Source organism: Macrotis lagotis, chromosome 4, assembly GCF_037893015.1.
Source record: "Macrotis lagotis isolate mMagLag1 chromosome 4, bilby.v1.9.chrom.fasta, whole genome shotgun sequence".
Taxonomy (NCBI): Eukaryota; Metazoa; Chordata; class Mammalia; order Peramelemorphia; family Peramelidae; genus Macrotis; species Macrotis lagotis.
Genome location: NC_133661.1, coordinates 224,693,147 through 224,837,325, shown reverse-complemented (window position 1 = coordinate 224,837,325; position 144,179 = coordinate 224,693,147). Strand labels below are relative to the sequence as shown.

The 144,179-nt window shown below is 37.4% G+C and overlaps 2 protein-coding genes and 1 pseudogene across 3 annotated transcripts; 2 read left to right on the top strand and 1 right to left on the bottom strand.

Moving 5' to 3' along the window:
* The first annotated feature begins 31,243 nt into the window (after positions 1 to 31,243).
* Positions 31,244 to 32,214, top strand: LOC141520324 (protein MEMO1-like; annotated as a pseudogene).
* A 26,530-nt stretch (positions 32,215 to 58,744) lies between these two features.
* On the top strand, positions 58,745 to 133,498 carry ASB2 (ankyrin repeat and SOCS box containing 2). Of its 2 annotated transcripts, XM_074235474.1 has the most exons (10): positions 58,746 to 59,124; positions 83,738 to 83,987; positions 93,519 to 93,623; positions 100,902 to 101,068; positions 102,874 to 103,029; positions 106,844 to 107,089; positions 111,186 to 111,357; positions 121,618 to 122,179; positions 126,401 to 126,554; positions 129,246 to 133,497. In XM_074235474.1, exons 2-10 carry the CDS (start codon positions 83,749 to 83,751, stop codon positions 129,380 to 129,382), a joined length of 1,938 nt encoding a protein of 645 aa, XP_074091575.1. In that variant the 5' UTR covers positions 58,746 to 59,124; positions 83,738 to 83,748; the 3' UTR covers positions 129,383 to 133,497. The 2 variants fall into 2 exon arrangements, with proteins under 2 accessions (XP_074091576.1, XP_074091575.1); XM_074235475.1 differs by lacking the exon at positions 93,519 to 93,623 and having other exon boundaries at positions 58,745 to 59,124; positions 129,246 to 133,498.
* Positions 133,499 to 142,078: 8,580 nt separating this feature from the next.
* On the bottom strand, positions 142,079 to 142,915 carry FAM181A (family with sequence similarity 181 member A). The gene has a single exon (XM_074232057.1). It carries the CDS (start codon positions 142,913 to 142,915, stop codon positions 142,079 to 142,081), a length of 837 nt encoding a protein of 278 aa, XP_074088158.1.
* Positions 142,916 to 144,179: the final 1,264 nt, after the last annotated feature.

Sequence of the window (144,179 nt, the reverse complement as noted above, 5' to 3'; positions counted from 1 at the left end):
TATTCTGGGACCTCTGCTTATAGTACTGTCTCCTCAGGAATGATAATTGATAAGCTGGCACTGATTGTGTTTTTGTGAGTGTTACCCACATCTGTCATCACCCTGAAAGATTACAGAATACATTATTGGGCATGAGGTAGAATTATGCTATGGAGAACGTGTCACTGTCTAAGGAGGGAACATTCCAAGGGAAGCAGATCTTAAGGTGAAAAGGGCCTCTGGACTGGGTATGCTCCAAAGAGATTTGACACAATTGCTAATTCTGGATATTGGGCTAGAGATTCTCAGGGTATGCAGGTCAAGTCACAGGAACAATATGGGAGGTTCAGAATTATTTTCAAAGACTCATGTACTTAGAGAATTTTAAAACTAAAAGGGGACCTTAGCCTTAGATCATCTAGGCACTTTTAAAGGTGCAGGGGATAGAGTAGTGGGGACTGGAGTCAGGAGGACCTGAGTTAAATCTCAGACAGCTTACAAGCTGTGTGACTTTGGGGCAAGTCACTCACCCTGTTTGCCTCAATTTCTTCCTCTGTAAAAATGAGCTGGAGGAGGAAATGGAAAACCACTTCAGTATCTTTGCCAAGAAAACCCCAAATGTGGTAATGGAAAATCATATATGACTGAGAACTGAAAAAGAAGATATGAGAGCCAGGGGTTCAAGGGTATAAGTCATGCATAAAAAAACTGAACAATAGGACGAACTCAAAAAGATTGTAAGGTCAGAATGGGAAGTGATGAACTGGCAGGAAAAACACCAAAGAATTGTAGGACCAAAGGTGAGGATGAGGATAAAGATATAGGTTTAGGAGTGAAACAGAGGGAGAGATAGAAATAATAATAGGAATAGAATAATAATAGGAAATAATAGGTCAGAAAGTAGAGTTTCAAAATTCAAAATGCTCCAAGTGGCAAAGTTTTGAGTGATTGTTTAAGAATAACCATCCCTGTGAATAGGTGAGTCTGAGTAAATTAGTTGTTGGTTGTGGGAATTGCTTTGTTTGATGAATCAAAAAACTATCAGACCAGGTTATTGGAGAGAATTAATGTGCAGAATGAAGTCCATAAATATGTAGGCAGGGTTTGTTTGGGGAGAAAGGACCAAGAAAAGCCAGGTGCTCCATCAGCCAGCACCATATCATCCATGTGTGGAACCATTGATTACAGCAAATGGAGAAGTTTTGAGTTCTGTGGACGAGTTCACTTACCTTGACAATGAGGTTGACCCTCCCATTGCCAGAGTTAGCTCAGTATTGGGGAGACTCTGAAAGAAAATGTGGGAGAAAAGAGGTTTTAGACTGACTACCAAATTGAAGGTCTACAGAGTCCTTGTGCTGACCTCATTGCTGTGTCTGTGAAACCTGGACAGTCTACCAGTGCCATGTCAGGAGAGTGAATCGCTTCCATTTAATTATCTTAGGAAGATTCTGAAAATCACCTGGCAGGAGAAGGTACCAGACACTGATTTCCTTTCTTGAGCACTTCTGCTTAGCATTTTATTACAACAGAGTGTACAACTAAGATCGGCTGGTCACGTTAGAATGCCAGACATAAGCTTACCAAAAAGACTATTCTATGAAGAATCACACAGGGCAAGTGCTCACAAGGGGTCAGAAGAAATGATACCAGGATACCCTGAAGGTCTCTTAAGAACTTTAGGTTAATTGTGCAGCTTGGAAGACACTGGCACAGGACTGCCCAGCATGGCGTGCCCTCATCAGTGAGGGTGCTGTGCTCTATGAGAAGGGCAATATTGAAGCAGCTCAGAGAAAACTTGACATCTGTAAGTTTAGAATATCCACCCCAGGTGTTCACATGGACTATCTATGTTCAACCTGTGGTAGAGCATTCTGAGCTCATGTTGAGTTGATTTGCCACAGTTGGACACACTGTAATTTGTCTCAAACATAGTGATGTTACTTTGGTCTTTAATAACAAAGGAGAAGAACCAACCAAATGATATGGAATAGGGGCTCTCAGCCTCAGGTTCACAGTTTCCCAAAGGGGTCCATGGATAGATTTTAGACATCTGTGATCTTAAATGAGGAAAAAAATGATTTCTATTTGTTTTCAGTAAGCTCTAATTGAAATAGTATTTCTTGCCATTATGACAAACATTAAGTTAAGAAAAGGATCATGGACTTCATCAGGCTGCCAAAGGGGTCCTTGACACAAAAAAAGTTAAGTACTCCTAATATAGAATGTTAAGAAGAGAAAAGCATTAAGATCAGAGCCAAGAGCCAGAAGGACCTTTAAAGTCACCTAGTCAAAACTCTGAGATAGAGGCGTCTGCTCTAAAGTCAGAAAGACCTGAGTTCAAATTCAATTTCAAATACTTACTATCTATGTGACCCTAGTGCAAATCATTTCATCTTTGTGTGACTCAGTTTCCTCATATGTAAAATAGGGATAATGATATCCACAATTTCCTGGAATTGAGGGGATCAATTGTGATAATGATTAAAGCACAGCATGATGACTGGCACATTGTTAAGTATTATGTGAACATTTATTATTATTATTATTATTATTATTACTATTATAGTTCTAGATAAGGAGTCAGGAAATTATTATTGTTGTTTCACTTTCATTTGTGACCGCATTTGAAGTTCTCTTGGCAAAGTATCCCATTTCCTTCTCCTGTGGGTTAAGAAAAGTAGAGGTTATTTGATTTGCCCAGGGTCACATAGCTTGGAAATATTTGAGTCTGGATTTAACTTCAGGTCTTCCTGACTTGAGGCCCAGCAGCCTATGTACTATACCTCTAACTGACTATACTTTAGTAGATTAGACCATAGAGGACAGTAAACTGAAAGGTATTTTTTAATGCCAGTCAGTTCACTATATGTCTATCTATTATATCTTCCATATCAGCCTTCCTACGTTTTAGCAAATTCACGTGTTTTTCTAATCTTAAAAATTAGATAAGCTAGTATTTCCAGTCAGATCCCTAAAGTGGGTATTATTATGATAGTATTTTGTTTCACATCTGTACCCTACAGAAAGCCTTTTATTTTTTTAAAAACTTTCAAAAATCTTATCTCATTTGATCTTCACAACATAAAGTAAGCAGTACAGGTATCAAATGTGTAAACATTTAACAATGTCATGCCTCTCTGGGGAGAAAATATTAGCATAATACACTTTAAACTTTAATCTGCATTATTAATATTTTCTCTATCACGTTCTTTCTTTCCTTTTTTTGTTTTTGCAAAAGGGATCTCAAATGACTTGTGCAAGATTCATTTACATAGCTAGTAAATGTCTGAGGCTGAATTTGAACTGAAGTCCTCTTGAGTCTAAGGCCAGTACTCTATCCTTTCACTATTAGTTGACCCTTTGTCTCTTTCTTAAGTTCAGATATCAACAATATAATAAATCAAGCCTTGATTAGTAGAATTTACTGATTCCCAAGGTATAAATGTTCACTTTGAATATTTAGCATTTGACTACTGAATTGGTTAGAACTGGCTCCAATGCATCCCTGGCAGCTATTTGCTATCCCCACTTGACAGAAGAGGTAATTGAGGACCAAAGAGGTCAAATAAATTACCCAAGGTCTTACTGTGAGTTTATGAGAGAACCAGGACTAGTGAACCAAATGAACTTGGTTCATTGTTCTTTCGATAATACCCACTGCCTCTTTTAAGCCCTCCTAACCCTTCAACATATATGCTTGATCACCTCCTCTCACATCTTCAGCAGATCCCAACTTCACCTCTCTGTCTCTCTTTTGTCTCTCTGTTTCTCCTTAATATTCAATCTCTCCATATCTGCTGGTTCCTTCTACTGCTATCAGATGTGTCTGTCTTCTTTATCTTTAAAAAATATTCACTATGATCTTCTCAAGCTATTGTCCTACATTTCTCCTCCTTTTCTCAACCAAGTTCCTTGAAAAAATACTTCTCATTGTCTCCATTTCCTCTCCTTTGATTCCAATATGACTTCTACTTAAGTACCTAAAAGGAATGTTTTCTCTCAAGTTACCAAAGCCAAATTCGCTGCCAAATCTCATGTCCTTAAGTCTTCTCAACCTCTTTGCTACATTTGACACCATTGATACTTTTCTTTCCTCTCTGGGTTCTTGTGACATTGTCCTCCTCTAGTTTTCTCTTCTTAACTTATATAACCTCTTTTCAGTTTCATCTGATGTCTCATAATTCATAAAACAAGCCCCAAATGTTGAAGTTCTACAAGATTCTGTTCTGAGTTATCATCCCTTCTCTCTCTACACCCTCTTTCAATGACCTCATAAGCTCCTCTAAGTTCAATTTTTATTCAAATGATTGTATATTCAGTTTCAATCTCTCCTCTGAACTTTAGCCTCCATCACCAACTACTTATTAGACATTTCTAACTGATGACCCAGAAACATCACAAACTTAGTATGTCTCTACTGTTTAGCACTAGAGTGCTTGGAACATATAAGAATATAATAAGCACTAAATATTTATCTATCTATATTATCATTATCTGTCAAACCAAAATGCAACTCATTCTCTCTCCTCTAAACTCTATTCTTTTTTCAAAACTTCCATTTTTCTATTGAAGGGATCAAATTTACTAAATTTAATCAAATTTACTATTCTTGATTCCTCCCTCTCACCCACTAAATTTATTCTAATCAGTTGCCAGATCTTGTCATATCTATCTCTATAACATTTCTAGAATCCTACCCCTTATCTCTAATCATATAGTTAAAAATCTTAGTTGAGACCTTTTTTACTTTTTTTTCCTAAAATAGTTTTAAGAGCATCCTCAAGTGGATTCCCAACCCAAGTCTCTCCCCAGTCCAGTCCAGTGGCTTTTTCTCACCTCTAGAATAAAAAATAAACTCCTCTATGTTTACAGCTCTTTCACAGTCTGGGCCCAACTCATTTTTCCCATTCTTATTAGGCATTATTCTTCTTCCTGTACTTTGTGATCTAGCCAAAAGATATTATTTCCAGTCTTGCTTTCCACTGATTTAGCCAAACTAACTCTCTGTTTCCTACAAATAGTCACTAATCTCCTATCTCTATGGCTTTGAATGGGCTTTCTGTCTCTCATAACTGGAAGGACTCCATCCTTATCTCTGTTTCACAGTAATCCTTTCTTCAAAATGCAATTTTAGAACAACTTTCTACATGAAGACTTTATTGATCTTCCCAATTGTTAATATCCTCCCTCTCTCTAATGGATATTTATTGGTGAGATAGTGGGGTGTCTACCTCAAATATGTGAAGATCTTCCTCAGGAGAATGGATGAAAAACAGTTTTTCTATGGTTCCACTTTATTTGTGGTAGAAGGGTTTGGGAGAGATGGGGAGAGGAATTAACAAATAACTTTAAAATAAAAAGATACCTTATCATTTAACCATATTCTATTAGCTTACAACTGCAAGATTTTTTGTTTCCCACAGTGGGTAGAATTTCCAATTTGGAAGTTTAGTGTCTTCCTGTCAGGACTGTCCAAAGTTAGAGCAGGATTGTTAGTAGCTTCTGCTAGAGAGAGGCAGATTCACATTAAGAGACTAAAGACAGGAGAAAACCCCCCAAAAAACCTTACCCCCAAATTATTAAAAAAAAAACTCAAGGTTTTTTTGAATGACATTTGAACCCAGGTTTTGTGATTTTTGTTGAAACAGGAAATTCCTGATATAGTTCTTAGACCTACTTAGAAGTATAGTCTTGTCCCTTGGTCTTATTCAACTTACTGCCAGGAAAAAAGCATTTGAAGCAGGTACCCTGGAGTGCTTAGAGTTTAGTCAGACATCAAAGACCCCAAGGTCATGCATGCTAAGTCATCACTAGTCATCCTGAGTTTTTGTCCTCCCACTGGACTTTGATATTCATGGAAGAGAGAATGAGACTACTGCAACTCTGCCTCATTTAAATCCAACTCATGTACTGAGCTAAGACATCACCCCAAGATATCATTGGTCCTCTTCAAAAATGGAAAGCAACAATATGTACTTCTATATTAATTAATTTCCCTATTAGAAAGTACCCTTCAAGAAAGTAGGAATTATTTCATTCTTTGTATTTATATGCTAATAGCTAACATATATAGTATATAGAACGGGGCTTAATAAATGCTTGTTGTTTGATAACATGTGTATTAGTATAGTGTAATTATTTAGTAGATTAGTCATGTCAGATTCTTCATGACTCCATTTGGGGTTTTCTTGGCAAAGAAACTGGAGTAGCTTGTCATTTTGTTTTATAGATAAGAAAACTGAGGCAAATGGGGTGAAGTGATCACACAACTAATAAGTGATGAGAACTGACTTTAGAGTTGGTGCTCTTGTGGCTGTGTCACCTAGCTGTCACCTAGCTGCCTGTTTGATTAAGGAGTTTTGGTTTCTATTCACTCCTACAAAATGACACATTCACACCAACAAAACAAAACAAAAAGTATATTTAATAAAGTGATTATAAAACAGGTAGAAATAAATCAATTTTACAGCAAAAGTAACCAATAAATCCCAATATAATAAAAAGAAGAGCAAAGCCTACATAAAGATAGATATTAAAAGAAAAATATTAAAAGAAAACATCACCAATCGGGGTAGCACCAACATCTGAATCAATAGTAGCTGGGGAATTCCAAATCATAGCATCCCAGGCAAAGCATCCTTTCCATGGGCAAAACTCCAAGGGGCTGGCCAATGTTAGGGACTTTTAAGGGGTCCCAGACAAAGGTGATACATTGCCAATACACTTATATAAGCTTTTTTTGGCACTTAACCAGGACATGTGAAGAGTACGTGCATGACCATGTGAAGAGTATGTGCACGACCTGGGAAGACTCGTGGCCAAGGTTCTGAAATTAATTAAATGTTGAACCTCTGGGAGGGTAGCCAACCCTCCCAAGATTCAACCTCCAGGAATAGCTAGTTCCTGGAGGGAGTATTGGGCACATACAAAAATATCCAAGTTAATGCAAAGGTGATGGGGGACCTTGGGTGGGGGAACCTTGGGTGGGGAACCAGCATATGGCCTTGCCCAGAATCAGAATGGGTATTAACCCTTCACTGCCCCTGTTATTATAGTAGGATATGCATATTAATTTATAAATAAATAAATAAACATATATTGGGAGTGAATGCTCAAGCACAGTTTTAGTTATAGGGCAACATGACCAAAAAAATCTGGACAATGTTAAATTGAATGACCCCAAAGACTCCTTCCAGTTCTAAATGCTCTGAATGACTTTGTTTCCAATTTACAGAATTTCAGGTCGAAGTGAATAAATGAGGAATCCAGTTGGCAATGAAACATTCCAGTTCCTTCTGAAATAACAGCCTGGTGATTTTGGCAACTACTTAAATATGATGATAATCATTATCTATTATTAACTAATACACCTACCACTAATTATTGCTATTATTAGTAGATTTTTTATTTTTGGCTTGAACTTAGAATTTTGTAGCTGTGGGGAACACCTCTGGCAGTCTATAATTTAAGCATCTGGGTCTTATAGTAAATAGAGAACTATATTTGGAGTCAGGAAGATCTGAGTTCAAATCCAGACATTTATTATATGATCCTAAGCAAGTTATTTAAACCTCTATTTGCTTCAGTTTCCTCATCTGTAAAATGGGGATAATAATAGTCCCTTCTCTCAGGGTCATCAAGGCAGCTGGGTGACACTGGATAAAGTGTAGAGCCTAGAGTCAGGAAGACTCATCTTCCTGAGTTCAAATCCAGTCTCAGACACTTATAGCTGTGTGACCCTGGGCAAGTCACTTAGTCCTGTTTGCCTTAGTTTCCTCATCTGTAAAATGAGCTAGAAAAAGAAATGGTAGATCAATCCAGAAAATCCCAAAAAGGGTCATGAAGAGTTTGAAATGACTGAAATGACTAAAGAACAGTAACAACAGAGGATTGTCAAGAGGATCAAATGAGATTGTTGAGTCTTTAGAGGTTATGTGACTCCTTATGGTCACACAACTAGTTTGTCAGAGGTAAGACTTTAAATGTAAATTGATCCTGGAGCTTACTATGCCCTGATTCTTCTCCACATGTTACTAACCCATGTTTAAATATCACTCTAACGTTTACAAAATCCTTTCCTGAATAAAAATCACAGGAGGTAATTTGTACAAATATGATTATTCCCAATTGCAGATGGGTACTAGAAAGAAATAAATGGTGGGGATGCTAGATAGTGAAAATTGATAAAGCACTGGTCTTGGAGTCAGGAGGACCCGAGTTCAAATTTGACCTTAGATCCTAGCTGTGTGACCCTGGATCAGTCACTTAATTGCCTCAAAAAGAAAGAAATAGAATAATGACTTACTCAAGGTCACATGAATCCATGTCTACTAAGTGTATAATATCAGACTCAAATTTAGACCTTTTACAGGTTCACAACTTTCTATGTAAGTAGGAGGTACTTTTTTTTCCTTTCAAACTTTTTCTCTAACTCAGTCATATTTTTTTTTTTTTTTAGATTTTTCAAGGCAATGGGGTTAAGTGGCTTGCCCAAGGCCATACGGCTAGGTAATTATTAAGTGTCTGAGGTCGCATTTGAACCCTGACTCCAAGGCCAGTGCTCTATTCCCTGCGCCACCTAGCCGCCCCTCTCAGTCATATTTTTAGTGCAATTATTAACTGTTACTATATACTTCTTTTTCCAACATGCAGAGAAATGCTCATACACTAATTCAGGTAAGGACACAAGTGTCTCCCAGGGAACTCATGGAACTTCCCTATGGTCCCAGTTACTCACAAGCAAGCTAGGGTAAAGAAGGTTCAAAGGAATCTTTCATACTCTCAACCAGGATTGGTGATCTGCACACTTGTGGGGTTTCTTGCGGTTATCACTATGTTCATTTTAAAGAAAAACACCTGGAATCTGGTTTTGATAAAAACACTTGGCTCCCTTGACTCACCTATTGGGTCCTGTGAATTTGCAGATCTATTTACAAATTGTCTTATTGAATTTTCCTTACTGAAAATCCCCCTCCCCCATCCTACCTGATAAGATAGTAGTTAAAACTTGGAGATCAAGTAAAGGTAGGTAGTAGGAGAAAAGAAGATGGAGCTGTAATCAAGAGATTTAGGTTCTGGTCCTAGCTCCTCTATTCATTAATTACAATTTTGAGAAAATCCCCTCATCTCTCTAGATTTCAGTTTCATCATCTGTAAAATGGAAAAGGTTGAATTTTATAATTGCTAAAATCCCAGTCTAATATTTTAAAACTCTCTCTCTATACTGAAGTCCCACCTCACCTACCATTCTATGATTCTTGGAGATACTGGAAAATCTCATTGGTCTGGCCTTTTCTACTTCTACAATCAGAAATGGGAGATAAATATAATATGATGAAAAACTATGAATGACTTAGTTATTCTCAAGAATGCAATGATTCAAGATAATTCCAAAGCACTCATGATGAAAAATACTATCTGCTTCCAGAGAAAGAACTGATGGCATCTGAATATAGACCAAAGCATGCTATTTTTCTTTTTTTCCCTTCCTTCCTTCTTTTTTTAACTTCCATTCTTCCTTCCTTCTGTTCAGTTTTCTTTCACAACATGACTAAAATGGAAATATGTTTTATATGATCCCATAATTCAAATTGCTTCAGGGGGGTGGGGTTAGGAGGAAGGGAGAGATAAAATTTGAAACTAAAAACTAAAAAAAAAGGAATGTTAAACATTGTTTTTACATGTAATTGGGGGGGAAATAGAATATTTAAAAAAAAGAAAAAATGTGCGATAATCCTGATTTGATAATTCTTTGTACAACCCATGCCATCTAATGTAAGTCACTTCATCTCCTTGACTTCAGTTGCTTCATTCATAAAATGTTGGAGTCAATCATCAGAGGTGTGAAACTTGCTATGAGTGAAGCTTGAACCAGATTTAAATTGAGATATGTTTCACAAAATAAATGAAAATATAATACAAAGTAGATAATGCTAATTTGTGGTTTTCTAAATTTATGATCCCATTAGCTACAAAAAAAGATTTCTAAGGTCCTGTCCAATTCTCATTTCCATCAAACCATTCCTCTGTTGTGTTTATCTTTGTATATTAGCTCTGAGTATGGTACATTAAACATTTTTAATGTGTTTTTTTGTTTTCATTTCTTTATATGTGTGTGTGTGTGTGTGTGTGTTTCAGTTACATGCAAAGATAGTTTGCAATATTCCTCCTTTTGAAAGCTTTTGAGTTTCACATTTTTATTCCTTATTTCACCTTTGCAACATCTCCTACATATCCTCTTCTCTTTTCTGACACTCTAATGCAGGCCCTCATCATCTCATTCCTGGACTATGGATATACTTTGCTGGTGGGTCTGCCTGCCTTAAGTCTTTCTCTCCCCATTCTAATCCATCCTCCATTTAGCATGATTTTCCCTAAAACACAGGTTCCATCTTTCCACTTCCTTCATGAGCTCACTTAATAAAACTATTGCCTTCAGGAACAAATACAAAATACTGTTCAACATTCAAAAAACCCTTCATAACCTTGTCCACCTCCTACCTTTCCAATGTTCTTACACCTTACTCTTTGACATGTTTTCAGTGACATTGGCCTTCTGTTTGTTCTATGAACAAGAAATTCTATCTCTCTCAACTCTGGGCATTTTCTTTGATCAAAGCCCATGCCTGGCTCATTTTTCCTACTTTGTCACACCTAATGACCTTCCCAACTTCCTTTGTGTTCCAATCAAAATCCCATCTTTTACTAGAAGTCTTCCAAAAAAAAAACGCTCTTAATTGTAGTGCCTTTCCTCTGTTAATTATTTTCTATTTATACTGTATGAAGTTTGTTTGTGTATATGTTGTCTCTCCTATTAAATTGTGAGCTTTTTCAGGGCAGGTACTGTCTTTGGCCTCTTATTGTAACCTTGGAACCTAGCATTTTATAAATGATAATATATTGATTGAATTAGCGATTTCTTTAATGTGGCCCTCTCTCCCGAGTATGTAAATTGTGACCCAAATAGCTGGGGATCTTTCTTCAGGTGTTTTAATTCCACATGGGCTCATACAACTATCTATCTACTTCACTCTTACTATATTATCTATTCATCTCCTTTTGGGAGCATATATCTCTTGGATGTCATTTATCACTCTTTATGGGCTTCCTGTTTATAACCCATCATTGGAAGTGAGGTAGCATAGTAGATAGAGTGCTGGGCCTGGAATTAGAAGAGCTGAGTTGAAACTTGGCCTCAGATACTGGATGACTCTGGGCAAGTTGCTTAATCTCTGTCTGTCTGTTTTCCTTAATCAACAATGATTGGTGTGAGAATCAAATGAGAGAATATTTGTAAAGAATATAACACAGGTCAAGCTCCCTATGAGCCCTTAATGTAGATGCTGCCAGATCCTGTGTAATCCTGACTATGGAGCCTCAGTAGTTTAATTGCTTGTTTCTGGCAGCTTTTAGAATTTTCTCTTTGATTTGGGAGTTTTGGAATTTGGCTATAATATTCCTGGAAATTTTTCTTTTGGCATCTCTTTCAAGGGGTGACCAGTGAATTCTCCTGATTTCTATTTTACCCTCAGCTTCTAGGATCTCAGGGCAATTTTGCTGTATTATTTCTTGAAAAATGAAGTTTAGGCTCTTCTCCTGGTCATGGCTTTCAGATAGCCCAATAATTTTTAAATTATTTCTTCTGGATCTGTTTTCGAGGTTGGTTATTTTTCCAGTGAGATATTTCACATTTTCTTCTAATTTTTGGCTTTTTTGGCAGAGTTTTATTTCTTCCTGCTTTCTTGCAAAGTCATCAGCTTCCTTTAGTTCCATTTTGCATTTGAAGGAGTTATTTTCTTCAGAGAGCTTTTTTTATCTCCTTTTCCAGCTGTCCAATTCTGCTTTTTAAGGCATTCTTCTCCTCATTTGCCTTTTGTTTTGCTTTTTTTCTATTAGGCTTAAACTGGTTTTTAACATATTATTTTCTTCAGTATTTTTTTGTATATCTTTCACCAAGCTTTTGATTTGGTTTTCATGATTTTTCTGCATCACTCTCATTTCTCCTCCCAATTTTTCCTCTACCTCCCTTAATTGCTTTTCAAAGTCTTTTTTGAGCTCATCCATAGTCTGAGCCCATTTTCTATTTCTCTTGGAGGTTTTGGATACAGAAACTTCATTTTTTCATCATCTGAGTATGTGTTTTGATCTTCTATGGGACTAAAGCAATTCTCTATGGTCAGATTCTTCTTTTTCTGTTGTTTACTCATTTCCTCAGCCCAAGACTAATTTACAGCACTTCCAAGGCTTTGAGGATTTTTTGGGGGGGATACCCCACTGGGACCTTTATTCCTCCAAGGTCTTATGCTCTCTAGCCTGTACTTTGATATGTACATGATACCCCAACCCCAACTTCCCTCTGCTCTGGGGCTATAAGGAGGGATTCAGCTTGGTTATTTAGTATGGAAGCCCAAACAGCAATATCTGAGTGTAGACAAACAGAAGAGTCCTACCCCTGTGAGAGCAGAGAAATCTCTGCAGACTTCCCTTACCATCTCTGGGGGGTACAGCCTGCTTTTTTTTACCAATTCTTGCTGCAGATTCTGTGGCCCTGCTCCTCACTCCACACTCACTCAGGTACAACAGAGTTCTCTCCCTGCCCCTTCAAGATGTTGCCAGTGATCTCTGGGCTGGGCTGGGCTTGGCTGCTCTGGGCTGGGCTGCTGCACTGGGCTGTGCCACAGCTTTTTTCCCAACCCCCGGTCCTGGTGAAACACACCTTTCCTATGGAACTTATAAGTTGTCTTGGACTGGAAAAATGTATCACTCAGTCTTTCTGTGGGTTCTGCCCCTCTAAATTTTGGCTAGAGCCATCCTTTGTTATTTTTTTTTGAGGTTTGTGGGGGTCAGAATTCCCAGGAAATGCTGCCTTCACGCCACCATCTTGGCTCTGCCCCCATCACCTTTTTTTTTTTTTTAAAGAAAGATCAGGATCACTAATACATTGTTGGTGGAGTTGTGAATTCATCCAACCTTTTTGGAGAGCAATTTGGAATTATGCCCAAAGTCACAATAAAAATGTGCATACCCTTTGATCCAGCAATACCACTACTGGGTCTCTACACTGAAGAGATTATGAAAAAGAGTAAAAACATCAGTTGTACAAAAATATTCATAGCAGCCCTGTTTATGGTGGCAAAGAACTGGAAATTAAATGAATGGCTTAACAAACTGTGCCATATGTATGTATGTCATGGAACACTATTGTTCTATTAAAAACCAGGAGGGATGGGAATTCAGGGATGCTTGGATTTGCATGAACTGATGCTGAGTGAGAGGAGCAGAACCAGAAAAACATTGTACACACTAACAACACTGGGGTGATGATCAACTTTGATGGACTTGCTCATTCCATCAGTGCAACAACCAGGAACAATTCTGGGCTATCTGCAATGGAGAATACCATCTGTATCTAGAAAAAGAATTGTGGAGTTTGAACAAAGACCAAATACTATTACCTTTAATTTAGAAAAAAAAAACCCTGTTATCTTATTATGTAATTTTGCTATCTCTTATACTTTGTTTTTCTTCCTCAAGGATATGATTTCTCTTTCATCACATTCAACTGAGATCAATGTATACCATGGAAACAATGTAAAGACTAACAGAATGCCTTCTGTGGGGGGTGGGGGGAGGGAAGCAAGAATGGGGGAAAAATTGTAAAACTCAAAATAAATAAAATAAATAAAAATAAATAAAATTACAGTATAAGGAAGATTTCGATAATGTGAAGAGTATCCAGAGGAGACATTTAGGTTGGTGAAAGACCTCTAGTCTATGTCATGTGAGAAACAATTGAAGAAACTGGGAATTTTTAGCCTAGAGAAGATGCAAGGGGGAAGAGTGATAGTTGTCTTCACTTTTTTGAAGGACTATCAAACAGAAGAGAGATTTCTTCTGTTTCAACCTAAAGAATAGAACCACAAGCAATAAGTGGAAGATACAAAGAGAAAATATTAAACCTGATGTTGGGAATATTTCCCTAATAATTAGAGCTGGCTCAAAGTGGAATGGGTTGCCTCAGGAGATGGTAGGTTACCCCATATTGTAGGCCTCCAAGTGAAAACTGGATGACAGCTTATCATATCTATTTCAGTGGTTATGTCTTGTGGACATGAGTCAGACCAACTGACTGACCACTGAGGTTCCTTCCAAGTTTAAATTCCGTGATTCTGCAATTCTTACACATACTCAATTCAAATAATATTTATTAAGTATCCACTGTGTCTGGAGAACTGGCACTCATGGAGATACAAAGTTTACATAATACACATTCCCTGAATTTATGAAATTCATAAAACTATGGTACTCATAAACTAGCAAACTAGAATAGCTCCATTCCTCTCTGTTTTCCTAGTTCATCATCCATGCTCTGGCCTCTCTGCATCATCCCTGAATAATCTGATAATCTGTATATATATATATATATATATATATATATATATATATATATATATATATACATATATATGTGGGTAAGATTATTAATCACTTTATCTTATTTTTAATTTACAGAATAAAATAAGCAATTCTATAATATAGCACAATAAAAAAGACAATTGCCTGTGAAACTACAAATCTATTATGTACAATTTGCTATTCCTTTTAATTACATGATAAAGTTATCATGTAATCCCTGCACAATCGACCCTATGACTGATTAGTTTCATTATATCCTATCCCCTATCCTATTAAACCTCAGTTCTTGTTTGCCCCCACCAACTGCTTCTTCAAAAAATTAAAATCAGAGGTAATGAAACCGTCAATGGAGAGGCACACAAATAAGCTGCAGCATGATACCAATGGAGGAAAAGAAGAAGCACTTATTCCGGAAGGCAAAAGATCTTGGTTTACAACCAAGAATCAACTACCCAACAAAACTGAACATCCTCTTTCAGGGGACTTTCAAATGTTCCTATTGAGATGACCAGCACTAAACAGAAAATTTGATTTCCAAATACAGGACTCTGGTGAACCATAGAGGCAGTGGAAGAGAGGGACTAACTATAAGAAAATGATATTGAACTGTTTGTTTTCCTGCATGGGAAGAAGATATTGATAACTCATATGAACTTTCCTCATTTATAAGAATTGTTAGAAGGAGCATATATAGACAGGACATAGGAAGGAGCGGAATATAATGACATGATGTGGTAAAGGGATGGAGTCAATGGGTGATGGGGGAAAGTCTTGGGAGGAAGGAAAAGGAGATGAAGAAGAAGCTGAGAGATTTCACATAAGAGTCAAGAAAAAGCTTTTTCAGTGGAGTGGAGGAAGTGAAGGCAAGGGGGAATGAGTGAGCCTTCATTCTCATTAGAAATGGCTCAGGGAGGAAGTGATATACACAATAGGGTGAGGAAATCTATCTTGCCCTGGAGAAGGGTGGGAGGAAAGGGACGGGATGAGGGGGGAATGGGGGGGTGAGGGAAGGGGGAATAGGTGATAGAAGAGAGGGAAGATGGAGGGAGCAGGTACTCAGATTCAACACACTTTTGGACAGGGCCAGGATGAAAGGGGAGAGAGAGAATAGAATAAATGAGAGTGGGGGAGAAATAGAGTAGAGGACAGCTAGTAATAGCAACTGAGGGAAAAATATTGAAGCAACTTCTCTGGTGGACTTATGATAAAGAAGGCAACTCACCCCAGAGACAGAGCCATTGAAATCTGAACACAGACTGAAGTACAATTTCTCTCTCTCTCTCTCTCTCTCTCTCTCTCTCTCTCTCTCTCTCTCTCTCTCCTCTTGAGGTTTCTCATCTTCTTGGGGGGGGAGGGGGTTTATGTTTATTCTTATGTTTACTCTTATTCAATTTACATCAATGTATGGCATGGAAACAATGTAGAGACTGTCAGACAGACTTGGGGGGAAGGGGGAAATTGTAGAATTCAGAGCCTTGCAAAAAATGATGGGTACATATTTCTATTGTATTTAATTGGAAATTATAAATAAAATAAAATGTTAAATAAAATGTTAAAAAAAGGTGATTGGAGAGGAGGGATTTTACATATATATATATATGATCAGAGAGGAAACCATGGAAGCAAAAGAGATCCTGATGTAGCTCTCTAGGAAAACCTGAGAAGGAAGAAAACATTTTAATTATTGTTATTGTTGTTGTTCATCCTTCATTCTCAAAGAGGACCAAAGACATGAGGAGAGTGATGTCTTGATATCCAAGTGACATGGATTTAAGTGTGTTAGAGCTATACAAAGTCACATCCTCATTCTCTCCTCCAGTCTTCAGAGTCCAGGGGCAAGACATAAGTCAAGTCAATTGGTGATGATCCAGGTTGCAGTGGGAAACCTTGGCCTTTTTAAGTTAATGTCTTTCCCAGGTCTTAGTTTGTCTGAGGCAAAGTCCATTCAGTAATTAAAGACTAGGTAAAAGTTAAGGCAAAAGGTAGCCTAGTTTGTCTTCATAAAAGAATCAATCTGGGAGAAAACAAGAAGGTAGACCACACTTTTAACTGGAAGGGGAGAAGAAGAGATAGGAACAAAAAAAATCAAAAGAAAGAAGTGGAATTTGAGTAAGCCTTGAAGTAAGAAAAGGATTATGAAGGAAGGAGTCCATTTCAAGCACCAACTATCCCCCATGATGCTTAGAATCCTTTCCTTTCTCATTTCCATGTTTATTTCTCCTATTGCAAGATGAGATCCTTAAGAGCATTGGATTTTATCTTTTTATCTCAAAGTTCAACACAGTGTCTGCCAAATAGTATGGACTTAATCCCTTTTTGATTGATTAATTGGTTGGTAGCCCCTTATACAACTTTCACTTATTGAATAAAGGAATTAATTCTTCATAGTGGTTCATCCTTCCAGATTGTTTTTACATTTTAACAAAATCTCCTCAGTTTCTTATGGGAAGGAATAAACACTGTGTCTAGCATTGGGAGAGATACTTTTAGGCTTTTAGATATTCTCCATTTGTACCATTAGGGTATGTGGTGGAGGGAAATAAAAGACTCTAGACCCCTGGACACCTTGGGATCCAGTATGGGTCTGTGTGACCTCAAGAAAGTCACTTTCTTACTTTTGGGTCACTGTTCTCTAAGGGCCTCTGGTCCCCTCCTGTGAGGTTCTGGCTTGGTCCAATCATAAAAAATAATGACAACTCTTTCTCATGTATGTGTACTATAATGGGCCTGTGTATTCCATTTTGACCTTTCCTGGAGCCAGCAAATGCTTCCAAAGTCATTTTGTCTCCATAAGTCTGATATGCACTTTTTAAAAAATTATTATTTACTACTTTGCATCAAATAAAAAGAAAAATTTGAGCATTTAATCCATGGTGAAAGTTCAGTTTCTGTTTTCTAAAAAAGAAAGATATCTTGAGAGTCTTTAAATATTTTTGAGGTTAACACTTCAGATAGCATAGAGGAAGCTGGTTTAGTGAAAAGAATATTGGCTTTATAAAATCAAAGAACCTGATAGGTGTAAAATGATCTCAAGGTTGTTTTAATTTGCATTTAATTTCTCTAATCAATATTGATTAAGGTAATTTTTTCATATGACTATAAATTATTTTGATTTCTTTATATAAAAATTACCTGCTTATATCCCTTGACTATTTATTACTTGGAGAATGATTTGTATTCTTTTAGATTTTACAAAGTTCCATATAGATTTGAGATATGAGATTTTAACCTGAGAAATTGTCCCTCTAATTTTCTACTTTCCCTCTGATTTTGACCATATTTATTAAAATTTTAAAAATTATAATCAAAGGACCTGAATTTGCATCCTGAAATTGACATTTATTAGCTATGATACATTGGACAAATCACTTTATCAATCAGTGCCTCGGTTTCTTCTCCTGCAAAATAAGAGATGGGATTAAAAGTTTTAAGATCTCTTATAGTCTTAAAGTTCCATGGTTTTATAATTCTATGATCTATATTTGAGTTTTAAATCCTTAGTTACTATCAAGGTAATCTTGGTCAATGTCATCTCTTTTAGCCTCAGGCTTGTCATCTGAAAAATGAGAGGGTTGGATTAAATGTCTTTGAATATCCTTCTAGCTCTAAAATCCCAGGACCTAGATTTAAGTCCTGGCTCTGGAGTAGTCTTTAGGGTAATCTTGGATAAGTCATTTGCACTCTGTCTCAGTTTCATCATCTGAGGAGTGGGTTAAAACAGATGACCACTTAAAATATATTTTATTGATAACTTTTGTTTATACATCACTTTTATTTCCTAATATATTCTTCCCTCCTCCTCCAAGAGAACTGTTCCTTATGACAAAGAATAAAAAGGAGGTACCTGAACAGGCCAACAGAGAAAAAGTCTGGCATTACATGTAGTGTTTCACACTCTTAGTCCTTACTTCTATAAAGGATCAAGATGAATGGGGTAACTTCATTTCTTTTCTTTGGCACCAAACTTGATGAACATAATTTGATAGCTTTGATAGCTTCCAGTTACATTTACAGTCAGTGTTCAATTATTTCTCTGATCTGCTTACTTCACTTTGCATCCTGTTTTTCTTCTCAGTACTTCTCTTTATTCCATTGTATTTGTTGCTTCTTAGAACACATCAGTAATATGTTCTCTTTTTTTCTTGGCCCTAGTATTCACTGTTGGGGCTTTTCCACCTCCTGTACCAGCAGCTTTCTCAGCCTGGAAATTCTTCTAATTCTGTGGTCCCCTCCTCCTATCTGGGGCCACTATTTTGGGAAGCACCCATGCTATCAGTGATCACTTTGCTCCTGGCTCAGCTCCTGACTCCAGACTTTTCTACCTTGTCACATTGTGCAATATGTTCCACTCCCATTCCCTCCCCGCTTTTATTTGCTATATTCCCCCTTAGAATGTAATATCTTTGAGGGCAGAGATTATCTCCCCCCCCTTGCATTTCTAGTGCTTAGACAAAGCCTGGTCCATAGGAAGTACCTAATAAATAGGTTCTCTTTTTTAATAGCAAAAATATTTTAATTAATAATTCATATCCCCACAATGATTTACATTCCCACATTTTACACATACAATTTCATTTTGTTAAATTTGCATACATCTCCAGAATTTATCCCCAAAGAGAGTCTGAAACTCCGCAGGCAGTAGGAAATGCAAATACTCAGTCTTGGTCTGATTCTTGTCTCTCTCCCTCTTTCTCATCACTATCTAATATTATATTACATTACTGTCCTACAGTTTATTTAGTCATTACCATATTGGTGGACATTTATTTTGTTTAAAGTTCCTTCTTTTACCAAAAAAAATGCTGCTATAAATATTCTGAAAGCTTTCTTTTGTCAATGACCTCTTTGGAATACATCCCTTAAGTAGGATGATCTCTGGGCCAAAAGAAATGGACATTTTGGACTGGATGGTCTTAATGGCCCCTCCCAGCTTTTACCCCTATACACTTGGCACCTTGGACTTAGTAAAGCTTTTTTGAGTCATAAACAGGTCTTGGGTCACTTCAACTCAATGGCTATTTTTAAGCACTCTAATAGTTCCCCACCCCCCCACCCCCCTTCCCTGTAATATGTTGTGCAATAGATAGACCCAGGGGACACATGTTCCTATTCTGCTTGGACACCTGGACTACATGTATCTTCTTACCACCACAGGAAGGCAAAATGTCAGCCTAATGGCAAACTCTGGCATCTATTCTTCATGCTAAAAATAAAGAAAAACGCAATACTTATTAGCTTGGGTGCAAACTGGCTGAGGCATTGTGTCTACATGCCAAGGTATCCGCACCAGGGGGACTTATCACTTGATCTGAGAGAACCTCAGATGTGTTTCATTTGGTCACAGGATAGTCTCTAGTGAGCCAAAACACATGACAGCGCAATTTGGGCAGGACACAGGGCACAACTGCCCAGTGGATTTAGGTTCCCCCTCCCCACCCCAGGCAATGAAGTCTTTCAATGATATTTGGAGCTGAAGTTCAACTAAACTCTCAGGTACCCTACATCTCTTAATCTTATTTGTTTGAGGCATTGTAGGATCAAGAAAAGACCACTTGATTTGATATCACAGGACCCAACTTAGATTCCTAGCTCTGCAACTGTAACTAGCAATTTTTGCATGGGGCAAATGACCTCAAATGCATCCCTAGGGAAGTGGCAAGATATACACTGAAAGTTCACATGGGGTGCAGCTGTCATGGGGAGAGGTAGGAAGCCTCAGCTATCTAGTAGCTCCCTGTTTAATTATTTTTGCTAATTAGGTGCTAAGCTTAGTTTTTACTACACTGCTAAAGGACTTCAAGCATTGTCAACACTCTCCAAATTTTGTTGCCCTGGGACAAAGACCCTATCTCTCTGATCATCCTGGACTCCTCATTATCTCCTACCCCACCAAATCCAGTCTATCACAAGACCTGTCAATTTTACTTTTGCAAAATCTCTTTAACACTTTCTCTTCTCTTCTTGGACACTGCCATCACCTCTCACCTTGATTATTACAATAACCTGCTGGTAGGTTGACCTACCTTATATCTTCCTACTGTAATCTATCCTCCATTCAGTCACTAAAGTGATTTCCCTAACATGCAAGTACAATCATATTATCTCCCTATTTCCCCCTCAAATAAACTCCAGTGACTTCCTATTGCCTCCAGGAGCAAACACAAAATGCTGTTTTACATTCAAAGCCCTTCATGGCCTTGCCCCCTTCTACTTTTCCAGTCTTACACCTTACTCCCTACTCTTCAATTCAGTGACACTGGTCTGTTGTCTGTTGTATGATCAAGAAACTATCTCTTGACTCTGGGAATTTTCTTGGTCTGACCCCCTTGTCTGGGATGCTCTCCTTCCTCTGCTCCAACTACTGACCTTCCTGACTTTCCTTAAATCTCAGCTAAAATCCCATATCTGGTCACTGGACTCAGATGGGTCTGGAGGAGAAAGTAAGGTTGGTTACTTAGTACAACATTCCCTCACTCAAATCCAATGCATATGCTTGTCAAGGCATGATGTTACAGTCTTCTTGGAAAATGAAGGACAAACATTATTACAAAATTCTATCTATAGAAAGCCTTCCCTGATCCCTCTTTTTTTCTCTCTTCTTTTTCTTTTCTATTGTATGTTACTTTATTTTTTCAACTACACACATAGGTAGTTTTCAACACTGATCTTTTTTGTAAGTTTTGTAACTCAATACCCTAATCCCTCTCAATTCTAGTGACTTCATTTTGTTATTTTTTCCTTTTTTAACCTGTATGTACCTGACTTTGTATATTTTTCTTTGCCAGCTAGGTGGTATAGTGGATAGCGCACTGGCCTTGGTGTCAGGAGGTTGGAATTTCAGATCCTACCTCAGACACTTGCCACTTTCTAGCTGCGTGACATTGAGCAAGTCATTTGACCCTGATTGCCTAGCACCCAGGCCATCTCCTGTCATCTTGATTCTTATCTGGCTACTGGACCCAGAAAGCTCTGGAGGAGAAAGTGAGGCTGGTGACTTAGCACAGCCCCCCCCCCCCCACTTACTCCAATCCAATCCATGTGCTTGTTGTGGCATCACTTCCCTGATGTCATGGTCTTCTTTAAGAATGAAAGACAAAAGCAACAACATTGTACCCCCATTAGATTGTAAGCTTCTTGAGGTTAGGGAATAATTTTTGCCTCTTCTTGAATTCCAAGTGTTTAATAGTGCTTAGTACACAGTATACAATTAATAGATGCTTACTAATTGAGTAATAATTGCAGTTCTGCCCGGCTCTGTCCTTTGGGGAAAATTACTTAATAATGATGACAATGATAGCTGACATCTGTATAACACTTAGTTTTGCAAAGTGTTTTGTACATATTATCTCATTTGATTCTCCCCTCAAGTGAAGTAAGTACTATTATCATTCCCATTTTATAGATGAAGATTCTCACCCAAGAGATATGACTTGCTCAGGGTCACATAGGAAGCAAGTGTCTGAGGTATAGGTCTTTGTGATTTTGAAAGGTGAGACATAATTCTTTATGATTTCACATTCACTACTCTATCACAACATGACCTAACCTTAGTTTTCTCCTAAGTAAAATAAGAACAATGTAATTGGATAATATAATTGGACATTATAATTGGACAATATGGGTCCAATTATAGCTCCAATACTTTTAAGCTCTAAAAAACCTTGGACAAATGACTTAACTTCTCTTTATCTTGTTCTGAACTTTAAAGTGGGGATAATAACAATGTTTCTACCTTTCAGGATTGTTTTGAGCATCAAATAAGACAATGTATATCAGTAGCTATAATGTATATATATATATATATATATATATATATATATATATATAAATGTTCAATTTAATGCACTGAAAGAAAAAGAAATAAGGATGATTTCTGAGAATTGGTCCACCAGTCTGCCAAAAGGATCTGTGACATATAACATAATCAAGAATCCCTTGAGCAGATGACTCTTCAGTCCCTTTCCACTTTTTAGTTTTGATCATAAAAGAAAAGGAGTAATAATGAGAAAAAGAATGGCTCTCACAAGGTCCCACTTCCTCCCTCTCCTTCCAAACCAAAGATAAATTAGATCCTTGTCTATATATACAAAGGTATCTCCACTTTCCTAATTTCACTTATACTGGAAACCTCCTAGTTTAGATCTCCCTTCAACTCTTGTTTGGGCTATTGTAATAGGCTTCTAACTGATCTCCTCCATCTCTGCAGTTTCTCCTTCACACCAGTTGTCAAAACAATCTTCTTAATACAAAGTCTGATAATGTCACTCTTAGGATCAAAAGTCTTCATTGACTTTCTGTTGTCTCTACAATACAATATCAGTGTCATTTGCTAACCCCTTTCACCAAAGTCCTCTGGCTCCCTTCCAGCCTATTTCATTCTGCTCTCTTTTGCTCAAATGACATTCCTGCCAAGTGTTCCTATTGGCTGTTCCTCCTTTTTGTTTGGCTGTCTTCTGCATCTGTGTATTTGTCCATCATAGTCTTGGAACACACACCTTCTACCTTTTCATTTGAGGAAATTTTTTTTTCCTTCAAGGCCCAGCTCCACTGAATTCTCCCTTGAAAGTGATATCTTGGAGGCAGCTAGGTGGCACAATGGATAGAACACTGGCCCTGGAGTCAGGAGAACCTGAGTTCAAATACAGCCTCAGACACTTAATAATTACCTAGCTGTGTGACCTTGGGCAAATCACTTGACCCCATTGTCTTAAATAAATAAATTTTAAAAAATGATTCCTCTCTCTTCAATTTTCTTATGCCCCTTGGTCTGGAAGCATCTCCTCCTTCCCTCTTCCCTCTTTGACTTTCTATTCCATCAATTGTGTATATTCCCCATTAAATTGTATGCCCCACCTTGTCTTCATCTTTTTTTTTTTTCATTGTTTTCCCTATAGTGCTTGAGTCATGTCCAGTTCTCTGTATCTATTTTTATTTTGGTTTTCTTGGTAAAGATCTGGAGTGGTTTGTCATTTCCTTCTTCAGTTCATTTTACAGATGAGGAAGTTGAGGTAAGCAGTTAAGTAACTTCCCTATAGTCATACAACTAATATGGATCTGAAGCTGGATTTGAACTCATAAAGATGAGTCTTCATGATTGTACACAATGCACCACCTTGAAGCCCTTTTTATTTATAGTTAGCATTAAGTAAATGCTAGTGGGTTTGAATTGAATTGAAACTGAATTGGTAGAAAAACAGGACAGTTGAATTCCATCAAATGAAGAGTTTTTTGGAAACTAAGGCAAAATCAGTCAGAGAAGTGCAATGGAAAGAAGATGGGTCTTAGGGTCAGACAATATGGGTCCAATCATAGCTTCATCACATTTTAGCTCTAAAGAACCTTGGGAAATGATTTTTAGCTTCTCTTTACCCTGTTCTTCTCAACTATAAAATGGAGATGATAATAGTGCTTCTGGTGACTACCTTCTAGGATTGTTCTGAGGACCAAACAAGACCATGTTTATCAGTATCTAAGTAAGATGTTATATAGAGAGATTTGAATAATAGTTATTAATAAAACAACATTCAGCATATGGTGCTTATAGTATGATATACCATAATTATTCAAGTATTTAAACAATATAATTTGAATAATATAGGAAATAATTAATATAGCAAATATCAATAATAGTTTATATCAGTGGTATCAGACTCAAATGGAAAAGGATCCCTGTGGGCTGCATATTAACTTAGAAACAACAAATTAATATTATCAATGTTTTATTATTTTATTTTATTTATTTTATTAATTTAATTTATTTTGATAAATATTTCCCAATTATATTTTATTCCCATCCTGGAAGTTTTACAGGCAGAACCTCATGTTTCCATCAGTTTGACACCTTTGTCTTATGTTATATAGTGCTTATATTGCAATATAATTCCATATAACATAAAAAATGAGTGGTCATTATTTGACAAAGTTGAGGTAAGCAGTTAAGTAACTTCCCTATAGTCACACAAGTTGAAGTTGAAGCATTAAGTTGCAGAGTATAAAATTAACTTATAGGACTAATTATTAAAAACAATAATTTACAGCCCTTTAGTCTTATAATAAAATATAATTATAATTAATAACAAATAATAAAAATGCTAATAATCAAAATAATCATTTAGTGGATAATTATTAACATTAGCTTCCATTATATAATGCTTCCATTATAATATAGTTATATTGTAATTAATAAAATGTGCGGGCTTGCTAAACCCTTTTCAGGGCTGCTCATCCATCTTTGGTGTCCAACTAATAATGCTTACCTATGGTTTCAAGAACCTATAGTAGGCACAGAGGCCACATCCAGATAAAACCCTTCCAGCAGATGAGGTTGAGAGTAACTGTCAGGCCTCAAACCCATCAGTTTCTCAAGCATGCAAAGAACAATTTGTTACAATGGTCATGAAGGCAGCTGAAGCAGATACCATGGAATGATTAGATCTCAGTCAAACATTAAGGATGCCAAGGTCATCCAGTGCATCCTGGGCCATAACCAGTAGTCCTGACTTTTTTCTTATCTCTAGACTTTGATGATGGTGGAAGAGAGAGTGAGGCTTACAATTTTGTGCAATGTCACCTCATTAAAATCTAATTCATGGACAGGTCAAGACATCACCCCATGATAATCATTGATCCTCTTTGAAAATGAAGGACAAAACACAACAACAATAGCTAACATAGGATTATAGAGATATTTTCCTATATGTCAGAGGTATATTCTTCCTTATTCTGCCTCAGTCTCTGAGAAGAGTAACTCCAAATTTTTGTTCCTACGTAGTGTTGGTTCTGCCAAGTTTGCATCCAAATGAGTTATATCTGATATGATTCCTTGTCTCAGGTACTACTGTCCTAAATTTTCAAGGTTACTCTCAAAGATTACTCCTTGCTTCTCAGGACATCATTTTTGGCTTAGTTATTAAACCTGGTTTCCTATATATTGGGATACTGGGCTACCCAGAAGTTCATGCTCCTGAACTTTAGAGTTTCACAAGGTCAGAGGCTACAATCCTTTCATCTAAAACCAACAAGAAAAAATGTGTAAGCTAAGAAGCTTCTTTCATGGGGGTCAATTTTTTTTTTTTTAGATTTTGCAAGGCAATGGGGTTAAGTAGCTTGCCCAAGGCCACACGGCTAGGTAATTATTAAGTGTCTGAGGCCAGAATTGAACTCAGGTATTCCTGACTCCAAGGCCGGTGCTCTATCCACTGCACCACCTAGCCTCCCCATGGGGGTCAAATATTGACTTCAGGAGGAAGGAAGTCCTTTATGTCTTCTTTTATAGCACAGCCTCTTATTGGAAAAACAAAGTAGTTGAACTAAGAGAACACTTGAAGAGAAAATGTCCAAGTCTCTGGTTGCTATTGTCTTCTGAAAGGTGTTAGGCTTCTGAGCAGTTGAGAATATTTTGTTTTTTGGATTAACAGTCTGGAGCTAATTATATAGTATATCTACATATACTAAAAATCTCTTTGAGGCAGTACTCTCCCAGAAGCAGGTTTCTCACTCCTTCCTTATGGTAAGTAGCCTTTGAGGAGCACCATGTGCCAGACCTGTGTACATAAAATTCTAAAGCTTTTGCACAAATAAAATCAAAGTAGCAAGATTAAGCTGTTAATTGAAAAAATTTTCATAGCAAATATCTCTGCTTTTTCTCAAATATCTGACATATATGGCAAGTTGATACAAATATTTGATAAATGTTATTCCTCATTAGATAAGTTGCTAAAGCAGTTTGCAAAGAAGAAATGCAAATTATAAAGTCACTTGAAAGAATGATCCAAAGCACTAATATAACAAATGTAAATTAAGATAATTGTGAGATTTCACCTCATATTCATGACAGTGACAAAGATAAAAATTGTAAATGTTCGAAGGGGCTTTGAAAAGACAGTTATTTTAATGTCCTGGTGATAGAGCTATGAATTGGTCCAACTACTTTAGAAAATAATCAAGAATCCTACTGGAAAAATCACTACAAACAGTTCTCCCTTTATGTAAGTGGACATGTCCCATAGATTTCTATGTAAGATGATTTTTTTTGTGATGTGAGTTTGCCCCTACCCACCCACTTCACTTAGTTTATTAACAAAGGCATATACAAAATGATACTTTTCCTCAAGTCATAAATTATACCGAATGTAGTCATATTAAATATTGTACCATGATAATAAACAGAATTATGAAATGAAAGGTAAAATTGATGAAGTGTGCACATGACTATATAAGTTTGCAGTATGTTGCCCTTCCCTAACCACTTCACCTAAACTTTTTTTATGAAGCTGTTTAGATGTATGAACAGTGACTTTCTTTTTTATCTCATATATCTGACAATAGCAAATAATATTTTCTTTAACTAGTCTTTGAACTTTTAAAAATCTTGTAATATTTGGATCCATCTTTTCAATACATGAAACCATTTATTCAAATTATGAGTGCTTTTGCCATCTATTTTGTTGTGAACTCTTTTGGTTCAATCTTGGTTCTGAATATTCCCTTTCTTCTTCTACAATCTTTGCAACTAGAAGCTCAATAAGATCCTTATCCAGAATTGCTATTCTGATTTCTTCCAAAATTCTTTATGGTAAAGTGAAATTTGCATAATGCAAATTTATATAAAACAAGAATTGTATTATAGAAATATTTACAGAAACACCTCCAGTTGTTCTGAGCTATACCTTACCACTGGATCCCAGATGGCTCTGGGGAAGAAAGTATGATTGATGAGTTTGCACAATTTCCCTCTCATTCAAATCCAATTCACTTGCATGTCACATCATCACATCCCTGATGTCATGGATCTATTTGAGAACAAAGGACAAACAACAACATTTATTGTTATCCTACATAATTTCAACTTCTGAGACACTCTAAGCATTTGTGATTTATCCTTGGGAAGCAGCTTAGATAACTTCTCCCCCCATCTTCAACTTCATCCTTACCAACTAAAAGATGGTTTTAAATAATTCCCAGGTAACAGTGAGTCTACATTTCAGATTCCTTATCAATGACCTTGGGATACAGCTGGGTCTCATAACTTTATAAAGCATTCCTTCATGACAGAGAGGAGTGAATCAGAGTTTCATGTGTATGAAGTCATTTTCCTTAATGTAGCCAATTATGATCTCCCACCCCCAAGATGCCAGCTAGATAATTTCTGTTCTGTTCTTTGTTCTATGCTTATAAAACTGAGTTGTGTCTTCTTCTCTGGGTCATTGGTTAGAAACTAATGTAACTATTTACTTCTTTATTAATAGATATGAGTCCTTATTAATAAATTGTTATATTTTTCAGATAAATATATCTTAGTTTACCTTTTCATTAAATTTCACTTGAGACTACATATACCTTTATATCTGATAATAGAAAATAGAAGAAAAAGGTCCTATATATACCAAAAATATGTATATTAGTACTTTTTTGGTAGCAAAAGCTGGAAACAAATAACTCATAACAGGAAATAACTGAACAAATTATGGCATATACAGGTGATGGAATATTAATATCCTAAGTTATGATGAACACAAAGAATTCATATAAACTTGAGAAGACTTGCATTTATTGATGTAGTGAAAAATAAATACACCCAAGAGTTAAAATTTATAGCATGTCCACAAACAATTCAGATTAATTTAGTGGTCAATCTTTATTCCAGAGGAATGACGGTGAAACATGCATTCTTTTTGACAGAGAAGTAATAGTCTATCTAGGTACGGAATGAAAGATATTATCCTACTTGAAGGATATATGGGAATAATCATTTATTAAACATCTACTATGTTTCAGATACTGAGTCAAGTGTTTTACAATTATCATCTCATTTGAGCCACCCAAAAATTCTGGGAGGTAGGTGCTATTAACCCATTTTCATGGTTGAGGAAGCTGAGACAAAGTGATTTTCATAGGGTCACATAGATATTATGTATCTGAAGTAGAATTCAAACTCAGATCTTCCTGACTTCAGTTCCAGCTCTCTATACACTTTCACTTATGTACTTCTTGCCTGATTTATAGGGTTCTACTGGGCATGTAGCTGATCATGAATGAAGTATGTGGAGAATTCACAGAGGACTGGCATCTCTGGTGATTGATCTTTCAGAGTCCTTTTTTTTTTTTTAGGGCTGCTCACCCACTTTTGGTGTCTATATATCATCTAACTCTCACATGTGGCTCCAAGTAGCTGTAGTATGTGCAGTGGCCACAACCCAGTAAAACCATCTCTTATAGATGGGTTAAAACAGGTTGAATATAACTGATAGACCTTAAACCTGTTGATGAGTCAGCTTACCCCAAGCATGTGAAGACTTTTCCTGGCAGAAGGGGTATATGAGAATTATGGAGCACATAGAGCTTGGTTAGACATCAAAGACATCACTGCATCCCCGATCCTAACTTTTGTCCTGCTACTGGACTTTGATGACTCTCAAAAGAGAGTGAGGCTGATGAATTTGTACAACTCTGTAGTCACTTCAATCCAACCCACCTGTAAATCAAGGACAAGTGAAATCATTGGTCATCTCTGAATATGAAGGATCAATAACAATAGAAGCTAACTATCATAGGACCAGATTTATTGTTAGCACTATTTTTCATGGGAACCTACCAGTTAAGTGCCTGGATAAGAGCATTTTATTTCTCTTTGTATTATGGGAAACCTTCTCATGCTTTGGATCAGTGCTTTGGACTAATGCCCTTGCTTTAGCTAGTAGGAGAAACAAAACAACACAAAAGAAACCACAGGGATATATACTAAACACCTTTCCCCTTGGGGATTACTCACTGCTTATTGTTTGACAGGGTACATATTTGTATATGCAAAGCTCCTGACCTTTGTCCTCCATTGTGTAATTATGCATTCTAGGTTTCTCAGTCCTTTCTAGCTACCAGAAAAAAATAAATATCCCAATCTATGCTATGTCACAAAAGAACAAAATGTTAAAACTAGAAGGGACTTCATGACATAAAACACAGAATGTCAAACTGAAAGGGACCTTAGAATATATAGACTATAGAATGTAAAAGCTGAAAGAGACTTTAGACAATAAAATATTGAAACAACTATGTTAAGTGTAGAAGAGACATAGAACAAAATTTTAGAATAAAAACATAGAATGGTTGAGTTGTGAGGACCCTTAGAATTGTAAAATTGTAGAGCCTTCTATCTCAGAGTGATCTTAGAGATTTAGTCTAAATCCTTCAGATGGTAGGAGGAAAAAACTGAGGACTGAGGGAAAGAAAATTTTTTGCCTAAGATCACAAAGTCATATTCCCATTCACATAGTTTAGTCTCATTTCTAGTTGGGAATAGGAATCAAATGTTTTATTCTATCTGCTTTCTCTCCCCCCACCCTCAAGCCCTCTTTCATTTTGTCTGGGTTTATATTCAGAGGGATGTCTTTCTCCAAAATCATAGCATCTGTTAGCCATTTGGCAACTCTTTCTCAGATACATAAAAATATAGACAGAAAACTAAAATACTGATTGCAAACAGATCTTCGTTTGCAAACCTTGTGATCTAGTAGGGTACGAAAACATGGCAGTGGAGAAATTAGTTAAACCAGTTGTATACAAAGCTTAGTTAAGAGTATTTTTCCAAATAGGGCTTAGGTACAACAGAATGTCAAGATCTTGGTTTGGATTATGAATTGACCAGTGAGGAGCTACCTTGCCCTTCACCCAAATCCTTAAGATAATAGGGAAAGTAGAGGAAAAGAGAAGAGATTGACTGGGGTCCTGGGAAATATTCAGAATTATAGCCTTGGCATTTCCAACTATTTTCCCTCCAGGTGGCTGCAAGGAAGAAGACATGATCAGAGATTCTAGTTTTGTACCCATCTACATCAGACCTTAACTTAGATCAGGGTTCCTGAAGTAATTGCTTGTTTAATTTAAATTTTCCTTTTGGGACCCTTTGTTTTTTATGTTTATATTTTCCTTTTAGGAATATGTTCAGAAGCCACTTGTAGACAGCACTAGTGATAGATGATTAAATAGAATAAGTAATTTGGTCACACACAAATCTTTTTCTAGCCAATGACTTCATCTCAAATTGAGGAAAAGTACCATTTTAAGACTGCAACTGAACTCACTGAGTTACTAAGTTTTATGAACTCAAAGAATTTCAGAGCTAGAAGGAACCTGAAAATATTGAATATCTCAGGGTGAAAGGGACCTTAGACATCATTCAATCTAAAGAGTAACAGGATTTGGAAGTAGAAGAAAGCTTTGAGATTATAGTAAGTCCAGATTTCTCAATTTATAGATGAGAAAACAGACCCATAAAAGTTAGATGACTTGATCCAAATCACACAAACAATGCATGGCAGAGTTTGGACTTGAACCCACATCCTACAACTACTGATTCAATGCTCTTTGCTCTATTGTTGTTGCTGTTCAGTTGTTTTCAGTCATGTTGGATTCTTTCTGACCATCTTAAAGATGAGGAAACTGAGTCAAACAGAATTAAGTGACTTGCACAGGATTGCACAGCCAGAAAATCCTCACTGTTTCTTACTATCTTTATGAACCTAGGTAAGTAACCTTAAAAGGACAAGGTTGGATTAGATGGGACCTCTAGAGTCTTTCCTGCCTTTATATCTATGACCCTATGGCCCACATGTTGTTTCTTGCGTATGGCCCACAATGGTGCATCTTTGTGCCTTTTCATTGCCTGCCCTGCCCCCTGCCTCTCACCATTCCTAGAGCGCTTTTCTTCCTTTACCTCTGCTTTATGACTTTCCTGACCTTGGCTCAGGCAGCCACCTCCTCCTGGGCTGGGCCCGTGGTGCCTCATCTCCTCCCCAAGCCGTTCCCGCACCTGCCACCGCTGCCTCCTCATTCATCCTCCTGCACCACAGGTGGCATGGGCTCCAAGATGTCCAACTGAGTGGTCTGCTGGGAAGCCAGTCACGCCGGGAGCTGGTACACAGCCTCAGGTCCTCAACTGAATGCACAATTTAGAAGGTTGGCTTTCACAAGTACAATCCACAAAAAGATCTGCTAGAGCCATTATTGCCCCCCCCCCCCCATGCAGGATATACTTACTGTGGGTCTTGTGCTGCTCATGCTTACAAACAAGTGGATCCATCTATTACACAGAGAATATTCATCCTTGGGCCTTCCCATCATGTGCCCCTATCTCGATGTGCACTTTCCAGTGTGGATATATACAGAACACCTCTGTATGATCTTTGTATTGATCAAAAGATTTATGGAGAGCTATGGAAGACAGGAATGTTTGAGTGCATGTCATTGCAGACAGATGAAGATGAACACAGTATTGAAATGCATTTGCCTTATACTGCTAAAGCCATGGAAAGCCATAAGGATGAGTTTACCATTATTCCTGTATTGGTTGGAGCTCTGAGTGAGTCAAAAGAACAGGAATTTGGAAAACTCTTCAGTAAATATCTAGCAGATCCTAGTAATCTCTTTGTGGTTTCTTCTGATTTCTGCCATTGGGGTCAAAGGTTCCATTACAGTTACTATGATGAATCCCAGGGGGAGATATATAGATCCATTGAACATTTAGATAAAATGGGCATGAGTATTATAGAACAACTAGACCCTGTATCTTTTAGCAATTACTTGAAGAAATATCATAACACAATATGTAGAAGACATCCCATTGGGGTGTTACTAAATGCTATCACAGAGCTCCAGAAGAATGGAATGAATATGAGCTTTTCATTTCTGAATTATGCCCAGCTGAGCCAGTGTAGAAACTGGCAAGACAGTTCAGTGAGTTATGCAGCTGGAGCACTTACAGTCCACTGAAGCTCTGAATACTCAGGGATACCACCTGCAAATACTCATTCTGTAAATGGGGTCCCAGCCTAGCCCTTACAAAGATACAGTTCCTGGTCTTTGGGGATGCTGAAACCTCAAATTAATAGAACTTTCTTCTCTTCTTTTCTAGTAGGTATAGTTCTTCCTTAATTTCAACTCATTATAAAATGCTTTCTTGTTTAGGACAATGGAGGGAAGGAAGACTGGCATCAAAATATTTTATGATCTAAAAAAAGTGATGATGGATATATAAAGTTATGGTGGAAATGGTTGTTCAAATACAACATGTAAAGCATTTACCATATTATAAATTTTCATTCTTTGCAGACCTGTGCACCTCTATTCAGCTTTCAGAATAGTTTTGCAAATTGTAAACAAACAAAAAAAGGGTGGAAGCTTTTCAATAATGAAAATTGCATTTATACATGATCTGTATTAGAACATAATAAATCTCCAGTATAGTCAACTACTACCCATGTTGTACAACAGATACCTTCTATTTTAGTTGCTAATAAAGGGCTACACAACTCAAAAAAAAAAGACTTGGCTCAAATTCCATGAGGGCCTTCTTGTTCCCTTCTCTCCTATCTCATCACCAGTGTCTTCTCTTTGAGATTGCTTTCCATTTACAGTGTAGCTATCTTTTGAATGTAGAGTTTTATGAATATTGTCTTATTCTTTGGAGTGAGTTTCTTGAGGACAGGGGCCATGTTTTTGTCTTTCTTTATATCCCAACACTTAGTGCAATGCCTTCATGAGTAGAAAGCACTTCATAATTGCTTTTTGACTAACTGGTTGAATAGTTCAGAGACTATTGAATAGCTCAGGATATCAAGTTCTGCTGAAACCGGCTCTTACTGGCTCAGGGAGAGTCGATTGTTAAATTTTTAGTTTGAGCAATAATGTTTTGGAAATGGGCAAATGGTACAAATCACCCTTTGATTTCGTTGATTGTCTAGACATAATAAAGTGATGAAGAGAATGTTTATAATGCCGATAAAACTCAAAAGTGTGTTCTGCATACATTTCCTCCCCCCCCAGCTTGTTTAATATTTACCAGTACAGCACTGAGATGTAGCATTATTTTTTAAAATCTTACATCACTATTGACACAAATAAATGGAAACATCCCAGCCAATTTAACTAGCAGGATTTCCTGGAAAAAGTGAGTTAAGCTCATATTAATGCTTGAGGAACTCACATCTGCATAGAGCTTTATATTTGGCATAGCACTTTCATATCCATTACTTCATTTGATCCCTATGACAATCCAGTGTGGGAGCTAGGGCAGGAATTCTTAGTTCCATTTTTCATTAACAATAGTTTACAATAATCACTTAGCATTTTGTGATTACAAAGTAACTTTTGCCTTCAATTTTTCATTGATTGTCACCAAACCCCTATAAGGGTGGTAATAACTTAAATCATATTATTCCAGTTTGAAGGATGTGAAGACTGAGATGCCTTTCCTGGTGTGCATGTCTAATCAGAAGTAGGATCCAGACTTGAACCCAGGTCAGTTCGTCAATTAGGACCTACTATATGGCAGCAAGGGCAGCCAGCGCCAGATTGGGAGTCAGGAAGACTCATCTTTTTAAGTTCAAATGTGGCCTCAGATACTTCCAGCTTTCTGACCTGGGCAAGTCACATAACTGAGTTTGCTTCAGTTTTCTCATCCGTAAAATGAGCTGGAGAAGTAAATGGCCAACCACTCCAGTATCTTTGCCAAGAAAACCCCAAATTTGGTCATGAAGAGTTGGATGTGACAGAGAAGCAACAGCAACATATTCTAGGCACTAATGCCAGACATTTGCTAAGCCCTAGGAATAAATAGAAGGCAAAAGACAGTTCCTGCTCTCAAGAAGTTGAGGTTTGTTTATATTCAGATTTCCTGGCTCTAAGTGTGAGCTATCTGAGTGACTTTTGGCAAGTCACTTAGCCACTCAGTTGTCTGATATGGAAAATTAGGATATTGGCTCAGATGACCTCTGAGATCCCATATCTTATAGAAAATTGTGATCCATTATACCAGTAGGTACAAGTGAAAACTAACAAATACCACCTTAATAGAGGATGGTTATCAGAAAAGATCAGTTTCATGTCTTAAGAAGTGTTATTCTAAATTGGAAGAAAAATAGGTAGTTTGATGTTCCGAATAGCATCAGACTTAGGATCTGAAACCCTAAAGATTCTGATTTGATCCATCCATCTGTGTACTCTCATGCCATATCTCCTCTCTTTTTTGTAGCTAAACTCCTTGAGAAGGCCATCCACAATAGGTGCCTTTCACTTCCTTTTCTCTCATTCTTTTCTTTTTAAAAATATTTTTATTGTTTTTTTAATTTTACAATTTTTCCTTCACTCTCACTCCCCCACCCCAGAAAGCAGTCTGATAGTCCTTACATTGTTTCCATGCTATATACTGATCAAAGTTGGGTATTGAGAGATAAATCATGTCCTTAAAGAAAAAATAAAATATAAGAGATAGCAAAATTACATAATAAGATACCTTTTTTTTAAAAAAAAATAAAGGTAATACTCTTTGGTCTTTGTTTTAAACTCCACAATTCTTTCTTTGGATAACAGATGGTATTCTCCATCACAGATACTCTAAAATTGTCCCTGATTGTTGCACTGATGAAATGAACAAGTCCGTCAAGCCTGATCTTCACCCCCATGTTGCTGTTAGGGTGTACAATGTTCTTCTGGTTCTGCTCATCTCATTCAGCATCAATTCATGCAAATCCTTCAAGGTTTCTCTGAATTTCCATCCTTCCTGGTATTTAATAGAACAATGGGTGTTCCATTATATACAAATACCACAATTTGCTCAGCTGCTCCCCAATTGATGGTCATTCACTCAATTTCCAATTCTTTGCCACCACAAACAGTGCTGCTATGATATTTTTACCCTTTTGCATGATCTCTTCAGGATACAGACCCAGTAGTGGTATTGCTGGATCAAAGGGTATGCACATTTTTATTGCCCTTTGGGTATAATTCCATATTGCTCTCCAGAAAGGTTGGATGAGTTTACAACTCTACCAACAATGTATTAGTGTCTCAGATTTCCTACATCCCTTCCAACATTGATCATTGCCCTTTCTAATCATATTGGCCAGTCTGAGAGGTGTGCCAGTCTGAGAGATTCAGAAATCTCATTCTTTTCTTAACTCTCTATGGTCTAGTTGTAGAAGTCATCAGTCATCATTCAGTTGAAACTCCTCTCTCCAAAGTTGTCAGAGATCTCTTAGTTGACAAGTACAAAGGGCTTTTCTCAATCCTGATCCTTTCTTGACCTCTCTGCAGCTTTTGATTATATAAATCACCCATTTCTTCTTAACATTCTCTTTTCTCTAAGTTTCTATGACATTACTTGATCTTGGTTCTCTTTTTACCTGTCTAGTGGGTCCTCAGCTTCTTTTAGGTAATGCCCATTATTGGTCAATGTCCCTAAGTCTCTGACCTGGGTCTTTTCTATATATATTATTAGTATTTTATTTGGTGGTCTCATTTACTCCTATGTATTCAATTATTATCTCTATGCTGATGTTACTCAGTTTACTCATCTAGCCTTAATACCTATCTCTGTTTCATTCTCTCCCTCCCTCTGTTCTTCCTTGCTCACTCTCTCATCTCCATCTCTCTTTTTTCCTTTTTTCTGCCTTTGTCTCTCTGTCTCTGTCTGACTGTCAGCCTGTCTGCCTGACTCTCTGACTGTCTGTATGTCTGTCTCTCTCTATTTCTGTCTCTGTCTCTCCATCAAGTTCTTTGTCTCCCTCTCTCCCTCCAGTCTTGATGCAGAGAAAATGCTAGACAGAGAAAAATATTATACTAGTAAAAAAGTTAAATGTGCCTTTCTGTGCTCACTTTGTTCTAACAAAAGTTTATTTTGTGTATCCTGAGAAATGTTATGTTGTAGGAAAAAACTCTCTTGCATTATTCCTGGGAAAGTTCCCCTCCCTGTACCAGCCTTGGATTGACAAAAAAAACTATCTTGGGGAGCCTGTATATTGGCAGTTAGATAGGCTACCTAGCATGGGGAGAACCTTACAAGGACAAGTAGACAGAGGCCAACAAAGAATAATGAGATAACAGACTGTTATACAAAATGAACTAATTATCCTTGAGCATCCTGACATAATCTATTTTTTTTAGGTTTTTGCAAGGCAAATGGGGTTAAGTGGCTTGCCCAAGGCCACGCAGCTAGGTAATTATTAAATGTCTGAGGCCAGATTTGAACCCAAGTACTTCTGACTCCAAGGCCTGTGCTTTATCCACTACGCCACCTAGCCGCCCCAACATAATCTATTAAACTAAGCTTTCACAGACCCCTATCCCCTTAAGCACACATAACATGTTCTTTTCCCCTATATTAGCCATAACATATCTCTCTATTAGCTGTTAATTCCTTTTTGGAACTCAGCCCACTTTATATATTTATGAGTCTTAAGTCTCTTTGGTGAATTCATTCACTGCTCAAACCCAAACTTCATCAATCTCACATCTCCAATTGCCAATGGATATTTTTAATTATAGATATTTTGAATTGTATGATATCTTTATTTTAACATGTCCAAAACTAAAATCTTCCCTATTTTTCAAAGTTCTATATTGTTGTTACGAATCACACCATCTTCCCAGTCAATCAGATCAAAACTAAAGTATCATTCTGTATTCCTCACTCTGTCTCCCAATCAAGTTTCCCTAGCCCCAGTATTTCTACACAGTTGCCAAGTTTGGTCAATTTTACCTTCAAAACATCTATTATATATGCCCTCTTCTCTCTTCTGACATTGCTCCCACCATTGTGCAGGCTTTCTTTACCTTATGCAAGCACTATTTCAACAATCTGCTGGATGACAGATTTATTTTATTTAGACTTGTCTGAAGTCTTTTCTCACTTTAATCCATTCTCCATTCAGCTATTAAATTGATCTTCCTAAGGTATAGGTCTGACCATGTCACCCCTCCATTCGATAAACTCCAGAGTGTTCCTCTCACCTCTTGGTTCAAATTATAAAATCCTTTATTTTCCATTCAAAACCCTTCATCATCTAGCCCCTCTCTGTCTCTGTCTTTGTACACCTTGTACAAAGATAACCTACTTGTCCCTGTAACATATACATTTGTATACTTTCCCCTGCCCTCTTTATACTCTGCCATCCAGTGACACTGGTCTCCTAGCTGTTCTTCACACTAGATCCCCCAGCTCCTGACTCCGAGAATTTCCCCTCTTGTCATCACTTGATGATTCTCCTGTCTTCCTTTAAATTTCAACTAAAGTTCACTTCTGCAAGAAATCTTTCTTGTTCTCCTTAACCTTGGTGCCTTTCCTTTGATATTATCTCTAATTTATCTTTTGTAGAATTTATTTTTTCATTTTTTTTCATGTTTTCATTAAACCGTTAACTTCTTGAAAGTGAAGATTATCTTTTACTTTTCTTTGTAGCCTCAAAGTTTAGTAAGATACCTTACACATGACTGACATCATAAATCCAAAACTACAAGGGACCTTACAGGTCATCTAATTCAAACTAATCAATTTTCACTTGCATAAATTGAGGTAAAGGGAGATTAAGTATTTCTCTAAAGGTCAAACATATAGTGTGCTTGGATTTGGGGAGAGACTTCTGGTTTTGGAATCAGAAAAATAGAGGTTGAGTCCACCTTTGATTCTTATTTTCTCTGTGACCTTGAGTAATAATTAAAACATTGTATTCTAGATGCTAGTGATAACAAAAATGAAACATTTTCTATGTGTATTTGAGACTGTATCTTTTTTATCAAGATAAGAAGGTTGGACTAGATCACCTGAAAAATCATTCTAGCTATACATCTTTGGTCTTATGTTTCTTGTTCTATAATGTTTCAGCGTGGCTGTTTCCAAGTACATAGAAGGTATAGGGTAGCTAGGTAGCATAGTGGGTAGAGTGAGAGGCCTGGAGTCAATAAATCCTGAGTTTAAATTCAGCTTTAGCTACTTATTGGTATGTGACTCTGGACAAGTCTTTTAATCTTGCTTGACTCAGTTTCCTCAACTGAAAAATAAGCTGAAGAAGGCAATGGCAAACCACTAAAGTATCTTTGCCAAGAAAACTTCTAAAGGGACCATGAAGAGTTGGACATGGCTAAAAATGACTAAACAGCAATAGTACCACAGCTACTATGCATAGAAGAGTCTGAAAATTGGTTCTCTTTTCCTCATCCTTTTAGGTAAAATGCTATATGATTTTAGAAACTTCTAGTTATCTAAATAAGGAAAGAATACTCACTTTCCCTTTTGAGAACATCTCTAATATGTCATGATGCTATTTTGGTTGATTCAGAATTTGAATCTCTGTGATCTCCATGTTTTAAATGTTATTTTATTTTTTCCAATTATATGCAAAGATAGTCTTCAACATTCATCTGTTTATAAGATTTTGAATTCCACATTTTTCTACCTACTTCCTCCCCTCCCCACCACCAGCAAGTAATCTGATATAGATTATACATATACAGTCATTTTTAATATATTTCCATATTGATCATATTGTGAAAGAAGAATCAAAACTACAGGGGGGAAAAGTCATGAGAAAGAAACAAAAAAACCCCAAAGTTTTATAAAGTAAAAATAGTATGCTTTAGTCTGCATTCAGACTCCCCTATTTTTTCTTTGGATATGGCATTTTTCATTACAAGTCTTTTATAATTGACCTTGATCACTGAATTGCTGAGAGGAGCTAAGTCCATCATAGTTGATAGTCACACATTGTTGCTGTTGATATGTAGAATATTCTCCTGGTTTTGCTCATTTCACTCAACTCAGTTCACGCAAGTCTTTCTAGGTTTTTCTGAAGTCCCCCAGCTCATGATTTCTTATAGAACAATAGTACTCCATCATATTCATATAGTATAATTTGTTCAGTCATTCCCCAATTGATGGGCATTCCTCCTCCTCTATTTCCAACTCTTTTCCACTACAAAGAATTGCTATAAATATTTTTGTACATGTGGGTCTTTTCCCATTTTTAATGATATCTTTGGCATATAGAACTAGTAGTAGTATTGCTAACTCAAAGGATATGTGTAGTTTTATTTTTTTTGCTTATAGTTTCAGAATGGTTTAATCAGTTCACAGCTTCACCAACAATACGTTAGTATCCAGTTTTCCCTCATCCCCTCCAACAATGATTTTCCTTTTTTCCATTTTAGCTAATTTCACAGGTGTGAAGTGATATCTCAGGGATTAGAGAAAATGATTTAGAACATTTTTTCATATGATGATAGAAGCTTTAATTTCATCATCTGAAAAAAATGCCTGTTCATATTCTTTGACCATTTAGTAATCGGGGAATGATTTAGTCTTATAAATTTGACTCAGTTCTTTATATATTTTATTTTATTTATTTTTTTTTTGCAAGGCAAATGGGGTTAAGTGGCTTGCCCAAGGCCACACAGCTAGGTAATTATTAAGTGTCTGAGACCGGATTTGAATCCAGGTACTCCTGACTCCAAGGCCAGTGTTTTATCCACTATGCCACCTAGCCGCCCCTCTTTATATATTTTAGAAATGAATCCTTTATCAGAAATGTTAGCTGTAAAAATTGTTTACTAGCTTTCTGTGTTCCTTCTAATCTTGTTGGCATTGGTTTATTTTTGTGCAAAATCTTTTAATTTCATGTAATCCAAATTGTCCATTTTGCATTTTATAGTGTTTCTCTATCTTTTGTTTGGTCATAAACTCTTTCCTTAGCATAGATCTGACAGATAAACTATTCTTGTTCTCCCATTTGGTTTATTGTATCACCCTTTATGTCTAAATCCTAATCCATTTCGATTTTATCTTGGTATAAGGTGTGAGATGTGGATCTATGGTTTCTGCCACACTATTTTCTAGTTTTTCCCAGCAGTTTTTGTCAAATAGTGAGTTCTTCTCCCAGAAATTGGAGTTTTGGGGTTTATCAAACAGAAGATTACTATAGTCATTTTCTACTGTTTCTTCTGTTCCTAATCTATTCCACTGATCCACCATTCTTATTTCTTAGCCAGAACCAAACTGCTGTTTTACAATATAGTACAACTAGGCCACCTTCCTTTTCATTTCCCCCCATAATTCCCTTGATATTCTTGATCTTTAGTTCCTCCATATGAATTTTGTTTGTTTTTAGTTCTATAAAATAATTTTTGGTAGCTTGATTGGTATGGCACTTGAATAAAAAATTTAATTTAGCTAGAATTGTCATTTTTACTTTTTTAGTCCAACCTACCCAAAACAATTGACATTTTTTCAGGATTTTGTATAATTGTGTTTCTTAGCTTGTCTTGGCAGGTAGTTTCCCAAGTACTTTATGTTGTCTGTGCTTATGTTAAAAGGAATTTCTCTTTCTATCTCTTGTTGTTGGACTTTGTTGGTAATATATAGAAATGCTGATGATTTATGTGGGTTTATTTTATATTCTGCAACTTTGCTAAAGAAACTTTTTAGTTGATTTTCTAGGATTCTCTGAGTATTTCATTTGCAAAGAGTGAAAGTTTCCTCACTGAAAAGATACTTAACAAGTAATAGTGTTTAATAATCTGCCTCTGAATCTCTGTTTCCTTGAAGCTGGTTTAGGTTTCAGTAGCCTGAGCCTGAAGCCACCAGAAGAAACCTCTCTGCTTTACAGATTTGTTTCTAGGAGAGGTTCACATTTCTTTAGTTCTCTATTTATTAGACAGTGCAAACTTGATAATGTATTACTATCCCCATTTTGCTGATAAGATAAATAAAAAGACCTCTGATGTCAGCTAGTGTGAAATAGCCTTGTTAAAGACAGTAAAAATGAGGCCTTGAAAGATTAGAAGACATATTTCGAGGCAACATTGGTAGGAAGTAGCAGAGCAGAAATTTGAGCCCAGATCAATGATCCATTGTTCATACTACTGTTATTGCCCTGTGCAGATAATATAAAATTGGGTAGTAATTGGGAAGTAACAGATATTGTTTTAGAATAAAACAATTCTCTGCCACTTTATCTGAATTCTTCTACATGAGAGACAGCATTTTACAGCAGGAAAAGAACACTGATTCTGAACTCAGACCATCTGGGTTCAAATCTTCCAACTGATATTATTACCTATGTGATTTTTTGTTGTTGTTGAGTCATTTTTCAGTCATGCCTGACTCTTCATGATCCCATTTTTGGGGTTTTCTTGGAAAAGATACTAGAATGGCTTGGTATTTCCTTCTCCAGCTCATTTAAACAGATGAAGATGTTGACGCAAATAGGAGCAAGTGACTTGCCCAGGGTCATACAACTATTAAGTGTCTGAAGTTGAATTTGAACTCAAGTCTTCCTGACTCCAGCCTTCCTCCCTAGAACTCAGTTTCCTCTCCTTTAAAATTAGAGTACTTAGTATAAGATGTGAGATGTGGGTCTATGGTTTCTGCCATACTATTTTCTAGTTTTTGTCAAATAGTGAGTTCTGTAGAATACTACAGGGGTGACTAGGTGGCACAGTGGATAGAGCACTAGCCCTGGAATCAGGAGGACCTGAGTTCAAATCCAGCCTCAGATACTTCCTAGTTGTATGACCTGTGCATGTCACTTTAACCTGATTGCTTCAAAAAAAATTATTAAAATTAGTGCTAGATTAGATTGCCTCCTAACTGTTCCAACTCTAGCTTCTACAATCTTAATCTACCTCTCCTTCATTTTCTCCTTAACAAAAGGAAGCAGACCTACATGACCTCTGAAGGTTCTTTCTAGTTCTAGGTCAATGATCTCAGGTGCCCCCTAAGTAAGAACTTACCTGAATCCTATGACCCAGTAGGACAGTGTGTTCTGGCTACCAAAGAAAAATCGACTGATCTGAAAATTCTGCTCCTTTTTAGAGGTGGAATGAGGCCTTAGTTCTCCGAGACCTTGCATTTTCAGTCTTGCCCCAAGTCACGTAGCCGGTAAGTGAGTAAGCAATAACTAAGACACAAACCTGGATCTTTGGACTCTGAGTCCTGACTTCCTTGGCTACCTTTGTTTCATAGCCACTTTGCTCCTGACCAACTGCTGTATAAATATACCCTGTTGGTTCAGGACCAGCTTCATTCAAATATAGAATAGGCAGCTGCTTGCTTATATAATATGACTTTGGGGAGGTATTGAAAGGACAAGGACAATGTGAAGGAACATGATTGCTATCTTCAAGTATTTGAAGCACTAGACAATGGAAGAGGAAGTTGATTCTTATTGGCTACAAAAAACTGGGAGTAATGGATAGAAGTTGTTGAGACGTATATTTTGGTTCCTCAAAAAAAAGGGCAAACAAATTCTAAATTTAAATCAAAAGTAAGTATCCTAAAGTAAAATAAATTGCCTTGGGAGTGAGTGAGTTCCCAGCCTTGGTAGTTTTCAAGTAGGATTTTAGATGACAAAAACAGCATAGTGCTATGCTTGGAAGTCAGGAAATCCCGAGTTTAAATCCTGCCTCAGATGCTAGCTGTCACTTCATCTCTCTGTGCCTCAGTTTCCTCATCTATAAAATGCGAATAATAGCGATTTACTTCCTAGTTGAGAGGATGTAAAGTGCTTTACATATCTTACAGTATTATATAAATGCTAGCTATGATGGTAATGATGATGATATTTCCACCCATTTTCATATTGAGTATTATTGCTGGTTGTGGACATTGGAGAGGGAATTCCTGATTAGGCATAAGATGGATGAGATGGCTTCTGAGTCCCTTCTATCTTTAAGTGTTTATGATTCTATGCTTCATGCTCATCCTTTGCTTCTCCTATTTTAATGGCCTTTTGTAAAGGAGGTCCCCTTAGGTCTTTACCTTAGAAAGACTTTCTTAGCCTACCATAGAAACTATGGTAACAATTGTTGCTGTTGTTCAGTTGTTTCCATTGTGTCCAACTCTTCATGGTCCTATTTGGGGTTTTCTTGGCAAACATACTGGACTGGTTTGCCATTTCCTTCTCCTGCTTATTTTACAGATGAGGAAACTGAGGCAAACAAGGCAAAGTGACTTTCTCAGAGTCATACAGCCAGTAAATATCTGAGATCAGATTTGAATTCATGAAGATGAATCTTCTGGACTTCAGGCCTGGGTGCTCTATCTACTGTGCCATATAGCTGCCCCATGATGATGATGATGATGATAATTATAAATAGTTATCATTTACATAGTACTTTAAGATTTGCAGTGCACTTTATATGTGTTAACTCTTGATCCTCACAGCAATCCTGGAGGATGGAGCTATTGTTATTATTCCCATTTTACAGGTGACAAAACTGATGCAGATAGAGATGAAATGACTCATCCAAAGTTATACTACTAGTTAAAATGTGGAGGCAGGATTCAAACCAGGTAAGAAGCATTTATGCCACTGTAGGACCTCCACTGAAGACTTGCCATGAATCCCACTTGTCTGAAAGTGGGAGCTGTTTTCAGTCCATCAGGATTCATCTCACACTTTAATTAAACTCTTTCTGAACCCTGTGCTCAGAGTTTGGCTTGACTTGTTTATTTATTCTGGGGGTAAAAAAGACAAAAGCAAGTGGTCTTGCAAAGCAAGCCTCAAATGGAAACAAATGCTCATTTTTGAGGAAATAGAGCAAAGGAACTAGACCTCTGGCTTGGTTTCTGTTTTCATGTTTGTTTCTCTCTTCCCCTTTATTTGAACTCACCTTCCTCTTTACTTGAATGTATATGATCTCAGGAGTTGGCAAGCAACTCTGGGCCCCATTTTCCTGGGAATTGCACAGGGATGTTTGGCCGAATGGGCCTTTGTTTCTTTCTGTTTACAATCAAATAAACTGAAATAATGACAACTCACATTTATGGGGTACTTTAAGGTTTGCAGAGTGATTGCTGTACTGTAATCCTGTGAGGTAAGGCAGTAAAATTCGAACTATCCTCACTTTATAGATAAGCAATTGAAGTTCAGAGAAATCTAAGCTCTTAAAAGGTCACTGAATCTTGATTTAAAGAAGAACCTGTCTTTGAATGTAAGATTTAATTCTCAGTTAAGCACTCAATTGAGTGACCTTGGACCTGAAAATGGGGATAGTAATAATTTCATCCTGAAGAACCATGACATGTTTTAAGGTTACGTTTCTAGAGTGCTTCTGGGTGCTGCTTAGTTGATTAGTTGTGTCCAAATCTTCATGAACCCCCTTGGGGTTTCTTTGGCAAAAATGATTTACCAATTCCTTTTTCAGTTCATTTTACAGATAAAGAAACTGAGGCAAACAGGGTTAAAGTGACTTGCCCAGGATCATACAGCTAGTAAATATCTGAGGCTGAATTTGAACTCAGATGCTCCTGATTCCAGGTCTGGTATTCTATCCACTCTGCCCTCTAGAGCATTTTGCAACTTATAAAGTGCTTTCCCCACAGTAACCTTTCTGAGGAACTAGTAAATGTATAAATATTTTCATTGTCTACTCTATAAATCATACCTTAGTATATACAGCAGATCCAAACTCAGATTTTCTCCTTCAGCCCTATAATTTTTTTTTACTACACCTTGTCTTGTTCTTGGCCATCACTATTTCAAAAATATCCTTGGATTTTATGCATTATCATAGTTTCCCCTTATCACCCCCAGATTAGTTAGCCCTGACAAATACTTTCACCAAAGTATATTTGTTCATATATTTTACCCTTTATGGCACAAGGAAAACATTGCTGGATAGATACGAAGAAAACAAGCATTTATTAAGTGCCTACTATATTCAAGGTACTGTGTTCAAGTACTCTACAAATATTTCATTAAATTCTCATGATAATCCTGGGAGGTAGGTACTCTGATTGTGTCCTGAAGTTGAGGAAACTGAGACAAACAGAGGGTGTGACCAAGCTAATCTCTGAGGATGAATTTGGACTCAGGTCTTCTTGATGTCTTGACCAGTGCTCTACTGTACCACCCAACTGCTAGTAAATATCTATTTACTACATATATAGATAGAAATAAAGTATTTAAAAGTCAGTATACTAAATACTAGAAATATAATTATAAATACCCAAGATTGCATATAAAGTAGAGTGAAGAAGAAGCCTTCCATGTTGGAGCAAGACCATTCAGCCTCTGGGACATGTGAGGAGGGTGAAATCATTTGGCCTGGCACTGTCATGGCAACTGTGAGCAAGACTGGAAATTCAACAAATCTGGGAGCTTTTTAGGGTTGAATTTATTAAATATTTGACCAAATATAGCAGGCTAATTTTTAAGTTGACAATTTTGTGTGGTCTTCGAATGAAGTTATAAATATCTAAGTGGTCCTTGCAGAAAAAAAAATGTTCCCCACCCCTGCCAAATGAAGAGAAGAAGAGAGCCAAAGAATGAATCCAAGTATGAGTGAGGTCAAGCGAGGATTCCTGAAATGGTGGTTCTAGAGAAGGAATCACCAAGTAAAAGAATGAGGTCTTAGGATAGAGTTTCTTCAGGGTGGCAAAAAAACATGAGGAATAGGAAGAGAAGTCTCAGAGACTGAGTCCCAATGAACTTACCTGGCTAGTTATAATCTCTAGAACTGTTTGATGAAGATAATTTTAATACTGTACCTTTTATTAATTTTAATTTGTAATATTTCCTTCTCTTTCAAAAAGCCATATCTTATAAAAGTTTAAAGCCAATTCTAGCTAAAGAATGTCATAATAAGGCATGTGCTCATTAACTAGGATGGGCTGGGATTGAAGACAACTGGGAACCTGAGTTGTGTTTACTCTATAAACAGGACCCAGCTTGAGTTAGATTCCCTCCCCAGGGGGCATGGGCTTCTGTCCTTGCTCCCTTCCTTAAAGTTGGCGCCGCCAGGCTCATGAAGAAGAAATAAAACCAGAGACAATCTGATCCGGTTGCCTAGATTGATCGAGTGGGCTCAAAACCCATGATCAAGTTTTATTCCTCAACTGACCTCTCTTTGATGATGAAATAATAGGAAGGTGCTGTGACCTAAGGTGGACTAAGAGTCCACCTTCTCATTAATTATTCACCAGTCAGGGTTACCTTTCACTTGTCAGGGGAGTTCCCATCAAAAGGAAAGCACCTGATTTAAGGTGCTTTAGTATCTTCCTTTTTAACTTTGTCACTGATTATCAATTTGCTGTTTACTGGCTAATTTACCTAATAAATTTATTTTTATTACCCAGAAACTGCCTCTTAGAATTTTATTCATGTCATTTGGTGGGGAGGAGCAAAATTTCTGTTTTCTGATTTGATTCACTTCTTCCTTAAAACACATAGGCACAGGATATATTTGTATTCAAATGAACTTCTACTTCAATGCCTCAATGTGATCTAGTAAATAAAATTCTTTCCATTGTTGCAAAAAACAAATGATTTTTGCCTCTTCAAATTTTGTTTATGTTCTTTGATAGATCTTCCACCAAGGATCTACCCAATATTTTAGAGGGTCTTTTTATATTTTGTGGTCATTTGTAGACAATAAATCCATTGTCCATCCCTTGCTCTTGCTTCATGACTGACTCTCCTTCTTCTCCAATTGTACATTTCCTGAATAATATCCTTTATGACACTTTTATACATAGATCATTGTGGAAATATAATATCAGGGAGTTCTGTAGTACAAAATTCATAACATCACAGCATCATTAGATAACTAGATAAAGTATTTATTAAGACAAATATAGTAAGCAAGATAGTTCCTGCCCTCAAGGAATTTATATTCTTTCTAGAGAAGACAATACTTATAATGAGCCAGAAAGTAGATGGTTAGCAACCTAGTTCAGAGATAGACAGCTAATGTGTTAGAGACCTGGTATGGAGCAAAATAAGTTTAAAGTTTAATTCTCAGAGACAATCTTAAAGGTGGGTTTCAAGGTTCTTGATGGGTTCAAATCATGACCAGAGTACAGGCAGCATGGTCTTCTGATTGGAAGAACATGTGAATTAAAAAGCTAGAGTTTATTCATCCATCTATTTATTCATATAGTCATTTATTAATTTATTTATTTCTTCATACATTTGTTTATTAGTTAATCCATTAACTGATTGATTATTGCCCAGAATGATTTCCAATTTATACTGAGTATAGCTTGGAATCATTAAAAGCATTACCATTTTCCAAATGCAATGCACTTAGCTCCTTCCCTCCAGTTCAGTTCTGATCTAGCTCATTATCCATCTGAAGTACCTATCTCACATGTTGTACTACCAGCATAGTACCATTCAGTATTAGATCATATCAAGGATACTGCCTAAAGGGAATCTATAGGGAAACTTTCTTCTCTTTACACTCCATTGTAGGATATTATTCATGACAATGACAAACATCTTTGGTCATACTCTATTTCCCTGTTTTATTTGTTCCTTGGCATAGTGTTCTCCTCCTAACCCCACCCCAGCATGCTCAATTGGCATTCTAGTTAAGTTCCTAGAAACTTGGAGTATGTCTACTTCTGGACATCCATGATGTTTGTATCCCACTTTAGAGCAGGTACAGATAACCTCTTCCTGGCAGCCTTGATGGATTATTGAAGGACTTGAAGGACTATTCCCTGAGCTCAGGGTGGGGTGGAGATTCCCCCTCTACCACCCCCTTCTACTTAGCCACAAGCCTTGAACTCATAGCCTTAGAGAAAGCCTGTGGTGTGATTGGAATCACCTCCTATTTGTGTCTCAACCCTTTGGGTTGAGATGTTGAAAGGCATCTGGTGCATGCTCATTCTTGGACATCCAAGCAGCAAAGTAGCAGTTAACAGAACAGTTGTATAGGCAGACTAACCAAAAGGGAAAGTCAACTGCTCAGAGAAAACACTGGAACAAAAGAGGCCACTTGGTGCTGATTGGGCAGTGACCAGCTGTGGACAAATAAAATGGCAAGTTAGCATCCCTTGTAAAGTTGAGAGCCCCTCAAAAGTAATCATTTTAGTATTCTTGATTGTTGAACATTGCCTTTTCTGTATGGTAATACAAATGCCCATTCTGTACTATTTGCATCTTATACCTCCCTAAGATATTCTGCCATCCTTGGACACTGGTCTCTTCTGCTGCTGCAACAAGATGGCTCATCTCTAAACTTTAGTATTTTCACTGGTTGTCCTCCATGCTTAGAATGTTTTCTTCGTTCCTTTGGTTTTCTTTAAGTCCTAGAAAAAAATCTCACCTTCTATCAGAAGCTTTTGTTGGTCTCTCTTAATTCTTCTAATGTCTTTTCTCTGTGGATCATTTCCAATTTACACTGAATATAGCTTGTTTGCATGTAATTGTTGGTATATTGTCTCCTCTTTAGACTCTGAACTCCATGAGAGTAGTCACTGTCTTTTACATTTCTTTATATCCTTAATGTCTGACACATAGCAGATACTTAATAAATATTGATTGGTTGACATTTTAATTTCTCCCCAAACCCTACCCCTTTGCTGAGGAGGATTCCTTAGACTGGGATCAAACATAGAGCAGTTTCTTAGGAATTTGAGGTAGGGAGTAGAATTGCAGCATTCAAGAATCTAGTTAATCCTGTTGAGAAGACAGGTAACCCCAGAATAATGAACTCAGGGTAACCCATGAAGACAGGAAAAATGACATAGATTGGTGAAGGTCACTAGCCTCTGTGGCTTTAACCTAATTGTGCCTACCTAGTCATCAGGGTTTTGGATGAGTCATTGAACCCTGTGGTTGTATTAATCAAGTCTTACACATGAGAGAGTTGAAGGCTCTCTTTTTTCCCCCTAAGGAATCAAATATTTTCCTCTTCTCTAATAAACTATAGACAGAACATACTTTTCTCTGCTTTGCTTCTTTCAATAAATTGTGTGACTATAAAGATGTGAAAAATGATTTTTAAAATCCTACTTTTTTATCTAATATTTTCACTAACACAGATTCTTTTCAAAAAGATTGCCTGAGGTTGACAAATAGGTATATTCCTTGGTAGTAATTTATGTCTTCTCATTTGCCTTTTGGGAAATAGTAATATTAACTATAACATTTTCTAATTTTCACTGTCTTTCTCTGCATGAGCTATCTCAGACAGAACCTCGGTGCTTTCAGTAGTACAATATTGCCTCTGGCATGAATTTACGTCCTTCCTAAATTCATCTTCTTAAGCACCATTTCTATTTCCACATAAAACATACTGAAGAATGAGGTGCTAGGGACTACATGTGATGATTACACTGTCATAGTCATCGATGGTGTTAGAACTAACAATAAATCTGTTCCATTTTCATCTTCTTTTCCTTCTGCCAGCATAATTTATGAATAGTTTTGGTGTGACTAAATTGATTCTGCTATTGACTCGTTTTTACTTCCAATTCTATTCGATGTTTTTATGCACTGATATTTCTCATGCTCTTCTGTCATTCTCCTCCATAGTGGATTTTGTTCTTATAAATGAATTGGTATTCTAATCCATCATTTCCCTTGGCTGAAATCTTTCTCTGACTGGCAAAGAGATGAAGTGTTTTCTGAAGGAGACTTCTGAGCTTTATTGGCTATCTCATTGTGATGGTTGATCTACATCAGTTACAATTTTGCAGAAAATGGTAATAATCAAATTTTTCCATTTTTCATTACTGACATCATTGAACTGGCAAAAACTGATTTAGATAGCTTCTATCCCCCAAGAGGCATATATTTTAAGGCTTAACTGACCTGGAGACCAGGCATTGCTTCTTTTTTTGTTGGAATAAGTTTCTGGAATAAGTTTCTCTGTTCCCTTAATTCCTCCTTCCTTATTAATCAATTCAGGAAATATTCTGATTTTAGTGGTCAGGACTATCCCTCCCCCCAACAGTTGGGGCAATCTCCTTTTTATGCCTTGTCAGCTCTTTGTGAAACACTCTATAGAAGTTGGACCTGGAATGCCTTGAGGTCTTAAATAGGTTTGGGCAGCTTGTTGCATGTCTGAGTCAATAGTCTAGCCATGGAGCTAAGAACAGTGGGAGAAGGCATTTCACAATGCTGCTCCTCATTGGCATCTTCCATGACTATTATTTTTTTTATGATTCTTTTGGAACAGTTTCTTTAACTCTTGCCTGGCAGAAAGCTTCTTTGAATAGATCATCCAATGCTGTGTTAGCATCTTATCAACATTTACTATTTTTTAATAATCTGTTGATTTTGTCTTAACCAGTGATGATTAACCAATGGACTGTGTAATTGATATTACCAATGTCAATAAATAGTAATTTCTTTCTCTTAAACTATATTTTCATAATATTCAATTCCAACTGAGCTTAGTGTTAATTGTGCACAGTATCTTCTATTTTCTGCTTAAGTGTTCACAACATGTACACATGAGGCTTTGAATTATCTACAAATCTTCAACTACCTTCAATTCTGAAATCTGAACCATATTTCATATGCTTTTTATGATCTTTCCCCGTGAGTACCTTTGCATTGAAGTCACTAAATATTAAAACATGTGTTGATTTAGTTTGGATGATCTTGTCACCTTTGTCATAACATTTCTTTACCTTTTCCTTCTTCAAGGACAAACGTTGATTTTTAAGCAGCAATTATCTCACTAGTACTTTTTAAAAAAATTATGACCATCAGGAACATTATAAAACAGATGACTAAATGTTCCATGATTGCCTTTGGTGCATAACAAAGATGATTTTGCAAACTCCTTTACTTCTTCAAGAATATGTGAGCCATTTATTAAATATGCCACTTTGGGCAACTCACTTCACTTTGTTTTCCTCCTCTGTAAAATGGAAGATTGGTCTCAAATATCTTTGCCAGAGTTATATCCTATGAGCCTATATGTAGTGTCATATCAACTATATAACTGATAGATTTAGGATGCATCTTCTCTTTGAATGGATCCTGTATCCATTCATCTTATAAATGAATGAATGAGTGAAGAGGAACACTATACTAAGTAAGTCCTGTGTATATAAATAGAGAAGTAAGACAATCTTTCTGCTCTACAGAAGATTACATTGTAATGGGGGAGGCAACACTTATAGGAGGTTTCAGTTGCAAGTTACATGAAAGGTCTATAGGTCCTTAGGGTACAGCCGTAAGTCAGATGTTAAATAATCTTTTTTAGTGTCATTTTATATTATTTTTCTGATTTTGAACCATTTAACAAATTTGTATTCTAAAAGAATTCATGGTTCTTTAAGAATGATCTCTGTAGGAGCAGCTAGGTGGTGAAGTGGATAGAGCATTGACCCTGGAGTCAGGAGGACTTGAGTTCAAATCCTTCCTCAGACAATATAATTACCTAGCTGTGTGACCTTGGTCAAGTCACTTAACCCCATTGCCTTGCAAACCTCCCCCCTCCCCCACTCAAAAAGAGTTAGCACTGATGCTCAAAATGAGGTAAGAGTGGAAATCAGTACTAAGGCTCTAGATTTTTTTTAAAGCAATGATAAGGTAAGAGAAGGAAGAAAGCTTAGGGTGGATGGGATGACAGTGAGAAGGCAAGAGTCTCAGCTTTTGTTTTTGTTTTCTTATAAGGATAACTGTCTTTGAACTGGAAAGAATAGAGCAAAATGATTAGAGGAAGTGGAACCACAAGATAAATGAAGAAATGGTCAAGTCACAACTAGTTGTCCAAAGTAGTTACCATACCCTATTGAATTATGATCTAGACTAGAGTACTAAAAGAATAGACAAATGGGACCACAGTGGTCAGTGATCATAGAAAATAAAGAGTAATATTATCCCATCCTTCAAAATAATAAAGGAGATTGAATTTTTAGGCAGATCTTAATTCCTAGGAAAATTTTAGAGCACATAGTTAAGTATATTCTTAATTTTTTAAATAAAAGGTATCCCAAAAACCTTAAGGACAGAATAAAGCACCAGGCCTGCAGTCAGGAAGACCTGAGTTTAGATCTGACCTCAGAAACTTACTAGCTCTGTGACCCTGAGAAAATCATTTAACCTTATTTACCTCAGTTTTCTCATCTGAAAAATGAACTGGAGAAGGAAATGGCAAACTACTTCAATATTTTTGTCAAGAAGCCCTCAAAATGGGTTCATGAAGAGTTAGATGTGGCTGAAATTAGTGAAAAAAAGCCCATGGTTTTAGAGCTTAAAATTATAGGGTTACTTTTGGGATACCCTATATAAGTTATTAATTGCTAATTAATACCTTATTAATTTTATTAATTGAAGAGGGGCATTTTCTTAAATTATATAGTTTGGAATTTTATCAAAGGTCTGCTTGCAAACTCTACTTCCCTATTTTGAAATCTGGGGCAGTGGTTTCCCTTTTCTCTCAAAGATCACTAAGCCTCAGTGGTCACATCTGCCCATTCTTTCAGTATTATATCTCATGATTTAGGTCAATGAGGCCTGGGAGCTTGCAAAAACTTGGAAGACAAAACTGATCACACAACTCCCAGTATCTCAGATCCAGTAGGAACTTCAGAGCTCCTCTAACTAATACAATCTATTTTGGAATCAGAATTCCTCTCTAACATACCAGATATGTGATCATAGAGCCCTTGCTTGAAAATTTCTAGTGAGGGGGTGGAATGCCTCCCCCCTTCCCAAGGCAACCCATTCCATTTTTGGAGAACTAATAAGTTGTCCTTATATACAGCCTAATTCTACCTTTCAGCAAAGAATATTGCTAAAAGTCAGACTAGCTCTATCAAGAATAGTTCACTGAATCTTAAGAGCTTGAAGAGCTCTTAGAGTCTTTATAGTTCAAAAAATACATGATTGTGAGAACCCCATTAGATTGTGAGGTCTTTGAGCTAAGGGAATTTTCCATCCACTCTCCAGCTCTCATCTTTTTTTATCTTCTCATCACTTAGCATTGTTCTAGAACAGTTTGTTGTTATTCAGCCATTTTAGCCATTGTTTGACTGTGTTAGTATCTTGGCAGAAATACTAGATTGATTGGCCATTTCCTTCTCTAGTTCATTTTACAGATAAGGAAACTGAGACAAACAGGATTAAATGGCTTACCCAAAGTCAGATAACTAGAGTCTGAGACTAGATGTGAACTTTGATATTCTGCCTACAGACTTTATCCATTGTGTCAATAGTAGGTCCTTAATCAATGGATTTTTGCTGACAATTTGACAAAAATCCCCAAATAACAACCCTGAAGAGTCCTCTTTCATTTTTTGCTTGAAGCTCTCATATGAGAAGGAGCCCATTATTTCCTGAGGCAACCCCCAAAAGGAAATGATTAGTCATGTCAAAGCAGCTTTGTTTCCTTTTTTGACAAGGCATCTAGATTACTTATCAGGGAAATGTAGCCACAGCACATGGAAATTTCAGTAAGTCATTTGACTGACTCCTGCGCCATCTGCGCCATGTTTGTGGATAAGATGGACAGATAGGAGCTAGATTATATAGTTCATTTGAGGGGATTTGTAACTGGTTGAATAACCATATGAGGAAAAATGGTCATAATTGAGTTATTGGCAACCCTGAGGGAGGTTTCATGTGTATGCTTTCATTCTCTCTTGCCTGGATCTAGGATTCCCCCTCATTTTCTGTCTGTCATCCCTGCTTTCCAGCTCCCCTTTATATACTGTCTTCCTCCATCAGGATATAAATTCTTGTCCTCATTGTTGTATTTGTATATCTCACACTTAGCAAAATACCTTTTTGTTGTTGCTTAGTCATTTTCAATTGGTTTGACTCTACATGACCCTATTTGGGGTTTTTTGGTTAAAGATATTGGAGTGGTTTGCCATTTCTTTCTCTAGCTCATTTTTACAGATGAGGAAACTGAGGAAAACAGGGTGAAGTGACTTGCCCAGGTTCACACAGTTTATATGTATCTGAGGCCAGATTTGAACGCAGGAAGATGTATCTTCCTAACTGTAGGCCTGGAACTCTCTCCACTGGGCCACCTAGCTGCCCCAGCAGAATGCTAACAAATAACAATTGTTTAATAAATTATTTTTTTCATACATGCTCTTTTCAGGAGCAATACCAAAATTGATGCAATTATGACTCCAAAATTGGAAAAGTTGGGAGGGGCAGGAGTATAATTCAATATAGCAACACATTAAGCTAGAGAAATGACAGAGGAATAAAAAAGGCAAGGCATGAACCAAAATTATGGGAAAAACTGAGTCCCTTAACTTATACTTTGTTGATGGTCAATGCTAGTCTGTCATGAAACCCAGGTTTGGGGTGGGGGAAAAACATTTCAAAGAATTCTAGAAATGGAGAGGTTGGGCTAAATTTTATAGGCCTTCAAACAAGTCAGTCTAGGAGAGCCTGGAAGTGTTTAAGATGAAAATTCTGAAGACTAGAGAATTTCTCCTTGACTGCTCTTCAGCCTTTGACACTGTTGGTCACCCTCTCCTCCATGACTTTGTCTTCTTACCAAGTTTTCAGGATCCCTCCCCTCTCTCCTGATTCTCCTCCTATCTATCTGACTTTGCCTTCTCTATCTCCTTTGTTAGACCTTCCTCCAGATCCAGTCCTATAACCTCAGGTGCCTTCTGGGTTTCTGACAAGTTTTTCTCTCAATACCTCTTCTCTTGAGGATCTCATCAGCAGCTGTAGATTTAGTCACCAGTTCTATACTGATGATTCTCAGATGTACTTTTCGGGCCCTGATCTCTCTGCTGACTTACAATCTTGCATTTTCAGCTTCCTTTCAGACATCTAAAACTGTAGATATTTAAACTCAATATATCTAAGATAGAACTCATCTTTGCCCCTAAACTCTCCCTCCCTCCTCCTTTTCCTATTACTGTTGAGGGCAACACCATCCTCCTAGTCAGTCAGTCTTCAACCAGGAAGTCAGGCTGGATTCCCCATTATCTCTCTCCCTACTTCTTATATCCAATTTGTTGCTAAGCCCTCTCAATTTAACTTTTCCAGTATCTCTTGAATAGTCTTCCTTTTTTCCTCCAACACTGCCACCACTCTCGTGCAGCCCCTCTTGAAATAACCTTGCTTGCCTCAAGTCTCACTCCACTCCATTCCATTCTCCATTCAGCCACGAAAGTGATTTTCCTAAAGCACGTCTGACCATGTCACCCCTATGCCCCCCCCAAACTGCAGTGGTTTCCTATTGGCTACAGGAGCAAATACAAAATGCTCTTTTTTGGTATTCAAACACTTTTTAAACCTAGCTCCCAGTCTTCTTAGGTCTTCCTCCCTGATTCCTACTCTTCAATCCAGTGGCATTGGCCTCCTGCCTGTTCCACAAATAAGAAATTCCATCTCTCTGCTCTGGACATTTTCTTTGGCTTTCCCCCATGCCTGGATCATTCTCCCTCCTTTGCCATACCTACTGACCTCCCTGACTTCTTTTAAGTCCCAAATAAAATTTCTTTTACTGGAATTTTTCCTTTTAACTTCAGTATCTTTTAATTCTCATGCCTTCCTTCTTTCTATTAATTATTTTCTAATTATCTTGTATAAAATGAGCTGAAGAAGGAAATGGCAAACCATTGCCAAGAAATGTTGCCAAGAAAATATAAATGGGATCAAGAGAGCCAGGTATGACTGAACAACAGTTGTTGAATCAACTAGGTTGAATCAGTAGGTATTGTTGAATCATATAGGAAAAAATATCTTTTTATATATTTGTTTGTATACTGTCTCTCTGCCATTAGATTGTAGACTCCTTGAGGTCAGGAACTGTCTTTTACCTCTTTTTTGTTTCATCAGAGCTTAAAATAGTGATTCTTAGTAAATGTTTACTGATTGATTCATACTTATAAGCCTATCCTAGACTAAATTAGTTCTTAGCTATGAAGAACACAGAACAGTAGTTATGAAATATTCCTCTTTCCCCCCTACCCCCTACCAACCATTTATTCTCCCTTAAATGCCTAGGGAATCTATGTGTGTTTTAGGGGAAGATTGGGCACAAACCCAAGATATGGTCATATGGTCATGGTGTGGTTCATATTTAGGGAGTATATAGAGACAATGTAACTTAGGTTTCTGGAACTACGAGGCCTTGATGTCTTTTCTGTCTCTGCAGTCCCCCTGCCAATGTGGCAGAGGTCAGATGCTCACTCAGCTTGACTTATCTTCTTGTTGGGCATGATGTCTTAGCTGGACAGATCTATCTGCTGGTCAGTTGGGCTGGGCAGGTTATTAACCTGCTGAGATCCCTTCACTTGCCCTAGTGCTGTAGTGTTGTTCCAAGTAAATCACTAGTCCAGTAGGTTACATCTTCATGGATTTGGTTACTCAAGCCAAGGTTTGGTTCCTCAGCCATGAGAGTGGCTCTTTATAGAGGGCAGCTGATTCTTTGGGCTCACTCTTCAGTGGAAAACTATAACTTTCACTGTCTACAGGTGTTTGTGATTTTTTTTTCTGCTTAAGTATTGCAGTTCTCTTTCCAGGTAATGTGTTATTGTGTTCTTTCTGAAAAGGCAGAGTCTCTTAGCCTACTCTTAGTAACTAAGACTGGCTGAATTCTGTTCTCAATGACCCCATCAGAGCCATGGCCCTCTGGTTTGCCCCTCCTAGAGGTCTCTGCTCTCCTGTTAGACAATTCTTCCAGGTACAGAGCTAGGTGAGGGATCTCACTCTTACTTATGGCAATCATCTACTTTCATTCCCTAGATTCCTCTTGATGACACAGTTATATGACTAGGAACCAATATGTGTTTGCTTCATATATTCGTTGTCTTTGCTGGCTTTTTCATCTACAACTGAATATTCAAAGCCTCAAGGCTGAGTTCCCCCCCCCCCATTCCTTCTTTCCCCATATGTCCACTGTAGGAGGTTCTTGAACTGATTATTGAAGTAGATCAAGGATTCCAAGAACTGAAAGTTAAGGAGGGAGCATTCTTCATATGGGAAAAGATAGTACAAGTCATAGGGATGAGAGATTGAGGGTTGTATGTGAGAAACAATAAATAAGGCAGTGTAATTAGATTTTTAAGTGTGTGGAGATGAGTAATGTATAAGAAGACTAAAGAAGTTGTGGGGAACTTCAAATGCTGGAGGACTGTAATAAAGGGAGGATCCTAGTGGCCTCTGGAGTTTGAGCTGGGATGAGGATGGATGATATGGTCAACTATAAACATTAGAGAAAAGCAACTTTGGTGACTATGAGGGGGAAAATTGAAGTAGGGAAAGCTTCAAGGTGCAAAGATCAAGGAAGAGGCAAATGCAAAAGTCCAGGGAAGAGATTAGGTCTTGTACTTATGTAGTAATTATAGCAGTGTAGGAGATGGAAAATAATTGAAAGATATTATGGAGACAGAAATGATATGATTTTACAACAATGAGAATTTAAGGACAAGAAATTAAGGATGTTAATAACTAGACCCAAAGAGTGTTGATTAAAGGATCAATGTCAACTTGGAGAGAAATTTCTAGTAGAGTTCCCTAAAGCTGTGTTCTGTTCAATGTTTTATTAATAATTTGAATAAAGGCAAAATGATATGCTTATTAAATATAGTTGGAGCTGGAAGAATAGCAAATAGTTTGGATAACTGAAGTGAGACACAGAATGAATATGACTAGCTAAAATAGTGGACTGAAATTATATAATTAACCTGTGATTTTTTTCAATGTGGGTACTACCTTCACCAACTGAAATAACTTCAGACAAATCTTAGATAGTTGTTGGATGTTCATAGAAGCTAAATAATTGATTCATGGTAAAATTACCCATTTATAATAGCTAGTAGTTGTGAATGGCCTTATTTTGTATTCTGAGGCAGGTAGGTGGCATAGGGGATAGGGTATACTAGACCTCAAGTCAGGGAGATGAGTTCAAATTCAACCAATACAAAAGTTTTTTCTGATAATATAAGTAGTATTTAGGACCCATAATCCCCACTTCTTTATTGAAAGAAGCGAAGTGTATTTCAGCATTTATGTCTTGGAACTGGTATTTAACATTCCTTTTAATTCTGAATCTAGCTACTTTTTGATGTCATTTTAATTTACATTACTGTAGTCATTTATATAGGTCTCTTGATTCTACTTTCTTTGTTACGTATCAGTTCATACAAATTTTCTCATGTTTCTCTGAATATCTCACATTCATTGTTTTAAAGTCCAGAGAAGTGAGAGATGATTTGTCAAGACTGAAACAACAGAACAGTGATTGCTAAAAAATGAGTTCAAAGCTGGCCTCAGACACCTACTAATGGTATGACCCCTGGACAAGTTACTTAACCCTGTTTACCTCAGTGTCTTCATCTATAAAATAAGAAGGAAATGGCAAATCACTCCAAGAAATCCCCAAACTCTATCATGAACAATTATATATGAAAGACCTGAAAAACGATGATTACTAAAAAAAAAAAAAAAAACAAAACCAAGGAAAACTGAAAGAAAAAAAACTGAGCACACTTTTTCTTGCCCCACCCACCTAAAACTGCGCCATTCTCCATTCTTCAGATCATTAAAACATTTTAAAAAATTCATTTAAACCAGACTCATTTATATCCTCATTCTCCCTCCTTCTCCCTCTTCCTTTCCTATCCTTTCTTATTCTGTCTCTGTCTCTGTCTCTCTCTGTCTCTGTCTATCTGTCTGTCTCTGTCTCTGCCTATCTGTCTGTTTCTCTCTCTCTCTCTCTCTCTCTCTCTCTCTCTCTCTCTCTCTCCTTCTTCTTCTATCTCCTCCCTTTTCCCTCTCTTGCTTTTTTGGATAGTTCCAGAAACATGTCCATATATGGCCTACATGTCAAGGATCACAAATGATGTTGTAACATGAGGGCAATGCTGTGCCATTTAGCTACAGGATACTTTATGAAGAAAAGTTCAACAAATTAATGTTACCCGAGGGGAACTGAAAAATGGATAAAAGCTTCTGTAGGGTAATCTTCAGACAGGAAATCTGAGATTCATAACAACTTATATTTTGGCTTGTCATCACTGGTCATGCGGTGGTCCCGAAATAAACTCAGCTTGAAAGAGGAGTGTTTCAAAGCTGCGCTGTAATACATCAAGACACTCGGGGAAAGGAGAGAGATGAAAAAATTAGGGTTTTAGGTGGGGAGAGGAGAGGGAAAGAAAGGAATGAAAATCAGAAGATAAAATCAAGGAAGTCATTCTTTTTGGGGGCATTGTTCTCTTGTTTCAGAACCTAACAGGTATGTTTTCATCTTTCTTTTCTAGAACTTATAAAAAAAAATCTGTTTTGTTAGTTGCCAAAATCTGAGCTGCTGGTGGTAAAGGGTGGGTGGTGGGAATATTTGCTTCTTGCAAATCAGACTTGGTTATCTTTTTTTCCCCCAGGTTTCTCTTCTCTTCTCCCTCCTTCCCTCATATCTTTAGTCCTAATGTGTGGTGGATGATTTAAATCTAATTTGGGGAAAAGTGGACAGGAGATGAAATGTTAGATGTAGTTACATGAAAGCATTTGCTCAGTCTCTCACTTAAGTGTTCAGAATTAGGAATTAACTGTGATACTGCTACTGACTTATGTTCTTGCAGGTGTAGTACACAGAGGACTTTGAGGAAAGCATTTCTATTCATTGAACATTAAAGTGTGTTTATATAAATACTACCTATAGAGAGTCAGTGTGGCAATTAACAGCTAAAAGGTGGACTTTGGAGTTAGGAGGATTTGAATTCAAGACCTGTCACTGACACAAAGGGCTATGGTGACTCTGGCCAAAGACTTAACTTTTCACTGCCCTATCCAGCACTCCAGGAGTTGGTTATGTGCATTATTGTGTGTGTGTGTGTGTGTGTGTGTGTGTGTGTGTGTGTGTGTGTGTAGTTTCTACATTGGGAATTTTTCACATCGGTGCAACAACACATGCAAGGTGTAAGGTCTGACTTGGGTGGAAAATTCACTCTTAGACCTCAGCTAGATCCTCTACTCAGGTCCAATCATTTTACAGGTTGGAAAACTCTGAGGGCTGGAGTAGAAAAGTGACTTGCTTAAAGCTGTCAATAGCAAGTTAGTGTCAGAGCCTGGACTAGGTCTCAGGGATTTCTGATTTTTAGTCCTTTGCACTTTTTTGATATTGTTAAAAGTTGAGTAGATTTAAGTTTGCAATTAAATTTATAAGCACTTGAGTTATGGGGGAAATGACTACAGCTCTGTGTCCGTATAACGTTTCAAATCAGTGAATTGCTGCAGAATCACAACTTGACAGTATTATTAGATGTTGCAAATGTACTTTTAGAACAGTTGGATGAGTCTGGACAGCTGGGGCAAGTAAGAGTTGAACTATTTACTTGCAGGAGATGGAAGAGGGAGGGGGTCTCCACTGGAAACCTCATGCTTCTTTCTGGAGCTGTGACTATTTCGACTTGCATCATCTGTCCTTGCACCATAGGCACCCTTTTTGATTTTCTTCCTTGATAGGTACTTAGAAATGACTTCTTCAGAAGAGTATTGTTATTAAAATTCATAAACTGGGCCTGTATTTTAATATGAGATGAATCTGTTATTTGTTGCAAGAAATTTGTTTTTTCCTTTTTCTTTTTTTTATCAGTGGGGTAGAGGTGGTGGGGGTCAGAGGGGAGAGCAAATAGATTTCTGTTAATTAAAAAATACGTTTTAATTTTTAAAAGTGTGAGGAGTTAAGTCACCAGTAGAAAGCAGAAAAAAACTTTTTTCAACATGAAATGTGCTGAAAGTGACCAGATGCCAAAAGGCAGAAGCAGAGTGCCTATCCTTTGGGATTGGGAGTACATGTTGGAAAAAGACAATATATTGCGATGGTAAAAAAACAATTAAAATCAGAAAACCTGGGTTTGGATCACAAGGTTGATACTAACTATATGACCTTGGCCAAATCACCTCACTGGGTCAGTTTGCTCTTCTATTTAATGAGGTTGAACTAAATCAGGGATCTGTGAATCCATTTAAAAACATTTTGATAACTTTATTTCAATATAATCAGTTTCCTTTGTATAGTCTAGTGTACTTTGTTTTATGCATATAAAATATCCTGAGAAGGGGCCCAAAGCTAACACCAGACTGCCAGAGGGGTTCATCACACTGAAAAGGTTAAGAACGACAAGGCTGAGGAATTTCTAGGTCTTATCCAACTTTAAATCCTGTGGTCCTGTGAGCCAATGAAAATGCTTAACTTACTAGTTTCTATGTAGGGCTTCTAAATCTGGGTGCTGGAATATTTTAATGGCTGGAGATCAGAAGAGAATCACAGCTGCCAGGTCCTTCCCACACTTGTCTACTTCTAGGCAACCCTGTGACCCTTGTGCATAACCCACCTCCTGGACACAGAGTAAATTCCCTACGTGTGTCTCTTGGGTATACACTGCCAACACTGTGCTTGGATTGGGGGTCGGGTCAACAGTTGTTTGAGTGAATTCCTGGGAAGTAGAGGCATCTATACTAAAACTGGGAAAAAGCAACTTTATTTTTATCCTCATGACTTCCTGAGCTCATTGTCATAAGAGCAAATGCTTAACTTTATGGAAAGCCCAAGACCCCAAACAGGGTCAAATGGTCCACTGATGTCTTGTGCTTTCAATAGAGATTTTAGACCAATGCATGCTTATTGGCACTTGTCCTGAAAAGGCAATGCAGGATGTCAGCCAAAGAGGTATTAACTAGGATTTGAGTCCTACCCCCCAAGTCAGGGAGATGGAGCTGATGATTTCTTAGAGACCAGGATGAATGATGATGAATGGATCCTCAAGGTTTAGAAGAAATATTTTGGGACTGAATAGGATTTTGTTATCAATAACATTAAGAAAAACAAGTTTCCATTATGAAGTCAGGAAGATGTGAATTTGAATCCTGCCCCAGACACATACTGGCTGTTAACCTTTATTCTTCTTTCAACCTCGGTTTCTCTCATCTGTAAAATGCAAATTATAATTGATAATATATTGTTATTATATTAATATATTAATCTTAATGTGTGTAATACTATATTATGTATTATAAGGATTGATAATATTGTAAGATTTTGAGGATCAAATTAGAGAAATCATGCAAAGTACTATTTAAATATTAAGCATTGTTGGGGTGGCAGGGTGGTGCAGTAGATAGAGCACTGGCTCTGGAGTCAGGAGGACCTGAGTTCAAATCCGACCTCAGACACTTAATAATGACCTAGCCATGTGGCCTTGGGCAAGCCACTTAACCCCATTGCCTTGCAAAACCCCAAAACAAATAAATGAATGAATGAATGAATGAATGAATGAATGAATCACTACCATTTTCTAGTTGGATAATCATAACAATGCTGTGAGGTAGCAGAGTGAGGAGGAGAAAACTGTGGCTTTGGTGGGATCAATCAACTTGACTAAGATATCTAAATTACTTTTTCTATTTCTCTCTCTCTCTCTCTATATATATATATATATATATATATTTGAGATTTGTGTATATGGGATTTATCAGTTTTGTAGCACCAAGTTTTCTATAAATTAAATGTCCTTTTCTCATTCTTTTTCCTTTTCTTGCCACCTATTTTCTCCTTTTTCCTCTTTCTTCCTTCCTTGTACCTTCCTTTCTCCCTTTTTTTCTTCCTTCCTTTCCAACCACTAGGGCTTTATTTGTTTTTGTTTTGTTAGGGGCTCTACTCTCCTTTCTGTAATTCTCTTTATTCCTTTCTTCTTTTTTCTTACCCTCCCATCCCTTCATATTTCTCCCTTCCAAATATCCTTTCCTTATCATTCACTTCCCTTCAAATATCTTTTCTTAATGACTTAGCCTCTTTTATTGCTTCACACAGTTGATCTACCCACTCACCTACCATTTCCACATAGGTCCCAGTCAATCACTTATAAATTCTTGAGTCATTGCTTAATCTTTCCTCAGGTCCTTCCCTGTTTCAACAACAAACATTTAATTCTTGCCTACCATGCTATAGGTGCTAGGCTGCATAGTCTACTTAGGTAATATAACTGAAGCCACATAAATCATTGCAAAGTAATTTGAAGGGGGGAGAGCACTGAGAGGTGGGAAAAGTCTGGAAACACTTGCCATAGGACATGCAACTAGATATGAGTCGTGAAAAGAGCTAGTCATTCTAAGATGCAGAGATGAGGAGAGGAACTATCTGTCTGTGCTAAGGCATGAATTTAGGAGACAGTGCCATCTTGGCCCTGAGCATGTGAAGTAAGTAATGTGAGGTATGTCTGGAGAGGCAGGTGGGAGACAGCATGTGAAAGGCTTTAAAGGCCAAGTGGAGGAGTCTGTATTTTAGCAAGGCAACTAGGAATAACTGAGAATTCTTGAACAGTGGAGTAATATAGTCAGACCTGCACATTAGGAAGATTATTCTGATAGCTCTGTGGAGTCTAGAAGCATGGTGTCCAATCTGAAGGCTATTGTCACAGTCTTGATGATTGTCAAGTATGAAGAATGGTAAAAAGGCCAGTTTGTCTGGACCATAGAATTTGTAATAAGGCCGGAAAGGTAAATTGGAACCAGGTGGTGCCAAGTTTTAAATGAGGATAAGGGAACCCACTAAAGTTTATAGAGTAGGGGAGTGATATGGTTGGATGTTCACTTTAGGAAAATCATTTTGGCAGCTGGGTGGAGGATGGATGAGAAAGGAGAGAGACTAAAGGCAGGGAGATCAGCTACTGTAATAGTCCAAGCAAGAGGTAATGAAGGCAGTGGCTGTGTTAGTGTCAGTGGAAAGAAGGGGCCACATCACATGCAAAAGACATAGTGGAGGTGGAAATGGCAAAAATCTATCAATTGATTAATATGGTACTCTTGATAATATTAGGGAATGGCAAAAGAGAAATGAATTTTGGGGGGAAGATAATGAATTCTGTTTGAGGCATATTGAATTTGAGAAGCCTTTGAGATATCAGGGTGGCTAGGTGGCTCAGTGGATAGAATGATTTGCCTGGAATAAGGAAGACTTGAGTTCAAATCTTATTTCAGACTCTTATAAGCAATGTGACCTTAGAGCACATCACTTAATCCTGTTTGCCTCAGTTTTTCTCATCTGTAAAATAAAGATAATAATAACATATAGGTCCCAGGGTTGTTGTGAGGATCAAATGAGTTAATATTTGTAAAAGTGCCTTGTAAAAATATAAACTAGTTATTATTATATACATATTTAGATTTGGAAGTCATTAGCATAGAGATGATAATTAAGACCATAGGGGATTATTGAATTCGTCAAGAAAGTACCAAGAGGGGCAGCTAGGTGGCGCAGTAGATAGAGCATGGGCCCTGGAGTCAGAAGTACCTGAGTTCAAATGCGACCTCAGACACTTAATAATTACTTAGCTGTGTGGCCTTGGGCAAGCCACTTAACCCCATTGCCTTGCAAAACCCTTAAAAAAATGTACCAAGAGAGGAGACAGAAGATGATGGGTAGAACTTTTGGTGTACCTACAGATAGCGGCTATGACAATGAATAATGATGCACCAAAAGAGAACAAGAAGGAACCACTGGAAAAATAGAACCAAAACAGATTGGTGTCATAAAAACTCCAAAAGAAGAAATTCTAGGAAGATTACATGTCAAATGCTGCAGAGAGGTGAAGAATTTCTTCTTCAAGAAAAGGAAATTTAGATTTGATCATTTGAGATTATTGAAGAGAGTAGTTTCAGATGAGGGAGAAGGCTGGAACCCAGGCTGAGACAGGTTGAAAAATGAGTGAGAGAAGAGATGGAGGCAGTAAGTGTAGACTGCTTTTTTTTTTTTCAAAAAATTTGGAAGCAAAAGGGAGGAAAGATCTAATATCTTGAGGGGATAGTGGGATCTAGAGAGGATAAGGAAAGTTTTAGGGTTTGTAGTCAATAGGGAAAGAGCCACTGAAAAGGGAGAGCTAAGGATTAGATAGGAAGATTATAGAGAGATCAAACCATTAGAGGGTCATGTGCAAGTGTGTTTGTGAGTACTTATATGTTTGTATAATTAAATAGAGCTAGGGGAAGTCACAAAATTGTCCATTAGATAAGATTATCTAATCTCTACTGGGCCCTCACTAAAGTAAGAGGGTTTCTTTACTTCTCCATTATTAGTTTTCTTTCTCATTTCCTTGAAATGAAATGCCTTGTCAGAGAGTGGATTTTTACAGTCTGAATGATTTAGATTAGCTACTTGAGTTTATCAAATTTATTAGGAAACCCTTAGTTTTTACCTCTTTTTTAACCAATAGCCTATTTTACCAATAGCCAACCAATTAACCACTTATCTGTCTGTCCATCCATTCATTCATCCATCCATCATAATAAAAATAGTAATAATAAAAATAACAAAAACAAAAAGGATAATAATAGATAAGTGTTTACTATGCACCAGATATTGTGTTAAACATTATCTCATTTTATCCTCCCCCCAAATCCTGAGAAGTAGGTACTATTATTATTATCCTTATTTTATAGATGAGAAAACTGAGGCAAAATGATTTGCTTAGTATAATGCAAAGAATAATGGATTTGTGACTAGGAGACCTGGATTTGAATCCTAGTTATTAGACTTACTAGCTTTGTGATTATAAATAAGTTGCTTTACCTTTTTGAGCCTCAGTTACCCAGTCAACTAGGTGGCTCAGTGGAGACAGCACTAATCTTGGAGTCAGGAGGATGGGAGTTCAAATCCAGATGCAGATGCTTGAAACTAGTAGTGATCTTGGACAAGTCACTTACCCTGATTGCCTGGTATCCAGGGCCATCTCTGTTCATCCTGATTCAGATCTGGCCACTGGATCCATATGATTCTGGAGGAGAAAGTGAGACTGGGGACTTAGCACAGCCCCTACCTCACTCAAATCCAATTCATGTACTTGCATTGGTATCCTCCCTGATGCCATAGTCTTCTTTGAGAACAAAGGACAAATATCACCCAATCTCTAACATGGAGTTGACAATCTTTATACCATTTACCTCCCACAGTGATTCTAAAGCAAGTACTCTGTAAATCTTAAAGTGACTAAAGAAATGTGTTGTTATTATTGACTCATTCATTCTACAAATATTTATTAGACATTATGGAACCATAAAAGTTCTATTCCGATGCCTACTTGATAATGGTAGGGACATGACCCCGGGCTTTCACATGTTGTGCCAGCCCAGCTCAAGCTCTGACAGGTCTCTGTAGAAGAAAGCTTTGATTATGGTCCTGGGGACATACTATTTTTACTGTCCAAGGACCAGCTTAACTAAAGAAGGGCTCATCATACAATGGTTGGCCAGGAGATTTTCTCTCTGTTCTGGGAGCTACAAGATAATAAACAATACACATCACTGCCTTTGAGGGAGAGGAGGAGGAGGTATAAATATAATAAAAATTGAAATATTATAATTTCTTAAAGAGGAGTATAATGCATTATGCAATCTGGCAAAGTCAAAAGGGGTCCAATCCTACAATAGAGATTTGAGGATTCTGATGCTAATATTTAAGCCCATGATTGGAAAGGCCAAGAGAAGCTTTTAGAAAATCTTTATATGGGGGAAGAGGATTCAATATCCTGATGGGCTGAGCCCGAAAGAGACTACGAAACTAGATACCTGAAGCAGTGAAATGCTGTGGGACTGGATACCCTGTCAAACATGCCAAAATGAGAGTCACAGTCTGAAGATCTCAGTCAGGGAAAAGGAATAATCTCTTTCATCCAATAAGGGCAAGAGTGACACAGACAAGCAGTGTCCTGCAATCTCCTTCGTAAGAGGAAGAGGACACTGATGATGTGGTGTGACTTAAGAAGGGCAAAGAGTCCACTTTCTCTACACCAAAACATCTAGATGCCATTCATTCCCTTATCATATTGTCCTCAGGACTGTAATCTCTCTAAGTCTTTTAAGGAAAGATATTGAAACTTAGTGCTAAAATGCAAATGTGAAAACTCCTTAACACTTGCTGGGAGTCAATGTGGGTGTAGTGGAAAGATCCCAGGACTTATAAGGAAATGTGAGTTCATATTTGTCTCTGACATTATTTCAAACAAGTAATTAATCTTTCTGGACCTCAATTTGATCATCTGCAAAATGGGGAGAATATGTAATGAGTGGATGTAGAGGCTTTATTGTTGAAATGTGAACTATTACAATAAGTCATTAAGAATAAAATGTAATGAATGGAAGTTATTAATATCTGAACTTGAATTGTTTAAACAAAGTCATCCAGCTATGCCCTGAGGAAATGTATTTAAGACAATAGATTTTTGTGGGGAAGAGTGAATCAGGAAAGAAAGAAGTGGTACACTTTCTGAGAGATTAGCTGCCAAGGAACTTGGAGCAGCTTACTGTACTGGATAATTAGGAGAATATCTCCAGTTTAGTGAGTCAATTGGCAGTGACTAAACTGACCAAGGTTTTGAAGGCTTAGATACCATCTAGTCCTACCTCTTTATTTATAAAGGAGAAAATTGAATCTGAGGAGGTGAGGTGACTTGCCTAAGGTCACTCAGCTAATAGGTGGCAGAGTTAGGACTAGAACCCAGGTCTTCCAGTGTCTAGTCCCAGTGTCCTTTGTACTATACCAGGCTACTTGCTAGAGAATCAGACAGGCAATTTTTTCAAAAATTCGGTGTAAAGTGTGATGGAGCGTGTAATCGTGATAGTATCTGGTTCCTCAAAGAATAAGGCAATTTAGTGAAAAGGGCATAACACTGGGAATGAGGACACATGGATTATTAACTCATTAATGGTTAAAATGGTTTGACATGACCTAGGTAAGTAACTTTGGTCAAACCATTTTTCTTTCTGGATCTCCATTTCTTCATCTATGAAATGAACGATTGGACTGATGTAGGAATTCTTAACCTTTTCTGTGCCATGGACCCCTTTGGTGGGCTGGTGAAACTTATGACCCTCCTCTTGGAATCATATTTTTAAATAAGTAAAATAAATTCCAAATGAGTGTAATTGGAACCAAGAGTAATTAAAACAAGAACAACAAAAAAAGATGTAATTTTTTCCTTTTTAGTATCACAGCTACCCTGAAATCTATCTATGGATATCTGACCCCCCACCCAGGTTAAGAACCTCTGGACTAAAGGATCTGTTCTATGAAGTCCTTTCTAGCTTAAATATTCTGTATTCTATGGTCTAAGATTCTGTGTTTCAAGGTTTCTTTCAGCTCTTACTTTCTATGTTCTGTGTTCTCATATTATGAATTCTAAGGACTAATATTCTAGGATTCTAATCCTGTAGAAGAAGACATGAAATAAAGAATGAAAGAAAATGGAATCAAATGAGTAATAAAGTCAGTAATAATAGTACAGTAGAATTTTGGAGAAGGGATGGTAGGAAGATTTTTATTGAGTATAGGTGAACTGGGAATGGAGGGGGAGGGGAGGGGGAGGAGAGGGCTAGGGGGAGAACAAGGGATCCTGGGGATTAGACTGTTATTCTTTCAACCCACTTAGAAACTGTTGACTATTTAGTGATGATCTGAACAATGTCCAACCAGTTGGTTTAGGAAAAATAATACTTTATTTCTACCCTACGGCAACCTGTGAGTGTATTATTGACATTTGAAAGGACTAAGTCAGGAGGTTGCCAGGAGTTCATTCCAGTGCCCCATGTGATTCCCATGTGTCATCATCCTGAGGGAGTCTAAGGGTGCTGAGAATCACAGTGTTATTTTTGACTGCAGCTGTACTGGCCAGGAGCCGCCAAAATAAAGACAGGGCCAGGTCTGGCAGGGGGAGATCAAAGTCCCTTAGGCTTTGTCCTGTAATGATCAAAATCTGAATTGTATCCAAGAACCCTGCCTCATCAGGACTTTCATGAAGTGTGACCTTGGTCAAGTTGGTCGATTTCTCTGCATTTTAGTTCCTCCATCTGTAAAGAAGATATCATAATAGGTGCCATGTCTGCTATGTGTAGTGTGAAGCCAATTTTCTACATATAAAGTTTGGGGCTATTATTTAGTGAAAAGCTCCTATTCTCCCTAAGCCTACTCAAAAGATCTTACTGAGGTCCTCCCAAAGTCACATCCAAATGTTACTTCTCAACTTATGGAGTCTATATTTCATAGTTGAGTGGAAACAGGTGATAGAAAACTAGAAGAGTTCTGTCCTTACCTTTTATTCTCCCAACACATGCAAAAAATATACTGAAACATACATACATATATATGTATGTAATTTCTCAATCAATCATTCAGAACATATTTACCAAGTCCCTTGTGTTTAGTGCTGAGGATACAAAAAAGATAAAAATCAATCCATGTCTTCAAGGGACTTTCATGTTAATAGAGGAGATATGTAAATAAAAATACACATACAAGATAAATAGAAAGTAGATGTAAGGTGACTTTTGCAAGGAAGGAATTAACCACTGGAGGAGCTGGAAAAGGTCTTCTTCAGTAGAAGGTATTAATGTTGAATATTGAAGCAAAAGATATTCTAAGTGAAGGAGATGAAGAGAAAGAACATATCTAAAGAGGGAGACATTCCGTGTAGAACATACTCCATATACAGCCATACTCCAATACAGTAATTCACATATGTGCAAAGAAACACACACAGATACTGTTGTTCAGTTATTTCAGTTATATTCAGAATCTTTGTGACCTCATTTGAGGCTTTCTTGACAAAGATACTGGAGTGGCTTGTCATTCCCTTCTCCAGTTCATTTATGGAAATGAGCAAAATGGGTTAAATGACTTATCCAGGGTCACTTAAGTCACTTAAATATCTGAGGACATAAACTCAGGAAGATGAGTCTTCCTGACTTTAGGACTAGCACCCTATCCTACCTAGCTGTTATTAGGCTCTGCCCAACTATAGAAACTTTACACCACTTGGAAGATAGCCAGGCAGTCCAGGGATGATTTTTAAAATGGGGTCTTCCTAGAGGTGAAGCTTGCATGTTAGTGAAAGTATTTTGCAACCCTCCAGAGCAAGCTAGCACTAACACTTCTCCCTGTATTATTAACCTTTATAGTAGGGGTGAGATGGGCATGTGCTTGCCCCCCCCCCTTTCTAGCTCCCCATTTACATTCTCCCATAGCTTTTCCTTTGTAGTTCCCTGATCAGTTTTCCTTATTACCATTCCATATCTTGGAGTACTTCCCTAGAACCAACCTTTTTTCAGCAAAGTACATGCCATGCATTCTTTTGGACCTTTTCTCCCTATTAATGGTCAAACCCTCCAGAACCAGAGGCAATTCAAGGGCAAAGATATGTTTTTATTTTTAATTTAGGGGAAAAGACTTTGAGAATTGATTTCTACTGATATCTTTTCCTTAACTAATCCTCTTCTAACAGATATAAATTCCAAAGGTGTCTGGAGGCCTGTGGTTTCTCTGAAGAGGCATATGATTATGGATCTAGAATTGGGATGGAACATAGAGATTGTATATTCCAACATCCTCATTTTACAGATTAAGAAACTGAAATGTAGAGAGGTTCAGTGACTTAACCAATGGCATACATACACCAGAGAGTCCAGATTGGAACTCAGGTCTCATCAACTAAAGTTCGGCAGTTTTTCTGTTATACCACATTACTTCTTGAGCTGTTTCTTGCTCGAATCCACTCATCCTAGCCCTCCGCTGGTAGTGAATACTTTGTCTCTCCCCCATCAACCCCATACACACACACACACGCACGCACGCACGCACACACACACACACACACACACACACACATATATAAATATATATATGTATATATATATATGTATATATATATATATATATATATATATATACGCTGATTATATTAGATTATTGTCTGGAAACTAGGTCTCTGTATAAGGATGGAAAGGGTAGCTAGGAGGTACAGTGATTAGACCTCTGGGCCTGTAGTCATAAAGACTCTACCTTAGTGAGTTCAAATCTAGTCTCAGACACTTACTAGCTCTGAGACACTAGGAAAATCACTTTATCCTGTTTGCTTTGGTTTCTTCATTTATAAAATGAGTGGAGAAGGAAATGGCAAACCATTATAGTATTTATGCCAAGAAAACCCCAAATAGGGTCATGAAGAATTGGACATAACTGAAAAAGACTCAACAACAATGAAGATAAGTGAGTTCTCATTCCACTACTATGTATACAGAGATCATATTCTTTTAGAAAAAATTTTTGTTTATTTAAGGCAATGGGATTGAGTGACTTGCCCAAGATCATACAGCTAGGCAATTATTAAGTGTCTAAGGCTGGATTTGAACTCAGGTCCTCCTGACTCCAGGGTCAGTGCTCTGTCTACTATACCACCTAGTTACCCCCCCCCCCCCAAAGAGATCATATTCTGATTGGATGACCATTGCTATGGGAATTCTTTTGGGATATGGATTGGACTGACTGTTGAGGTCCCTCTTCCACTTTTCTAAATTACATGAGACTGGTATGTTCTGCAATAGTTCTTTTATGATTTGTAAATGGCTTACAACCTTGAGTTGTTTCCTGTGTTTTACCTCCCCAAGAACTTCTTTGAACTGGAAAGAAGTTAAGAAAATTGTTTTTAAAACCTCCATCCTAAGGATGAGGAAACTGAAGTTAGACTTTTAATGTTAAATTAAGACTAAAAGGCAAGTCAACTGATCCTCACTTTAGGACTTTTTTCTAATAAACAACACTATAACATAAGGTCAGGGACCAATACATTTGTAAATATTGCAGTACCTAGTGTAGATTATTGTTTAGTTGTGTCCAATTCTTTGTGGTCTCATTTGGGGATTTCTTGAGAAAGATACTGGAGTAGTTTGCCATTTCCTTCTGCAGTTCATTTTACAGATGAGGAAACTGAGACAAATATGTTAAGTGACTTGTCCAGTGTCAAACTGCTCAAGTTTTCCTGACTCCAGGCAAACCAATCTATTCACTATGCCACCTAGCCACATCCTCTAAATTCATTTATTCTTTTAGAGTTCTTATTATATGTAGGACATCATGAAAGCTGTTTAGTAAAATATAATGATAAGTGAAGCACTGGTTTTGCCTCTGAATTATTTACAATCTCATAGGCAAGATAAGAGCTAGAGAAGGAAATGGCAAACCACTCCAGTATCTTTGCCAAGACCTCTTTCTCCTTCCCCTCTTCCTCTCTCCTCCTTCACTCATTTGGGTCAGTTTTAAACATGACTGAACAAGAAAAGAAAAGTATATTGCTATAAGACAAGGCTAAAATAGTTTAGGCAAAAAGTGCTTTGTTCCACATTTTTTGGAACATAACAGTATTCCTTCTCTTTATCACTGTCTCAGAATTCCTAGCTGCCTGCTGAGCTCAGCACAAGGGCTATATTCTAGATGAGGCTGCTTTTCCTGATCTCTAACCTAGGTGATGATCTTTTCCTTAGCTACTTTACCTCCTTCTTCATCTTTAGCTTGAGTAGTTGGGAATTTGGGGAGACTCCTTTACCTTCTTCATCTTTAACTTGGAAATTTTATTTCTCAACTTTATTGGCAATTTGAGGAGGTTTCCTTACCTCTTTCCTCATCTTTAGATTTAGTAGTTGGGAATTTGGGGAAGTTACTTTCTTCTTCATCTTTAGCTTGAGTATTAGGGAATTTGGGGAGGCTAAAGAGATGGCAGCCTGGTTTAAAGAAAAGAATTCTGTTCTTAGATATGGGATCATGAACTTAGAGCTAATAGGGGCCTTAGAGGGCCTTTAGTCCACTAGCCTTATTTGATAGATGAAGAAACTGAGGGCAAAAGAGAAATAGGGGTTTGCTCAAAGTGATACAGATAGCTAAGGGCAGAGGTTTGATTTGAACTCAGGTCTTCTGATTCAGACTCAGTGCCCTTTCTACTGCCTCCCTCAGTCTCAACAGACTAACCTTCACATTCTTGTCAGTAGAATGGTTAACTATCATTGCCTGTGATAAGCCTGGGGTTTATGAAAGACAGCATGATAACATTCCTAATTCTTGAATTATAACACTTGGGTTCAAATTCCTTCTCCATGGCATTAGGAAAGTTACAACATCCCTGGGCTTCACTTTCCTAATTTGTTAAATGAGGGAATCAAATTTTATTACCTCCTGAGACCCTAAGTTCTCCCTCCCATACTTCCTAAGCAAGTCATGAACCCTTTGAGTTTCCATTTTTTTCATTTGTAAAATGAGACTAATAATAATTATCCTGCCTAGCTTGTGAAGTAAGTACTTATATAAATGTGAGTAGTTATTATTTCTTGGACTTGACCTCCACCTCCAAGGGCTTCTTGAGCATGTTGTCCGTAAATTAGATACTTCATACTCTCGAACCTCTCTACAATACTCTAGCACAGATTGACATATTATTATAGGTCCTCTAGTACTGTGGTAAACAAACCAAACTGGATGGAATCCAAGATCGACTGACTTCCTTTCACATTCAGTCCTCTGACTAAAGGCTCCACTAAGCTTCTTTTGTAGGCTTGTTGAACCTTAGTATGACGGAGGTATAGGGCATGGATATCTTGTTCTAAAAATGAGGTCAGGAAAATTCCCATGATCTGAGGATCACTATACTAGGCAGATTTCTCTGGCTTGGTTGGCCACTTATTTTCCTTTCTCAACTCTCAAAATGAGTAGATTTCCTCAGGGGAAATCTCATGTGTCTCCATCCCCACAAATCTTTGTGAGGGAGGGCCAGAGGTTCTGAGTTTGAGTCCCACATCATCTAACTATGGTCAACTGGCTTTGATGACTCAGTTTCCTCCTTTCTAAGACGAGGAGGTTGGAAGAGATGATCTGGATGGTCTCTTCCAGCTCTAAATCCAATGAGTGCATTCATGTGAGGGAACCCCCCCCCCAAAAAAAAACCAAAACAAAAAAACTTCTCACATAAAATCTTCCAACACTGCTGCCAGCCTGTAAATATGACAGTCTTTGGCTTCAGTCCCATTGGCAGGGAATCTCGATCCTAGGATTAGCCCTGGATAACTCATCTTAATGTGAGAAGGATCTTTTTTTTTTTTTTTAAAAAGGCTTGTTTGTTTGGTTCCTTCCATCCCTCCTTATTAACTTGTAAGTGACTTGAAATGACATTCCCTCCCCCCTTAACTTTTCCCCACTCTTTTGTAAATAACATATTCCTCTGATCAATTATCATCTTAAACTTTGGGGAAGATCAGACTTCCCAAGAATCAGGTTTCTAATGACTACTGTCCATTTTGATTTGGACGTCTTGAAAGAAAGAGATCACTGGCATAGGGGATAGAGAGTAGTCTCCCTGTCAGTAAGGCCAGGGTTCAAGATCTACCTCTCACACATCCTGTCTTAACATTTCAGATCACTCTCTTAAAACTGCTTGTTTTTCAATTCTAATAAAAAAAATCTAAGGGAAAGGGTTTGGACCTCTGAATTCTACAACAAGGAAGCACTATCTACCAAAGAAGGTTAAGTTATAGTCATCCACTGCATCCTGGGTCATCTTCATAGTTTTAACTTCTGTCTCAACACTGGATTTTGATAACTGGAAAAGAGTAAGACTGACCACTTTGAAATACTTCCTCACTTAAATCCAGTACACTTACAAGTCATGCTGTCATTTGATGATATCTTTGGTCCTCTTTGAAAATGAAGAATAGGGGTAGCTAGGTAGTGCATTGGAAAGATTCCCAACCCTGGAGTCAGGAGAGCCTGAATTCAAATCTTATCTCAGACACTCAAAAATTACCTAGTGGTGTGACCTTGGGCAAGTCACTTAACCCCATTGCCTTGCAAAAACTAAAAAAAAAATGAAGGACAAACAACAAAAGAATTCAGCTGCTGATCTGCATTGGTAGAGGGAGTTTCTTCACTGGGAGTACTCAGAAGTTTTGTAGGGGGATTAAGCCATGTGTGGGATATCTCTGACGTACACTATACCTCCATTTAAAGGAAACTCATGGCCTTGTCAGGCTCCTTATTCCATATGGTAATGTCTCCTCCAGTTGTTAATCGGTAAAACATACTACAGTCTACAATAGGGCAGCCAAGGACCATAACACCAGGGCTCACTTCCTCTACCTAAAAAATCTTCAGCTAGGAAAAGTATCTGTATTTGAAAATTAGTCTAAAGAAATTAATTAGAAGGCAACTGGAATCAGGAAGACCTGAGTTCAAATTAGACCTCAGACACTCTCTAACTGTATGACCCTGGGTGAGTCACTTAATCTCTGTCTGCTTAATCCACTGGTGAAGGAAATGGCAAACCTTTCCAGTATCATTGCCAAGAAAATCCCATACAGGGTAATAAAGAACTGGACCCAAATGAACAATAACAATAGCATTGATTAGTCTCTGATGGAATGGTATTGCAGACACCAGCAAGAAGACTTTTTAAAAAGATTTTATTTATTTTGAGTTTTACAATTTTCCCCCTAATCTTACTTCCCTCCCCCCAGCCCCGACAGAAGGCAATTTGCCAGTCTTTACATTGTTTCCATGGTATACATTGATCCAAATTGAATGTGATGAGAGAGAAATCATATCCTTAAGGAAGAAACATAAAGTATAAGAGATAGAAAGATCCGACAATAAGATATCAGGTTTTTTTCTAAATTAAAGGTAAAGTCCTTGGTCTTTGTTCAAACTCTACAGTTCTTTCTCTGAATACAGATGGTATTCTCCATTGCAGACAACCCCAATTGTCCCTGGTTGTTGCTTGGATGGAATGAGCAAGTCCATCAAGATTGATCATCACCCCTATGTCAGCAAGAAGATTTTTGAGGGAGGAAGGGTATGAATTTCTGTTTCTCCTGAAATTACTTCCCTATAGACTACACTCCGCTAAAGATTAAGACTGACCCTCTCGTCATCAGCAGGTGTTGAGGGAAGACAGAGACAGAGGAAGCCAAGAGGGCCAGCATGGCACCATATGGTCAGCACTTAAGAGGGTTAGAGAAACCACACTTTCCCATGAACTTAATGGAGTTCATTTGTAATTACCATTCTGTGCCAAAAAACCAGTTCATTACATTAAGTGCTGCCCACTGGCAATAGAACATTTCTCTCCCAGGGTGCAGAGAAAGAGGGCAGACTGTTCCATGAGGAGATGATATGGGGAGAGCAGCTGCAGGATAGGCTGCTCCATTTGGAGGGAGTTTGGGGCCCTCAAACCCCATGACACCATTCTTCCCCTGTCCCATCACAAATGCTTAGCCGTGTTTAGTCAGGCCTTCCATATAAACCTCTTCCCATGTGGGCCTGTATTTTTTTTCCCTTAAAATACAATTTCTCCCTCTCTAGTCTCCCTGGGGTATTATTATGTATAGAAAAGCCTTGGTGTGTTTACTTAGGAAATATTCATTATTCATCACAATCCACTCTTCTACCGGGTCACTTTCTCCACAGAGTCTGTTGATACATTTTTTTCCCCTGCTGCCCTAGGGTAGAACAGCTGTGAGCTCGGGCTACCCTAGGGAGAGCCTCAGCTAGACAGCTAGAATTTGTGGGATATGGGAAAGCAGGGGAAGATTTAGAAGGACTTTTAAGACTGCCCCAACTTTTTCAGATAGACTGAAAGTCAAAACAATTGAAGTGATTTGTCTGTGTTTACGTTGCTAGTGGCAGCACTGAGGTTATCCAGGTTATCTGGACATTTTAACACTGTGATTCCATTTGGGGTTTTCTTAGCAAAGATACAGTAATGGCTTGATATTTTTTTGTTCAGCTCATTTTACTGATGAAGAAATTGAGGTAAACAGGATTAAGTGACTTGTCCAGTAAGTGTTTGAGGCTAGATTTGAACTCAAGAAAGATGAGTCTTCCTGACCTCAGACCTGGTACTCTATCTACTGGACCATCTAACTGTCCCCTTTGACCCTCCTGAATTCAAATATTTTTCCTATCTGAGACCAAATAACTTGTTTCAGTCTTATGATCCTCCACAATTTACTATTTGAATATTACTGTTCAATACAGTTTTATGATTTTCATTTTTTTCACCTGCAAAATTAGATTAAATTTGATCACCTCTAAGATCTCTTAAGTTCCCTTTCTGAGTCTTATGATTCACCTTTGTTCACCGATGTCATGAATTTTTCTATGTGTTTGGGCATACCATCAAGTGCAACTCAAACCCTCTCTCTGGACCTGTTTTCATCTGTAAAATGAGGAAATTTGACAAATGACATCTAAAATATCTGCTGGATGTAGTGTTGAAAGTTTTAGCTCAGCTCTAAGGTTCTATATTCTGTGGTCTCTTCCAATGTTAACAATGTTATATTCTAAGGTCTCTTCAAGCTCTAAATTCTGTGATTCTGATTTTCCATTTATGTATCTAGAATATGGTGTCACCATAGCCACTCCAAGGCATAGTAGCTAATGCCCTGGAAGCTCTTAGACTGACCATGGGCATGTAGATGACGATGATGATGATGATGATGATGTTTGTGTTTGTTCTTCCATTCTTGAAGAAGACCATGCTTCACAGAGGTCATTCCTTGACTAGCCCATGAATTGGCTCTAAGTGTATGTGTATATGTGTGTGTGTGTGTGTGGGGGGGGGTGCTGTGCTAAGTCACCAGCCTCACTATCCCTTCTGGGGTCATCATGGTCCAATGGCCAGATATGAATCAGGATGATTGGAAATTGCACTGGTTGCAAGGCAATCTGGATTAAGTGAGTTGATTAAGGACATACAACTAGTAAGTGTCCAGTGTTGGAGGCCGGTTTTGAACTCAGGTCCTCCTGAGGTCAGACCCGGTGATTTATTCACTATACCACCTAGTTGGTCTTATGTGGGGATGGTGGTAGGGGTGGTGATATTTGTATGAAAAGGGGGACCTTCCTCCTCAGTTGGAGATCTGTTTCTTGATTGAATGGAGAAAAATGGACTGAGAATAAACTTTATATGAGTGAATCCTTCCAATAATTATAAATGTTACAAAATTCAAAGATCATGGCAGTAACTTATATATACTTGTGTGTGTGTGTGTGTGTGTGTGTGTGTGTGTGTGTGTGTGTGTGTGTATGTGTGTGTGTGTGTGTATGTTTTTGGTTAGAGAATGGGAGACCTGAGAAGAGGGATTTGAAGAGTAAAGATGGAAGGTCTAACTTTTAAAGAGACTGATTCCTAATTCTTTCAAATGTTTTCTGATTTTTTCCCCCCCTTCAAATATTCTTTCATTTCCCCCATTGGAGTTTAAGCTCATTGAGAGTGGACATTGTCTTGTGCAGCCTGTGCTCCTACAGGATTCTAAGCACAGGGCTAGTCACAGACTGATGCTTGAATCATGCAAGAAAGGGAAGGGAGAAAGGAGAAAGGAAAACATCTCTTGGTGAGGATTTAGAATCAACCTGATAACCAGATATATGTGTTGTAGGTGTGTGAATGTGTGTATATGTAGATATAAAATTATATATATGCGCACACACACACACACACACACACACACACACATATATATATATAAATGTATTGTGTACAATTGAATATGTACGTATGGTGTATATAATATATATGTTTTTAAAATCTCACTTTGTAAACTAGGTATCATATCTTTTTTTTTTTTTTTAGATTTTTGCAAGGCAATGGGGTTAAAGTGGCTTGCTCAAGGCCACACAACTAGGTAATTATTAAGTGTCTGAGGCTGGATTTGAACTCAGGTACTGCTGACTCCAGGGCCAGTGCTCTATTCACTGCACCACCTAGCCACCCCTAGGTACCATATCTTTACACATATGACAATTACACACATCTTTAGGATGCATGACTATACATTTTAGGATTCCTATTTTGGTTTCCTTCATTTAATAAGTCTCTAGTATTGTGAATTTTATGTTTTTATGTAGGTAGTTGTTTTCAGCAATGTTGGGGGGACCCGGACCATATCCCCGGTTTCCTTAGTCCAGACTTTGAATCAAGAAACACAGGAAAATCTTCCAAAATATACCAGAGTCCTTTTTATTGCCTTACAAGGGCTACTGTAGTAGAGGAATGTGAGATGTTAGAGTATTGTTATATTTCTGCAGTCTTTTGTTCAGAATTAGATCTGAATTAGGCAGCACCATAGAGTGCTGGGTCTGAAAGGAGAAAGACTTTAGTTCAAATTCAACCTCAAACACTAGCTTGTTGTGTGACTCTGTGTAAGTCATATCATTTGTTTACCTTAGTTTGCCATATTGTAAAATGGTTATAATAACAGCACCTACCTCCCAGGGTTTTTGTGAGAAAGAAATAAGATAAATTTTTGTAAAAAAAATTGACTGGCACAGAGTTCATACTTAATAAGTATTTATTTTATCCCCCCATTCTTGAATTGAATAAAGAAAAGTACTTCACTTATCCCATTCTTGAGCTGACTACAGATAAGTACTTCACCTTGCACTCAACCCTAACAGAGGCAAGAGGCAAACTGATGTTCACAAAGCCTTCCACTCCTTCACAAAGCCTTCCACTCCTTCAGAATGTTCCCCCTGAATGTGCCCTCCCAATCTCCCTTCATCCATCAAATCTAATCTGCTCCAGTGTGGTGAAGTTGAAACACTCCTGGTTTTGGTGTCAGAGCAACTGAATGTAAACTTTAGCTTTGTTGTTCTTGAAGAAGACCATGACATCAGGGAGGTGAGGCCATGACTTGACTTTGCTATGGATTAGCTGTATTATTGTTATGTTGAGTCTTACTCTTCATGACTCAATTGGGGTTTTCTTGGCAAAGATATTGGAGTGGTTTACATTTCCTTCTCCAGATTATTTTACAGATGAAGAAATTTAGGCAAATAGGGTTAAGTGACAGGATCATACAGTTAGGAAGTATCTGAGATCAGATATGAATTTGGGTAGACTCATCTTCCTGACTCCAGGTCCAACACTCTACTCACTGTGCCACCTTTCTCATATTAACTTGTATTTATTTTAGATAGGACATCTGTGTTTTCTCTCTCTTTGCTAGCCTTGGGGGGCAGAGTCGCTGCTGCATCTTTTTGTTCATTCCACCCTCCCTTCTCCCCTTTCCTTTTCCTATCCACTCATAATTGCCCATAATAGGTGCTCAATAAGTTTATGTTTAATCAGTGAATAGATGGATCTGAAATAAAACCTCATTTTCCTTGTAGTTATTTATTTTCCACTATTCCTATTCATGTTTACCATACTCCAGATAAACCAGGAGACTCAGACTCTACATTCCTTCTGTACTTTTACCAACTCCGTGCTCTCTATTTCAAATTAGAACCTGAATTCTGCCTTTTCAATCTTCTATGAAGCTTCCTTTGATGCCCCTGGACAGAAAGAATTTCTCCTTCCACATTTTGTTTATATTTCTCTTAAGATACTTTTCTCTTTTTGTCCTATCCTAGAGGAAAGCCGAATTTACCTTCTCCCTGGTTTTTCACACACATTGTATCTTCTATTCTCATACCTTTGCATCATCCATTCTGCAGATTTGAAAGGTACTTTCCTTGTCACCTTTACCTTAGAATCTTTGCTGATCCTCCTTACTTAAAGTATCTTCCCTGCAAAATTACCTTGGATTTAATTATATATATATATATATATATATATATATATATATATATATATGTATTTCTATAAAATGTACATACAGGCACACACACACACACACACACACAACACACATATATATACACATCACAGAAAAAAGCTCTTTGAAGGCAGAAATTGGTTCTTTTTAAACTTTGTATTCTCAATGCATAGAGTAGTGTCTAACACATAATAGGTACTTAATAAAAGGTTCAGATGCTTATTACCTATGTGACCCTGGGTAGGTCACTTAATCCTTAGTTTCTTCCTCTGAAAAATGAGTTGGACAAGGAAATGGTAAACCACTCTAGTATCTTTCTCAAGAAAACTTCAAATAGGGTCACAAGGAGTCTGACATGACAGAAAAATGACTAGACAACAACAATAAATGGGTCCATTGATTGTATTATATAGGGTCTTGGAGCAGACTGGAGCTTTAGGGACACATACCTTGTATTATATTGTACTTTTTAAAAGTACTTTATATTTTCAAAGTTCTGATATAATTATTGCTATCCCCATTTTACAGTTGAGAAACTTGTCAAGAACTAGATTTGGGCCCAGGATTTGTGACCTTGGGCAAGTAAATCATTTAACTTCTCAATAAAGAAAGAAATGTAGACTAAATGAGCTAATACTATTTCTATTCTAATTCTATTCAGCAAGCTTATTCTTTCATCTATTTACCTAGATGAAAGACTCTGCTGGGTACTGGTAATATTGACTCCTCTCCTCCCATTTCCCACTGCAACCAATAAAATGTAATACAGAGTATCCTGTGAATTGTATTGTTTTCAGGGCTTAAAACTGATAACTTGTGAAATTGCTTCTTTTAAGGAAGTTAAATTCTACTAGGAGATACAACCTTTATGATTACAGTATAAGCAAGATAATTTGAGATAAAGGAAGGACACTAACAACTGAGGCAGGAGAGAAATCAAGAGACTTCCTCTAGGAGTTTGTACCTGAATGAAGCCTCCAAGAACTTTATGGATTCCAATAGGTTGAATTGAAGTTGAAATACACTACAGACATAGGGCACAGTAGGAAAGTGACAGATTAAATGCAAAATTCAAGAAATAAGAAAGAAGCTGCTTTGTCTGAAATTTAGATTACATAAAGCAGATTCATGTAAAATGTCTATAAAGGGGAGCTGAAGCTAAATTGTCAGAAGTTTGAAATGGCTGTATTTTTTCAGACACAGTAGAGATCCTTGAAAGTTTCTTGAACAAGGGAATTACATAACTATATGTCATTCTTTGAAAAGCAATGTGGAGAGAGAGAGAATGGAAGTAAGAAAGACCATTCAGAAGACCACAATATTTCTTCATAAGGGTAGCTAGGTGGCACAGTGGATAGAGCACTGACCTGGGAGTCAGGAGGATGGAAGTTCGAATCCAGTCTCAGACATTTGGTACTAGCTGTGTGACCTTGGGAAAGTCACTTAACGCTGATTGCCTGGCACCCAGGGTTTTCTCTGGTCATTCTGATTCGTATCTGGCCACTGGACCCAGATGACTCTGGAGGAAAAAAGTGAGGCTAGTGTGTACCTCCTCAAGTGCTTTATGGTCTTCTTTGAGAACTAAGGACAAACATTATTATTATCATCATCATCATCATACTTCCTCATACAGGCAGTTGGTATTGTTGGATTGGGGTTTAGAAGAGAGATCTGGACTAAATACATTGGTTTTGCAATTTTATGCCTAGCTATGGTAATTGAACCAAAGGAATTGATGAGATCATTAAGAAAATCTATCATGGGAAGAAGGCTCAGGGCAGAACTTTAATTGAGGGTTGGGGGGGTACACAAACAATTGGAGTGTAGGTGACAAATGATGATTCAGCAAAGGAATCTAGGAAGAAGGTGATCGATAGAGTAGCATCCTAGGAACCAAGGAAAGAGACTTTCCTAGAGAAGTACATGGTCAAAACCTGAAAAAAGGTCAAGAAGGATGAAGTCTGAGAAAAGGTCACTGGCTTTTACAGTTAAGAGATGGTTGATAATCTTGGAAAGAGAAGTTTCAGCCAAGTAGCAGGACCAAAATCAGATTGAAGGGGTTGGGAAGTGAGTACAAGATGAGAATATAGAGGATAATAAAAGCAGATGTCTTTTCTGGGAATTTGACCATCAAAGGGAAGAAAAATACAGGCTAATAGTTTTAGGGTATATCAAGGTCACATAGCAGTTTGTATTTTTTTAATTAAAGTATTGGGGGGAGGAGACCTGATCCCTTCCAGTTCTTTTTTTTTTTTTTTTGCTTTTTGCAAGGTGAATGGGGTTAAGTGACTTGCCCAAGGCCACACAACTAGGTAATTATTAAGTGTCTGAGACCAGATTTGAACTCATGTACTCCTGACTCCAGGGCTGATGCTCTATCCACTGCGCCACCTAGCCACCCCCCCTTTTTTTCCCCTTCCAGTTCTAAAAGATTGAGATCTTACCATTCTTGTAGCCATCATGTCTCTTGCCTGCCTCTCTTTATAAAGGAAGACACTTTGTTTCAATAATATTTTTAATTAGTTTTTGCATTTTATTTTATTATACATTATATTATATTTTATTTTATTTTTATAGTCCTTTAAGGTTTAAAAATGATTTGCTCATAACAATCCTCTAAGGAAGGGTAGCAGGTATTATTATTATTATTATGATTATTCCCATTTCACAGATGAATAAATTGAAGCCCAAGGAGGACAAAATGACACACAGCTAATAAATGTTAAATTCAGATTTTATTTTAGTAATAATAATAATAATAATTAGCATTTACATACTATGTCCCAAGCACATTTTAAGTATTATTTCCTTTGCTCCTTACAACCACTCTGAGAAGTAGGTACCATTGTCATCACCCCCATTTTATGGATGGAAAAACTGAGGCAAGAGGTTAGCTGACTTGTCCCAAGTTATAGATGGGGAAACTGAGGCAGAAGAAGTTAGATGACTTGTCCCATTTTATAGATGAAGAAATTGAGGCAAAAAATGTTAGATGACTTACCCAAGGTCACATAGATAATATCTGATGTTGGATGAACTCAATATCTTCCTGATACACTCAGTACTCTCTATCCTCTCCATTATTTAGCTGCCTCAAGCACCACTTTCCTTCATTTTCTGTTATAGCACACATCTCTGTAATTTTCTATATATTGTCCATGCTCCTATACTGTAAGAGTCTTGAGGGCATGAACTGTCTCTTAAATATTCATATATCCTCTTTAGAACCTAGAAATAGAATAGGTAAATAGAATAGGTTCCATATTTTTAAAATTTTAGTTAAAAAGATATTTTTTCCTTGTAGTTGAAATATTGCCTTGTAGCTAATTCTCACAAGAGTCTTGTGAGAAACTACCTTAGTGTTTAGGATACTTTTATTTTCCACAAAACTTTTCAGTTTAATTTTCTTTTCCTCCCTTATTGAACTCTCTTTCCTTACCCTATGATAACAGATCAGAGGAGAATGGCCATGGAGATCACTACATCTAGTGCCCAGAGAACCATTGGGCACGAAGAATACAGTCTATATAGCAGTATGAGTGAAGATGAGCTTATCCAAATGGCCATCGAGCAGAGCCTGACCGATGGCTCCCCTGGGCAGCCAGCTGACCCAAGTTGTCAGAAAGCTCGGACAGCAGCACGAGAAACAGCTGTGGCCAATCGCTCCAACAGGCCACCTGCCCATTTTTACCCATGGACTAGGTAAGTGAATGACAAACTTTGCATAGTGGAGGGCAGAGTTGGGTGAGAAAGGGAACCTGGGATAGCTGGAAGGGTGAAAGGAGGAAAGGATGGTTACACAACAGAACCTTGCCTTCCTAGCCAAGAGTTTGATCAAGCAAAGGGAGACCATATGATGTAGTGGAAAATCTGCTGGATTTGGTCAAGGAGGCCAACATTGAATCCAAGTTCTTAACATTTTTCAGAATCTCAGTTTCTTCATTTGTAACAAGGGGATAAGACTTACATTATTTAACCAACAGGGCTGTTAAGAGGAAAGTGCTTGTAAAGTATTGTAGAAATGTGAATTATTCTATTTGACTAATTCTCAATTATTTATATGAATGGTAACAGTGGTGTGGACACTCTAAAATGCTAACTAATCCAGGAAAGAATTCGTTTTTATTTTCAGAATGCTTTTGTGTGCTTTAACTTTGGATACAGACTAATGGATGTAACAGGGAAAGGGTCAACTATGGAATCGGGAAAGTATGTCTTAACTCACATTTCTATAGCCCTTATATGGTTTTTTTATATCAATCCTATGGTAGAATGGTAATGCATATTTTATATTTAAATTTAATTCAACAAACTTTTATTAAATTCCTCCTATATTCCAGTCACTATAAGGCCTGGGAATACCAAAACCAAATCAGATCCTTTCCTCAAGATAAATAAATTCTACTGAGTTTAAGACCTGGATTCAAGATTTGTTTCTTGAATATATTAGCTGGAAAGCCTGAGCAAGTCTTGTAACCTTTCAGTGACTCAAACTATTACAATAAAACAATGTAGCTATTTATTTTCCTTTTTTTGGTCTCTCTGTGTTTTTATATACATACATGTATGTATGTGTATATATATATATATATATATATATATATATTATACATGTATTTATAGCATTTAACACCTTGGCATTTTAAAAACCTTGTTGAATTAAACTGAATGAAATAAAGTTTTAGATGAGCTGTTCTTCTAAGTTGATGGAGGGGTTTTACAGACTGAGTCTTCCCTAAAAATAAAAAATTTCATATATTTAAAATTTCTTCATATATGTGAGCAAATAAATTCTTAAACAGGATGTCCCAAATTTTAATGCAAGGTTAAGTATTCACAGCATATTGGGTGGTCCTTTTCTCAATAATAATATCAAATACATATTTTAAATTTTAGCTTAAAATATACTAAGACTTTGGGACATGCTATGTATGTGTCATGTATGTATGTCTGTATTTATGAGTGTATAGATGTCATGTGTATATATGTCCATATTTGTATAAATTATATATGTGTATTTTATATATTATGCATAGTCATATACAAATGTGTAATATTTATTTACATTTATGAATGTGTATATTTACACTACATATAATATATAAACTTACACATATGCATCTTATAATCACAGGCAGTTAGGTCATGCAGTATCTTCCAGAGTTCAAATCTGGTCTCAGACCCTATTTGTGGGACCCAGTTTTGTCTCAGTTTCCTCAACTGTCAAATGAGCTGGAGAAGGAAATAACAACCACTTTAGGATCTTTGACAAGAAAACACCAAAAAGGGGGTCATAAAGAATCAGACAAGATTGAAACATGACCAATATAATCACACACACAATTAGAGCTTTCATTTCATTGGTAGAGGAAGCTCTCAGGGAAAAAATTTTTTTTTTCCCAATTTAGATAGGTACTTTCAAACAAAGAAATTTTAAAAATGATTTGGGTCACTAAGAATTCAAGTCACAAAATTAATATGAATCAGAGACAGAATATGAACCCATGTGTTACTGAATGAAGATAGCTCTTTATCTACTGTGTTATGTTACCCCCCTCCAAGTCCATATTTGCATTCATATATATATATATATATATATATATGAATATATTCTTATGTATATGTGTGTATTTGAGCTTTGTGCACTGATTTCACATACAAATATAACAAATTAAACTCTACTCTGGGAAACCTGACTTAAGAGTCATTGTAAAATTACCCATCTTCCCCATGCTCATTTCTCCTTGTTCAGTAGCAGCCTGGTCCTTACTGGGAAAAAAAGCACCAGCATCTGATATAGCAATGTAATATTAATTGGTTAGCTAGGTGACTTATTTTTACTCCAAGTGGATGCTTCAGGAATAATTAAGTAATTTTGTTTACAGATTTTTGTCTATAAGGTCTAGCTAAGCTGAAGGAAGGTAAAATTGCTTCAGTTATTGAAACGATATGGAATGCACCCTTCCCATTCCATCAAGGCCAAAAGTCAGGTATGGGATCAGTTGGAAGACAGATGAGAGAGTGAGGAGGAATTAAAAGTCAAGTGGTTGAGTCCACACATTAAAAACAAGAAGAATGACTATTTAAAAATTGTGCCTTTCAACTTGAAAGTAATATTCATGAGATTAAGAGCTAGAAGAGACTAAAAACCAGCTATTCCAGAGGTTCTCAATTTTTTTTATCTATGTGCCTTGGATCCCTCAGGTAGCTTGATGAAATCTAAGGAGCCCCTGTCTGAAAAAAAATTTTTTAAATGAAGGAAATGCTAAATTTCAGTTAGAACAGGAATTCCTGGGGTTCACAGATTTCAGAAGGATCCATGAATATGAATGGAAAAATTACATCTTTATTTTCACCAGCCTTTGACTTCCTACTTAAAATTTTATTTTATGCTTTAAAAAATATTAAACTGAGAAGGGTTCCATGGGTTTCATCAGACTACCAAAGGGGTTCCATGACATTTAAAAGAGCAAAAAGTCCCCTTTGCTAGAGGTTAATGCAAATAATGATATAATTTTTTCCCATTCAAGTTCATGGTCCTCTTGAAATCTCTCCTTCACAGCCCCTTAGTGTGTCCAAGTTAAATTGGCCCTGATATTCTAGCCAGACTCTCAAATGGAAGTTCAGAGGAAGGAAGTAATTTGTCCAAAATCAATCAAGTAAAATAAGTGATAGAGGCAATATTCAAACCCAGATTTTCTGACAAAATCTGAACTATCACCATTTCTTTCCCTGCCCCTTCCCTTTATGGAACAATAGATACAATGCTAGACATGGAGTCAGGAAGAATTGAGTTCAAATCCAGCCTCAGATATTTACTAGCTATGTTTTCCCTTAGTCTGTCTCAGTTTCCTCAACTATAAGATGAAAATAAAAATAGTACCCATTGCCCAATTGTGGTGAGGATCAAATGAGATAATATTTATAAAGGATTTCACAAAGAGGGTGGCACATAGTTTTTACCTGATGCTTATTTCCTCCCTTCTTTCCATCTAGAGTATGAAACATTGGCAGATCCTTAGATTTCAGACTGCTGTCTTTTTTTTTTTTTCAGTCCAGGGGATTATTTTTCACTCAGGCTCAGAGCAACATACGCTTCAGAGTTTTAACCTAGACTGGAATTCTTCATATAGCTAAAGGAGGACTTTTGCTTTCCTAGGTTCAAGTCCTGCTACTCTTACTACATGTTTCACTTTGGGCATGTTACACAGCATCTCTGGGTCTTAATTTCTTCCCTGGTAAACTAAGAAAGTTTCTCAGGATGACCTCTGAGGTTATCCCTTCCAGCTCTGTTCTATAACATTGATATGAGGGCTTAATATACATTTGTCACCAATTTTTCTAAGGTGATAGTCTCCCATTTCTTCTTTGCTTGGAAATACCTCCCCAACTTGAGAATATCTTCATTGGACCAGTCCTAACAGGCTACAAAGTATTTTGGTGAAAACATTATTGAGAATGTGATGTACACTTTGTAAAAGGACTTTCCCCCTCCCACTCTGTGTAAATAGCAGCGCTGTACACAGATGATGTAACAATCATCTTGGCAAAGTTCCCCAGGATTTTATTAGTAAATTCTCTAGTATCTATGACTGGGATCAGAAAAAGAGAATCATACACGCTTTTAGACCCTGAATAAATAAGTCCTTCTGGACTTTAAATCTTTTCGGTAAAAAACAAACAAACAAACAACTTAATTATTAACATTAAGATGACCATAGTATATCATCCTACAGATCTTATTCTTCTTGTATATTAGAAGATAAACTGAGTCTTATTATAGACTTGAACTCATAGAATCATGAACTCTTCACGGGGGAATGACCCAGGAAAATACCTGACCTGACCCCTTCCCATCTCTACAGTATTAACATAGAATCATCCATATGTCACAAGTACCTGAAAGGCTTTCAGTAATGAAGAGTTCATTATGGATGAAGGCAAGAGGTGACACGGTGAATGAACCTTTGGAATAGGAATCTAGAAAATATATGTTCAAATATTCCCTCAGATGCTTACTAAATTGTGACACTTTCCTCATCTATGAGATGGGGATAATAATAGCATTCACTTCATAAAATTATGTCAGAGATCAAATAATATATTTAAAGCATTTTATAAATCTTAAAATACTATTTTTGTTGTTTAGTTGATTCATTTATTAAACATTAAGGTTTTTTTTTTGGCAAAGATATTGGAGTGGTTTGGCAATCACTTCTTCAGTTCCAGAAATTGAGGCAAACAGGCTTTGCCCAGGGTTCCTTCCATAGTTAGTATGCATCTGAGGTTGGATTTGAACTCAGGTCCAGCACTCTATCCACTGCACCACCTTGCTGCCCCCAAAGTACTATATAAATGCTTATTATCTGTTGTTGTAACCTCATGAATCAGCCTATTTCTCTTACGAATTACTTGAATTGTGAATTGAATTTCTATTTGAATTTAAATCCATCTCCTTCTAGCTTTCATGGATTAGTCCTAGTTCTGCCCATTGAGGCTAATTTTTTTCACAGGTGAGCCAAGCCAAACAAGTGTTTTATTTGAAGACAATAATTATGTTTCTCCAAGTCTCTTTTCTATGCTAAATATATCCAATGGATAGTACCTTAGCTATAGTGATAAATGCCAGCTTGAAGGGTCAAATCCACATACTGCCATTGCTACTCCAGTGGCTTACTTCAAGAGGCTATACAGCTCCCATTCTCCAGCTTTTTAATGTCTATTGTTGATTTTTTCTATGATATTTCCAACCTAAATTTGTGCAAAAATGAACAAATATAAAACTTGAAATGTAGCTGATTATTACATACAAATATATAGGGCAGGTGACATCTAGTTTTGCTTTTGGTTTTTAAAAGATTTATAAACCATTCTGCAGCAGTGAGTATGGTTTAAACTGTAGCAAACCACAAACAGAACTAAAAGGAACCTGAGAGGTCATTTCTTCTAATCTGTACCTAAATAGGAATCTCCTACACAACATTTTTGACAAGGGGGCTTGATTACTTTCAAATGAAGGGGACTCTTACAACCTCTTAGAGAGTCTTATTCCATTTTGGACCCAACTAGGTATCATAGTGACTAGAGTGCCAGGTCTAGAGAATGGAAGACTCATCTTCCTGAGTTCAAATCTGGCCTCAGATACTTTCTGTGTGATTCTAGTCAAGTCACTTTATGCTGTTTGCCTTAGTTTCCTCATCTGTAAAACGAGCTGGAACAGAAAATGGTAAACTACTCCAGTATAAATCAAGCCAGGATCATTAGCCAAAATGTAAATGTTCATACTGAAAATTACTAATCAGCTGATTATTAAAGAGTCAATTCACACTAGTCCAACCCATTCATTTTATAATGAAGAAACAGATTCAGACAGAACTGACTTTTTCCAGTGCCTGCCTTGTGTAAAACACTACACTAAATACTGGAAAGATAAAGACAAAATATTCAAAGCCTGCCCCTACTCTGTAAGAGGTGATAACATTCCACTAGGGGACTATAAGATATATTCAAATCAGCAAGTATAAAATAGTATGATGAGACCAAGAACTCCAAACTAATCAGGAAAGGCTTTCCATAGTAGGTGTTGTCTGAGTAGAGTCTTGAAGGACATTAAGGATTAAAAGAGATGGAGATGAGAAAGAAAGGGAACAGAAAGTCAGTTTGAATGGATATAGATTGGGTGAAAGGAAGTTGTACAAAATATGTTGGGCAAGGTACAATCTTATGAAGGATTTTAAATGTCAAGTTGAGGCATTTGTATTTTATAGTAGAAATCATAGGAAGGCATCAAAAATTTCTGAGCAGGGGTGTGTTGTAATTTGACCTATGTTTTAGGAAGATTTTATACACACACACACACACACACACACACACACACACACACAGTTTTGTAAAAGAGACCATTTAGGAGGTGATCTCAACAATCTTTGTAAGAAGTGATAAGCTACTGAGCTAGGGTGGTGGTCCTGTGATTAGGGAAAAGGGGACTAGATTTAAGAAATGCTGGAAGTAGTGAGATTTTGCAACTAAGTTCAAAATGGGAGTGGGATGGGGAAGATTAAGATTGACTCTGAGATTATCAACCAGATTGATTGAAAGGCCAATGATGACCTTCATGGAGTAAGAGAAGTTTAAAGGAGGTCATAGATTATGAGTTCCATTGTATGCATATTGAGATGCTGATGAGACATCTAAGAAATGTCCAATAGGTATTTGGTGAAGGATGACTGGAATTCTGGAGGAAGCTAAAATGCATGTGTAGATTTAATAGTTTTATGTAGAAAGAAGATAAACTCTTGTGGGGATTGTGAGAAAAGAGGGCTTAATATAGACCCCACAATAAAGGGTAAAGGAGTAGACATCACAATATTTGACTTTCTCTGTATTACTTTGTCCCTTAACTTGAACAAATCCTGAACTATCTTGCTTCTCTCTATGCTTAAGCAAAGTTCTTTCTGCTTAAAATACTTTTCTTTCTCCTGTTGAATTGCTACCCATCATTTAAAGTCTAACAAAAGTGCCCCCTCCTCTGTACTTGCTTCCCTGATTCACAGTGAATCAATCAATAAAAATTTATGGAGCCCTCAATATGTACCAGGTTAAGGGGATACAAGCACAAATAGAAATAGAAAGACAGTCCTTAACTTCTCAAAGAGTTTGTTTAAAAAATGTTGAGCCTTTCCCCACAATGTCAGTGGATAGGTTCCTTTTCATTCTTGACTTTATTATCATTGCTGTTGAGTCATTTTTCAGAACTATTCAACTCTCAAAACCCCATTTGGGGTTTTCTTGGCAAAGAAACTGGAGTGGTTTGCTATTTTATCAATGAGCCACCAGGGATAAGTGACTTGTCCAGGGTCACATTGCTAATAAATATCTGAGACTGGATTTGAATTTAGGAAGTGGAGTCAAGAAGACTATCTACTGTACCTCATAACTGCCCTTTTATAAATTCTTCTATGTTGTTTGTCCTTTGTTCTTGAAGGAGACCAATGACATCACAAGTGATGTCCTGACTTATGTGTGAATTGGATTTAAGTGAGGCACAGGAAGTAGTGTCAGCCTCCCCGTTTCTTCCTGAGTCTTCAAAGTCTAGTGGCAGGACAAAAGTCAAGCTGACTGATGATGGCCTGGCTTTCAGTGGATGACCCTGGAGCCTTTGATGCTTGACCAAGTTCTAAGCTCTCAGTCACTTTCATGGCTATTAGAACAAGTTGTTTTCATCTGCCTATTCTGCTGGGGAAAACCTTCAAATGCTTGGGGTTTTGAGACCTGTCAGTTAACTTCAGTCTGGTTCAGCTCAAAGATGCTTTACCGGGGTTGTGGCTGCCTGTGCATGCTACAGCTTCTTGGAGCCACCAGTTTGAGTTGGATGAATCATGTGGACACCAAAGGTTAATAAGCAGCTTTGAAAAGGGTTTGGCAATTGCTTCACCAGAGGTGCTAGCAGTAAAGTGTTGCAGCAGCTGACTAGCTAGTTCCAATAAAATTTGTTAATAACTAAGAGCATACAAACAAGCTTCATGCTTCCATTTGGCTACCTTGTAAGAAGTGGATGCCACCAGTTTAAGTTAGGAAATTGTTCCCTTTTTTGGTTTTCAGTGTGATTTAAAGACCATCACAGTAGGTTAAAAGACACTGGATCTCAGAGTACAGTTGTACAAATAAACAAGCATACATTTTGTGGAACCTCACAGATCATCTGGGTCAATTCCCCAAGTTGTCTGTCTAGTTGAGGAAACTGAGCCTGAAGAGGTTAAATTATTTTCCCAAAGTCACAGAGTAAGATTCAGAGGCAGGATTTAAACTCTGGTCCTCTGATTCCAGTCATTCTTTTTCCACACTGCCTCTCTCAATAATTTCCTTCTCTCTAAATCAAATACATTAAACTGAAGGCTAATACATGGAGCCTATGACACTCCAGAATTGGACCTGAGCCACATTAAAATGAAATTGGGAAATAATTAATAAAATAAATAAAAATAATAATAAAACATAGTTAAAGTGACTAGACTTTCTATGTTACTACTGTCTATAGGGATCTTTAATGAACCTTCCTCTTTCTATTTGAGTTCCACTGGTCTGGACTTTTATGTGGCAATTTATTTATAACTTTTTAATGTACTTATTTTGTATGACATGTCTGTGTCTTGTTTTACTATCAAAAAATACTACTGGAATTTATATAGCTAGTTTGCAAAGCACTGAACATATGTTGTCTTATTCTATTCTTACAACAATCCTGTAAGGTGAATGCTAAGATCATTTACATTTTATAAATGAGAATCTTTAGGAAAATCTAGGATAGTGAATTAGGGCAGTAGATAGAGAGCAGGGCCTGGAGTCAGAAAGACCTGAGTTCAAATTTGACCTCAGACACTTATGTGACCTGGGCAGGGCACTTAACTCTATTTGTCTCAGTTTCTTCATCTATAAAATGAGTTGCCTTCTAAATCCTTCCATCTGTCTTTGCCATGGAAATCCCAAATGGGGTCACAAAGAGTTGGAATGACTGAAATGATTGAAAAAAAACAAAAGAAAAAAACTTAGGATAGCAAAATTTCAACCATGGACCATTGAGGACAGGGTTCAAATTCTCTGTCTTCAGAGCAGGTGCTTAATATAAGCTTGTTGAATTAAACTTAGTTGTCAAAAAACAGAGGAGGAAAAGGGCATGGTCTGAGGGCTCAGCATTCCTGGAGGAGGCACTGCTCAGCCTAGATGGGACCTGGCCCTGAAGGCACCATAGGGCTGGGACAATTTCATGACCTCAGCTTGCAGCTAACCACTCTAACCACTTTTTCAAATCTTCCTTGGAGGTGGAGAATATCATGTCACTTCATATCTTCCTTCTGTGTGGTTAAGTTTTTTTTAAAGGGGGGGTGTGAACCTCATTGTTGTCTTATATGGTCATTCAAATCCCTTGATGCTTCCTCAGAAGGCCAAAAATAATCCAGAGCCGAGAACAGCTGAGTCCGGCTCAGAGCAAGCTGTGGCCATCTGCTTTCATTCAAAGTCCCAGTGCCCAGCAGCTTCTCTCTCTCTCTCTCTCTCTCTCTCTCTCTCTCTCTCTCTCTCTCTCTCTCTCTCTCTCTCTCTCTCCCCTCTCTCTCCCCCTCTCCCTCTCCCCCCTTTCTCTCCCCCTTGATCCTGCTTCCAACAATCTGTGGATATGACCCGCTTCTCTTACTCTGAGTATTTTTCCTTGTTTCACTCATGCCATCACCCCTGCAGGTCTGCAGCTCCTTCGGGGACCCAGCCTCCGCCTCCCAATGTGGGCTTGTTTCAAGGGGTCAGGCAAAGATACAACGGCAGCCTGTTCAAGACCCCCCAGCCTGTGTAAGTGACTCCCTATATTCCCTTGTCCCAGGCTCCCAGTCACCTTGTCATTTATCCAAACTAACCCAAATGTCATTTGTGGTATGGGGGGGGTGGTTCAGGGCTATGTTGGAGCAGTTAAGAAGGTGGCTTGGAAGAAATTCCTGCCTCCCTTCACTTCTTCCTTCCTCTATGTTGTGGTCCCTTAAATACATGTAGTCTTTTCAAGGTTTGGACCTAGACTAGAAGGTCCAGTCTCTCTTGATTCTTCAGAGTTCATGAGTCACCCAATGGGGAGGCAAACAGGTCTTTGCTCATGTTTGCTTAATTCACTTGTTGGGAACCTTAACTGAATTAGCCTTTATGCTATTTTTAACTCTGGATGTATTAAGATGCTTTTCATATCCATGGTAACAAATAATAAGTTAAGGGGAAGAGTCAGAGGTGGAAATGCATTGAGAGAGATGTAATAAGGGGAACAGTGAGTGAGAAAGAGATGAATGAAAAACAGAAAGACAGAGAGAGAAAGAAAAGAGAATGAGAAACAGAGACAGACAGAAGAAGGAAATGCTAGAATCAGGAAGCATTATTTAATGCCATTGTATCTGAGTATAACTACCAAACAAATACTTTTCCCCCCCAATTATATTGATTAATATTTGATCTTTCAAGGTCCATGTCTGTAATGGATTATAGTCAATGCAAACTCCTTTGGATAACGGGAACTACCTTCTTGGTGAGCAAGTCCATTGGATCCCCAAATCCTAGAACAACTATGGTTCTTAAATCTTAGCACAAGTCCAAAAGCCACTTGACAAAATGAGATGGCTCTCTGAGTTCATTGGAGTGGGTATTTCTTCCAGAGCATCATTTATCCATTCCCATCCTGATTGGGTTGTATCCATGTTCATTTTTTCCCCATTATAAATTGGAAAGCCATGAGATCATAGATAGAATTAGATGATATCTTAGAGATCACTTGGCCCAACCTCCACCTTTTATAAATAAGGAAATAAAGAGAGGTTAAGTGACTTATTCTGAGTCACAAAGGTATGAGGTAGAATTTGAACTTAAGTCCTTTGATTCCAAATTGAGCATTCATTCTGCTGTACCATAGATAATTCTGTTAATATAGAAGCCTTCCTCTGGTGCTTTTAATATCTCTGGAGGATCTCAGTTCAGCCCTGGGTCATCCCATCTGTTGTCTCTTCTTCTCCTTTCTGATCATCTGTGTCCTCGATGATATCTCTTATACTAATCTTCCTTGAAAACATACTTACAGCTTGCTTACAGTCACCATGAGTGTCTCTGGGTTTCTTGTTATTTTGATTCTGAGGAAATTGTGGTAGCCCTTGATGCCTTCAGCATCACCTAGGCACTGCTTTAAAAAGAGGAGCTCCAGAGAATTAGCACTTCAATAGGCAACAGTGATAACAAATGTGTAGAGAAGGATTCTGGTTTCTAAGAATCAAAAAGTTTTGCTCCTCTGTGAATTTTTAAAGCAACTTGTTTCTAATCCTTTATTTCTAGCCTTGCCTAGAAACCCTGGTGATCAGGTCAGCTTACTGGATCCATCTCAACAGCTCCATTACATCTTTTCTGGTAAACTATGCAAATACACTTTGAAGAAATGATGCCTTATGGTGCAAAAAAAGTTCTGAAGTGAAAATTGAGAGACTCTGGGTTCTCATCTCTGTTTTGCCAGTACTCACCTTGTGACCTTCGGGAGTCACTTCCTCTCTCTTTTAACCTCAATTTCCTCTGTAAACTGTGTGGGTAGGTGATCTCCAGCATTTTGTGTTCTGTATTCTATCTTGCCCTATTTTAAAAAGTCCCTTTTAATTCTAATATAATATGGTTCTATGATTTTAAGACCTTTTCAAGCTTTGATAGTCTCAAAGATCTTGTTTCAAGATCTCTTTCTATCTCTGATATTCTGGAATGTCCCTTTTAGAGAAAAAGTTTTCCAATCTGTTCTAAGATACCTTCCAGGTACAACATTCCATGAACTGGGATTCTGGGGGCCATTCCCACTCTTATAGTTCTTTGTTCTACATTGTAACTCCCCTTCCATCTCTAAAGTGTTCTTTTTTTAATGAAGCTAAGTAAAATTGATTGAGGGCTAAGAGGGAAAGGGTAAGAGAATGAGTGAAATTCTGATTCACTTTGCTTTAGGGTTTCTTGTCAATGATTTCCTAAGGATTTCACTAGACTGAGGGAGTACCTACTTTTCCCAGCAAACCAACTTGGGATGAAGTAGTGGGAACACTAATATCCTCTAGTGCAGGGAAGACTCAACAAAAAAACCAACTGCCCCTCTGTTCAGATCAACCATTACTCCAAAATGCCAGCATTTGGTTAAAATAGTACTGGGTTAGTTCCAGGAAGGATCATCCTGGGGAAGTAAATCTTTTAAAATTTGCTCCATTCTACAGAGAGAGAGAGAGAGAGAGAGAGAGAGAGAGAGAGAGAGAGAGAGAGAGAGAGAGAGAGAGAGAGAGAAATTGTAATAGTATTTTATAAACTGCTATAAGTTTGTAAAGTGTTCCATTATTATGTCATTTGATCCTCACATCAGCCCTGTGATGTAGAGATTATTATTATTCCTATTTTACAGATAAGTAAACCAAGGTTGAGCTAAATTAAGTTATTTGCCTAGAGTCACCTACAAACAAGTAAATGAGACAGAATTTGACCTTGATTCTAAGTCCAATGTTCTAATAAATAGACAACTTCATCATAGTCAATGAGATTCCTGATAAGAATGGAGAGTTCTCATATTCTGCCTGCAGAAAGACAACAGTTTCCTCTCTTCTCAGCCTTCCTGGGTTTTATTCTCTAGGAAGAGGGGAGAATGGGGAAGATCAGGAGGGGCCATGTAAACTGGATACCCTGGGGAAATATATTTCTTCTCTTTTTGGCTAGCACTGAGAATGTCTGTGAGAAATGCTTGTTTCTTAACATAGAATTTCTGCTTTCTACCCAGCTGGAGTTCAATAGACCACTCAGCAAGGTTAACCAAAAGGAAGGAGCATGAGGGGAAGAGAGGAAATGGGGAATGTACAATGTGGCTTTAGTTCTTCCGATTTTGAGAAATATTCTGATGAAAGTATGGAGCAAAGCTCATTCTGGTAGAGAATGGTAGGTAGGTGGGAGCAGTTTCTAATTTGTCTGCCTCAGTTTCCCCTGACTTCATTCACATTTATTTTATGTGCATCTCATATGCAGAGAAAGCTATTAATACAAACCCATTTTGAAATACAAAAATACAAAATAAATACAAATAAATACAAAATAAATATCAAAAAAGATATTAATACAACCCCAAGATTGAAATGGGGGAAGTAGCCAGGAGGATTTATGGGCAAAGGTCTGAAAACACTTCATTTTGATTCTGGCCCTGCCACTGACTCTGGCCTCACTGTAATTAATTTTTGACATATATAAAATGAGGATATCTTTGTAGCTACATTAATTATTTCATTTATTCAGTTGCCATTTTGTAACTATGTGCAGAAGATTGTGCTAGATATTGTAATATGATGGAAAGAACATTGGATTTATAATCAGAAGACTTTAGTTATAAACTTGACTTTGGGCAAGTCTTTGAACCTCTTTTGACCTCAGTTTCCTCATTGAGAATTGGACTAATTGAGTTCTAAATTTCTTTTCACTTTTGATTCTGTGCAGATGTGTATGGGAAACTTTGGGGAAATGATTTAGCAACATCAGAATCATCTTCCATTTTTCCTTCTTTTACCTTCATAAAGTTGCCAAGTCTTGTCAGTTCAACCTCCATAACATCTCTCTTATCCATTCCCATCATTTTTTCATCCATACTCCATTCTGGTTTAGACCCTTATCATTACTTTCTTGGTTTATTGCCTCCTAATGGGTTTTTTGTCTAACTGGTCTTTCCCCTCTCTCATCCATATTCTCCATAGCCATAAAATGTACATTCACTTTTTTTGCTCAAGAAACTTCAATGGGGGCAGAGAGGTGGCACAGCAGAAAGAGCATTGGCCCTGGAGTCAGGAGGACCTGAATTCAAATCCAACCTCAGACACATAAGACTTACCTAGCTGTGTGATCTTAGGAAAGTCAAGCCTATTGCCTTGCCAAAAAGGAGAAAAAAAAAAAAAGAAACTTTGATAGCTTCTTATTGTCTCTAAGATAAAATAGAAACGCCTCTATTGGGCCAGGAAAACCCTTCACAGTGAAGGCTTTCATTTTAATGTTTTAGACCCTCAATAAATGTTTGCTGAATTTGTCTTTCCAAAAATGATGAACATATTATTGCTAATGTCAATCTTGAGTCAGAAAAACCAAGCTCGTGTTCTGACCCAACTATTAACTAAATGGATAAACTTTGACAAGTGATTGCCTCTCTCTCTGGTCTTCAGAATTTTCATCTGTGAGATGGTAGAATTGTACTACTAGGTTTAAATAGGAAGTTAGAATTGGGGCAGCTGGGTGGCATAGTGGATAGATTGTTTAATCTTATCTTCTTGAAATCAAATTTGGCCTCAGACAGTTATTAACTATGTGATCCTGAGCAAGTCACTTCTCCATGTTTACCTCAGTTTGCTCATCTAAAAAATGAGCCAGAGAAGAAAATGGTAAGCCACTCCAGTATCTTTGCCAAGAAAATCCCAAATGGGTAAGGAAGAGTCAGACAAGGCCAAAATGATTGAAAAGCAACAAAAGTACTTTGAAAGTGAGACCAGATTTAAAAAAAAATATTGGATTGGGGGAGAATGGTCTTTTTCAGTCTTAGATTTTTTTTATTTTAATCAAACAATAATGTCCCTTCCAGCTTTTTGGTGATCATTTTGAGATTAAATATACAGAAAGTAAGAATGGGAAGACTGAGTAGTCATATAATTTTAATTCCCTAAAGGAAGAGTAAAAACAGTGAAGTGATTCAGAGAGGACCATAGTCTGAGGTGCAGGCAGCATTTTTAATTTCAATTTTCCCAAATAAATTGCATTATAACATTCAGTGAGAGGCAGCCTGGTAGTAGACAGAAAGTCAGCTTCAAAGTCAGAGAGATCTGAGTTCAAATCCTGCTTGTAACAAGTATTAGTTGTCCAAATCTGTGCAAATTACTTACCCTCTTTTCAACTGCTGAAAAGGCACTAATCTGCATTCTTAGGGTTTCCTTATCTGCAAGTAGAATATGGCTCTCACCTAGATCAGAGCTATTTCATTCCATCAGTTTGAATATACTTCTATGTTTCCCAGAGTGAAGAAGAGAGAGATTTTAATTTTAAAGTCCAAATTATCATTTAAAAAATTCTATACCTTTTTTGAAGGTTCAAAGACACAAATGATTCTTTGAAATAACATTAATTTATTAGCCATGAGACCAGGGTTTGATTCTGGTCTCTATCCTGAGCCAGATAATCTTCAGTAATATCTTTAACATCCCCCATTAGAATGTAAACTCTTTGTTAGAAAGGGTAACTTCATTTTCCAGTGCTAGCACATAATAGGTGCTTAATAAATATTTGATGATTGAAAAGACCCTGATGTTGGGAAAGTTCAAAGGCAAAAGGAGAAAAGGGACAGCATAGGATGAGATGAACAGTGTCATGGAAGTAGCAAACATGAGCTTGGACAAACTTCAGGGGATAGTAGAGGATAGGAAGATCTGACTTGCCCTAACATGGTCCATGAGTCACAAAAAGGATGAAAATGACTAGATGAATAACCAAAAAGAAATCACTTTATTTCTTTGTTAAAGAAAGGGTTTGGGTAGGTCAATATTCAAGGCCTTTTTTAAATTAAAGATTTTATTTATTTTGAGTTTTACAATTTTTCCCCCAATCTTACTTCCCTCCCCCACCCCCCAGAAAGCCATTTGTCAGTCTCTACATTGTTTCCATGCTGTACATTGATCCAAATTGAGTGTGATGAGAGAGAAATCATATCCTTAAGGAAAAAACATAAAGTATAAGAGATCAGACAATAAAATATCAGTTTTGTCCCTAAATTAAAGGTAATAGTCCTTGAACTTTGTTCAAACTCCATGGCTCTTTATCTAGACACAGGTGGCATTCCCCAGTGTAGACAGCCCAAAATTGTCCCTGATTATTGCACTGATGGAACGAGTGAGTCCATTATGGTTGATCATCCACCCCATATTGCTGTTATAGTGTACAGTGTTTTTCTGGTTCTGCTCATCTCACTCAGCATCAGTTCATGCAAATCGTCAAGGTCTTTTCTACTTTAATTTTCTTTTTGTTCCCTTGTCTAACCTATTTTTAAGGACTTTCCTAATTCTAATGTTCTCTAAGGCCTTTTCCCCAACTTTAACATGATATTAATGTCAGGGATAGTTGTACTTTTACATTTTATATGTCTAGTACTCAGCACAGTGCATTATACTAAGCATTTAATAAAGTAGGAGATCTTAATCTGGAGTCCAAAAACCTTTTTTTAAAAAGTATTTTGATAGTATATTTCAATATAGTTTTCTTTAAAATCTTAAATATTTTGTTTTATATATTTTGTATTATATTGCAGATTATATTATGTATATGTATATTATATTCTTATTCTATTGATTTTAAAACAATAAGAATCATATAATAATGCTTGTTGGCTTTATAGTTAAGTGATTCTAGTTTTTTTCTTTCCCAACTCTGATGTTCTCTTCTTTCCTCTGACACTGCCATCAAGCTGGTGCAGGTCTCATTTTATGCCTGGACATATGCAGCTTCTTGGCCTCCCTCACTCCCAGTCCATCCTCCATTCAGCTGACTAACTGACCTTCCTAAAGGGCACTAGCCTCAATCCACTCCTAGCCTCAATCAAATAACCACTTAAGGCTCTCTGGTATCACCAGGATCAAAAATATATTGTTAGGCATTCAAAGCCCTTCCCTACTCAACCCCACTAAGTACAGAATTCAGTGAGACTTCTTACAAGAAACTCCATCTCCTAATTCTGGGAATTTTCACTAGTTGTTTGACCCTTATGTTTGGAATTCTCTTTCTCCACTTACCTCCCTCTCTTCCTATTTTCCTTCAATTTACAGCTAAAATCTCATCTTTTACAAGTAAACTTTACTGAACTCCCATTGCTAATTAACACCAATTTGTAATGGATATAGTTTGCTTACACATAGTCATTTGCATATTATCTCCCTCATTATTAGACTGTGAACTCCTTGAGAGCAGGGACTGGTTTTTTGTCCTTTTTTGAATTTCCCATGCAGCATCTGGATCTCAGTACTTGCTTAATAAATGTGTGTCAAGCAAGCTAATGCTAACTAGCTGTCCTTATTCTTAAAGAGTCATAGATCCTGTGGTGAAGTCCATCAAGGATGGTGATGAAAATGCTTTAACTTCCATGATTCAGTCAGGCAAAAACCTCTCAGAGCCCAACAAAGATGGATGGCTCCCTCTGCATGAAGCTGCCTATTACGGCCAATTGGGTTGTCTGAAAATATTGCAGAAAGGTGAGTTGAAAAAAGTATAGTACATCTACATTAGGTAAGGATAGGAGAAGACAGCAGAAAATGGAAAAAAAAGAAAGGTTAAACTATGAAAAAAATATGTAAAAAAATCTGATTACTATATCTAAAGATACACACACACACACACACATACACATAGAGTACTGGGCTTGGAATCAGGGATACTCATCTTCAAGTGTTCAACTATTGCACTTATTAGCTGTGAGACTCTGGGCAAGTCACTTAACCCTGTTTGCCTCAGTTTCTTCATCTGTAAAATGAGCTGGTAAAGGAAATAGCAAACCATTTTAGTTTATTTGCCAGGAAAGCCTCAAATGAAGTCATTAAGGGCATGACTGAACAAAATACTAAAGACATCTGTTCTAAAATTAGCATTTATTACTTTCTCACTATATATATATATATACACATGTATATGAATGTGTATATAAATATTCGTGAAATATATATATATATATATATATATATATATATATATATATATATATATGAAATTCCTCTGTGAGAGAACTCTACCTATTTAGATGGATCCTTTCTCTGCAATTTGTGGTCTTAGAGTTGGGGTTTATAACATTTGGGGGGTCATGGACACCTTTGACAGTGTGGTGACTTCATTCATCCCTTCTCAGAAGGGCTTTTTTTTTAGTTGATTAATTTTTTTAGTTGATTAAACCAAGTGTGGTGCCTGTAATCCCAACTACTAGGGAAGCTGAGGTGGGTGGATTTGAATTTGAGAGTTGTGAGCCACAGAGAATTATGCTAATAAGGTGTTAGCACTAAGTTTGTCATTAATGTGGTAAGCCTGGGGAGGTTGAGGACATCAAAGTGACAAAGGAGGGACAAATTGACCCAAGCTGGAAATAGAACAGGTCAAAGCTCCCCTTTCAATCAGTAAAGGGATTTGCTGATCACTAGCTATCCTGATGGAGACAGGATATATTTTTTTAAAAATTAAACTTTTTAATTGAAGGAAATGCTAAATTTTAGTTAGAGGTTTGTGAAAATAAAGTTGCATCCCCCCCCAAACTCTTTTTGGCCCCCTGGGGAATCTTATAACATTAATGAATTAAATGACTGGCTTACCATTAGTCAGTGGGTGGTGAGAAGATTTAAACATGTCAAAACTCAGTGCTCTATCCATTTTGCTTCCTAGATATAGATGCTTTAGAGATGTAAGTTACTATTATTAAATCTCTGGGCTTCAGTTCTCTCATTTGTCAAATTCAGGCTAACTGCTTTATTTTCCTCTGAGGTCTGGTATAAGATAAAATTAAACAATCTATATGAAAACATTTGGGTAGTTAGAAGCATTAGACAAACATAAATATAATATGTTGATTTATTTCAAGTAATTTCATTAATATTCTTCCTTGAAATCCAAGCAGATCATTGATAAATAGTTTGGGCTACTTTCCAAATCTTTAAGTTGTCCCAAAATTTTTAGTACCATTTAAAATGAGTAAAACTTAAAGCTGAACTAAAATTTTGGGGCATTCTATAAATATGCATGTGTATTGTTGTTCAGCCATGTTTGACTCTTCATGACTCCATTTGGGGGTCTTCTTGGAAAACTATGATGGAGGGATTTGCCATTTCTTTCTCCAGCTCATTTTACAGATGAGGACAGGGTGAGGTGACTTATGCAGAATCTCACAGCTAGTAAGTGTCTAAGGCCAGATTTGAACTCAGGAGGTTGAGTCTTCCTGATTCCAAGTCCAGTGCTCTATCCACTGTGCCACCTCCGGTGAGATTATTAATAATGATTGTTCAAATTGTCTTTCTGCTAGCATATCCTGCTGTTATTGATCAACGCACCCTTCAGGAGGAAACAGCCCTTTACATAGCAACCTGTAGAGGAAACCTAGACTGCTTACTTACACTTTTACAATGTGGAGCTGAACCAGATATTTCTAACAAGTCCCGAGAAACCCCACTCTATAAAGGTAAGTACCTAAAGTATTAGAAATCAATAAAAATGAGGATGCAGCTAACACCCCAGAAGTCAAACTTCCAAATACACACTGTTCCCTTTGAAGGACTTAGTATAAAAGTAACCATCATTGCTTAAGGACAGTCTGAAACACCTTAGCTATAATTGACTTCTGCATACCGAGATATAGGAATTCCTTTTGCAATGTCTCCCCCAAGTGGTCAGCTAGCTTTGACAGAGACACTTCCAATGACAGGCACCTCACTATCTCACAAAATACTTCAGTTCTATTTTGGGCTGTTTTGACAAACACTTTGAGCCAGATTTTGTGTCCTAGAAATTTTCTACCCATTGGTTCTAGAGCTGCCATCTGAAGCCACACTGAGTAAACAAGAATTCCCTCAGTATTGGTTCTGTAGATAGCTACCTTATTACACTAAAATTTTCAAGCTTTAATATTCAGCTGCTAGGTGATACATAGCTAGATTGTTAGACGTGGAGTGTGGAAGACTGGAGTCAACCAGCCTTATACATTTACTAAGCTGTATGAACCAGGATAAGTCATCTATCTTCCCTCAGCCTCAGTCTTCTCATCTATAAAATGGAATTAGTTCTAACACCCAACACAACTTTGTGTGCTTTAACAAGTAAGATAACTAGTGAAGGGTTTGGCAAACCTCAAAATACTCTGGCCAAATATTATTCAAATTCCATCATCATTTTGAGACCCTTTACCATCCTGGTCATGCTCCTCTGGAAATGTTATATATTACCTGACAATGTTCATGCTAACATCTGGTGACCAGAAATGTACACAACCCTTCAGTTGTGGCCTCACCTTCCTTATTTTGTACTCCACGTATCTATTAATGTAGGCTAAGGACACCAGTTTTTTGGCTTCAAAGCAACAATATTTTTATTGATATTTCAGTGCTCAGTCAGGTGCCCCCCATCCTGAAGTTGAATTTTTGGAGCCTAAGCCGTATTAAATTCCATCTAGTCAATTCTAGTCAGTTATGGAAAATCATTAAGCATTTATTATTTTATTTTATATTTATATTATATATTATATTTTTGTATATATTATATTTTATATTTTATTTGTGAGGCAATAGGGTTATGAGACGTGCCCTAAGTCACATAGCTAAGTAAGTATTATGTGTCAGGCTGGTTTTAAACCCAAGTCCTCTTGACCACAAGACTGGCATTTTATCCACTGTACCATCTAGCTAATATTTTAGTTCAAAGCTATTTTATAGAAAATGATATTAATAATATTAATAAATTTATAACCATTCAATAATATAAAGGGTATTAATTTAGATAATATTCATGATTCTTAAAATAATTACAAAGTTACTAATGATATTAATTGTAAAGGTTAATCATGTTGATATTAGCTATTAATATATAATAATATATAGCTGCTATTATTTTCTAAACTTCATGTTTATGTCATCTACATCCAAATCATTGAAAAATATGTTGAATAGAATGAGGCTATGGATGGATGCTTGCACTATGTCATTAGAAATATTCTTTCGAGTTGAAATCATCAATACCATTTATTTAGATTGTGCACCTGCCTATGAACCCAGCCCACATTTCTTCTCCTTATTCACAAGTATACTAATTAATATTTTGGTCACAATCTGTTAAAAGAAATCAAGTTATATTATTATATAGCATGACTCTGTTTCATTTGCTCAGTTATTTATTCATTCATTTACATTTATTCACAAAACATTCATTAAATGACTGTATTCTATATGAAGTGATGGGGAAGATGCAAAGAAAATAAGGTGTAGTCTCTGCCTTTAAGAAACTTACTTTCTAATTTGGGTGATAAAACAGAGAAACAAATAAACCCAATAGAAGCAGCATGTTCTGGGTTCAAATCCCACCTCATTAGTCATGTAATTCTATAGATGGATGAAATCCATGGATTCATAACTGTGGTTTCATGAAATAATTTAATTTAACTGCTGATCTTTAAAGTGAAGGGGTTAGATTTAGATGAACTCTGAGAACTCTTCAGTTTTAAATTTAGGATTTTATGATGCTCAGAGGAAGGGAAGAAATAGGAATTTATTAATCCCCACTCTGCTAGACACTGTTCTAAGAGTTTCACAAATATGTTCCCATTTGATCCTTAATAACAACTCTGGGAAGGAGATGATATTATTATCCCTATTTTATAGTTGAGGAAATTGAGGCAATCAGAGGTCAGGTAACTTACCAAGGGTCACACAGCTAGGTAGATTTGAACTTAGGTCTTCCAGGCCCAACCTTCTATCCACTGTGCCACCTAGCTACCTCTAGGAAGATCAAGAAATTCCTATAGATTACTATATCTGTATAGGTGGAAGGATGGTGAAAATCAAGGATGCTGTAGCATCACCCCCTCCAACTTTCTGGAAGTATAGAATATTAGAGCTAGGAGGGAATAGAAGTTATCTTGTGTAAACTCATTTTTACTAAGGGGGCAACTGAGATCCAGAGGGGAGGTGTCATAGGATGAGTTAATGTCATAGGATGAGTTAATATAAAAATCAGAACCTTCTGACTCTTAAGTCAGTACTCTGTTCTTGCAGTCAGTTCAAACTTACCCATCATTTGAGGTCCAATTTAAGTTCTGCCCCCTCAACAAAGTCAATAAGTATTATTAACACTGGGAATATAATATTATTCTGATATATTATTAACAGCTGAAGAATGTAATGAAAAGAGAAAAAAATTCCTGTCCTCAAGGGGCTTACTAGCTAATATAGAAACAACATGAAAACAACTATCTATAAATAAGACATACATAGGATAAATTGGAGATAATCAATAGAGGAGAGGCATTAATGTGAGGGCCATAAGGGAAAGATTTCTTGAAGATGGAAGGATTTTATCTGAGTCTTCAAGGAGGCTAGGAAACCTGGAGAAAGAAATGAGGGAGGTTTCTATTCTAGGGCCTCAGTCAGTGAAAATACATAATTGAGAGAGATAGTATTTGGATTACTTATTAGTTCAGTTGTTCTTCTTTGAATTCTTTATACTTCCTATCTACATCATACTTTGATAATCATGTACTTTTTCATGATTTCTCTTGAACTTTTTTCAAGTATCATAAAAAAAAAAGGCAGACCTTGCTTTCCTTTCTGTCTTCCCAAGGAAATCATAAACTATTCAGAGTTGGGGATCACAGTGTCATGCTTCTGGGTGTGTTGTTCCTAGCATCTTGGTTTCCTTATACACAATACCTACCCATCAAACATCTCATAAAATCTGATCACATGAATACTATAAATAAAAATAATTAATTAGAAATAATACATTGGTTGAATTAAATGGAATAAATTCCTTTTAGAGCTTCTATTTTTGTTAAATTCATAACTGTGTTAGGTAGCCTTAATAGTAGTGGTAGGGATGTTCCATAAATACTTAATTCTATTAAATTATAACTTTCATGAGGGTAAGGAGAGTATCTTATTCTAAATATTTTTCTCTCCTACTTCATAGGACAAAAAGATTTCTTAAATGTTTTTAATTTGAGAAAATGTGTGAACAGGATGAAATTAATTCCATGGCTAGATCTGGTCCAGAAATTAGAGGTCCCCAAGTTCTTTAATTATAGATACTGTTAGAATACAGGTATTAAGACCATTAGTAACCATCCTGCAGATCCTGAGAACCTTCATGAACGTCTGGGTCTCAAATTAGCTTCCGAAACTCATTTCCTTGGAGAACTAATCCTTTCCTAGTAGACTTTGTTTTCAGGTGACAGAACCCTCTCCCATGCTCATCACTTTGCTGAATGATTTGCATTTTCCCTGGTACAGCTTGTGAACGGAAGAATGTGGAAGCTGTCAGGATGCTGGTGCAGTACAATGCTGATACTAACCATCGATGCAACCGTGGCTGGACTGCTCTCCATGAGTCTGTGGCCCGGAATGACTTGGAAGTCATGGAAATTCTGGTGAGCGGAGGTGCCAAAGTGGAATCCAAGAATGCATATGGCATTACCCCTTTATTTGTGGCTGCCCAGAGTGGACAGCTGGAGGCATTGAGATTTCTGGCTAAGCATGGTGAGTGAAAGCATGACCCTAAATAAGAGAATCAAAGCATTTCAGAAATGAGAGGGACATTAGAACAAAGGCAGTGGAGTTAAGAAGATACCTTTGAGTCATAGGATTTGAGATTTAGAAGGCAAGGAGATGGCACAGTAGTTAGAGTACTATGTCTGGGGTCAGGGAGATCTGAGTTCAAATTTGAATTCACATTCTTTTTTTTTTTTTTTTTTTTTTTTTTTTAGGTTTTTGTAAGACAATGGGCTTAAGTGGCTTGCCCAAGGCCACACAGCTAGGTAATTATTAAGTGTCTGAGACTGGATTTGAACCCAAGTACTCCTGACTCCAGGGCCGGTGCTTTATCCACTGTGCCACCTAGCTGCCCCTGAACTCACATTCTTACTAGTTATGTGACCCTGGGCAAGTCACTTCACCCATTTCCTCAACTGTAAAATGGGAATAATAATGCCAGAGTTGTTGTAAGGATCAAATGAGATAATATTTGTAAAGTGTTTTGCATAGTAGGTGCCTAACTAATATTAATTTCTTCCTTCCTTCTTGTAAATAACAAATAAAAACCATTTAAAGTTTTTTTGGTAACCAGCAGGTTAGGTTTAGGGTAGAAAGCAAAAAGGAAAAGAAGAGACTTAGGTAAGTGGTCTAGGCAGATTCTTTCCAGACCATACCTTTTTTCCCACTAGGTAGTTAATAGAAGCCTGACCTTCATTTGATCTATACCTCCACCCCACCACTTGGTGAGGGACAGTAGATTTCATGAAGTACTGGTGTATTTGAAATCAGGTTCAAACAAGATTTGAATTTTTTTTTTTTTGTTCTTTGGCCTAGGGAAAAGGAATAACAGATCCATTTTGGTTCTGTGTTTTGAGAAGTTTATAAAAATTGTTAATAAACATATTAATAAACAAATTAATAAACAAACATATAAGATTTCTTTTATTTTTAACCCAGAGTTCTCATGCTAGGATGACCACACTCTTTTAAAAACAATTTGAAATAAATTTATTTATTTATTTTCTAGCTACAGGGAAAGATTGTTTTCACCAATCATTTTTGTAAGGTTTCATCTTTTTCTCCCTCCCTTCCCTCTCTTTTCCCTTAACACAAAGAAATCTAATAATACAGGTTATACATTTAATAGTTAATATTCTTCAGTCATCTTTTCCAGTACTTTACTGCTCTGCTCCAATACTTTTTTTTGGTATTTTATATATTTTTTACTACAAAACTTTTAATAGGTAAGGTCTACTCTGTTACTTGTTTCTATTCAAAATGCCAGCTATCATACTTTATTTTGTTCCAAAACCTGAACCTCTTCTGCTTCAATCTAGCTGAAAAAATTCTTGGCCATGACATAAAATCTGCCCCTTGGTTCAAATTTTGTGATTTTACTCAATCTCTCCCAGATTGGGAAAAAGTGCTATATTTCCAAAACTACAATTACCAAAACTTATAGTTAGTTTTCAAAAACTTTCCCCCACCAGAAAGGGTAATTAGTACAAAATCCAGTTACACCAATATTTTCATATAAGTATTATAATTGTGTTGGGCCACAAGGTAACATGGAGGCTAGAGGGCTGGACCAGGAGTCAGGAAGACGAGTTCAAATGTGGCGTTGGTCACTTAGTAGTTTTGTGTCTCTGGGCAAGATACCTAATTCTGTTTGCTTCAGTTTTCTCATGTGTCAAATGAGTTGGAGGAGGAAAAAGCCAAACAGGCCAGTATCTTTGTTAAGAAAATCCTAAATGGGGTCACAAAGTATCAGATACAACTAACTGAAAAATGACTGAACAAATTTAATTAAGTTAGATTTTTAAAAATCTAGTGCTACTAGGATGTAACCTTCATGAAAAAGGGGTGATGCTTTATTTAAATTAGATCTATTAGGTCCTAATTGCTCTAAAGTCTATGATACTTAGAATCTTGGGAATTAAGAAATTAATAACCAGAATTTACAGAGTAGGAAATTAAATTTTAGGAACACTATGGAACTCGTTTAATTTCATCTCACTAGTAAGTGGTTGAGCTAAAATCTGAACCTGGATTTCTTGGTTCTAAGATTCCAGTGGTGGAAAAACAATGCAAAATTTAAAAAATAGGAAAAAGAAAACCCTTGAACGTGGGCACAAATGAATTCATAGAGGTTAAGTTTTCAGTTCAATATTACAAAAATCATCTGTTCTGTTTTTTTTCTTTTTAATAAACTGGACTTCTTTATTCATTCCCTCTGCTTACTATTTCAAGCTATGACATTTCAAAATTGCCAAACATGACCTGGGCATCTGGGTCAAGGGAACGCAGAAGTTGGAAGGCAGCTTTTATGTTCAGATAAACATCTGATGGGTTTAGCAAACATCTTAGTAGGGCAGAGAGATTTGTTCACTGGTTTAGTATAAATATGTACTGGCCAGCTGGAGACAGAAGCACAGGAGTGGATCCTAAGAGCTAAGGAGATGGGATTGTGGAGCCAAAAACACATGTTAAATGATCTTAAAAGTCAGATTACAGACATACATCCTATTGGTCCTGTGTGCATTCATTTATATTTTATTTTATTTTTTTGTTTGGTTTTTGCAAGGAAATGAGATTAAATGACTTGCCCAAAGTCACAAAGCTAGGTAATTATTAAGTGTCTGAGGGCAGATTTGAACTCGGGTCCTCCTGACTGAAAGGCTGGTGCTTTTATCCACTGTGCCATCTAGCTGTTCCCTGTGCATTCATTTAAAAATAAATGTGTTTTTCTTGAGTGGATTAAGAGTTTGTCTGACAATGATACAGTTTTTAAGGAATGCTGATAGAATATTTGGCATTATATTTTGAGTTTTAAAGTTAAAAGGAACCATCGAATTCAGTTCAATTCAATAAGCATTTATTAAGTGACTGCTAAAAGTGCTGCTGTTCAGTCATTTTTTTCAGTCATATCTGACTGTTTGTGACCTCATCTGGGTTCTTCTTGGCAAAGACACTGGAGTAGTTTGGCATTTCCTTCTCCAGATCATTTTACAGATGAAGAAACTGAGGCAAACAAGTTTAGGTGACATATCCAGGATCATACAGTGATTTTATATCTGAGACCCTATTTGAACTCAAGTCTTCCTGATTTATGGTCCAGGGCTTTATCCTTTGCAGAAACTAGCTGCTCATTCTCAGTATAGAGGACAACCATTAAAGAGACCCAGAGACAAGGCCTAAGAACAATACTTGATCATAGAGTATGTGGAGATGGGAAGAGGCTGTGTTATAGGGCTTTAAATGTCAAAGAACTGTATTTGATTCTGCAGGAAATAGAAAATCTCTGGACATGCTCAGATCTACATTTTGGAACAAAAACACTGGCAAATGAGTAGAGATTGAGTGGAGGGATAATCAAAGCAGGGAGATCATTTAGGTGGTTATTACATATGAGATTTGGGGAGCACAAAAAGCAAAAAAAAAGAAATTAAAGAAAAGGTTATTGCAACAGAACAGGAGATAAGGGTAATTTGATTGTATAGTACACAGAACACTGGCCCTTGGAATCAGGAGGACTTGAGCTCCAATTTGGCTTCAGACACTAGCTATGTGACCCTGGACAAGTCACTTAACCCTAATTGCCTCCAAAAAGAACACAAAACAAAAAAAATAGTCCAGGAGATAAGACTTGAGAGTTTTGAGAGTCTCAACCAAGACAGTGGCTGTTTGAATCAAGAGGACTTATTTGAAACAATATGATAGACAATTGATTACATATGTGGGATGAATGAGACTGAGTAACTAAAGGGGACTCTAAACAGAAACTGTGACTGAACCTTGGTTTTTTGGGTTCAACTTCAGTGTATCTCTTCTAGTTCCAAGGCCAACATCCCATGGAGATTCCTGGTATAGTGGGATCTCAAATTATTAATACTATAATATACACATGTTCAGCAGATGTACTTTCCTCTTAGATGAAACGGACCTGGGAGAATAGAGAAACCTTGGGAACCTGCCAGGGAGAAAAAGATAATGAAAGAAGAAAGATGATGAAGCAGCACCCCCAAAAAGACTTTTGCACTCTTAACAATTTCGTCAAGGTCTTCAGAGCACTAAACCATTCCATTATTTTTTTCTTGGCTAGGTGCAGACATTAATACTCAGGCCAGTGACAGTGCCTCAGCTCTCTACGAAGCTTGTAAAAATGAACATGAAGAAGTAGTGGAGTTCCTCTTGTCTCAGGGAGCGGATGCCAACAAATCCAATAAGGATGGCTTGTTACCTCTTCATATTGCCTCCAAACGAGGCAATTTCAAGTGAGTTGATAGGACTTTACTCCCCTAGACCTCCATCCCCACCCTCCCTTTCTATAATTCTGCCTTGTAGACTTAGTTATTGATCTGATATTGGAATAAAAGGGAATTGTTACTTATTCTGTTATACCCTAAATTGCACAAACAGTAGAACCCTACCCTTGGGGAACAAAGCAATATTGAGTGCCCTGTGTGAATAGGAAAGGGAGACACGTTCCTAGTATCACAGGACATTAGAGAAGGAAGAAACCTTAGACATGCCAGGGGTTCATAATTTTTTTGTGTGTTGTGGACTGCTTTGGCAGTCTGATGAAGACCAGACCCTTTCTCAGAATGATTTTAAATACATAAAATAAAATGTTTTGAGGGTGGCATGGTGGATAGAGTCCTGGTCTTGGAGTCAGGAGGACCTGAGTTCAAATCCAATCTCAGACAACTTGATACTTATTACCTGTGTGATCTTGGGCAAGTCACTTAACAACATTTGTGCTCAAAAACAAAAAAATAAAACAAACTAAAATGTATAAGATGACAAAAGAAATTAATTATATGGAAATATAGTTATCAAAATATTAAAAAAAATGTTTCATGGAATCTGGGGATAACAGCTCCTGATCTTGGGGTCAGGTTCCCACAACAGCCCTGCCACAACTAAGCCCAGACTAAGTTCCCATTATGGAGGGGTCCCAGGTCCTGGGTGATGCTGCTCAGGGACCCAGGAGGAAGGTTTACAAGATCAGTGTGACCCTGGCTATCAGTGTGACCCTGGCTCTGGAGTTGTGGAGGCTGGGGGATAGTGTCTATAATACCTTTATGATATTAGGTGAAGCCAAATGTCTGCCTGACTCAAATATAGTCTGCAGCCTTTCTGAACCAACTCTCTCCAGAAGATTATATTGTTGTTATTCAGTCACATCCAACTCTTTGTGACCCCATGGACCATTGCATGCCAGGCCCTTTTATCTTCCAGTCTCTTGAAGACCGTCCAAGTTCATGTTCATTGTTTCCATGAGATTGTCTATCCATCTCATCCCCTACCATTCCCTTTTCTTTTTGTCTTCAATATTACTACTGAAAAGCTAACAACAAAAGATCACACTCAACCAATTCCAAATGAAGGTGACATTAAGCTGAAAGAACTATTTCAGGAATTTGGCAACAGGAGGCATTTTGCTCTTTAGGCCACAGGAGCAAATGTCTCTGAAAAGCATCCTCCCACCATTTCTCCAGGTAAAAGTTTAGACAGTTTGGACACTGGCATATCTAATAATTCATCCATAGAGCTAAAATAGTTACCTCTGACATTGGAACGAGCACCAAAACACTGTAAGTGTCAACTGACTCCTTCCAAGAGGTTAAAAATCATCAATTATCTTGAAGTTTATTTTGTGGGTTGAAATGACAAGAAAAGGTGAGGTACTCTTGTGACCCCAACAATGGGGGTCATGATACTGCTGGGAAGAGTGTATCTCAGGACCACTTGGCATATGCATGTGAGGTATTGAAAATCATTTCCAAAGACAGTTTGGGGCTTGAGTCTATGGCCACAGCCCCTAAAGATGGTTCACAATGAAAAGCACTTTCAGTACCAAGCAGTCAAGGAAATTAAGAAACAGGATAAACCAGGCAGCATGGAGGTTATAGTGCTACTATGATCACTGTTGAGTCATTTCAGTCATCTCTGAAACTTTATGACACCTTTTGAGATTTTCTTGGCAAATATACAGGAATGGTTTGGCATTTCATTTTCCAGCTCATTTTACAGACGAGGAAACAGAGGCAAACAGGGTCAAGTGACTTATCTTGATTCACACAGCTCCTAATCCACAGCTCCTGCATGACTATCATTATTAGTATTATTGTTAGATTTTAGAAAAAAGGAAAAGCTGTTGCCAGACATTGTATTAAGCACTTCAAAAATATCATCTTGGGGCAGTTAGGTGGCCCAGTGGATATAGCACTGGCCCTGGAGTCAGGACGACCTGAGTTCAAATCCGGCCTCAGACACTTACTAATGCCTAGCTGTGTGACCTTGGGCAAGTTACTTAACCCCATTGCTTTTCTTTTTTTTCTTTTGAACAAAAGACCAAAGAACTTTAATTTTTTAAAAAAATTATCTTATTATGTAATTTTGTTAGCTCTTATACTTTATTTCTTTTCCTTAAGGATATGATTTCTCTCTCATCAGATTCAACTTAGATCAATGTATACCATGGAAACAATGTAAAGACTAACAATGCTTTCTGTGGGGGTGGGGGGAGGGAAGCAAAAATAGGGGGAAAATTGTAAAACCCAAAATAAATAAAATCATTCTTAAAAAAAACTTAGGAGGGGCTAGGTGGCGAAGTTGATAGAGCACAGGCCCGGGAGTCAGGAGTAGCTGAGTTCAAATCTGGCCTTATACACTTAATAATTACCCAGACTCCATTGCTTTTCAAAACAAAAACAACAAAAAATGAATATCATCTCATTTTATTCTCACAACTATACTGTGAGGTAGATGTTTTATTACTGCCATTTTTCAGAAAAGGAAACTGAGACAGAGGTTACATTGCCCAGATCAAAAATAATAATAGCTTACATGAACATACTCTTAGTAAATGTTTTACAATTATTATCTCATTTGATCCTTACAACAATCCTAGAGTTCAGTGCTTTTATTATATCTATTTCATAAATAAAAATAATATCTATAGTGCTTACTATATATATATATATAGTGCTTAGTATGCAGGCACTAAGCACTTTATTGTTTCATTTGATCCTCACAATAATCCTAGGAAATAGGTGTTATTATCCCCATTTTTGCAGATGAGGAAACAGGCAAAAAGCAGTTAAGTAATTTTCCTAGGATCAGACCACTGCTTGAAAGTTTCTGAAGTCAAATTTGAACTCGGGTCTTTCTGACTGTCCACTCCATCACCTGGTCACCTTTCCTTATGGATAAGGAAATCCCTCCATCAGTGTTGATGGGCACCTTCTCTGCAGCTTATTACCTTAAAAGATAATATCTATAAGCCTGCCCTTACTCTCCGTAAGTACTTTGAAAACATTAAAGCTCCATGGAAATGTTAGTAATAACAAAATTAACATTCATCTGCTCAGTTTTGTATATAAGGAAACTGAAGCCCAAATGAGTTAAATGATTGACTCAAGGTCACACAGCAAGATAGTGTTATAGTTTGCTAGATGCCTTTCTGCTGCTCCTATTTTAAATCCTAGACTAAGAGTTAGTGGACTTCAGTTCAAATGATCTTGTTAGCACTGCAATCCTGGGAAATTCCGAGCCTAAATATTTGACCTACCTACTTGTTTTTGTTTTTCTTTTTTTAGGTTTTTTGCAAGGCAAATAGGGTTAAGTGACTTGCCCAAGGCCACACAGCTAGGTAATTATTAAGTGTTTGAGACCTGATATGAACCCAGGTACTCCAAGGCCAGTGCTTTATCCACTACGCCACCTAGCTGCCCCTGACCTACCTACTTGTGACAAAAAGACCTATTTTCTAAACCTCAGAGTGTTATAGAAGTAGGAGTTAACACTTGTTAACTGATGTGCCTGGGAGAAAATGTAAATATTACTCAATTTTCCAATTATCCTATTACCTACTACCTTTTATTTTTTGGTAGAGAAACACATCACATCAAATTTCATTTATCTGTGTTAATGAAGGCAAGGATGGTGTAAAATAGTAGATGATGCAAATAGTTTTGAAATGCTTTCCTTGACAGACTTGTAAAATAATACACGTTTGTTCATTCATTCTTGCAGACTCTTAAGTTGAAAAGCAGGTTCTGATTTGTTTTGGCAGAGAAAATTCCACTCCCCAATGCCCACCCCATCCCTCAACCCTAATGAAGTCACAACTCCATTAAAAACAGCAATAACAAAAAAAATCTTGCTGGACACCAAGGGACATACTAAATTCTGATAAGACTGGTTCTTTTTTCCTTATGCACCTCTGTTCCTGGCCTCAAATACCTTCTAATTTGACCCATATGCTGATCTCCAGCTGTTTATCCCCAGCTGTTTATCCAAGCTGTGTGACAATGCTTGGGAATTTTTTTTTTATAATTCGCAAAATGGGCAGTGGACTCAGATATCTTTCTACAGTTTTTCAATTTCTACCTATAATTTCCCCTACTTTAAGCAAATTGGATACATGAAGATCTACATTCACACACAATATACTGGGATGGGCACAATTCTTTGCCTAACACGTTACCCTCTGTAGGGTTCTTTTAAATTTCATGATCTCTTAATGTATTCATGACATGATTCAGTGTAGAAATATTTGCCTCATAAAATTTTGTGATATTTTAGTTGTGAAAAGTTAACAGTATTGGACTGGATAGAGTCAATATGGCTTTGTGGATGGACCACTGGATCTGAAATCAGGAGGACTTAGATTTGAATTTACATCAGGTTCTTACTATCTATATGATCTTGGGCAAGTCACTTAATCTCTGTCTCAGTTTCCTGTTCTATAAAATGAGAAGGTTAAATGCAGGGGACTCTAAGATCCTTTCCAGCTCTAAATTGATGAGCCTATGAATCTACTGATATGTCTGATTTAATCTGTACTTCTTTGACTTCTTTTTGGCTCTTTCCATAATTATAGTGATGTAATTAACAACAAGGTTCTATTTCTATCACAGCCCAGAGGTGAAATACAGATTTGATATTTTTTTTTCACTGATCTGAAATGAAACATTAACACACTGTTTCTCCTGAGCAGTCAGCACCACATGTTTTTTTTTTTAGAAATGATTGGTTCTTATGCCAAGTAGACAATCATTGTTAACTGCTCTGGTATTTGGAATGATATCCTCCATGGTGACCTTCAGGAGTCACGCAGATTTAGTGTGTAATTTTATAGGAATGTCCCATTCGGATTTTCAGCAAATGCGTGAAGATTTTACAACACCAAAATGACAACAAATGTATTTGCTGAGGGCAGTGTCCTTTTGGTTTCTTTGTTGTCTGCCTCTTTATTAACAGCCTCCCTAATTGGGGTGTGGAATAGCGGTAGAACCTGGGATTTCATTGGTACAGAGAACTTCTGCTGGTTCAGTCAGTCAGTCAAAACATTTACCAGGTATTCACCATATGGCTAGCATTGGGCATCCAAGAAGGGGCAAAAAACAGTCCCTGCTTTCAAGGAACTCCCATTCTAATGAGGAGAATAACAATTAAACAAAATATATAAACAAACTGGAGGCAGGAAAAAGATGGAAAAATTACAAGAAAGAAGTTGTTGAGTCATTTCATTTATGTCCCCCTTTGTGGTTTTCTTGGCAAAGATATTGGAGTGGTTTGCCATTTCCCTTTCCCAACTCATTTTACAGAGGAAGAAACTGAGTGAAACAGGAAGCTATGAGGTTGGATTTGAACTCAGGATTCCTGAATCCAGACCCAGTACTCTATTCACTGCACTACCTAGCTGCAGATATCTATGCAACTTTTAGTTTTAGAAAGTTGACCCCCAAAAGTGGGAGATTAAGAGACTTGTCCAAAATTATATAATAAATTTGTGTCAGAGGCAAGACTCAAACTCAGAGCTTTCTGTTTTTTTTTTTTTTTTTTTTTGGAATTGTAATTAAATGACTTGCCCAGAGTTACACAGCTAGTAAGATTCTGAGACTTACTGCTTTATCTATTTTATCACCTAGCTGCCCCAGGTCTTCCTGATACTTAGGCAGTTTGATCATCAGGCTACCCTGCTTTCCATTGAATGTGGGACCTGTGGATAATGCTGATAAAGAACCTTTGTTGCTTCAAAATTCCCAATGCCTTTGACATCACCCTCACCTTTATATTCCAGGAATAAATTCTTTTTTCCTAGACTGTTCCTCAACTGGAAAATGGGGGAGTTAGATTTGAATTCGGTTCTTAACTAATTTTGGTTGATGAAATCTAAGGATCCTTTCTTAAAAAATGTCTTTAAATAATTGAAAGAAATACTGTTTCTGTTAATAAAAATGATAATTTAATTTTTTTATTTTATTATAATTACATAGAATTATATCATAATTATAAATTATTATGCTATATCTATGAACCACAAATTAAGGACCCCTGAACTAAATCATCTTGAAGGTCCTTCTCAATCTTGACATTCTGCTTTCTGCATTCTATGTTCTTATGGACTCCCCCAATCCTAACCTTTGTTCTCTGGATTAAGATTCTGGTCCTAGCAGAGATCAAATGAGATGCTTGCAATGCTCTTATAGTGGTGTTTGACACTTAGTAAACATTTTATAAATACTTGTTGATTCCTTCCCTTGTTCAAAGGTCTTTTCCTGTTCTGGCATAATATAGTTCTGTTTTCTCAGATTCCAAATACAGTTTTTTCTTCCTTGGAGCAGAGTTATTAAAATCCGTATTCATACAAAAGATTCATTAGGGTCATTCTTTACTTTCTAGGCTTTTCCAAAGGGTTTCTATAAATCTCCATGGTACTCTTCCAGTAGGCTTGTAATATAAATCATTTTATAAAAATTTAATTTATATACAACTTCCTTCATCTGTTGTTGCCCAGTGAGGTCCTTCCTCAGAACAAATTCAAAACAAATGTGGAAACATTACTTATTGTCAAATATTCCAAATAGCTAATAGTAAATAGAAGAAGAGGGAAGGCATGTGTTATATTTTTCCTAGTGGGGAAAAATGCTGAAAATTTGTAGGGGTATTCAATGTCATTCTCCCATTTAAGCTCTAGAAACATGCCCTCTCCTGAGGAAATGAGTGAAATGTTTCCTTTTCTGAGGCACAGTTTCTGCATCTGCCCAATGGAGAGAATAGTCCTTATACTAAGTACTTAGTATTAAAAAATGTATAAATATATATATATATATATATATATATACAAATGTGTATATACATAAATATATCTATACAAATAAATATATATATATATGTATATATATATATATACAAACAGATATAAAGACAGACACATATATGAAATCTGAGAATTATCAAGGACCTTAGAGAACCAATTTTCCATATATTACAAATGAGGAAACTAAAGTTTGGAGAGGGATAATGACTTGCTCATACACCTTGTCATACACTTGTTAAATGGAATAGATCTCGGGTTTCTTGAATAATGCTTTGAATCTGAGCTCTGGTTAAGACAGTGAACTTGAAGGCAGCACTAGGTTGCCCTTGCTAGAGTTGGAAACAAAAAGATTTCTCTTCCTGAGTTCAAATCTAAGCCTCAATTACTTATTAACTGTGAGACTTAAGAAAGTCACTTAACTCTGTTTGCCTCAGTTTCCTTATCTGCAAAATGAGATGGAGAAGTAAATCGAAAACCTCACAAGCATCTTTGCCAAGAAAACCCCAAAATGGGGGTTAAGAAGAGTAGGACAAGAGGAAAAACTACTCAATGCTCAGTGATAATAAACTCACAACTGTACAATAACAATGAAGACCTTGGCTTATTAAGTTATACTTCTGATTTTTGACCTCTGGCAAATCATTTTACTCTCAGCCTCAGTTTCTTCATCTTCAAAGAAAGAGAGAGTTGGCTTTGAGAGTCTATAAGGTGTGTTCCAGTACTATGTCTATTATCCTGTGATCCTTGCTAACTCCTGCCTGGGCAGAAGGAATTCTCTGGCCCTAAGCAGTAGGTGCTTGGGAAATGTTATGGCTATGACAAAGCATTTGTTAAGGATGGCTGAAGGCCAAGTCCACAGCATCCAACCCTTCCTCCTTTGACCGCCACCTTTGTGAGTCTAGATCAAACCTCCTGAGCTTACACAAACAGAAATTATAAGGCAATGAGTCCCCCCGGGTGTGTAAATTTCCTTTGTAGGTTTTAAAGATTGATTTGTGAAACAACAGCCTGAGATCCCAAAAATAATACTTTCTGCTGGTGTCATAGTGTGAGACTTGGTGGTGTTAGATTTCAAGGGCACCAGGAAAAATTCAGTTTGCTAGGACTTGGGTAAATTGGGAAAAGTGTTTACATGGTATCTGTTCCATGAACTGTTCCTGCCCTCTACAGAAATATGTAAAAAGATGTGGTCACCTGTGAAGATTAGAGTTTTCAAATAAATCTACATTCTTCAATTGTTGGCCACAGGCATAGAATCTAGAATTATAGAATGTGATTCATTGAATCATGTAATCTTAGAATTTTAAAATTGTATTGATGATCTTTTCTTTAAATCATCTTCTTTTCCTTCTCTTTCCCCCTTCCCCATTCCTCTAAAGTTCAGAATGAACTATCAACATAAGGCAGTGCAATGGATAGAGTGTGCTAGGTTTAGAGTCAAAAAGTCTCATCTTCCTGAATGCAAATCTGGCCTCAGACACTTACTGGTTGTGTGACCCTGGGCAAATTATTTAACGCTGTTGGCCTCAGTTTCCTTATTTGTAAAATGAGCTGGAAAAAGAAATGGCAAAACTATTTTAGCACCTTTGCTAAGAGAACCCCAAATAGGGTCATGAAGAGTTGGACATGTATAGAAGCAAATGAACTAGGATCCAGCCTCTGACACCAACACGCTATGTGATTCTGGGCAAGTCACTCAGTTCTGTTGGATCTTAGTTCCTCATCTGTAAAAAATGAACTGGAGAAGGAAATGGTAAACCACTCTAGCATCTTTGCCAAGAAAATCCCAAACAAGGTCAAAAAGAGTCTTACGTGACTAGCCAACAATAACAAATGAATACTTTCTTCAGTCTAGATCTTAGGCAGTCACCAAAACAATAAATGATTTATAGCATTTATTGATTCCCTTGGTATAAATACTCACACTGTAAATTTGATAGTCAGTTTAGCAGGGTCCAGTATGTTCCTGCTCCATCTAACCTCCTCATGTTACAGATAAGAAAACTAAGATCCAGGGAGATTAAATGACTTTTCCAGAATCATACAGATCATAAACATCAGAGTACAGATTGGAATCAAGGTCCTCTGACACCAGAGAAAATGTCTCACCAGTTAAAATGAAATTTTCTGTAAGACAAGGATAATATTTTCTATCTTTTTGGCTCTCTTATCCCATGCTAAAATAAGAGGTTTGTTAAATTTGTAAGAATAATTAGCATTCGGGGTGGCTAGCTGGCATAGTGGGGTGGCTAGGTGGCATAGTGGATAAAGCACCGGCCCTGGAGTCAGGAATAACTGTGTTCAAATCCGGTCTCAGACACTTAATAATTACCTAGCTGTGTGGCCTTGGGCAAGCCACTTAACCCTGTTTGCCTTGCAAAAACCTAAAAAAAAAAAAAAATTAACATTCATATCATTTCTGTTATGCCTCAGATAATGTCTTCACGCTTTACAAACATTCTCATTTAACTATCACACTAATCCTGAGAGATAGGTGCTATTATTATTATTATTAATTATTTTGGCTTTTGCAAGGCAATGGGATTAAGTGACTTGCCCAAGTCACACAGTTAAATAAGTATTAAGTATCTGAGTCTGGATTTGAACTCACGTCCTCCTGACTACAGGGCCAGTGCTCTATCCACTGCGCCACCTAGCTGCCCCTGATAGGTTCTATTTTCATCTTCATTTGAGGAAACAGACAGACAGTAATGATGATCTGCCTGGAGTCACACAACTAGCAAGTGTCTGCTATATTTCTTCTTGATTTCAGACCTAGCACTCTAGCCTCTGTGTCACCTGGCTACCTCAATTATTGACTGATAAAAATAGTACTTTCCTGGAACAATTATTATTTTTCAAAGTGTTTTCATTTGACTTTTCCTCCTTTGATCCTTGTAACAAAGCTGTTAGGTAGGACAGATGACATTATTCCCTTTTTGATACTACTCCCACTAATAATAATAACTAATATTTATATAGAGCCTCCTATAAATGTTTTATATAAACATTATTTTATTTGATCATCACAGAAATCCTGGGAGATAATTCTTTTATTATCCCAATTTTACAGATAAGTAAAAGTTAGACAAATAAAGGTTAAGTCACCTGCTCAGTCACATATTTTCTAAGTATCTGAGAATTTGAATTTGAACTCAGATCTTCCCAATTCCACTGTATCACCTATCCACCTCTATTTTTTTTTAACAAAGAAACTGAGGGTCTGAAAGACAATGTGACTTGCTTTAAGTCATTGGGTGAGTTAGTTGCAGAATTAGGACTAGAAATCAGGTTTTCTAATTTTATTGATTTTCTGCTATACCAGAAAAACAGGACTATAGGATCAATATTACTGTTATCCCCACTTGGAGTACAATTCTCAGTGAGATGTCCCATAACTTATTTCTATCTTGCTTCATAGGATTGTTCAGATGCTGCTTCCTGTGACCAGTCGCACACGTGTCAAACGCAGTGGTATAAGCCCCCTTCACCTGGCTGCTGAGAGAAATAATGATGATGTGCTAGAGGAGCTCTTGGATGCTGGCTATGATGTCAATGCCACTCTCTCCCCAGAGAGGTCCCGATTGTATGAGGACAGGCGGAGCACACCCCTGTATTTTGCCGTTATCAATAACAACATCTATGCTACTGAAATGCTTCTACAGGCTGGGGCAAGCCCCAACTTGGACATCATCAACCCTCTGCTCATTTCCATCCGCCATGGCTGCCTCAAGACTATGGAGCTACTACTTGATCACGGGGCCAACATTGATGCCTACATCTCCAGCCATCCTACCACCTTCCCAGCCACTATCATGTTCTCCATGAAGTGCCTTTCCCTTCTGAAATTCCTCATGGACTTAGGGTGTAATGGTGATTCCTGCTTCACCTGTCAGTATGGAAATGGCCCCCATCCAATCAAACAGACTACAACAAATCGGTTCAATGAGATGCCCTTGGATAAATCACCCACCGTGGTCCAGGTAGGTAGAGAAACCTAAGACCCACATAAAACCATAGGATCCCAGAGCTGGAAAGGATCTCTAGTTTTTCAGTGAATCCAACTTTTGTCCAAATAATGAAGGCTATCTATAACATCTCCAAAGAGTTGTTATTCAGCCTCCACTTGAAGTCTCAAGATATCCTGTCCACTTATTTTGGAGTCTGTTTATAACTATAACTGTTTATAGCATTTAATCAGCCGTTAAGCATTTATTAAGAACCTACTATGTGCTAGAGAAATACAAAGTTGAAAGTGAAACAGTTCTTGCCCTCAAGGGAATATATATGGAAAGGTAAGATAGGAGCAGGTTGTAAAGAGATTTAAATGCCCAATATTCTTTTTATCCATTTTCGTTATTCTGTCTCTTGGACTCAAGAAGAGCAAAATTAATCTTTTCTTATGAAAATTTTAAATATTTGAAGACAGAAATTATTATTAATTGTTCTATTCCTCTCCTCTAACAACAAACAAACAAACAAACAAAAGCAAATGTTTTCTTGTTAGGGTTAAATGTTCATAGTTCTTTCATGTGATTCTCATGTTTCTTGTGCCCTTACCACCCCCACTGACCTTCTCTGGATGTGATCCTTCCTAAAATGTGATACCTAGAATGGAGCATGAGATTGTAGACATGGCCTCATCAGAGCAGAGGTTAAGAACTATGGCATTTCCTGATCTACACTTTGTTCTGATTAACTCTACATTGTCATGTATGAGTTATTAATTGGAACATTTTTAATCTAGTAAATCCCAATTGTATGCAAAGCTCTGATGATCCTAGATACAGAGGGAGCTGTGAAAATGAAACAAGTTATATTATATATACACCCTGCACTCTTGAAATTTCAAATCTAATAGAGGGAGAAAAAGCTGTGTTAACTTGGGGAAAACATATCATCCCTTTGGGCATCTATTACTACAAAATAAAGGGGCTAGGCTAGGTGGTCTCTAAGTTCTCTTTAAATTTCAAAATTATTCTGTTGCTAAATGTTTGGATTAGATTTTGGGATTATCTTTGCACATTCTTCTCCCTCATTTCTCCTATATTCTCATATCTGTTTCCTCTTTGATATTCCCACAGCTATCCCCTTAGTACAAGCCCTTATTACAAACTACCTAACCTACATTAATAATCAATCAGACCATAAATACTTATTAAGTGCTGGGGCTACAACAAGAGGGAAATGTCCTCATGGAATTTACAGTTGAATTGGGAGAACAACAAGTAAATATATACAAAGCAAAATATATTTAGGATAAATAGAAAATTATTAACAGAAGGTGTTAACAGAAGAATTAAATTAATAGCTCTCCCATTCAAGGGAGATGGGCTATGTATGGCTATGATGAACCTCATCAGATTTTTTTGCAGTTGCCTGCCACTCTTTTTCCCTGGGATAGGCTTTTAAATTACTCATATTATGGATCAGGGAAATAATTGAATGAGCTCCAAGTATCTCTGTCTCAGAACTCTCTCCCTTCCAGTTCATCCTGAATATAATTATAAGATAATTTTAATTATGCATAGATCTAACCCTATCATTCCTTGTTTTAAATAATTCATTTTCTACTCAGTCTACTCAGTAATGTTCAAACTCCTCTCTGCCTGACATTCAAAGCCTTCTATACTTTGATATTAGTCTACTTAAAATGAAAATTTTTCATTACCTCTTGCAGAGATTAGTCTCTATGATTTTACTTACACAGTTCTCTATACCTTCCTTTTCTATACACCCCCTCCTTCCTTCTCTTCTTATTACTTGGTTGAATTCTTGCTTATTCTTTCACACCTACCTTAAAATATCACTTTCTCAAGGAAGTCTTCCTGGATTCCCTTTGGATCTCAAATAATATTTGACTTTGCACTTTTTTTTATGTACTGATTATATGTTGCATTATCTTTACATGTGTTTAACCCTCTACTAGAATGTAGTTTCCCAAGGAACTCTATCTTATCTAATCTGTATTCGGCACATAGATGAATGAATCTCTAGAATAGAGACTCTTGACTATTTTTTGCTATGTACTCTTTTGACTATCCATTGAAGCCTCAGAAGCTAGGCGATACAGTAAATAGAGAAATGGACCTGAAGTCAAGATGATCTGAATTCAAATTCAGTCTCAAACACTTTCTCAGTGACCTTGGACAAGTCTCTTAACTTTGGTCTGCCTGAATTACCTCATCTGCAAAATAAGGAGAATAATATTGTGAGGATACATTGAGATAATATTGGTAAAGTTCTATTAAGTGTTAGTTATGATGATGACTGGGCCGGCAAAGTGAACAGAGCACTGGGTCTGGGTTCAGGAAGGACTCTTCTGATTAATGAGTTCAAATCCAACCACAGACACTTATATGACCTTGGGCAAATCACTTAAATCTTTTTGCCTCAGTTTCCTCATCTGTAAAATGAGCTGGAGAAGGAAATGGCAAACCAGCTCAGTATCTTTTCCAAGAAAACCCCAAAGTGGGTCACAATCAGAAACAATTAAAAAATGACTCAGCAACAATATGATGATGGATCTCTTCTCAGAATGTTTTCAAATACAGGAAATTGTTGAAATAAAGTTATCAAACTATTTTTTAAAAATCATGGGTTTATGGATCCTGGATTAAAAACCTCTGCTCTAGGGGCTTTCTCAGTTCTCTAAGTCAGAAATTGGACAAAACAGTAACTAATTTTTGTACCATTAGAGGACGGTAATGCCAAGTGCCAAAGTGAAGGAGGGAGATGAGCACAAACTAGGGCTGTCTCCCCTGAAAGAGCTGTCCTTGAAAATGACCTTTAGAACTGCCAGGCAATGAAATTTGACTAATAATGTAGAAGGGAAAAAAATCAAGTATTTGTAGCTCTGTTATATGCACTGTAGAGATTGATGTCCCCATTTAAAATGTCTTTTTAGTTCATTAAGTTATTTCCCTGGTCCATCATTTTGGGTGATTTAAGAGTCTATTCTAGGGAGAAAGATTGGCAGGCAACTCTTCAAAAGTTGATGAGTTTTATCATATCCTGCAAATATACATTCCATATCTCTTTTGAACAAAACTATTAACTTACTGGGATCATTTATTATGTGTGTGGAAGGGAGCCACCTGGTGTAAGGTCATCTAGGGATGCTCAGGAAAAATAGTAATGCTTTAAACACAAGGATGAAATGCTTTGATAAGTAGTAAGTTGACTGTCCTTGAAAGAATTTAAACAGAGGTTAGAATGATGTTTGTTGAGAAGATTACTGCATTGGGTGATAGTTTGAACCAAATGATTCTAAGCTTGGACAGAGTTCTAAGTTTGGACAGAGAGAAGCTACTGGTCTTCCCACAACATGACCTATAGGGAATGTGGTCAAATATAGGAAAGAAAGAAGGAAGAAAAGAAAACACTCACTTATTAAGTACCTACGTGTGTTAGCACTAAGCTAAGCACTTTACACAATAACCCTATGAGGGAGGTGCTGTTATGATTCCATTCTACAGTTGAGGAAACTGAGGCAGGCAGTGTTTAGATCCTGGACCTAGGATCACACAATTAAGAAATATCTGAGGCAGGATTTGAATTCAGGACTTCAAGCACCTTATCTGCTGTGTCCCTTAGCTGTCCCTAGAATCCTGGACTAGTTGGACCTGGACTAAATGTTGGACTTGGTGTGGCATGGTTTGATATTATTGCTGTTATTAAATTGTGTCTGACTCCTCATAGCCTCATTTGGGGTTTTCTTAGCAGAGATGCTGGCACAGCTTGCCATTTCCTTCTCCAGCTCATTTTACAGATGGGTAAACTGAGGCAAAGAGGAATAAGTAACTTCCCCAGAGTCACACAGCTAGTAATGGCTGAGACTGGATTTGAACTCTTCAAGATGAGTCTTCCTGATTCTAAGCCACCGTGCCAACTAGCTGCCTGAGAATTATGTTAGCATGCTTGATCCTCACAATGACCCTGTGAGTTAAGTATTCAATGACATAGCCATTTTATAGAAGAAACAAGTAGATAGTAGGAAGTATATGTGGCTAGTAAATGGCATAGTCCAGACTTGAGTACAGGTATTTGGACTCTAAGTCCCAGAATCAACAAATAGTGGTAGACCCATGATCTAAGAATCCAAGGATCCTGGGACTGTTATAGAGAGATATTAATAAATGATTATCAATCGATTAATAGTTTGAGTGGTTGAGATCTTGAACTGCCTATGTTCTTTCTCTCAGTTCTGTGAAATCATCTCCGCCCCTGAGGTCAGTCGCTGGGCAGGACCCATCATTGATGTTCTCCTGGATTACGTTGGGAATGTGCAGCTGTGTGCCAGGCTGAAGGAACATATTGAGAGCTATGAAGACTGGGCTGTCATCAAAGAAAAAGCAGGTGTTTATGAGTGATGGGCATAATCTACTCCCGACTGGGGATCTGCCCACATAGCCTTATTAAACTTGATTCCCTTCCATGTACACTACAGTCTAGCCACGCTATCCTACATGTTGTTCCTCTTAGAAGATATTTCATCCTCAATCCTTTTTCCTGATTATCTGTCACTTTAGAATGATCTCTCTCCTTGTTCCCACCTCCTCTGGCTTCCTTTAAGATTTAACTCAAGCAGCACTCTTCTGAAGGGAGGTTTTTCCCAGTGCCTCACTAACCTAGTGCTTTTCCCTCAGAGATTAGACTTTCTAGTTCTGTATCATCTCACATGTTATTGGCATGTCCCTCTGGGCTAGGCTGAACTCAAACTGGCTCTTGGTTGTTGAACCATGATACTGGAATAAAATGAAGAACTTCTAAATCATTACATCAAGAGGAGGATTAGCTAACCATGGGAGGAGAAAGATACTAAAAAAAGATTATGATTATTTTACTATATTAGGGAAATGCTTGTTTAATTCCATAAATTAAAAATAAAATAATTAAAAATAAACAAAGAGAAGCAATGAGGACTTCTTAAGTTGATCCAACTTCTTGCCTGAGTTACTCCAGATGATCCAACAGACAAATATCAGAATCCCCTGGCATGCCACCTGGCTACTCTTTCCTCAGGTGATGAAGAAGGGATGTCATAGCATGAACCAATATCCCCTGAGTCAACCAAATCTCAAGAAATGTCTCAGTACCCTTTAAGGAAAAACAAGCATCCACTTGAATGTGAGGAGAGTGAGGACACTGCTCCTTTTACCTCCTCCCCTACTCCCCATTAGATTGGAACTCCTTGAGGACCTAACTAACTTTGCTCACTTATTTGAGCATTAGTTGCCTCATTTGCCCATTTGAGGATGATGATAAATTCACTACCTATTTATAGGGTTGTAAAGAAAAGTTTTGTATATGCAAACATATACATAAATATATAAAATTATAGTCTGTATGTACATGTATAACTGTGTATATATGTTTTTATATACATGAGGTATCATTACAATATTATTGTAGTGTCTTACTAAAGTTCTAAATCAGAAATGGTGCTATTCTGGTTAAGTCCCAACTAGGCTGACTTTCCAGGCAAAGAAGGATGGTCTCTCTACATAGTTTAAACTGAACTGGAGATCTGAACTCTGTTTATAATAACAAAGATCCCCAGAGTTGGAAAAGCCCTTGGAAAAAATTTAGTTCAGCCCAAAATGGAAATAAGAATGTCCTCTACAATATCTCTGTGAAGCATTTATTTAGGTACTATGTATAAGGATCTTTAAAGGAAGAGAGCTCATTTTCTTAAGAAACACCCCATTCCATTCTGGGGCAGCAATAGCCATTAGAATGTTTTCTGGATGTTGAACCAACATCTACTTCCACATAGAGGGATTTAGGTTGTGAAGTAAATAGAGTTCTTGGTCTAGAATTAGGAAGATATGAATTCAAATCCAGGCTTACACATTCACTAGCTGAGTGACATTTGTAACATGCTTACTGAGCAAAATACCCAGGACTTAGAGTCACTATATAAAAATTGTTGTTGTGGAGTGGCTTGCATAATTCAATGAAACTGTGACTCATTCCATGCAGTTATCCACAAGGAACAGGTCATGGTGGAGAGTTCTGACTAAAGATGATTACTAGAGAGGGAAATGACAAACCACTCCAGTACATTTGCCAAGAAAACTCCATGGATGGTTGGTCTTCAGGGTCACAAACTGTCAGACTGATCAACAAGTTTTTTTAATTAACTCTGGGATCCTTTTGTTCTTTGTCTAAAGTAGTAGTTACAGTCATGAAGAGAAAGCATCCCTGGCAACCCCTGACCAGTCTCAGCTTGACTCAAACCTCTAGTGAAAAAATAGTTTTTATTGAGTCCTTACTATGTGCTAAATACAACTTTAAATACTCTAGTAGTTGTGTGGAAACCCACAACCAAGTCATAGATTCCTAGATTTTAAGAGTTGGAAGGAGACCTTAAAACACAGGGTGTTAGAGTATAGAATAAGGAATGATAGAACTAGAAGGTTCCTTAGATATTACTTTGTGCACACTTCATTTTACTGAGGAGAAAACTTTTTTTTAATCAAAGAAAAATGACTTGCCCATATCACATAGCCTATCTCTAACAATAGCACTTTTACAGAGAACTCCAGTATTTATAAAGTTTTATAAAGTTCTTTCTTCAAAATATTCCCAGGATATAAGTAGCTTTCTAATCCATTTAAATTCACCAGGATTAAATGACTTGCCTAGTATCACAGAGCTAGTCTGTGTCATACCCAAAATTTGAACCCTAGATTTCTGCTTCCAAATTCTTTCTACTTCACTGTCCTGTTTTTACTCTTTACATAATCTCTTCCTTCCTCATCTAATTATTCAGGACTCTTGAAGAATAATTTTAATAGATATAAGGTAGGGTTTGATTGATCTCAGAAGTCAAGATTTAACAATGAGGTCAGTTTGACAAGCAATTATTAAATATTTATTAAGTCTGCTGTGTACAAGAAGTTTGATTCAACTGAGGTAAGAGCCAACGAACCCCTTGCCCTCAATCTCTTATTGCTAAAGCTAGAATCTCCAGGTAGGGTCTGAAATTCTCAAGTCTTCAAATAATAAGTCATTGATTTCAGTTTTATTTTCCTTTTGTTTTAGAGCCACCAAGACCCTTGGCTCATCTGTGCCGTCTGAGAGTTCGAAAGGCCATTGGGAAATACCGCATCAAACTCATAGACACTTTGCCACTCCCTGGTCGGTTGATCAGATATCTTCAATATGATAATTCTCAGTAATTTGGCATATGCAGGAGGAAAGCAGAGCTTCCTTTCAAGTTTTATGCAGCACAGTGATTAAGTACCAGAAAAATGATGTCTTCCCTGTGATGATGGTCAACTGACAGAACCTCAGGCTCATCATGCTTACAGCTACACCATCACAGTGACCAGTACAGACTCTGGTGTTGGTGGGGCCACAGGCCAAGAACAAAGAGGGAAAACAAAAGAGCTTGGTGGGCTGGGGGAGGGGGAAGGGGATGGGAGCAAGAGAGATTTACACAAATACTGCCATGACAGGATTTCCAGACTAGAAGACACGTTTATTGACTTATCACCAATTCCAGACTTTTCTAGCACAAGTAGAAACTGACCTGAAAGGAAATTTATCACTTTATAGAGTTTCCAGGCCCTTGAGGTGTGGTCAAGATAAAAGAAGTCTCAAGAAGTCCAGGAAATATAGAAAAACAAAAGCAACATTTGCCTGGTATGCTGTGATAGAGTTGCTAAAGATTAGAATAACCCATTAGCCTTTCACAGTATCTCAGCAGATTTCCTTGGATTAATGTGGCTTCATTTCCCCTTCCCCCCACCTCTCCAAATCTTTGTTAAATATTTTACTTCAAGAATCATGAAATCTCAAGAGTGACAAGGGGCTTCAGAAGGCATCTGGTTTAATCTCATGTGCTATGCAGTAATTCTGCATTGTCCCTGGTAAAGTCCTTAGGTGATGGAATCATAGCTATGGTCTCAGAATATTGGAATCCCAAATTTGTCATTTAAGAGTAGTGAGATTGTGGACAAGTCATTCCCTGCTCTGGGTTTCAGTAACTTGGTCCTTTATAAAATCAGGGGCAGATCTTAATTCTTGACAAGGTTCCTTCCAACCTCTGCATCATAGGTTTCTCTAAGTTTGGCACATTTTTCTCCAATCACTTATACTTTTATTCTGAGCACCACCTAGTGTTTTCTTGTTGTGGTGCAATCATGTCACTGAACCACTTAAAGAACCAAGAGCATTTTAAAAGATGACTCCTTGCAAGCAAGACTTAATCCCTCCATCTCATATCCTATGCTTTCTGTTTCTTCATTTTCTGTATTCAAATTTTTTCCTTCTCAGCTTTTTTCTCAACATGTTGTGATTGGAGATTGGGGACTGTGGTGAAATATTTGCCTAAAAGTCTTGATAAATACAATGGATACCTCCTACATTAGACTTGACTCTCGTCAGCAATTTTTCCCCCTCCCAAACTTTTTTTTATATAAATGTTATATTGATGATCTTCATCTGTGTCCCTTCCCCATGATTCCCTTCTCTTAACCCTACAAAACCTTCCTTTGTATAAAAGAAGTATTTAGGTGCTATGACCCCCAACTTCTGGATCATCCTGATAGTCAAAGTTTACTCCTGAGAGCATTGTGGTCACTGATTTCTGTTTGTAAGAGAATCATGAACACATCCATCAGGAAAGCAACTCTGGCCATACAGGTCATATCCATTTTCCATTTCTCATACAGAAATATTTCCTTTTGACTTGTTTTCTATAATCTACAGACCAGGGAAATATGATGATTCATTATAGAGAGGGTCTATGGGGTCACATTTTATATCATAGTCACCTTTGAAAGTCCCTTAAACTCTCTTATTCATAGAGACATAGTCTTCATTCCCACACAACTGTTTTTCTACAGGAGTCAAAACACTGGAAAAAAAAAACTATGTTATAAGCAAATGTACTGTGATGATGACAGGGCTTTCCTAGAGCTCTAAAAATGATGATAATGCTTTACAGTTTACAAATTGTTTTCACAACTGTGTGAAGTAGCTACTATTGACACCCCATTTTACAAATGGGGAAACTGAGGTCTGGGAAAGTTAAGCAACTTGACCAGGGTCACACAACTTTTAAGAATCTGAAACTGAATTCACACTCAGTTCTTCCTCACTCCAATGCCAGCACTTTATCCACTATGTCCCCTAGTTTCCTGATCTCACTCAACACATATACTGGTTGGTGAGGCCCATGTTCATTGCAGTTATGTTCCTTATTATCCCTACCTTTGCTCATTCCCACAATGAATGGATGAGCTTGATTAATTCTTTCTTTGTGTTTGTTTGCTTTATTTTGTCCTAAAACACTTTTCATTTGCATAGATCTTTTTTCTAATAACACCAGAGAGGTAAATGCTTATTTTATTTTTATGAGCCTCTTCCAAGTTGCCAGATGAAAGGAAACAGGGGCATCACCATGTTTTGAGGAGCTGTGTGACTTTGCAGAAAGGACATTTGCCTGGACATCAAGAAGTTCTAGGTTTGGCTCCAGTGCTGCTTACTAGCAGTATTCATTTGCCCTTGATCTAGTCTCTCCTCTCCCATAGACCTCTGTTTCCTTAACAGTAAAATGAAAGAGTTGGATGAGATGATCTATTTTTAAGATCTCTTCTATCTCCAATATAAGAATAGTCTCTGAAGCCTTGTGTCTCCATGAAAAGAAAAATTGAATCTCTGATAGGTTAGTAATACTTGCTTTCAAAGCATAAAACTAAATGCATGTATAAAGCACTTGTTTTGAAGCTTTTTGTGACAAGGAACTTTGGAGATCATTTAGCTTATAGCCCTTGCCAAAGATCTCATAGAGTTGGAGCAGAAATTGCTCTAAGTAAGAGATTTAAAACTTAGCTCTCAAATGAACAACTGTATTTTCCAAATGGTGAAATTTAATTTATAGGACTCCATTAGATTATCATCTGTCCAGTGGATTTCATAAGTTTATAGATGAGAAAAACACTGCCTTCACCAACACTGTATCTTGAATTAATTTTCCACCCTGCCAAACAGAAAAAAAAAACAATTAGGAAGGTCAAAAGTTCTGACATTAGAACCCAGGAAAGGGATAATTCAAGAATTATCTTATGGAATGAAGTGATGGATGGGGAGGGAAAAGAAAGACCTTGTTGAATCATGCAAACCATACAAACAGAATTTCTCATACTAGAAACCTTTGGTAAGTGAAGAAAAGTGAAGTGGAAAAAGCTTCACTTTAAAATCTTCAGAGACTGTCATGTTCCATATCTTGCACATAATAACACCAATTGAATATTATTATCACAAAAATGAATTTGTGTTTTGGGGAAAAGTTTGAAGTCATTCAAAAAGTTTTACAATTTCCTGAAGGCAATCCACTCTCCTTCTGTTTAATTCTGAACTACTCTTATCATCCATTTGTACTTTCTATCCTAGGTATTGTGCATAGATAAACACTATAGGTGTTCCACCCAACTACATGTTGTAATTTGAATACTTTTTTTCCATCCATTTTGCTTTCCTTCTGGAATTGTTAGACTAAATGCAAATTTGAGAGAATTTTAGTTTTTGTTTTTACATACTGAGTCAAGTAAAGAAATAGACTCTGATTAGAAAATCAAGATCCTCTCTAATCTGAGGGCAGAAATCCCACTTTTCAGGGTTTCCTCCCTCAGGAAGAGGGACACAAGGAATGATCATGATGATGGTCTTGACATTTTCTCACCTTATGATCATTTTTTCTACTGCTCATGTGACCATAAAATGTTAGCAGGAAAGGGAGTTCTTATCCAATTATTTCACTTGACAAATGAGGAAACCTGGCATACTTTTTCCATAAAGCTACGCTAAGCTCATCTCTAGGGATCAAAATGTCCTACCTTCTTAGTTGACAGATGAATAACTGAGGCACACAGCAATTAATTGACTTGCCCAAAGCCACAAGAGATCTAGGATTTGAACCCAAGTCTCCTGACTGCCAGTCAGTTCTCTTTCCATTACATCATGTTGGCTTTTACTGTTAAAGTCAAAGAGAGATTGTTTTCTTTCACAGAGATATGATGACAAATAACTCCTCTACCCACTAAAGTTACAGGGGCTCAGCAGGGCTGTCTTTGTAGTGAATTCATTTCCCTGGTCCTGTAGCTATCCAAACTATAAGAACCCTTTGAAAGGTCAGAGTGAGTAGCAAATTCATTGTATTATAAAGAACAAGGATTTAATTAGTGGTAGTTACATGAACCTTTGAGTGAGCATGCAGTGTTGCATTAGCCATGCTAATCTTAGAATTGCTCTATTTTTTTTTTATTTTAGGGTGGGGGGGGAAAGATGCACTTTTGAGATGTTTGGGGGCCTTTGGGGGGGTTTACTAAATCTCTTCAAAATCATTTTCATAACTTTTTTTCCTTGTGATTTATAAGTGTGTTCTATAAAGGTGTAAATTTGGACAATGCATTAGTAAAAAGTACTGCTTTGAAACTATTCTTTTTTTGGTCTCTGTATTAAGGGATTATAGAGTTGTTGAAACATTTTTCATTGTGTCTGACTCTTTGTGACCCCATTTGGGATTTTCTTAGCAAATATACTGGAGTGTATACTCTCCAACTCATTTTATAGTTGAGGAAATTGAGGCAAACAGGACTAAGTGACTTGTCCATATTTGACCTCAGGAAGATGAGTCCCCCGAACTCCAGACCTAGCACATTATCCATTGTGCCACCTTGCTGCAGTGATCATGATAAGATTTAGAGCATGGGGAGCTTAAACATAATCTAATATTATCTATTTTACTGAGGAAGAAAATGAGAACCAGAGAGGTCTTAGAGGTGGTACATAACAGAGCTTGGATTTCCCGAAATTCCTTAGGAAAAGAGGAACCTGAAATATTAACTTCTTTCTCTTATATTAGTAGCTTGGTGGTATAGTGGGTAGAGGACTAAACTTGGAGTCAAGAAGATCTGACTTCAAATCTTACCTCAAAATACTTATTAGCTGTATAACCTGGCAAGTCATTTAATTTCCACCTTAATTTCTTCATCTGTAAAATATTAATAACAATAACACCTACATCCCAGGGTTGTTGATATTTGTAAAGCACTTTGCAATAGTTAGCTGTTATTCTTATTCTTAATATACTTCTTCTCTTTATCCAACATTTTCCTGAAGGAAGTTGCCAAGGGACCATATAAAACTATCTGTCTTATACAAAAAGTTCCTTCTGCAGCAATGTCTCCTTGTAAAAGTCCAAAAGACCTAGGATGAAAGATCTTTAGAGCTAACCTTGATTGATACTACTGCTACTTGATATTTCTCTAACTTTTCGAGATTTAAAAAGTGAATACTTTCCTCACAATTGAACTATGAGGTAGCCAGTACAAGTGTAATTATCATTATCATTTTATAGGTCAATCAATCATTTGATCAGCATATATTATGTTAGGCACCTTGCCAAGTGTTGGAAATCTACAGAAAAAAAATGGGATCTTACAATCTTGCACAACATGTGCAAGAGTAAGTACAAAATACATGTTCTAAATCTTATTTCAGTCTTAGACTGTTATGGCTTTAAAAATGCACCGAGATGTTTATTTATTATTTTATATGCTATGAAGTTTCAAGTAGGAGAGGAATCTAAGAGGCAGGGCGAGGAGATCAGGAAAGACCTCAGAGCTTAGAATGAACCTCCATGGAATCTAGGAATATTAAAACTCAGAATATGATTTCCAAACATGAAGGACATAATTCTCTGCAAAGAAATTGAGACAAATAGGCTTAATAACCTTCTTTAGGTTAAGCATATCTAGTCTCATTCAACTGGTCCTCGCATAATTTTAAGACCTTTATCATTTTTTTGTTATTCACCAGTTTATCAATGTGTGTCCTAAATTGTGGTGCCCAGAACCAAATGCACTGCCAGAAATGGTCTGACATTGGCAGAGTAGAGAGGGACAGTCACCTCCCTTTTTACAAATTTAATTGCTGCTGTCCACGATGCTTAAACTGCATTATCCTGAAAGCGAAAGCAGTTTTGTTGAGTCTGCATTTTGTAATGAACTTATTGGTGTCGACTGAGACAAAAATTCTGAGAGACAAGGTCCCAAGCAAGATCAAATAATGTATTTATTAGTTAGCCTAGCTTGCTGTTTTTGAGTCATTTTAGTTGTGTGCAATTCCTGGTGACCCTATTTGGGATTTTCCTGCCATTTCATTCTTTAGCTCAGGAATCAAGGCAAACAGGCCTGGGACTTGCTGGGGTCACAGCTTGTAATGATCTAAGGTCAAATTTGAACCCAGGTCCACCTGACTCTATCTACTGAAACACCTAGTTGCTCCTAGTTAGGCTAGCAGTAACTAATAAATTGGATCATTGGCCTCTCTGGATGACCCAGAGTTAAGGTCTATAGGGCTTTTTAAACCTTGATGTATCTTCCTTCTGAATGGCCTGACAGTATATTATTTGGACTTCCCTTGGCAAAGACAAGGCAAGGCAAGACCTCCCAATTGGTAGACATTCTATCCCCCTCCCCACTAATACTCAGGTAATAGAATAGCATTGCAGCAGGAGAAAGTGGGTTGATCTTCAGACATTCCTGATTACACCCCTCTCTGACTCTTCTGAGACCCAGTTCCCTCTAGCAATCTTAGTTAGAAAAACAAAAAAAAAATTGTGTCAATCACATTCCCTCCAACTGGGTCTTCTCCATATAGACCAAGCCACCCCATAACTTCGACTAGAAAGTAAAGACAAGGGGCAGCTCTGTGGATAGAGTACCAAGCCCTGGAGCCAGGAGTACCTGCTGAGTTCAAATCCAGTCTCAGACACTTAATAATTACCTATCTGTGTCTTTGGGCAAGCCACTTAATCCCATTGCCTTGCAAAAATCTAAAAAAAAAGTAAACTCCTTTAATTTGTAAATAAAATCTTAAAAGGGACTTATGATAAAGAATGTGATCCACCCTGAGATAACTGATGGTATCAGAACCCAGACTGAAACACATTTTTTTCTCTTTCTTTTACTTTATTTCTCATGAGGTTTTATATTTTTGTGGGGAAGGGGGTATTATGTTTACTCTTAAACAAGAATATTTTAGTAATGTGTAAATAAAAAATAAATAGAAAGTAAGGACAAAAAACTTTGTTTCCTAGAGAAAGCCTAGATCAAGGTGGTTCTCTGTCTATGGGGCAAACAGAATCAGAAGACCACAAGTCTTGGGGTTGGGAGTGGCCACACCACTGAATCAACTCTTCAGAAACTCTTTGATTTCTGGAAGTGGGGTCTGAAAAAATGAGGAAAAGAATGAATCATAGAGAAATACTGATTATTAAATAATATAGCATAGTATCAGTTTTCCTCAATGACCAGTGAACTTGGACCATATGATATGCAATGTTAACTTTGCCCTTATGGAATACAAAATGGTTAAATTGGAGCAAATAAAATGGATTCCTTTGCAATTAAAGTGAATTTTTTAATGCCAAATAATTTATTCTTAGTTCTGAGAGGGACAAGCTGTGGGTGCAAATGTTCACTGAATATGTCTCAACTCTATAGCTCTGAGAAAATGTTTAATGATTACAGGCCATCAAAAAAAAAAGCTTATTACTCATTCAACCTGCAATTTAGTCCTAGAGAGGCAGAATTATTTTTGTTATAACATTTGAAAAATCACATATCTTGGAAAGAAGCTCAAATGATTAAAAAAAGTTTATTTAAAAGCATATTGATGAAAGATTAATTGAAGTAGATTTATTCAGACAAATAAAGCATGTTTTTCTAATGTGAAGTAGTATAAGCATTGTACTGTTTCAATTGTGTCTGACTCTTTATGATCCCATTTAGGATTTTTCTTGGCAAAGATACTAGTGGTTTTCCATTTTCTTCTCCAGCTTATTTTACAGATGAGGAAATTGAGGCAAAGACTCCAGACCTGTTGCTCCTGCCCCAAGCATACCATTATCAAATCATATTTTGGGGGCATTATCCTTTCTAGGTAAGAGACCATGAGGACCTAAACCTGGCTAGTGGTTATTTGAATAGAGGAAAGGAACAGATAGGAGAGAGGGGCTAATAATAATACAATTGAAAAGATATGGCAATTAATTGGATATAAACTGAGCCTGGGTCTCTTTATATTATTCATATATATATATGTATATATATATCTATATATCTATATATCTATATATCTATATCTATACCCAACCATATATTATCCAAAAGTTGTTCCTTCAGTCAATAATATTTTGGATTGATTTAGTCGACTGGATGGACAGTTATCATGAAGAACCCCTCCTTTTAATGAAAAGAGACTGAAAACAAACATGCAGATATACCCTTCAGTCTGTGCAGGAAAAAAGGTTGAGAGGCGTGATATACTGGGTAAGGGAGGGCAATGGACTTGGAATTAGAGACACCTATGTTCCAATCCCACCCCAAATGATTAAAAACTCTGATTCTAGGTAAGTCACTTAAATCCTCTGTGTCTCAGTTTCCTCATCTGTAAAGTGAGTGGGTTGGATATGATGACCTCCAATGTCCACTTTAAATCGATGATCTTATGATCCTATTAATAGGGGCCATAGGACTGATTAATCCCTTTGAGGCAATTGCTAGTCACAGACTCCAGGGTAATCATTAGTCTTGGGAGCCTTAGAAATGAAAGGGATTCAGGGATGACCTAGTTTAATCTTATTACACAGATGAGGAAAATGATATTCAGAGAGGAAAAATAACTTGTGCAAGGTTACACAGGTTGTGAACAGTGGACCCAGATCTCAAATTCAACTCTTCTATCACCAAAGGCATTGCCCTTTTATACTGATTCTTAAAATCAAGCATAATTTTCCTGATGGAAAAATAGAAGCAGACAGGTGGTACAGTAGATAGTTGTTGACCCTCAAGTCAGAAAGACCAGAATTTAAATCTGCCCTCAGATAGTGGTGTGATCCTGGGTATCTCTGCCTACCTCAGTTTTCTCATCCATAAAATGGGCATAATTATAGCTCCTGCCTCACAGGGTTGTTGTCTCAAATGAGTTAATAACTTTAAAGCAGTTAGTAGAATGTTGGTACAGAAGTAGATGTTCAATAAACACCTGTTTCCTCTTCCAGCAATGGAAATTACATAAAACAATCAGCTTTCTGCAAATATTCCTTCTGTGCAAATGAAAGAACTTTGGAAGTTAAAAGATCTCTTGGAGTAATTGATAGCCGGGTTATAACTAATAAAACTTAATAATAAACTGATCAAGGCAGCATGGCAGCATGGATAGACAATTACATCAGAGTTAAGAAGAGTTGGATTCAAGTTCATCTCTGATACGTATCAACATGCAATCAAGGGATTGCCCTTAATCGCTCTACCCACATAATTCTTGAAAACTACAGGTTACTTGTCTACATTGGTAATGGAAGTTTCTACATTTTATATTAGTAAAATCATAGCCCAGTCCAAAGAAAATGATCACTCACATTTCTATAGCTAAAAAAATTCTGTGAGGAAAGTAATACAAATATTATCAGTCTTTCTTTTCATCTGTAGAACCCAAGGACCAAGAGGGACAAGTGTTTAATGATAGCTAAGATTTATATAGTGCCAGTTCTGAGCTGGGCATTGTTTTAGGTATTTTACAATTGAGGATTGTCCTTTGTTCTCGAAGAAAACATGACAAGAGGGAGGTGATATCATGACATGAGGGAGATGATGCTATGACTTGCAAGTGAATTGGATGAGTGAGGAGGTGCTGTACAAAGTCACCAGCCTTACTTTCTCCTCCAAAGCATTTTGATCCAGCAGTCAGATATGGATTAGGACAACTGGAGATACCTCTGGATGCAGCTAGATCTTTTCCAGATAAACAAGTTGACTGAGACCATCTAGTTATTAAGGTTAGATAAGACAGAAATGAGGGAAAGAGGCCTAAAATGACCACTTTCAAAACAATTAAGCTGGTAGAGAAAGACCCTTGTATTTCATTTTATCCTCACAACAACATTGGGAACACAGGTGTTATCATCCCCATTTTTCAGATGAGTAAATTGAGGCTAACAGAGGTGATGTGACCTACTACCATAGCTAGTAAGCCTCTGAGAATTCTTCTGATATGCCTAGAACTCAGTCCTCTTTGTCACTTAGCTTCCCGAATTACACAGCTATAATGTAAAGTGAGTCCAAAGGTTAAATCACATTCTTGGGCTCTTACAGTGGTAGCAGTAGTTGTTGTAGAAGTAGTGATAATAGTGGTGATGGTGGTGGTGGTGGTAGTGGTGGTGCTGGTGCTGGTGATACTGGTGGCAGCAGGAGTAAGAATGGTAAGTCAAGTTTTCAAAGTATATTACATACTATTTGTACCTGTAGCTTAGAATGATTTTTTTTTACATTTGTAAATAAAGTTTTGTTGCATTTAAAAATATAAAAAAATTCTTATCCTACTAAAGACTGTAGTCAATCAGCAACCAACTTAAGCCCTGATTTGTAGAATTAGTAACTTCTAAGGTAGGAAGTTCACACTGAAAATTGAACAACCAACTCCCCTTAGCAGAGAGGTTCTAACTTTAGCATACCCAGGACCTGTCTTTCTTCTTTTTTTTTTTGACACTTTAATCCATTGTCCCCTATTTCTATGCTCTGTGGTTAAGAAGAAAAGTGGGAGAAAACCCTTCTCCCACAAGAAAACTCTACAATACTTCAAGACAGTGCTCAATGAAGCAATCTTAGCTCACCCCTGCTTCTCCTCTTTAGGTTATATATTCTCAGATCAACTGATGGCTATTCATTTGACATAATTTCTAATTCCCCATACATCTTGTTTCTTCTGGAAGCACTAAGGCTTGTCAGCGTCATTCCTAAAATATGGCATCCAGAATCAATATTCTATATATTCTATATATAATGTGATCAGATCAGGGTAAAGCAGGAGAATCAGTAACCCTCTTACCCCAACCTCATTAAGGAAACGATATTCCTCTGAATGAAGTCTATAACTCTATACTTTTCACTCACAGTAAATCGACACACCAAAATTCCCAACTCTTTTTTTCCATGGGTACAGTTATCCAGACACACCATTGTTTACTTTTTCCTTGTAGAGTTATTTAAAATTTTTTTTTTATCCCATTATAGGAATTTATGTTTATTGTTGTTAAAGTTGCCTTATTCAATGTAGTCTATTATCCTGGACTACTGAGATCTTTTTTGCATCCTGATTATTTCCAAAATGTTAGTTATCCTCCCAGGTTTGGTGCATTGCTTCTCCATTTCACTGCCCTTAAACTTATCCCCTTTCAGCCTTTCCTTTGTGCAGTCCATACCATTCCAATTTCTCCCATCCCTGTTCAGTCCACTTCCTTCTCCAACATGATCACCTCATTTTCAAAGCTTGACCATCTTGTCCAATCCCCTCCTTTAACAGAGGAGGAAACAGAGAGGAAATGATTTGTTCATAGTCATATGGCAAATTAGTGGCAATGATAGGATTGGATCTCAGATTCCTAGGCTGATGCTACTCCTGAGGTTATTGCTTTGTTCCCTATTCCACCAGATATATGGATGGCACCTGCCATTGATAGTTTTCATTTTAGCTATATCTGCAATGAAATTAAAACCTTATATTCAACAAGAGTGTCTTAATTATCTGGATATTGCAGAGTAACACTAATTTGGGACCCTAAATATTCTAGTGCCTCAATTCTCTACTTTTTTACAAAGTGAGGCATGGTCAAAAACTACCTTTTACTTTAAAAGATGAAAAATTTAATTGACCAAACAATTGTTTTGTCTTCCCGCTTCTGAACTCCTGGTTGGATTGTTTCATTTTGTCCCAACTGGCAAATGCTTAGCTATAATAGTACATATGGATGCAGACTTAGTCCTGAGCATCTTTTCAAAGAGCAGAACACATCATTCTCTAGAGCTTTTTCAAATAACTAAGCTTTATATTAAGGTACCATAGAAACAGGCTAAGTGCTGCTTTCTTTTCTGTTTTAACCAAATTCATCAGAGACTATACTTACTTTGATTTGCCTAAGATTTCCCATTCTGTTCTACTTTAAGAGCAAACTCATCAGGGACTTACCTAGATTTGCCCATCTTGTTTCCCATACTCTGACCTTCGACCCTATTGTTAAGTCAACAAACTATCCCGCTTTCAGACTTCTTAGAGATGGGATTGGGGATATAGGCTGGACAGAGGTGATTACCCTTTTGTTTTGATTGGTTTCTTTGATAAGGAAACACCATAATTAAGCATGAGAAGCCAGAGTTGAACCTTGAGAATCACCTAATTCAACCTGATCATTCTAAGGATGAAAAAACTAAGGCCATGAGAAGGAAAACAAGAATAATATAGAATTGATATTCAATTTAAAGAGATCTAGAAACTACAAAAAATTACTTTGCTTTATTCTTTTAACCCTCTTAATATTTACAAGGAAGAAAAAAATGAGATTGGCTTACAGATTTCTTGGCAAATGAAGAAAATATTGCTTCCTGAGCACCTATCAGATAAAAGTTAGCCTCCCCACCCCCCAAATGCTAGAACAGCTGTTTACAGTACAGATGGAGTTATATGGAGTCACAATTGTCTTCAGACATGCTGACTGGTTGATGATTGATCAGTACTGGCTCCAGATCTCATTGATGCTGACTGGGAAAATAGTCTTCACCCCTCCCTTTCCCTCCCCATTCCCTTTCATGACAATAATTATCTTAAATACCCCCAGTGAGCCTCTGAATGTGCTTTTCATGAATATTGCAGAAGTCAACCACTCAATGTTCCTCATGGCCTTTTCAGGGAGACCATCTCCCCTATGGGTGAGGGGGTGAGAAGCTTTCCTCTCCAGGAATCCAAGGGACCTGGCAGGATCTTCACTAGATTAGGGTGGTCAGTACTTTCCAAGGGTTACTCACCTGGAGCTAGATATAGCTGAAAACATTAAAAATGGGAGGTGGAACCCCTGGCTTTGTGGGGATGGGTTTCAAGACCACTGGTCTATAAACTTTCTGGCTGGGGCTACCAGGCTCCTTGCAGAAATGGCCCATCTCCCCTGGGGAAGATGGACTTTTTCTCCAAAGCCCCAGGCCTGGCACAGGAGACTGAGGCAGGCCTCCTGGGCTCTGGTAGATGGGTTGTCCATGGTACTGGAATGGACAACAGCTCCAGGCACTCATTCGGCCCATGAGGGAGGCTGAAGGGACCTTAGGAGATTCCTTCTCTGCCCTAGGAGAAGCAGGTACAGGTGCAGTCTCTGAACCCAAGGTCTCAGGTCTCTTTTTGCTTTTTTTCCCCTCATGGGCAGGAACCTCCTTATGGACTGAGAGCCCATCTAAACCTCCAGAATGGCTTTGGGAAGGCCGGGGTTCTTCCCAGAAGGAAGCAGGCAGCTGTCTTTTCCTCATGGGTACTTGGTCTGGCCTGGAGGCCTCTGGAATTTGTTCTTGAAGGGCCTGCTCTTCAGGAAAATTCTCTTCCATTCCTGGATTTCCAGGGCCCTTCTCAGTGCTGCCATTAGAGGGGGTGCGGCAACGGCCATCCTCAGGCCCCCTTTTTGAGTGAGATTCCCCTCCTCTATTGGGATAGCATCTTGGCAGCCGGGAATATTTCTGAGAAAACCTCTTGAGCTGTTTCTGCAGATACTTTCTGTGGTCTACAGAGCGTCGGCAAGGGGCAGACTTGTCCAGGGCAGCTTTGATGTCACTGGAGGCTAGGTTCACAAAATTAAGTAGCATCTTTACCTCACTGTCGGATGCCATCTCCCTGGGTACACCTCCCTGAGATTTCCATGAAGAGTTGCTATTCCCTGGCCTCCAGGCTTAGCAGATGGACAAAGGGCAGACCTAATAATAAAACGATGATAATAATAATAGTGATGAACAGTAGCCAGTATTTAGTTAGCTTTTAAAAGTTTGCAAAGTGCTTTATTTGCATTATCTCCCATTTTAACATTTTATTTTTCCAACTACATGTAATGGTAGTTTTCCCCATTTGTTTTTGGTTTTAAGTTTTACATTTTTCTCCCTCCTTCCCTTCCCTCTCCCTTCCCCTGACAGAAAGCATTCTGATTTAGGTTCTACATGTAGAACCATGCTAAAACATAGATCCATGTTATGTATATCCGTTCAATAAAACACACACACACACACACACACACAAACTCCAGCCAAATCCCTAGGACACAGATAACTGTGGGAAGCACATGACAAACCAGACCCGATTGATGCATTTCCCACCTCTGGCAGGCGCCCACCCACCACCATTCACACTTGCCGACTTGCCTGGTGGGCTCGCACCTAAAGGCCTAACCCACAAACTTTATTTCATTAGCGTTAGCGGCTGCAACATTGAGAGCTTATCCTGGCTTTGGAAAGTGCACCTCGCTCCCCCTTCCCCCCTCGACAACCTCCTTTGGATTCCCCTTCAATGCCCTTCAATTTCCATCTTCAGAAAACCCTCCTCTAATTCTCGGCCCCCTCCATTCTCATCTCCCTCCTATTCTCATACCCTCTTACCGATAATTTTTCTTCTACTCCACAATAGTCTCCATCTCGCTGTCAATTCTCTCACCGCTCAAACTTAATCTCCATTCACAACACCCTCTTATTCTCCCTGTCTTCCCTTCCTATTCATTTATTCTTCATCCATTCCAACTCCCTGCATCCCTGCTCTCACCCTCCCACCCCATTTCTCCTCTCTTGCCCCCTCACTACAACCCCGATTATTCTTTCTTTCCTACCCTGCAATATCCCTCTCATTTTCTTATAACGGCCACCCCCCCCCCCCGCCCCCCATCCTCCTCCTGTCCTCTACCATCCTGAAAAGGCTCCCTCTCCTGCATGGCCTCTGAGTTAGGGAGGGGAGAGCTCTGTTCCTAGCTCATCTGGTTACATAGGTAACAGTGAACTCGGTAAGACATCTGCAGCAATTTCATGCCTTCACAACCGCCCCAGACCCTCCATCCCAAACACAGGCATGCAGGCGCTCATCCCCCTCCCCTCCCTCCCTCCCTCCCTCCTTCTT

Coding starts and splice junctions, on each gene's coding strand:
- ASB2 (XM_074235474.1), top strand. CDS start 83,749: ATGGCCATGGAGATCACTACATCTAGTGCCCAGAGAACCATTGGGCAC. Junction 83,988..93,518: donor CATTTTTACCCATGGACTAG/GTAAGTGAATGA, acceptor TCACCCCTGCAG/GTCTGCAGCTCCTTCGGGGA. Junction 107,090..111,185: donor GAGATTTCTGGCTAAGCATG/GTGAGTGAAAGC, acceptor TTTCTTGGCTAG/GTGCAGACATTAATACTCAG.
- FAM181A (XM_074232057.1), bottom strand. CDS start 142,915: ATGGCATCCGACAGTGAGGTAAAGATGCTACTTAATTTTGTGAACCTA.